We start from the raw sequence: 139,807 nt of genomic DNA, 5'->3' as shown, positions 1-139,807 counted from the left end.
AAAGTTGCTGTTTTCTTCAACGTCCCAATTCCCCAAGGAGAGGGGAAAGTTTCCATCCTTCCCCCATGATGAGGGGTGGAGGCAGCAGCAGCAGCAGCAGCCCAGAGCAACGTCTGCTTGTTTCCAGTGGCACAAACCCAGGAGCCGGGCCGTGTAGCTGGGCTAGGGCGGAGGGGAGGCACAAAGGAAAGTCTAAACGCCTTTCCAGAAATTTCTTATTTTTGGATTTTCGAAGTAGGCAAAGAGCTTGCTGTTTGCTACGCAGATCTTTGACGACTAAGGAGCGAGGGTGGGGGCAGAGCAGTTCACATCCTAATGCAGTGGTTCCCAATTAGCTAATTACTGAGGACCCCCCACCCATTTGTGAAAATTTTGATAACTCTCTGGTAGTTACCTCTGCAAAGCAATTTTTGAACAAAATGTGGGGCAGCCCCTAACAAGCAAAGGATTTTAGGTACACTTAAAAAACCCCCATAAAATTTGTGATATTACCATGCAAAAATGACAAAAAATTAGTTGGGGGAGAGGCAACATAAGGGGCTGTGGGCTGCTTGGGTGCATTCTGCGGACCCCCAGGGGTCCCCACACCCTTAATTAGGAACCACTGTCCTAGTGGATTCCAGATTTGTATAGAGATTGTGCTGCATCACAGCATTTTCCAAAGCTGAATCTTCAAACTGGGCCCGAAAACTCTGGCATTATGATGCTGCTGCTGCTGCTGTTCAAAATGTGTGCAGCCTTTTGATGGGATATACAGTAAACTGACATGAAATCCTGGGGGCGGGGTAAGACTATTATAATGGTTCTAGCTCAATCAATGGGTATGTGGATTGCCTGTTCAATTCACGTAACAGCTATCAAAAAATAGAAGGGTTTACCAAGCTGCTTTCATGCAAATGATCACTGGAACTCATTGCCACAGTATGTGGATCAAAGGGATAACAAAAGACCATTAAAAGGACTGGATAAGCCAGTGACTTGGAAGATAATCAGAACACAGAACCTTCTATCAAGAGACTAACATTCATCCAAAAAAGGGTAGAGTGGAACATAATCCTGGGCTGTGTACGCATCATACATGTAAAACCCAAAGAATCCTGGGAACTGTAGTTCATTAAGGGTGCTGGGAATTGAGTGGTAAACTACAGTTACCAGGATTCTTTGGGGGAAGCCATGTGCTTTAATTGTCTGGTGTGTAGGCAGCCCTGATCTCCAGTGGGACAGGATAACAGAGCACATTTGGCCCCTTTCAGTCTCCTTTATGCTCAGTTTGATTATGTTAGATGAATCAGTTTTTTTCAAAGGAGGGCTTGGCTCCCTGCTCTACCACCAACACACTGTGTGACCTCACATGAATTAGTCAGCTTCTTTGGCTTTCTTCTTCCATACTCTAGCCATGCAAATAATGTCCCTGCCTTGCTTCACAGCAGCAAGAAGACCAGCACATCCAGACTGAGACTTCTGAGTGCCATGATGACAAAGCAGCCACACATCAGAGGAGAAGCCTCCCCTCCTTAGCCATGGGCAAACTCAGTTTCTATCATCAGCTTCTTACACTTGAAGTATTGGTTGCTGGCCTAAGGTCTACAGACCTGCCCATAGCCGTAGCAGAAATCATCATCATCACCACCAAGCAATTAGTAGTACAGTACAGTGGTACCTCGGGTTAAGAACTTAATTCATTCTGGAGATCCGTTCTTAACCTGAAACTTTTCTTAACCTGAGGTACCACTTTAGCTAATGGGGCATCCTGCTGCTGCCGTGTGATTTCTGTTCTCATCCTAAAGCAAAGTTCTTAACCTGAGGTACTATTTTCTGGGTTAGCGGAAGCGTCTGTAGCCTGAAGCGTCTGTAACCCGAGGTACCACTGTATAGCAATTCAGGTGTTCCAAATGGCTCGTGTACATTAATGCATGGACAGCTAAAACATACTTCTACACCTTATGAAGATTTAGCTCTGGACCCTCATAAGGGTCCGAAAAATCCAAGGGGCAGGTCTATAAAATGACCATAGTACTACGGTTAGAACCAACCAAGATTCACAATGCGTGTGGTATGAGCTTTTGAGTTTTGTAGCACACTTCCTCAGGCACAGGATGTTTGCTTTGTTCAATTTTTGTGTAACTTAAAATCTCGCACAACACATTGGATGCTCTTAATAAAAGCAGGGTATTTTGCTTCTGCTTGCAGAGTTTGAAAGCTTTCAGCCTTAGTAATTGTCTCACTTCCATCTGTCATGTCTGTCTGCTGAAATCCTCTGTGCCAGTGGGCTAAGGACGGGAGTAAGTGTTTGGTGCTCAAGTCTGAGGAGCGGTGGAACCAGTCTGAGCGAGCCAGGCCCATTCCTTGCTACAGGCAACTAACTCACATCTGGCTGCCTGGCTGCCTTCCATAGGAATGAGCAGAGATCTGGGGCCAGGGACTTTGGGGAATGTTCAGGCTGCCACTCTGCACACAGGGTTCCCACTCATCCTTTGCCAAGACTCTCTCCGAGGGGATGAGAAGCAGCAGATCACACATCCTCCCTCATTGCTGGGACTCTTGACCCACAGCTAGACCCTGAAACTAGGCCCTAGCCCTCCCCAAGCCCTGCATTACAATCCAGGCACCATTATTTCTCCCTTTCTCCCATCCCTTACAACGGCCTAGCAGACTTCAGGCATATCGGATCTACTTTGCTTTTTACTGGAAATCCCAAGATCCACCAACCAGAGCTAGATAGAAAAGACACACATTTAGAATTAAATAATTCTGAAACCAGGAATTTGCTCTGAGTACCAGACATAAACTAAGCTAACTGCCGTTCCACACAAAAGTCCTAATTGGACACCCCCCTCCCCCAATTTCTTAATTACAGTGGTACCTCGGGTTACATATGCTTCAGGTTACATACGCTTCAGGTTACAGACTCTGCTAACCCAGAAATAGTACCTCGGGTTAAGAACTTTGCTTCAGGATAAGAACAGAAATCGGGCTCCGGTGGCGTGGCAGCAGCAGGAGGCCCCATTAGCTAAAGTGGTGCTTCAGGTTAAGAACAGTTTCAGGTTAAGAACGGACCTCTGGAACGAATTAAGTAATTAACCTGAGGTACCACTGTATCTGCTGCAGTGTGAGATAGCCATTTTGTTGTTAAAGAACTGGGAATCAGAAATCCTTGCCCCACAATACAAAATGGCAGCATTGTTTTTATCCTCATTACATTGATTTTTCAAAATCAGACAAAATTGAGGCTGAGTGGAAATTGCTTCTGCTCTGCTTCTACCCTGTAACTGCTAGTTAGCATGTACATTTTAGTACCAACAAAATGGAGAGGGCCCTCGCTTCATGGTAGAGCATAAGCAGATGGCCCCAGCTTCAGTCCCTGTTTTTGCCACTCAAAAGGATCAGGGTAGGCAGCAGGGGTGCCAACTTGAATTGCATAATTGATTACAAGACGCAGCATACACACACCATTTGAATGGCACTGCCCATCTATTTTGGGGGCGGGGTGACCACACATGCACACAGAGGGTACCCTGCAACATTTTGTGGTAGGGTCCTACTTGCTACGTACTGTAACTTGGGACTCATGCTGTAGTAACTGGGCAGCTGCTTCACTGCATCCCTAGATCTAGATCCTTTAGCTTGGAAGGTTGTTGGTAACAGTGCAGTAAAATGCATGTATTCCGTTAAGTGATTTTTATCCCACCCATCTCAGTTTGAGGTGGCTAACAACCCATTTAAAACAAAAATATGGTGAACATGCAGTGGTACGGGGGGAAGGATTTCGGCAATGAATTACAGTGTTCACTGCACCATGAATTAATACCATGTGGGATTGCAGAAAGTGCAGAGACTTGGTCACAGGAGCCAGTTCTCAAAGCCAAGAAGCCGTGCGAGAAGGGTACCTTCTTAGTAAGGGAATGCAAGTCACATGTTGCCACTGTGTGAAATCACTTCTCACAGGTTTGTATTCGTGAGCAATGCAGCTCCTGACTTTGCTCTGTGTGTGTGAGACTCTGCGCAGGTCCCTGATTCTCTGCCCCTGCCCCACCCCCCACCCCACACAATGGCACCTGTATTTTTCCACTAATGAATTATAAGAAGAGTAGAAAGAGCATGTGCTGCTTTAATTAGGGGCCCTTTGAATGGGCGAAAATCAGGAGGAACAACACATCAAAATCTAAGTTAGAAGCTAGCTGTTTATGTTTTTGTCAAACAGGCCACCACTGATCAATGACAGAAAATACTTTAAAACTCAGTTGCTGTTTTTGTTTAACAAGTTGTTTGCTACCAGATCATCTGTAGAAGCGACAAAAGTTAGGCTAGGAGCAGAAAGAGATGGTTCCTTGTCTCATGGGACACAAATTTCATCCCATGTTTGCTAGCAACCTTGGCAATAGAATCAGGAATGTGTTGGTGGAATTTGCTGATGTCATAAAGCTGAGAATTTGAAATGCTGAGATCAATAATCCAAATGGAGATTGCAAAATTATACAGATTGAATTGGCTGGTGTCATAGGCCTTGGATAAAATAAAAGGGGTGGCCTTAAGGTGCATCCTGCCCCACAGCAAGGTTGCAGTCTCAGTATGCCCACCACCAAGGACTGACTTCTGAGTTGGCATGTAAAAGAATACATCATTAGTCAATTCCATTTTGCCTTGCATCATCTCTATACTAAGCAATTTACAGAAATTTCATACATTTGCAATTTCTACTCTCTACAGTTCTGCCTCAGATGTTTATTTTCTGAATGAATAGTGGTGTGCACCTGGGCAGCCACAGACCCTCCTAAGTGTGGTGTGGCACAAAAAGGCAGATGGAACTTCAAAACGAGAAGCTGGGCCCTGGTATCATGATGTAGGCAGGCTTTAACTTCTGCTGAAAGAAATTAGTGAGAGCCATTTCACACTTGCAGTGCAGTCCTGTCTACTCAGAAGTAAACCTCACTGAGTTCAATGGGCTTACTTCAGTTAAGTGTGTACAGATTTTCAGCCTTATCGGGGCAAGAGTTTTCCATTTTTCTACTATAAGTGCCTTCCAGCAAAACCCATTGATGTTAGAAAGAAAGACACATGCGGTGCACTATGTTTCCACACTTCACTAATTACAAAGAGCACTAGGAGACTTCCAGTGGCAGACAAGTAGAAAACTTATTTTCTGGATACAGTGGTACCTCAGGTTACATACGCTTCAGGTTACATATGCTTCAGGTTACAGACTCCGCTAACCCAGAAATATTACCTCGGGTTAAGAACTTTGCTTCAGGATGAGAACAGAAATCGTGCTCCATCAGCACGACAGCAGCGGGAAGCCCCATTAGCTAAAAGTGGTGCTTCAAGTTAAGAACAGTTTCAGGTTAAGAACAGACCTCTGGAACTTAACCCGAGGTACCACTGTATTGTATGAATTGGCCCTAAAGAGAATAGAGAGAAAGGTGAAAATTCAACAATAGGGGAAGAGGCATGGGAAGTCTGTGCAGACAAACCAATAATTGGAACCCTTGTTCCTCTTTAAATAGTGCAAGCCCACACACAAACTGGGAAGTGGTGCATGCACTACAACAGACCGTGCTGCAGACTGTGCAATCTTCCATTACTGCTCGCACGCTCTCTCTCTCTCTCTCTCTCTCTCTCACACACACACACAAAGCCGCTGTCAATGACCCTAACGCTCCAATCTTCTAACACACTTACTTGGGAGTAAGTCCCATTGTACTCAGTGGGACTTCCTTCTGAGTAGGCAAGCATACGTTTATAGTATAAAAAGTGAAAGGTCATGTGTCCAGAGTGACTACAATAAATAGTTTGGCTACCTGCTATTATCTATTCAGTTTGAAAGGCCAAACAATAAGAGAGACCTGCAGGCACTGATCAGTCATAGAACTGGTGTAATCACAGGCAAGACAAATTAGATTTTCGGGTGTTACACATTTCCATGTGGAAGCAGAATGTATTGTTCAGTACCCTGGAAAAGACTGCTGGTTATAGAAGTAGCCAAAACTGGAAACAGAAAGTATTTCCAATTGAGTCTGATGCTGGCTGTGAAGAGTTGCAGGATAACATCACAGTATTAGGAAAGTGGTTCTCAAGCTTAGGAAGTGAGCCTAGGCAGTTGTCAGGTTCAAGTTTTTCCATCATAGCCCTGCAGATAAAGGTTGCCACCTTTTTTTACTGTGCTGCTGTTTCTGTACTTTTAATAGCTGCTGAGCACACTCGAAACTGCTGGTGAAACTTTCCCTGTCCCTTTATTTCCATGATGTTAATTTTCTGACGCTTGTTGTTCTGCATGTCATGCTGCTGCTAAAGGCACAGGAAAGGGGCAAGTTTATAAAAGGTGGCAGTGCCACTCCATACATTCCTTAGGCATTCCACCATTCACAATCTGGCCCACCACAGTCACCGCAAGGATGGATATCAAATGTTAATGCACTGGCACTGGGGATCCCTGAATCAACCTTCTGTGTTTTGCAAGGTTGTTTTGTTTTTGTTTGGTTGCTTCACAAGTTTTCTTCTCTGCAAGCCCAGATGCAAGCCTAAGTTTGCTTTGATCTTCCTGCCTCCAGGCCCAAGACAAGAATGAACATTGTCAGCTGAACAGGCTTTTGTTTTGTCTTACATGTTTGGAACATGGAAAGCTGCCTTATACCCAGTCAGACCACTGGTCCATCTAACCCAGGCTCCATCTGCACTATGCAGTTAAAGCAGTATCACACCTGAGGATAGCTCAGTCAGTAGAGCAAGGGTCTCTTAATCTCAGGGCTGTGGGTTTGAGCCCCACATTGGGCAAAAGATTTCCACATTGCAGAGTTGGACTAGATAATTCTATGATTCTGTACCACTTTGAACAATCATGGTTTCCCCCCCCCCCCAAAGAATCCCAGGAATGGTAGTTTGTTAAGAGTACTGAGAGTTGTTAGGAGAGCTACAATTTCCAGAGTGGTTTAGCAGCCAATACCACTTCCCAGGGAACTCTGGGAACTGTGAGGGGAATGGAGGGTGGGGTCTCCTAACAACTCTCAGTACCCTTAACAAAGCCAATATTCTTTGGGGAAAGACATGACTATTTAAAGTGGTATGATACTGCTTTGAATTTTTGTGCAGATAGAGCCTTGGTACTGTATTGTCTGTTACCCTGATGCAGAAGCTTTCCTAGGTATCAGGTAGAAGTGCCTTACAGAGTACCTGGAGATAATGGGGACATTTTGCATGCTAAGCATGTGCCCTTACACATGCTAAATTATATTATTATTACTACATTTGTATACCACCCTATACCCATAGATCTCAGGGAGGTTCACAACGTAAAATTCAAATATTGTTGTTGTTTTGTCGTGTCCGACTCTTTGTGACCCCATGGACCAGAGCACGCCAGGCACTCCTGTCTTCCACTGCTTCCACAGTTTGGTCAAACTCATGCTGGTAGCTTTAAGAACACTATCCAACCTTTTTTAGTATATGTGCTGTCCATTCTAGACAAGATGGACTGCTTCAAGAGGTGGCAGAAAGATATATCTAAATTTGTCTGGCAGGGCAAAAAGCCCAGAATAAAATTTAAGATTTTAACTGACGCAAAAGATAGAGGGGGTTTTGCCCTGCCGGACTTAAGACTCTATTATGAATCAGCGGCTTTTTGCTGGTTGAAACACTGGCTACTCCTTGAAGACACAGACATTTTGGACTTAGAAGGGTATGATAATAACCTTGGTTGGCATGCATATCTATGGTATGACAAGGTAAAGGTGCATAAAGGCTTTAAAAACCATATTATTAGGAAAGCTTTGTATAATGTTTGGATTCGATACAAAGATTTGTTGGAAAGTAAAACCCCTAGGTGGTTGTCACCAATGGAAGCCAAGGCGGTGAAAAAATTAAACATGGAACCTAACTGGCCAAAATATTGTGAAATCCTAGAACAAGATGGTGAAAAGTTTAAACTCCAGAGTTATGAGAAGCTAAAGTTTAAAGTTCGAGATTGGTTACATTACTATCAGATAAATGAGACATTTAAGCAGGACAGGAAATTAGGATTTCAGAAGGAGAGGTCAAAGTTAGAAACAGAACTGCTAGAACCCAATACTAAGAATTTATCTAGAATGTATAACTTGCTGTTGAAATGGAATACACAGGAGGAAACGGTTAAATCAGCTATGATTAAATGGGCACAGGATATCGGTCATGACATTATGTTTGCTGACTGGGAACAGTTATGGACCACCGGTATTAAGTTTACGGCATGTAGTGCCTTAAAAGAGAACATAATGAAAATGATCTATAGGTGGTACATGACCCCAGTCAAGCTTGCAAAAATCTACCATTTGCCCAATAATAAATGTTGGAAATGTAATGAGTCTGAAGGTACTTTCTATCACCTTTGGTGGACCTGCCCAAAGATCAAAGCCTTTTGGGAAATGATCTATAATGAAATTAAAAAAGTCCTTAAGTGGACATTTATAAAGAAACCGGAGGCTTTTCTCTTGGGCATGGTCGGCCAGTTGGTGCCAAGGAAGGATAGGACTTTTTTTATGTATGCGACCACAGCAGCAAGGATCCTGTTGGCAAAGTATTGGAAGATGCAAGAACTACCTACTCTGGAAGAATGACAGACAAAGGTGATTGACTTTATGGGACTGGCAGAGATGACCGGCAGAATCCGCGACCAGGGGAAAGAGACAGTGGAAGAGGACTGGAAGAAATTTAAAATATATCTTAAAAATTGTTGTAAAATTGAGGACTGACAAGATGTCTAGGGGTAAGAAATAGAGAATTACAGCTGTAAACATTAACATTACGGAAATTTAAAGAAAACTACTAGAGAAATTGACTGAAGGGTTGCTAAAGAGTTGTAAAACAAGGATGCAGTGAAAGGGAGGTATGGGGAAGTCATGTTTTAAATGTTTTTATATGTTTTTGTTTTGTGTTTTGTTTGTCTTTTTGTTAAAAAACCAATAAAAAATATTATTTAAAAAAAAGAACACTATCCAACCATCTCATCCTCTGTCATCCCCTTCTCCTTGTGCCCTCCATCTTTCCCAACATCAGGGTCTTTTCCAGGGAGTCTTCTCTTCTCATGAGGTAGGTGGCCAAAGTATTGGAGCCTCAGCTTCATGATCTGTCCTTCCAGTGAGTACTCAGGGCTGATTTCCTTCAGAATGGATAGGTTTGATCTTCTTGCAGTCCATGGGACTCTCAAGAGTCTCCCCCAGCACCATAATTCAAAAGCATCAATTCTTCAGCAATCAGCCTTCTTTATGGTCCAGCTCTCACTTCCATACATCACTACTGGGAAAACCATAGTTTTAACTATATGGACCTTTGTCAGAAAGGTGATGTCTCTGCTTTTTAAGATGCTGTCTAGGTTTGTCATTGCTTTTCCTTCCAAGAAGCAGACATCTTTTAATTTCGTGACTGCTGTCACCATCTGCAGTGATCATGAACCCAAGAAAGTAAAATCTCTCACTGCCTCCATTTCTTCCCCTTCTACCGTATTTGCCAGGAGGTGATGGGACCAGTGGTCTTGATCTTAGGGGTTTTTTTATGTTGATCTTCAGACCATATTTTGTGCTCTCCTCTTTCATCCTCATTAAAAGGTTCTTTAATTCCTCCTCACTTTCTGCCATCAAGGTTGTGTCATCTGCATATCTGAGGTTGTTGAAATTCAAATATAAAAAAAAACAAAATGCATAATAAAAACAAGAGAATAAATATCCTACCATATAGTCAAAAGAGAACATCTACAATGTTCCCTTTTGGCACATAAATATACAATAAAATTGTGTTGTCATTTTTGTGGCTTGGAAACCACCTTAAGTACAGCAAGATGGGAAGGTGGTATACAAATTAAAAATTAAATGACATATGCTCTGGGACCTGGAAAGCTGCACTGCTCCTTCAGATGGGTGTGAGTGAGCCCTCCCTTGCTCTTCCCAGGGTTTGAGCACACTGACCCCAACCAAGTTCATCTAGCTAATGTTTATTTCTCATATGCTATGGGCACAAGTGTGTGTCTTTCTTTTTGTTTTTCTCTCTGCATGTCACACAAATTGTAAAGAGAAAAATGTTGGAGTCAAAAATGTATCAAAGTCTTGCTCTCTAACCCTAAATTAATAACAAATGGTTGTGATGGCTCAGTGGCCCAAGGAAGGTCCAGCCTGAGCATTCAAAGATGTACTTGTTACCACTAAGTAGGATCCCAAGGTGGAAAGACAAAGTTTCACGCTATCTCTTAGAAAATTAGTGCAAGAAATTGGATTTGGTAACCTTCAGGCTGTATCTACAACCATCATGCTAAGTTTTTATTTTGGTGTAAGTGTGTTTTGCATAGCTAAGCTGGCAGGTGCTTACTGCTGAGATAGTAGAGATGTTGTATGTCAGCATATAAGCTATTGGGCTTGAACTGGGCTCCCTGGCAGACCATTCATCTGGTATACACTGGAGTGATTTAAGACATTTTACTGTACATGGTTTGACTCTAAAAATACAAATCCCGAACCAAGTTTATTCTTATTCTACATTTGTGATATATTGTGTATATCAATAAAGTTTACATAGTTACTTTATTTGCATACTTGTTTATTTTGATTGCAATGCTTGGATTATTGCAACCCCCCCCCCCCCAACCTCTTGCAGCAGGGAAGAAGGAGGAGCGCATGGAGTGGGCAATGCAGGCGCATGGTAGAGGAACAAGACCACGGCAGGGGCTTCAGGGAGCTGTGGCCATTCAGAAATGCCATCAAAACTCTCCTGTTTCCCCTGAGCTTTTAGCAGGCATTCCTTTTCTTCCTTCGCAATCATGAAGGCTAGAAACTTTTTTTTTGTTTTAACTGAAAGCTGATTCTCTGGAATCCCAGCCCTCTGCCAGATTCTAGATTCAAAGCTTCACAGAAGAGGACATACAAAAGCACAGGAGAATACACACAGTAAATGTGCCCAGCTTTACCTTGCTGCCTTTCCTTACGGCAGGTGTTCCATAATGGCCACCAGTGCCAGCTTTTGTCCTCGGCAAATCCACATCCTCTCCCTCCACACCCTGCTGCTATAGCATGAGCTGCTATGCTGACCAGCCTCAGGGGGTACCCTTCCCTTTCAGCTTCTTCCAGGCTCCTGAGATCATTGACAGCCTCTCCCATCAATCTCACCTCCTGAATTCCTAGCTGTAAACCAACCGACCCATAATTCTTTTCCTTTGTGAGTGAGCAGAAGCAGGTCAAAAATGATGGAGACCTTGTTTTATAGCACACAGTCATCACTGAACTCAAGATGGTCGTGCAGTGTTCTGAGGATTTGGGGAAGACCTGCCACCCAGTTGCGTCACTGCCTTCTCTCTCCGCTTCCTTCCAGCCCAGTCGCTGCCCTCTGCTTCCCCAGGCTTCCAGTTCAGAGGCATCTGTTTATTTTCTTTGCCATTTATACCAACAAGCGACCAGCTTCTCAGTGGAGGAAGGGAGTGCAGGTAGTCCGGGGGGAGGGGCACCTATCATGACTAGAAATGGCATAGAAAAGGAGAACAGGAGCATTGGAGTTTGTGTGTGGAGTACCTAGGAGGACTCCAAAGGGCAAACACTTGTGGATAAGAGGGTCTGGTCACAGCAGTGGCAAGCCTGGGCAGGCCTCAGCATGGGTGTGGCAGGTTATCATGGCTGGAGTACATGAAGGAGGCAGGCCGAGACCATGAACAGGTTCCTCTAAGTGCTCAAAACAAGTGAGTCAGGTACAAGCCGTACTCAGTCTGTTTGTGTGCATGTGCGCACATGCCCCGATATATATATATATATATATATATATATATATATATATATATATGAACCCAAACCTTCCTAAAAGCTCATCTCGAGGGGGGGACCCCTTCAACTTTCTAATCACAAAGTATTTGTGGTTCAGCTCTTCATATTGGGGGGACAGGACACTTTGTCCATGACCAGGAACCCTCTGTCATTTGCTTCCCATCCTCCAGGAGTAAGCAAAAAATAGGTGCTAGGACTCACCCTGAATGACGCTTAGCCCCAAGCAAGACCTGGTGGTGAAGAAAGAGGCTTTGTCAACGGTTTCTAGGCATACTATGCCAGATGTCGGACAAGGTACAGCAGACTTGACGCAGGGAAGTTTTTGAGGCCCCATTCAAGTTCTCCTCATGCGTGGTATTGCATCTAACACCCTCTCCCCCACATGGTGGTCCCAGCTCAGCAGGGTTTTGGCTGGAGCCGCTGCAGCTGTTTCCCATTTCGACATGGATGAAAAAGATGCATCTTTCAACTTTAGATGCACTCCCCTCCCCACCACGCCTGGCTTCTAGCCCAAGCAAAGCCTGAATCCCTCCCCTCCACTTCCAGCATGCATACTTGTGAAACTATTCAACTCTTTCCCAAATCAATGGCAGTTTAGTGGCAAGATAACTTACCTATGATTTGGCAAAGCACACAGGGATAGACCGACTGCTCTGCTGTCAAAGGAAGCAGGGTTCTAAATCTTGGGATCAGTTCCTTTGTCCAATTCACCACAGGAGCCAATCCATCAGGATGTAATCTATCTGGAGGAAGGTTGGAACTACACATAATCTTGGCAAACTGTAAATTGGCAAGATGATGTGTGGGCAAGGGGAAGGACTTGCGGGCGAATCTGGTGGGCAGCAGGAAGAAGCTGAATCTTTCCCCCTATTCTCCTCAGCAAACACCCCACCCCCAAAGCTATTTATCTCCATAACCAGGCTTATTTCTGGTTTCAGGGAAATGATTTTTTTTAAATACCCTAGTTAAAAACCTAGGGAGAGGCCATTTGCAAGGGGGAGTTAGAATTTGGACGAAGATTAAAGCATCTCCCCTCTCACTCACTAATCATCTGCAGATGCCCCCACCCACCCAATAGTGTGATGGGTTCAAAACCCTGCACTTCCCTTGTAATATGTTTATCTGTCCTAAGGCTAGAGGAGTTCAGACCAGCGGATGGCGAACCTGTGGCCCTCCAGAAGTTGTTTGGCTCCAATTCACATCAGCCCCAGCCAGGATGGCCAATGGTCAGTGATGATGGGAGCCGTAGCCCAACAGCATCAGACAGCCACAGATGAGCCACCCCAGGTACAAATGATGAATTTATAGGCGTGTGGAAGAAATGTGCTTATACTTTTCACAAGTTTTAAAGGTTTCTCTAAACAAAGTAGGGCAATTCCTGCTATCCACAAGAACCAAGAGTTTCCAACTATTTCTTTCTTTATTCATTCATTACATTTATACCTCACTTTTCCTGCAAGGTGCCTGAGGTGGTGTGGCGTCCATGGTTTCCCCCCTCCCTTTTTATCCTGACAACAGCCTTGTAAGGTAGGTCAGGATCAGTATCATGCAGTGAACTTTGTGGCTGAGTGGGCATCTGATACAACATTCTAACTGCATGATTACCCATCATGCCAAATACCCCTTGCCAGACATATATGGGGCTCACCAAGGGCTCAAGAAATCTCCTGTTTTTTGTTGCTTTCCTGGGATTACAACCACCTGCCACATGCTTGTCATTTCTACTGGGGTGTGTTTAGCTTCCTGGAAAACCAAGTTGTGCAGACTTGACATTAAATATAGGAACAATAAAAGAGGTTGAGGCATGAAATAAGTTATCTGGAGGTTGTGGAATCTTGAGGAAATGTTGAGCAGACCTCTAAGAGGGATGCTTTAGCCAAACCATACATGATGCACACTTTTGTGTTTCTTCCTTTTGGCTTTTATTTTTTTAAAAAAGCTAAAAGGAACGATTGAATGGGATAGGAAAGGAGAGACTAATTAATCGGTTCTTTCCTGCCATTTGTCAACTCAAAATCATCCCAGTGCTTTTCTCCCAGTAAAAGAAAAGACACCCAACCCTTTATCTTTTCCCTAACTGGGTTGAAAACAGCTAGGAAAAGGTGACTTTGAGCAGACAGGAAAGAAAGGGAAAGGATTAAGTAACACACATACACATAGACACGCAAACCCCTTCACATCACTAGTCTTCCACTCCCAATTTCAACTTACTTTTACTTCAACCTACTCATTTATTTATTTTTTAAAAACCCACAAGAAGTAGGAGGAAGAATCATGAAACTGCTTGTGGTGTAGTTTTGGCCTCCAAATAAAGGATATCCTGTAGAGATAGAACTAGATACAGCCCTTCCAAATCATATACTCATTCTCCTCAGTGTAATTTGTCTGGACTCCAAAGCTATCCTGATTTTCTCTGCATGCCTGTGATGGCACTGAGGATGTAACATGGGCCCAGCCTGTCTGCAGATGCAGGTTTCTCCTCCCTTAAATCCCACACAAGGATGGGACTGTGTGGAGAAACAAAGTGTCTAACTTACCTGCCTGAATTGGTCATATTACTCAAAAACATGGGCAAGAAATTTCTAGTCTGCAGGCCTAATTAGGCCCACCAGGCGTCCCATTGGGCCCATGAGGCTTCTTCCCCCAAACCTCTCCCAGTTGCCCTACACCTGATGTCATACAACATGAGGTGTGAGGCAGATACAGACACAGCAGCAAAGGATCAGTCAGAAAGCAACACTTGCATTTGGTGTTTTAAATCTGGCACCAAATAAAAGACGCACTTGGATCAGTTTTCAATTCAGCACTGAAGTTCCTGATTGCAGTCAATGCCTACCACAAGCTGGGCTTGCTGTTGGTGCTGAACACCAAAAGCAAGCCCCACTTTCAGCAGAGAAAGCGGCAAGAGATTTGGTTTTCGCAGCTGCAATTTGCATGAGATCATCATTCTTCCTTCGAAGTGCAATTGCCTGGCATCGTGTGATCATATGACATCAACTGAGTGACAGATGAGTGGCCCCACCCAACCGCCAAAATGAGCCCGCAGAGGTGGTCCACCTGTGTATCCAGCCTGCTAAATCAGATTCAATATCCCACCGCCCACCACCCTGGTACTTTTATGTTATGGTTCTGCAGTGGTGCTTCTGTTGCTTTTATCCCACAGTGTCTGTTGCTTATTTTTTAAGTCATCTTTCTTCCCAAGCCCGGCCTTGAGCCTATCTTGTGGAAGATAGTGCTACTTTGGCGGCATAAATAGGCAGCTGGAGAATTCGCTCAGCCCACAGCTGACCCTTAGAATTGTGCCATCTTGTAAGCTTCTTATCTCTCTCTCTCTGCTACACACAGGAAAACAGACTCCTCGTCCACACACATACACAGTGGGAAAGAACAGCGTAATGTGGGCACAGCTGCAAGATGTTTTGTCCCTTCCACAGGACATGCACTTATCAGCCTGGGGACAGTCAAGGGAAGGCCAAAAAAAACCATCCGTTCATTGCAACTCCTCTGCTTTTAGATATTCCTGTTGTGGGTGAGACACACCCTTCTCCAGCTACGCTTAACAGAAGGATAGCTGGGATTTCCATTGCCTTTCAAATCTTCCATTGTATTCCTCATGCTCTCTGCAGCTAGCTCTTTTATTTGTGCCTCAATCCTACACCCCCCACAACCCACAGGCTTGTGCTACATAACTGCTTGTCCTGCCCGTTTTCCCTGGGCATCAAATTCCCATGCCCTTTGGAGGCCTCAGTCATACGCAAACTCTTTTCCTCCAGCAGGAAGGAGGCACCAAGCTCTTACAGCCCTGCACTATGACATTCCCTTCTCCACAGAAGTGGCCTTAACCTGAGAAAATGTACAGCCACTGGCTATTTGAGGTGGCAGAATTGGGGCGTCTATTTTATTATTAAGATAACAGGTGAACACAGGTCTTTTAATGACATATTCTTTGGGTGCTCCAGGTTTCACATCAAGCTCCCCCTTCCTGGTTTTATGCCAGTTTTAAATTGCTTTAGGTGCTGGTTTTAATTGTGTGTGGGCGGTGGGGGTTGTTCCTGAGCTTACTGATTTATGACTTGATTCTTGTGTGGGATACTTAAAGTGCAGTCAAACCAACAATTCATGTTTTGCTAGATACATACAGCTCTGAAGCTCACAGAGGTTTCCTGTTAACTTGCTAGAGAGAACTCTGTGAGAGACATTCCCACTGTGCCGTAACAGGCGGAAGCTACAGTGGTACCTCGGGTTACAAACACCTCGGGTTACAAACACTTCGAGTTACAGATTCCACTAACCTGGAAGTAGTATCTCGGGTTAAGAACTTTACCTCAGGATGAGAACAGAAATCGTGCGGCGGCGGTGTGGTGGCAGTGGGAGGCCCCATTAGCTAAAGTGGTACCTCAGGTTAAGAACAGACCTTTGGAATGAATTAAGTTCATAACCAGAGGTACCACTGTATCGTTATATATTCTCCCACTTGCCTGGGCACACCCTCTTCCTCACCAAACCAGCAAAGTGAGACCATCTGCATATCTGAGCTCCAAGATCAGACTACATTTTAAGCTAGACTGAATTACCATTTTAAGTCTGCCTGTACAAAGCTGCTGTATCTGTTACTCTTCAAAAAGTATTCTGAGTGAGTCAATGTTATTTTTATCTTTTACAAGACTACTTTGTGTGTTTGTTGTTTTAAGGGGTGGAAACCAGGAAAATCCAGCCTGCCTTAAAATCCTGGATTACTTAAAACTAGAAGGCTAAAACTAGCCTATCTAAGATTCCCTTTTAAGCTGCAAAGGGATGGCACTCTACTGAGGAAGAAAGGATATCTATTAAATATCTATTCACATTCCAACATCTTGTAAGAGTATTCATTGCATGTTTTGTTGATATTTAAACTGCCCAGAAAACTTAGTTGAATGAGCAATGTATAAATGAAATAAATAAAGCAATAAATAAAATACCTTATTTGAGGACATAAACATTGATGTCCTTTCTCTACTGAGAAAAACTACAGTGGTACCTCGGGTTACATACGATTCAGGTTACAGACTCTACTAATCCAGAAATAGTACCTCGGGTTAAGAACTTTGCTTCAGGATGAGATCAGAAATCGTGCTCCAGCGGCACGGCGGCAGCAGGAGGCCCCATTAGCTAAAGTGGTGCTTCAGGTTAAGAACAGTTTCAGGTTAAGATCGGACCTCCGGAACGAATTAAGTACTTAACTTGAGGTACCACTGTATTTCAAGAAACTTTCTCCGGGGCATAGTTGCCTCACTTTCATGTTATCGAAATGCACTGGCCACTTTCCTTCTCATTAATTCCTTCTTGCAGTCCTTTTTTTCGGGGGGGGGCACAGGGGTAAGCATACCCCTAAACATTTTGTGAATCTAAGTTTGACGTCATTGAGGGGCAGTATTTCAATATGAGTAGGAAAATGAGAGTACCCTTAAACATTTTTTAAGGAAAAAAAAAGCACTGCCTTTTGGGTACCTCCTTATGGCTTGCCTTTCCTCCTTGCCTTGCCTTTCCCTCACCTTCCTGCACTGCTCTCTGCCTTTTTTGTTTTGCTTGTATTGTGAGGGCAGAGAAGAGGAACTGGTGGGAGGAGGGTCAGGGGCTGCGAGGCCTCCTTTTTTTATTGTGCATTCGTTATGATTTATGTTTATGATTGGATCAGGGCACTTCATATGCGACCCGTTTCAGTACCATTCATGCCTGTAAAAGTTTCAGAACAGTTATGCCACACTTCCTTTCTAATCAATGCATGGAACATCCCGCTGAAATCCTGTTGCTTTTACGCCGCAAATGTTCCAGGTTTCCTTTGAGTCCCACGTTTGTTGCAGGAGAGTGCAAGTGTGTCCCTTCAGACTGCAGTAAGGCAGCAACACTGGGGAAACATCACAGAAAAAGTGGAATGAGTTATTTACTGGAAGGTGGTGCAGTATATATACCCCATTAATGCACTATTATTGTATCAATGATATGTTGCAGAATACATTCCCACCCCAACAGCTTGGAGGGGCCCAGAATAGGAAGGAGAGTAACAACTGAGTCTTTTCCCTTCTGCTGGTGAAAACAAAGGCCACTCCTGCTTCTCTGGTGCAAAGAAGGAGTCAGTCACCAGGGCATGCAAAATACCTTCCGTTTAAGCTGTTGACCAGGGGTTTCTCCCTTAGCCTTCTGCCAGATCAGACACGTGAACAGTGACGCCAATGCGCCGTGATCTATCCTGACAACCTCACTCTCCAATCCTTTGTATTCATGCTCACTTGCATCTAGCCCCACATTACTAACTCCATAGCAGCCAGGGGATGTGTGAATAATGCCTCTTGTAGGAGCACAGGTCAGAAAGAAAACAAGCCACAAGCCAGCACTGTGGTATTTAACCCAGAGAGCTGTGATGTTCTGAAACAGAAGATGTTAGTTATGGTCTCTAGGCAGGTTCTCCAGCAATGTGAGAAGTTGCTCTGTGAAATAAGAAATATAGCAACCCCGGAGTTCCCTGACTCACAGTCTTCTTCCTGGGCGCTTTAAGTATTTGCTGGATGTTTTGGCTACAACATGATTTATATCACTCTAGTATTTATTCAACACTCTTTCTAAGTGCTCAAAGTGTTTCACATGCATTCTTCTAGTAAGGTAAAAGGCCAATGTTACAAAATCCTTATCATATGCCCTGGGGTCTTTTGAAGTGCTGTGCTTAAGTATGATTCAGCTGCCAGTCTGGTAGGCTTTTGTCCATGGAGTGGGGAAAGGCGCCACCTTTGCCTTTTCCCCAGGTAGCAAAATGTCTCGAGACAGCCTTGTCTTCATGCCACCCAACCCTACTCATAGATTCCAGGTCCAATTTCATTCAGGAAGGGCTGTGGCTCAGTGCTAGAGAATCCTGCTTTGCATGGTTCAATCCCTGGCATCTCCCAGGTAGGTCTGGGAAAGATTCCTGGTCTGAGAGCTGCTGCCAGACAGTGTTGACAGTGCTGAGATAGTGGGACCAGTGGCTTGAATTGGGCAAAGGTGGCTTCCTTTGTTCCTACTCCCATTGCCAGAGAGCTGATTTGCAGAGGTCTGCCTTTTCAAAATCCCTTCCAGGGCCCAGGACTGGTGATGGTGGTGGTAGTACTGTATCCTGGAAATGTAGGGGGGGGGAGGCAGCAAGGCAAGGCCCCATTAACCATGTCACCAACTGTCTCATACACCCTTCCTCTCACCAGGTGCATCAGTAGCAACTGCTAGTCCAGACATGAAAAGTTGGCACTGAAAGTCAGAAAAACCAGCCACAAACCCGGCCTGTAAAAAGGTAGGAGAGCAACGGGGAAAACACTAAAATGCAAAGAGTTTTGCAGCAACCCTGGTGGATCCTTTAACAACGGAGTACATAAAAGCATGTAAATTCCAGAGAAAGTGGGTAGTCTGGAAGCACTATTGGGCACCCACTCTACTCATGCTGTCTGGGTAGGGGATATGGTGTCTCCCTGAGCAGAGGTAGTATGCCTTGGCAGGAGAGGGCTATTGCCCTTGTGTCCTGCTTGAGAGTTTCCCAGGGGCATATAGTTGGCATCTGTGGCAAACAGGATGCTAGCTTTTTAATCTCTATGGTCTGATCAACCTAGGCTCTTCTTTTTTTTTAATATTTTTTTTAGGATTTTCTTGTTTTACAGAAGTGTAATGCCTTGTTTTTTGGGGTTTTTTTTTTAAATATTTTCAACCTAGGCTCTTCTAATGTTCACATTCCTGCTTCAAAGTTGGGTTTAGAAATAGTCAGAAAACAAGAGAGGTGCTACACAGTACTTGTGCTTCTCTAGACAGATAGTTTGTTGAGCATTCATCCAGATTCACTTGCACAACGTTTATGTGGAGTTTAGACTACAGTGGTACCTCAGGTTAAGTACTTAATTCGTTCCGGAGGTCCGTTCTTAACCTGAAACTGTTCTTAACCTGAAGCACCACTTTAGCTAATGGGGCCTCTTGCTGCTGCCGCGCCACTGGAGCCCTATTTCTGTTCTTCTCCTGAAACAAAGTTCTTAACCTGAAGCACTATTTCTGGGTTAGCGGAGTGTGTAACCTGAAGCGTATGTAACCCGAGGTACTATTGTATATGTCCGGTCTTTATTGAGCATTCATACCAATTTGTTTGTGGAGAGGTTATACAATAATGAACATTCACCCCAATTTCCTATTGCAGCGTTTATAGATCTACCTATTAATCATTATTCATCCCACACTTTTCAAGGTAATGCTTTCTTAACTGCAAAAAGTCCATGTTTTAAGTGGATTTTTTCCAGTAGGGTGCCAGAGCGCTTTAATCCACTTTAGTGGCGCAAAGCTAAATTTATTGGTATTTGCCTGACAATCTGGAGGCGACACTCGTTGATGCAGGGCTCATCCACCTGATTTCAGATTTCAGCTTCCTCCCACTGCAGCCCCATATGACACTTCCCACAATGTACAGTAGCCAGGTCCCTCTTTAACCCTCCAGAATACCTTTTCAGGGGGCACAGGAGGAAAAGAAAACTCAGTTGTGTAAGCTGCCTTCTGTTCATGCAACTGATAGACTAGGACCTGGGAGATCAGGGTTCAAATCTCCACTTGGCCATGCACCTCACTGGATGACCTTGGGCCAGTCATTGCTTCTTAGCCTTACTTACTTCATAGGCTTGTTTCCAGGATTAAATGAGGAGGGAGAGAACCACATATGGCACTTTGAGCTTGTTGGAAAGGTGAGATATAAATGTAATAAATTCACTGACCGCCAGTGACTTTTCATGATTTCAGACGGGAGGTTTCCCCACACCTTCCTGAAGATGCTGAGAAGTAGAGTCGGGATCTTCAGCTTGCCAACTGTGTGCTCTGTCTCTGAGTGTCAGCCATTCCCCAAACTATAATAAATAATTGGATGAACCAATGAACTTCGTGGCTGAACAGGGATTTCAACCCAGTTTCCCCCATCCACCTCACCACTACAATATTTCACACTAGCTCCCACTTGGTTTGGCAAAGGGTTATGTTCCCACCAGCAATCCTTCACTGCAGGGGCAAGAAACTACTGCGAAACGATAAATACAATTTCAAAAAAGCAAGAGAAAAATAAGTCAACCACACAGCAAGAAAAACCAGACCTTGGATACCGGAATGAGGGCCAAAGAAAACAAAAGTGGTCCAGCAGTCTGCTAAATGCCCATGAATTCTACATGGAAGTTTTATTTAAAGTATTTATGTTATTTAGTACATGTCCCACTTTTCTTCCATCACAGAACTCAAGGCAGTGTACATGGGGTTCCAAAGCAGTCTCTCTCCCATTCAAGCACTCCACTGAACCAGGCCTGGTTAACCTCAGCAAGATGGTGGCATTGTACGTTCTCAGGCTATGCCCTGGGAAGACCTTTTCCTCCAGTTACATTTTTTTGTTCAAGGCCCCTGTGTTTCTCTCTGATCCCCCCACATCATAAAGGTCTGTTCTGGGAGAACAGCTTTGCTAGGGCAATTCTCCATCCTTTCCAGTTCTGTGCATAACTGGCTGCCGCTTCACTCAACAACAGCTAGGCTGGAGAGGTGGAGAAGCTCAGTCGCTCAGCCCCTATTGGGGGGCCCCCCAACCTAAAGCCAAGGACCACTCCACATTCCCTTTCAGGCAACCAGCTGTTCCCATCAAGCTGCCAGCTGTGTCAGAAGACTGAAAACAGCAGCCCATTGTAGTGTGAGACTGGAGCACTGCCAGGGCATGGAAACAGTGTGAGAGTGTATGTGTGTGAGAGAAAGAGTGTGTGTGTGCAGTGTTTTAATCTGAGCCCCAGATTCTGCAGCCCAGACCCCCATTGAGAGGTCCTTCCCACCCACTCCTCCACCTCCCATATCCACCCTAGAGCTGCAGCAAAGCTCTCATGAAAGCCATTAGCTTACTTGTACCCAGAATAAATGTCTCCAGATGGCAACCCAAGAACCCTGGTAAGTCCTAGCTAGCAGATAAGGCCTCAGTTTGCTTTCATTAAGCAAGCTCCTTGCTCCTCCTGGGTTTCTATTCCATAAAGACAATCCTATCCTTCCCTGTCTCTGAAAGTGGGGTAGGGGGGGTAGGAAATAACTACCAGATAGGGCTGGTACAGTTCAGACACCAGAAAATCCATTTTTATTAGATTTCATGTTTCCCCATATTTGTGTCTTGAGCTGTTGCTCTCAGTATGTCCCCAATCTAGGCAAGTTCCACTTCCTGTTGGGAGATGGTGGTTTATAGCACCTCCTGGGAGATCTCATCAATAGTGATAATAATTAACATTTGCAAAGTGTTTTAGTTGTCATCCATGCAAACGATGATTTCCATAATGGTAGTCCTTTTAGGCTCCAACCTTAATTCTGTTGACCTCCGAGTATGCTCTGCTAAATTCAGATTTACTTCTGACAATGGTTAGGATTGCACTGTAGGACTCTTGCAGCAAAATGAGGAGGCTTGTGGCACCTTCACAGACTGATGTTGACTATGTGGATCATGTTTTCATGAACTTCACTTCTATTTGATGAAGTAGACTGTAGCTCTTAAAAGCTTTAGGCCTGTTAAATCGTTAAGGTTCACAAAACTCTGCTGGTTTTCCTGAATTTTTAATTTATTCTTATTTCATACAATTTATATACTGCCTAACGGGTTTGCGACATCGGCGAGATCCGAATGAGGAGCTACCTGCTTCGTAATGGTCACACCCACACCATACATTTAAATCACACCGTTTCCTCCAAAGAACTGGGGGAACTGTAGTTCGTTAAGGGCGCCGGGAACCAAAGCTCGGGTGTGGGTGCAAACTACAGTTCCCAAGATTGGGGGCGGGGAGGCCGCGTGCTTCAACTGTAAGGTGTGAATGCGTCTCTTCACTATTACGCAGAGCTCCTCGGCCCCGAGGGGGTCGTTACACCCACCGCTACCTTAGAGGCAGCCCGGTCCTCCACAGCGCTAGACGAGGCCGCCGAGCCCTCAGCGCCACCAAAGGAGAAGCCGCCTAACAGGGGCTGCAACCTTGCGCCCCGCACTAGCACTTCGGATTGAAAAAAACGCTCCTCCTCCTCCTTTACCAGCTTCACTTCTTTGGCTTATGCCGGCGCTTTCGCTGCGAGGAGAGCAGTCCGCGGCTGTGTTCTCCGTGCAAGCGGCGCTCCTGGGCTCCACTTCGGGCGAGTGCGCCGGTTTGCTCGGGCCACGGAAAGCCCTGCGTACTCGCCACCCACCTCCTGTACGGTTTACACCGAGCCGCCACCGCCAGTGCCGCTGAGATCAACCCCCCCTTGTTTGGCGGTTCTCTTACTCCTCCCTGTATCGGAGCTTCCTGCTTTCTCCGGCCCTCTGCTGTTTGAGGAGTTCAAGCACATACGCACACCATGGCGGCGGCGGCGTTGGGAACGTCTTTGCCCTTCTCCTGCGGTCAGAGCGCCTCTTCCCCAGCTTGCTGGCCTGCCCTAGGTAGCCACCTAGAGCCTCCTCGTGGTAGCGCCTATGCTGAGCGGGCGCGGGGAATCTCTCTCTCGGCGTTTCATCTTTCTAGCATACAATGAGTCCGTAAGTGACTGTGGAGGCCAATTCTGGATCCACGCGTCCTTCCACAGTAGGGACCCAGGTTTCCCGGCGGGAGTTGATCACGGTGTGGATTTGCCAAGCCTGCCTTCCTCTTAGCACTTTTCTCCCTTGCGTCCTGAGTTCTAGTGTCTTCAAAGCCCATGACACCTTTGGTAAAGGTTGTTCTCCAGTGGGAGCGCTCGCAGGCCAGTGTTTCCCAATTGTTGGTGTTTATACTACATTTTTAAAAATTTGCCTTGAAACAGTCTTTAAACCTCTTTTGTTGACCACCAGTATTACACTTTCCATTTTAAAGTTTGGAATAGAGGTAGTTGCTTTGGAAGACAATAATCAGGCATCTGCACAACATGACCAGTCCATCAAAGTTGATGTTGTAAGGCGGCAGGGGCTGCCTCCCTCCTGGGCCTTTCCTATTCCTGTCTCTGGCTCCCCTTTAAAAGGCTTTGTGCCTCAGCTTACTAGCGAGTTATAGGGAATCTCTGCCTTGAAATTTAGTAGCACGTACAGGGGAGATAAGAGTGGCCTAGTGGATAGAGCGTGGGATGAATCAACTCCCATGCAGCTCCCTGAGTGGCCTTGGCTCCAGTCTGCTTCTCACCCCCCCCCATTACCTCACAAGGTTGTTGTGACTGTAAGTATAAAAGGGGGGGGCAATGACAATAACTGTGCATGCCACTTTCAGCTCCTTAGAGGAAAGGTGTGTTATATTGTTAATAATAAAACCGCTTTGAGGTTATTTGTTTTTAAAGCAGTATACAAATGTTATGAAATAAATGAGCCATGGCAGTTTCACCATATTCTGTCTCCCCTCCAGAAAGACATTGCAACACTATATACAATTCAGGGGTTTTGCTTTTATCTACCTCTTAATCTGTTCCTACGTACATTTTGGTGGTGGCAAGATCTAAAGGAGAGGCACCTAAATAGTGTGACCAACTTTTATCCTAAAAGGGCTTCCATGCTTTGAAGCTGAAACTTTTACGCAGCCTAGAGAAGGAGATAGGAAAATTTTTACCTGCCGAACATGTAGCCATTAAAAGTAGAGGAGCCCTGCCTGGAGAAAAAGTTGGCAACCCTAGACAGGTTCCTCCTTAGGTAACAGCTCCTGCCTAAGTTGCTGATGCTGGGAGAGGTTCCCAGTTAGTGCAAGAAGCAGCCTATGCAGTCAGCAGGTATAAAGAATGTGGCTTTGGGGAGGGGACAAGCTTCATTGCACTGTCATGGTGTGTACGCATTTCATATAACCCACCTGGATGAAAGGCAGCAGTGGATGCTTCTCTGCAGCACCTCAAGGTAGTCCTGCTAAAGAATGGATCCATAAATGAGCTTGAATCTGATTCCAGAAGCTGCTTCAAGGTTGTAGGAGAATAAGAAAGAGTAAGGAGGGGTGGGTGGGTGGGTGTGCAGAAACCACAGCAAGGTTCAAAGCCAGTGCATTAAATTACAAAAATGAAAGTAAACTTCAAGAGCAGGTTTTGTGTACAACAATCTAATCCTAATGGACAGACATAACAGGTGGGATCATAGTCCAGTGGTGGAGCAGGCCCCAGGTTCAAGCTCTAGGATCTCCAGTTGAAAAAGGAGGAGGAAGAAGGGGGTGGGAAATTTCTCTGCCTGAGCCACTGGAGAGCTGTTGCCAGTCAGAAGAGGCAATACTGAGCTAAGCGTAAGAAGCACCTGGTGCTAAAGCCAATGGCCCATCTAGTCCAGCATCCTGCCCTCATAGTGGCCAACTGGATGCCTGTGGGAAACCATCAAGCAGGATTTGAGCCAAACAGTGCTCACCCTTCCTGTGCTCTCCAGCAATTGGTATTCAGAACCATTACTGCCTCCAGCTGTGGAGGCAGAGCATACACATCATGGCTAGGAGCCATTGATAGCCTTCTCCATGAATCTGTCCAGTCGTCTTTTAAAGCCATCTAAGTAGGCCACCTGGGACGCAGGTGGCGCTGTGGGTTAAAGCCTCAGCGCCTAGGACTTGCCGATCGAAAGGTCGGCGGTTCGAATCCCTGCGGCGGGGTGCGCTCCTGCTGCTCGGTCCCAGCGCCTGCCAACCTAGCAGTTCGAAAGCACCTCTGGGTGCAAGTAGATAAATAGGGACCGCTTACTGGCGGGAAGGTAAACGGCGTTTCCGTGTGCGGCTCTGGCTCGCCAGAGCAGCGATGTCACGCTGGCCACGTGACCCGGAAGTGTCTCCGGACAGCGCTGGCCCCTGGCCTCTTAAGTGAGATGGGCGCACAACCCCAGAGTCTGTCAAGACTGGCCCGTACGGGCAGGGGTACCTTTACCTTTACCTTTAAGTAGGCCATCACTGCCTCCTGTGGCAGCGGGTTCCATAGTTTAATAACTATGTGCAATACTCAGACCTCATATAAGGCAGCTTCCTAATTAAATGTGGCCTGAAAAACAGACTGGGAAGCCTTCACTAAATTGCACCACAACAAGAGAACTGGACTCTAGCACTTCCTGCCCCACTAAAAACACAGTCCTCACCCAGAGCTCAGGTCAGGAGAGATACATAATGATTCCCACTCACCCCTTTCTTCTTTCCTCATGAGAGCCACCCAGTTGAAGGAAAGGGTGATGTTAAAAATAAAGGAGAATGGAAGAAAAGGTCGGAGAGGAGCAATGCTCCAAGTCGTGGGACACAAATAGCTGAGAGGACCAGTAAGGGAACAACTCACACTGGTATAAATAGCCCTAAAATGCAGACTGTTCCCAGCATTTTGGTCCTTTCCTGTACCCAGCTACTGTAGGCTTCCTGTTAAACCCACACAAGTGCACCCCACCAGGCCAAGTCCATGGCACAACTTCAGTAACAGCATTCCTTTAACTTCTGGCAAGAGAATTAGGCCTACAGTATGCAATACAAGGTCTCCCTGGCAGGTCTCACAGTGCAAGGAGATGTAAACAAAACCAAATTCCAAGAGATGAGTGGGTGAAGAAGCTTCCAACTCCCATTATGCTCAACTAAACAATTCTGAATGGGACCTCAATTTCAAAGCTATTGTCAGATTTCTGGTTCAGCACAAGGTGACTAGATTACTAGAGTTGGGTGTGGATGGAGTTTTTAGCCCTAAAGCAAACTCCATAACTTGATTCACAGCTCCCATGAAGTACACACACTTCTCCCACTGCTGGTTGTTTTAAAGCATTTCCTTCTGTGTGTGTGTGTGTGTGTGTGTGTGTGTGTGTGTGTGTGTGTTTTAAGCAAAGTCCTACAACATATAACACATGAAGCAAAATAAAACTCCTCTGATCAAGTCCCTAGAATAACATCCATTTCGCCCAAATACTATTTTAGGCCTAGGCTGCTCAGGCCAAGCAAAATGATCAGAGATTTTTTGAATGATGCTCAGAAATGGTTACTGGGCAAAAACATTTCTCTGAACACCCTCTTCATAAATAAAGTGGTACCTTGGGTTACAGACGCTTCAGGTTACAGACTCCGCTAACCCAGAAATAGTACCTCGGGTTAAGAACTTTGCTTCAGGATGAGAACAGAAATCGTGTTCCGGCGGCGTGGCAGTGGCAGGAGGACCCATTAGCTAAAGTGGTACCTCAGGTTAAAAACAGTTTCAGGTTAAGAACGGACCTCCAGAACGAATTAAGTTCTTAACCCAAGGTACCACTGTACATTAGACAGAAGGCACAGTTAGGTGAGGGTTTAGCGACACTTTGATTGACTGCAGGAAGACAAAGGAGAGGTTATGTTTTTTTAGATGTATGACATCCAAGTCAAAATTCTGTGATTACAGTATTACAAAAGTTCACAGACAATTAATCCAGGTAATAAAATTTCCTATGGACCTGTTGGTGATACTTTCTGGTGATAAGCCATTGATAATGTTATTTTCCATTGACAAATTCAAGGAGGATAAGGCTATCTATGGAAAATAAGACTATCCATAGCTTATCATTGAGCCTAAGGTTCTTAATGGCTACTAACCATCCATTGTTCCAGATGGCTCCACTAGGCTGACAGTGGGTGGGAGAAGATATTCAAGCCCCACTGATAAGCCAGCACCACCTGCCCCACATCAGATCCCCAAAGGAAGAAAGCTGGTCCCATGGATTGCCTTTCCAGCACTGAGGGCCCAAGATCGATCGATCGATCGATCGATCGATCGATCCATCCATCCATCCATCCATCCATCCATCCATCCATCCATCCATCCATCATATTTCTTAATTCCCCTTTATCAGATCATTTCAGGGCTGTGTACAAAAGTGTGAATAAAAGAATTCACACAACGTAACTGTATAATATATAATATCTTTATAGATATATGCATACACAAAACAAAAATACAGAAAAACACAGTTCCAACTAAAATGTAATTAAAATGCCTAGGTAAACCTAGGCGTAAAAAAAGAAGAAGTATAAAGTCAATGTCATACATGTCTCCTTGGGGAGAGCATGCCAAAATCTAGGCACTGCTACAGAAAAAGCCTTTGGGTGTGCCAGAAACACCCTTCCCCTGCATCCCGCTCAGGAACTGCTGTGTTTAACTCCATGTGCATCTGTTTTTCTTTCATGGAAACACACATAGATCTGCCCTGCCCCTGTCTAGGGAGGAAGGGTCTGCCTTTTTCAATGGTCAACATGCATTGCTTAGCATGCTTGTTTGGCCCACTCCACATTTTGCCTCTGACTCCTCCCTTCCCTGGGTCCCATGGTATGGGTGGGAATGTGGTGTGGGTGGGAACTATCCTTTCTCCTCACTGAGAGTACAGTATGGATGGCCATTGGCTGCTGGTTTGTCTGCCTTTTTGTCTGCTCCATCTGGCCTCATTGGCCATTTCCTGAGCACCCGGATCTTGCAACACTGCTCTGGGCGAGAGCTCTCTGGGGTGTGTGTCCATACAGAGCACACTAATCTCTTCATGTGGACCCTGTCCAAGAATGTCGGCTGTCACATTCCAAATCAGCTAAAGCTTCCCAACACTCATCAGTGGTGACCCCCCCCCCCCGTAGAGTATACCACAGCAGTTTAGCCTCAAGGATATGATGACATGCACAATCGTCAACAACCCTGAATTTAAAAGTAAGGTTCCTAGTCTTCCCACAATGGGAAGACTATAAAATACATTCCTGGTGTTTCGGGCACAGCAGTGGACATGAGAGCATTCCCAGGCTGATGGATGTTGATACCAATTAAGATGTCCCATAAATGTGTTTCGATTTGTTGCCCTGATTTTTGTTGTGTACTGATATAGAAATCTTTTAATTTGCTCACATCTCTAATTTCTCAATCTTTAAATTTATTATATTTATCGGAATGATAAAAAGGGTAGCCTAAATAAGGCATTAAGGGTGAAATTCCTGGGACCCACTGGCTCACTCTTTTTTTGCCACATTTTCAGAGTTATTTGAAAAATGATTATTTTGGGGGTGTTGGAAAGGCATCGCCCCCCCCTCTTTTATTGATGTTAACCTTTTGTACTTCCATCTTCCTCCACTGTTTGGTATTATCATTTTTAATTAACCCTAGGATTTGTTTTACCTGAAAGTCTTGGCAGCACCATCCCAAATCGGGAATACACACTCCTCCTTGATTAATTTGTTCATAATATCTTTTATTATCTGTGATCTCTTCTCCTCATGAATACAGTAAACAGATTTAGCATATTTTGTCCTCTGTTAATTTTGGAGTCTTCAATACAATATAAGCTGAAAGAACTTGGAAGAGGTATAAGGATTTTGGAATTATGTTGGTTTCAATTGTTGCTATTTTCCCAAACCAGTTCAGCTTTTGAGCAATCATTCAGAGACATTTTGACCTCTTGCATCAGGGGGTTAAAGTTTGTTTCTAAACTAACTTTACTCCTTTCTTTAGGTGACAGTACACACAATTTCCCTATACAAAGATGAAATTCCATATAGAAAGTTGTAGGAAATAGCAATGCATAAAGTAATCCTGAAATGTGAGATCTTCAGTCCCAGAGGACCTTCCCTACGCATGGATGTTCATTTAGAGGAAAAGTGCAATTATACTTGCAGCTGGCTTTCTTCCAATCTTCTGTGAAGGATATCCGAATTCTATTGACCTTAATTCTTTTGTAGAAATTTTATGACAGTGAAAGAAGAAAACCAACTGCAAGGCAAAAGTTTGAAAAATTGTAGCACGTTTGAACAGCAAGTTAGCTAAAATTAAAAGATTATTTTCACATGCATCTCATTCTATGGGGCTAAATACAACAGATTTCCAGATGACTAGCTGACCCTGGGACAAGTGCTCCCCCTGTTGGACTCACAGTGCCATTGTCAAGCAGCAAAAACAACTGGAGCATTATTGCAACTTAAAGACCATAACAAATTTATTATGGCATAAGCTTTTGTGGACAGTCTACTTTATTATATGCATCCTGAGTTACAGGAACATATATACTTGGTTGGGATGAAGGATTGTAAAACTAAGCTGAGGGAAATGAAATACAGAAAAGTATAGGCAGTCATGATTATGTACTTAACCATGGTAATTCACAAAACAGTTTTTGGTGACTCAGACATTCTGGCATCGGCAAGTCAATTAACACATACAATGTGCTAAAAATCCCTTTGTCTCAGTTAAGTCCACAAATGATAGCATTGAAACACCCGATATATTTTAATTCAGCAGTTTCCTGCTGCAGTTTCTCTTTGAAGTTCTTTTGCTCCAGGATGGGTTCCTTAAGATTATTTATGCGGTTGGAAGGCTGAAATGTGGCGCACACACCGGTTTTTAATATTGCCATGTAGATTCTTTAAGCACTGCACTACTGTGAGGAAACTTGTAGAGCAAAAAGTCTCGAATTGGCAACCTGTCAGATACGAATTCTTGCCTTAATCTATTGCCCAATCATGGTGCCACTGCAGGTTGGCAGGACTAGCCCTTAAAGAATCAAAGACCTAAATTAGAGCTTCCGTAAAGGCAGAAGCATTCAAAGAAACCAGTTCTCTGAAATAAGTTTAGGGCTCAGGAAGAGATGCTACCACTGCCACTTGAACGTAACCCTAGCTTTGTTCGCATAGTGGTCCCAACTCCTCCGCTTGAAGGAGTTTTCGATGCCCCAGATTCACTGGCTTTGTTAGGCATGGTGTCTCGAGAAGTCCACGTGGACTAATTCCTAAAGCCTGCTCAGGATTAGTCCGTGTGAATCTCTCAAATTTGCCAGGAATTTTCCTGTATCTCAGGCATAGAATACCGGCAGACATTTCTGGAGGGAGAGGGCATGAACTGAGTGGATTTCTCCTCAAGGGGTGCACAAGGCCCCACATTTGAGAGGTTGTCATGGAGACACACTTTGGAAGCGGAAATAGAGCTAGGAAAAGTGCAGAATCTAAATTGGGCCCAGATTGTCCCTCTGCCACTGTTGCCTTCCTTAACCGCCAGCACGTCCTCTCCTTCCATAAATAAAATGCAGAGTGGAGTTAGGCAATGTAATAACCAACAACTTCAGCAGTGCATACCACACCCCTCCAGCTAACCAGATTTCCTTTCTGCAGACCGCAAAAGAACCGATGAGGGCAAGGGGGAGATCCCATTTCACTCTAGCTTCAGAAGCAAGCAAGACTAATGTTCAGTAGCATTGAATATATACTGGTTTACTGCCTCTGTATTTTTCAGTTGTGGGATAAGAGTCTGAAGCTGGTTCTCAGTCACACATTTGCAGTTGCTAGGGATTTTTTATTTCAAGGTAGTAACATGCTGCAGGTGCCCCCAAGATTCTATGCTATCCCCAATGATTTTTAATATCATATGAAATTGTTGGATACCATTGTCACAGGTTTGGAGCACTGATAACACTCAGATGAACATATGCATACCATCTCAAGCAGATGTAGCTTTCGGTGCCTGCAGGTAGTAATAGACTAGAAGAGGGATAACAAATTGACAGTGAACCCCAGCAAGACAAAGGCACTGTTGGTATGCAGCTCTTGGGTCAAGGAATTGGATGTGCAACTTGTTCTGGACAGAGCTGCACTCTCCCTGGAGGTCCTGCCAGATCCACTACTGCTAGGTATCACATGGCTACAGTGGCAAGGACTGCCTCCTTCCAGCACCTGCTGGTTTGTCATCTTTGGCCGCTCTTGGATCAGGATAGCTTGACCACAGTTTTGCACACTAGTAACCTCCCATCTTAATTACTGTAATACGGTTTGCATGGGGCTGCCCTTGAAGATAGTCTGGAAACAGCAGCTAGTGCAGAATACAGTTGTACCTCGGGTTACATACGCTTCAGATTACAGACGCTTCAGGTTACAGACTCCGCTAACCCAGAAATAGTACCTCGGGTTAAGAACTTTGCTTCAGGTTGAGAACAGAAATCATGCTCCGGGGGCGCAGCAGCAGTGGAAGGCCTCATTAGCTAAAGTGGTGCTTCAGGTTAAGAACAGTTTCAGGTTAAGAATGGACCTCCGGAATGAATTAAGTACTTAACCCGAGGTACCACTTTACTGTCAATGTAGGCAAGGCCGTCTTAAGCATATCCGGCGCCGTGGTTCAAAGATCCCTCCAGCGCCCCCCGTTTCCCAGAGTTGTCGACCTTTTCCCAAGCCGCTGTGGGGATCACTCTCCTCCCGCGGAGGCTTGGGGAGGAAGCTGCACACCCGCCAGCCATATAGTAGGCAGAGCACAGCTTCCATCCTAAGCCTCTGCAGGGATCGCTCTCCTCCCATGGAGGCTTGGGAGGCAAGCTGCATGCCCGCCAGCCATATGGTTGATGGGGCATAGTTGGCGTGCGTGCAGGGAAGGGAGGCCGCCAGCAAAGCTGCACTGCTCCCCCACTCGCTGGGCGCCCCTGAGAGGCCAGCGCCCTGGCACAACGCGCCAGTAAGCCCAATAGGAAAGATGGCTCTGAATGTAGGATCATATTCAAAGGCAACTGCAAAAGGAGGCACTTTGTACTGGCTACCTATATGTTACTGGGATCCATTTAACATGCTGGTGTTAACATCTACAGCCCTACACAGCTTGGGATCTAGGTACTTGATGGGGTGCCTTATTTCTTAACATCCACTCCAGCTTCTTGGATCAGCAGAGGGGGCCCTTATATTTGTTCCACCAACAAGTGTTGCTTGCTGTGTGAAAATAGGCTGCACTTGGTAATTGTGCCCCAACTCTAGACTCCCCCCCCCCCCCCGGAGGTACAGATGGCTACATCTTTGATGAACTTCTAGTTAAAACAAAACTGTTCTACCCATCTCTTGGGAGGATCTGGCTGAGTCTGCTCTGGTGGTCAATATTCTTTTTATTGCACTCCTGCATCTGCTTGTTGATTTTTACTTGTATTTGATATACTGTACTGTGTTGGGAACCACTTTGGGACAACATCATGATGGTGGAAAGAGGTCTATAAATGCTATAAATTAATGAAAATAAATGTGCACTAGGCTTTCCCAAACTATGCTTCACTCCCAACAATGGATTGTGCCCTATGAAGCACAAGCGTCACTCTGGCACAAAGTGCTCCCCAGTGAGCTGACCCCAGCAAACTCCATTGATTTACAATGACATTCCTAGGATCAGCCCACTTTGCTCCTTCAAGGGGAGTGAGGCCTTGGGCCAGGCCATGTTGCTAGGGTGCCTCATAGGTCACAGGTTCCCAGTGCCAAGGATGCATATTTGGGCTCATGGAGAGGCCAGTACCTTTTTTCTAAGTGGAATCGGCAGCACAAAGTTAGCTTGTTTTATAAGAAAAATTCCATCCTGCCCTTCTAGTGCCCATACTTACAGCACTTTAAAAACACAATACTATAAAATGATAAAAAATAACAATGCTGACACATAAAATACACAGCAAATAATATACGCAACATTAAATCCAATTTCAAAAAAAACAAGAGATCACAAGCAAAAATGACCTTTGCAGGCAATGCTTGTTGCTGTTGTTTGCATTTGTCTGTCTCAAGAGGCAGCCTGCTAGAATCAAACTTTATTTTGCCAGCCAGCAAACAAGAGACAGAGGGGAGCACAAATGCTTCCCAGGGCAAAGCATCCCACAATATTAGTGCAGCCTCTGAAAAGAACTCATCACTTGTCATCTCCAGTCATGCCTCTATCCTAAGCAGGACACAGAAAAGGGTGTCTGTGTCTGAGTTTAGAGGGTGGGAAGGATGAAATGAGAGGAGGCAATTTCCCCAGGTATCCATAACCTAAGCCCTTTGGGGGCTTTAAATGTGCTCCCTAACACCCTGTGCTTGGAACCAAATGGCAGCCAATTACAGGACAGATGCCACATGGTCTATGGTGCGTGTCCACTAACATCTTTGTTGCTGAACTGGACTAACTGTAGCTTCTGAAGTCTCCTCAAAGGTAGCCCCATGTAGAGTATGTTGCAGTTACCTTATAACTACAGTGTATGTGACCTGAGCCAGGCCTACCTTCCTCAGGAATGGGTACCACTAGTGTGCGAGCCTACATGGAGGTGGGGGTCAGAGCGACATGTTATCTGCATATTGATGACACAATACTCTAAACCAGTAATTTTGGGTAGATGTTGAGCAGCATGAGGGACAGATCTAATCCCTGATGGACATCCTACACCAGTGGCCAAGATGCTGAATAAGAACCCTCCATTACCACCTTCTGGGACTGACCCATGAGGAAGGACCAGAAACACTGTGATAGAGTGCCCCTCAATGACACCCCCAATCAGAAGTCTAGAAAGATACCACAGCCAATGGTACTGAATACCACTAAGACATCAAGCAGAACCAACGGAGACCATCTCCTCTATCTAGATTCCAGCACAGGTTACCTACCAAGGCAACCAAACGTGTTTTAGTCTCAAAACCAGGACTGAAGCTGGTGGAGTCCAGAAATAGCTTTTTCAGTAGAGGTCTTACTTTAGCCATCTTAAGGCTGGATGAAATTACAAGCTCCTTCAAGGAGACATTCATTCAATTATTATCTGTTCTTTTCATTGCAAAATCTATCTACTTATCTGAATGAGAGACATTCATCCTAGAACAGCCTGGAATAGGAGTGTTGTCGTACATGGGGTAGGTGGAGAGTGGAGAGGAGTTGCAGAAGCAATGAAGGACTAAATTACATATTCTCTCCCTCTCCTCCGCTGAGAGTGTAAAAAGAAATATGTGTGTCTTTCCCCCGCTTTCCCTTTTTTAGTGGAGTCTGGAGAGCATTATTGTGATGGCATTCATTCTCATAACCTCAATCCCACCCCCTTTCCAGGATACTTATGATACAGTACTTCCCATCAGGGGTTTGAGCAAACAAATTCCTGCTGTCCATTTTCCTCTACACACATCCAAGACTTTCTCTCTTTTTCAAGTCTAGGAAAACCATTAGCCCTTTCTACATTTTTTGTTTTTAAATTGTGTGCATCTATTGTCTTTCTCCTCCACGAGTTGTTTTGTGTGTGTGTGTGTGTGTGTGTGTGTGTGCATGTGTGTGCGCGCACGCTGCTCCTTTATGTCTCTGTTTCCTCTCTCATTCACTTACAAAGAACAAACCAACCCTAGACAACGAAGATTGTGGTCAGGCCACTGGTGCAATCCACCTCTTAAGTCATGTCCTTTCCTACTGCTGGACCAATGAAATAAGGGAATTACTAGAAGGGCAAATAAGGAAGTGGGAAGCAACCCCAACCTCAAAGAGGCTTCATTGGAGCAGCTTATGCTACGTTGCTGTGGAATAACCTTTACTGTTTGGGACAAAGAGTGTGCATGCTGTTCTGTGTTTTTCAGAAATGGTGACATGTTCAAACAGACCCACCTTCAAAGAAAAGGGGGAACAGGGCCTTAGTGGTTCCAGTGCAACACAGATGCAGGATAATCCATTTGAGTCAAAGTGCATTGTGGTTTGCTCCTATAACCGTGCTTCCAATGCCAGACCGAGGATCCTATTAATAACATATTACAGTGCCTACATGAAGAATGCATTTCTCTCACCCCATTAAGTATCTACAACTCATCATGCAAGTCTGTTATGGAGCAAGATATTTGGATTGTAGCACATAACTGACAGGTGGAAATTAAACCCAGCAAATAACTTCTTTGAATTTAACCATTATCTTGCTGCTGCTGCTGCTGCTGCTGCTGCTGCTAACTGTATTTGTTAGTCACTTTTCTTACAAAGTACCTCAAAGTAACTTCTGTTAAAAACAACAGTAAAAAAAATCTAAAAGCACAATTCAAATAAAATACTAAAAACACAAATAAACAACAAGGCAAGATTTCAACTCCCACCCTATTAAAAAAGGCCACAACACCCTTCAAATTAAGGGCCAGCTCACAAAATTGAAGTATTAGTCTGATGCCTAAAACTGGATAAAGATAGTATTAGGTGTGTCTTCCCAGGTAGAACATTCCACAAGTGGGGGGGGGCACTACTAAAATGACCCTTTCTCATGCTGCCATCCTCTGAACTCCTTGTGGGAGGGGTCACACGAAGAAGGGGCGCAGATGGTGATCACAGGGTCAAGGTTAGTTTATGTGGGGACAGGTTGTCCTTGAGGTATGGGAGTCCTGAGCCAAATAAAGCCTTACAGGTCAAAACCAGCACTTTGAACTGGGGCCAGAAACTTATTGGTAACTAGTGCAGTTGCGCCAAAATTAACACTGTTCTTATTTCATCAAAAGATCACAGGGCAGATTACAGCATAAGAATACAAGATGAAAGCACCAGCTACAGCTTTTGAACCATCTTCAAAGGCAGCCCAATATTACAGTAGTCCAACATAAAGACTACCAGAGCACAGACAACAGTAGTTGGCTGCCCCCGGCCACAGCACCAGTTGGAACTGAAGAAGCCCCAAGCTACCTACATGCTCCTTCAGAGGGTGTGCGGATCACCTCCCATCCATCCAGTCTAGCAAACCACCCACTAACAGTGCTTCAGTCTTGTTTTGCCTGGATTAAGCTTAGGTATATTGGCTCTTACCCAGTCCGTTACTGAGGCAAAACATCAATCTAACACATCCACTGCCACACATGGAGATGCAGAGGTAGAGCTGTGTGTCATCAGCATATTGCAGACAACATACTGCAAAACTCCTGATGACCTCATTCAGTAGTTTCATATAGATGTTAAACAACATGGGGGATATGACCGAACCCTGCAGAATGCCACCTTGGATACCCCACAGGGCTGAATACTCCACAAGTACCACCCTCTAAAAATGATCAAGTAGGATTGGAGCTACTACAACAAGGTGCTACCCATCCTCAACCCGGACAGCTGCTCTAGCAGAATACCAGTCAATGGTATTGAAAGCCACTGAGAGATCAAGGAGAATTAACAGGGGCCCACTCCCCTGCTTTTCTCCTGACAGAAGTAATCAGAGGGACCAAGGCAGATTCTGAATGAAAACTGGGCCTAGGCCCCAAATGAAATGGATCTATAACATATATGCCATAATAAAGTGTGCAACAGAACCAAGAGAAATATGTAAGCTCTTGCGGTGCACAAATTCCTAATTCAGTATCAGGCTGGAAAATGTATCAAGTCATCGAGCTGAAAACAGTAGTCTCCCAAGAGTTCCTGCTAGAAACCTTACTGAACAAGCCCATTTCTGTGCATTCCTGTATCCATGGTGACCCACACTTAGCTGCATCTGGACCTTGCTGTCGAGGGAATCCCTGTATAGCTGCAGAGGCAGTGGCACCTCAGTGCTGTTGTGTATGGGATTCTTACATTGAAAGCTACTCCACCCCAGAGGCAGACCCTGCTTAATGCGAGGAGTCTCTTGCTGCTGATTTCCGCTGGTCAGAGACTTTGGCTACCACCTCCACCCCCTTTACTATGCTGGGTTTCATAACTCTGAAAGGCAGAGCAGAACTAGGGACACACATTTCCTTTCCTCGAACAGCCCATGGATTTAGTCTGAATCCTCTCAGTGGCAGCCAGCCTGCGCCCCCTTGAGACAACAGGGTAACTCATGTCCAGCCCCCAAGAATGCAGTGAGGCCTGGTTTATGGGAGGGAGGGAGGAGATGTGACGTGACTAGCACAGAGTAGCTAAGCTGCACATTCCCAAGGCTAGGCCCGCCCACCATGTGCAAGCTATTAGGCACAGCAAAGCGTTTCTGGTGTTTGACGAAGAATGTTCCCACAGCAGAACGTGGTAAGGGGAGGGTGCTGGCTGAGAGCCAGACGTGTGGAGATAAGTCTCAAGCTGGCTTGGTCCCAGGTCTCGGCAGAGCCACGTTCACAGCAACCTCTGGCCCGGCTCCCTAGCTAGAGGGCACCACTTCCTTCAGGGAGAAATTTCATCTGCTCTCAGGGTCACAGCTGCCCATGCCCTTTGGCCGTGCATCGGAGGGACTTGGCCCTGCTTCAGCCAGCCGTCCTCAGCAGCCCAACTGCAGCTTCAAAAGGCTTTCGTAGGAACTCCAAAGAATGTTCTGCAATTCCACTCCGAATCTGAAATGGCACTAATACTCCTGCAGTAAATGCAGGGCCGTGAGGAGATTCACAGGAACATCTCTTCTACATGCACACACCGGATACAAGCAACTCCTTGTCCTTCCTTTAGAAAATTCAGAGCAGTGAGCAAGAGATTTTCCTTGGCCTTTATCTAGGTATACTGATCAGATCCATACTCCCACTGCTATAGAAGTACAGCAGTCCCATAATTTACACTGAGGTTGCAGTGTAAACCCAAAGGCAACATCAAGCAAAGTCAGAATGACTAGCCCACATCCAAGATCTTGACAGAGGCTACTGTGACTATCCCAGAGCCCTATAAACAAGGTGCAGGGCTTAAAAAGCGGTTTCTTTGAGGGGAAACCCTTCGGACAGCCCCACAAGATCTCAAGAGAGCCTCCAGAGCCTGGTAAGCAAGGATCTCATTTCATTCATTCATTCTTTCATTTATCTATCTGCCTAAAGCTGCAGTCCCATAAAAAAGCATTAAGTTGTGGGGTTACTGTATTAGATACTCCCTAAAAAGGATGAAAAGATTCTCTCCCTGTTCCCTTCCAAAAAAGAGGATTTGCTGGGAGGGTAACTTCCCTCTCTTGCTTATAGGGTCAGGGACAGGTTTAGTTCTGTTTCAGGGAGCAAAAAGAGGTCATCCATAGTCATTGCTATAGGGGCAGGTGTCGCCCATTGTGCTACTGCTTCTTTTCAAAGGGCTGGAGCTGCTACTGCTCCAGAAATGTGGTATTTTATTCTGTTTCAGATCAAAGGATCTACTGGGCAGACCACAGGGGATCATTGCTCTAGAACGTGGTCTGGGTCCATATACAAGCGTAGGGACTGCCTTTTAAATGATGCCCAGATGACACCGTCCTGTTATACAGCTTACACAACTTGGCAGAAAAGCAGTAGAGGTGACCAAGTGGGGTGCTGTACAATATTCTCCATTCAGATAAACCACCAATCATGCTCTTTCTATGGCAGGCATGGCCCAGAAATTAGAAGCCAGTGTAGGCATATGCTGTGCATTCACTGAGAGTATTTGACAACCCAGAATGTTTTCTGTCTCACTCTGCCCTAAATTTCTAGGAAGGCTTTGTGTGGATTATATAATGATGGCTCTGAAAAGCTGAGATCCTTAACTTCCATTTCTGCAGACATAAATAAACTCTTCTTGAAGATGTTCCCCACTCTAGTATGAATCATTTTACAACAACCTCTTCACGTCAGGCAAATTTGTAATCACTTGTAATTTTTGTTAAAGGAGATTCGTTAAAGCATTTGTTAATGGTTTGTTAGAGGTGACATAATGAAAGTAAGCATAGTGGAGTATATGATTTCCAGCCCCCGTTCCCCTTTCACACATGACAGATAGGCTAGGCCTGGTGTTCTTTAATCTAGCTACCCATTATAATGAGTAAAAGAATATCAATGGCAACTGGTGGCTCCTGGACTTGTTGGGGTGGCTTGGTGGTCAAGGAGATCATATAAGGTAGGGCCAAGCGGTTTTGGTTTTCTCTCAATCCTCCTCCCTTGCAGGAATAGTTTTGCAGTTGTACAAATAATTGGCACCTAACTAAATAGAAAAGTGTCTTACCTTGATTCAGGAGGCGTCCCTGCTGTCATAGTTGCTTCTCTGGGGGAAAGTTGTGTGGCCTTCACCATGCTGTTATTAGACAACAACAGTACAATTGTTTGTAGGGGAGGGCAATCAATATTGTGTTATCTCCACAACCAGGGCCAGTAGGACATAGCTGACTTCCCACAGTAAGCACAGCGGCAGCGGCAGCGGAACTGAGGGGAAGGGGAGCAGCAGCGACAGTACTCTAATTTTGGGCTATGCCTTGCCCTCATGGCAGCCATTTTGTGCTATGCCACTCACGCCACAGTGGCCATTTTGTGACTGGTGTCCTTGCAGCAATTTTCATTTTTTATTCTTTAAAACTCAAATTAATAAGCAGCATCCATAGCATATCAAATATTTTTATTTTTATTATCAATTTTTTAAATGAAAAGTTCACCATGATTTCAACAGAAAAGGGCAAGGGTGCCACAGAAAGCGGGGCAGGGTGGGACAGGCATTTTATGATTTGAGTACGTACAGCCAATTCGTTATTTACTACAACAACAAAACACTGTCTACAAGTGTTCTTGAGGAAAATCATATGCTCAAATAGGTTATTTGCTGGAAGAAGTGAGTAACCATTATTATTATTTTTGTATTTTTCCTGTACTGTATCTATATATTTTTAAAAAATAAATATTGGGTAGTATTTCATATAGTGCTAAGCAGACTGCTCTATTAGAGCAAGGATTTCTTTTTGTGCAATGGATTGATCTCCCCTTCTCCTCCTACTGGGTGCCCTCTAAATCTGTTCTGAAAGTTCCCCCAACTCTCCAGAAAAGATTTGGAGATGGTGCTGGGCTCATGCAGGAGAAGGAGAGGGAAGATAAATCTCCTTGCACGTGCGCTCACGCAAAAATGAGGTTGAACACCACCCGTGATTTTTGAAACAGAAATTCAACTAAACTTGATTCTTTGCACCCTTCAGTTGTTTTTCTCCCTGCCTTTTTGCACAGCTCTTTTGAGCTCCTATGCTCGCTCTCTGCTAGTCCCCAATACTGTATGTAAATTGGCATGAGCAGGAAATCTGTTGCAACAACATCCCCTAGTGGCATTTCAAAAGCACAGCAAATTATAGCCATGATTAGTCTGGTTGAAAAGTGGAATGGCAGAGCATAGCATTTTAAGCTTAAAAGCATCATTTTCTATGAGCAGCATATGCACAGGGAAGATAATACGACAGAAATAAAGTCTAAAATATCGGTGGGGAACCTTTGGCCCTCCAGATGTTGCTGAACTACAACTCCCATCATCCCTATGCATTAGCCATGCTTGCTGGAGAGCCAAAGGTTATGGTCTAAGAGATGCTTTCTGCTTCATCATTACATATAAAGGGACATATAAGCAAGGTGATTTTTTTTAGTTCAGAGATGAGGATGCTGTGGCACTCCAGTTTCAGCCCAAGCCAGCGTGGCCAATGGTCTGGGATGAGAAGAGTTGTAATCAAATAAAATCTAGAAAAACACAGGTTCTCCGACCCTCGTTTAAATGTCTATGAAGCATCACATGGTTTCCTCACCAAGAAACAGAGGAAGAAACATGCTTGACTGGAACAGAAAAATGACAGCTGATGTGACATTTCACAATGAAGGCAAAGACTAACCAGCCATAGTTTGTGCTCAGTAAAAAAGCTGCCTGGAATCCTGAAATATTGGCACACGACTTCCAGGCTCACTGACTTATACTAATATGATCTTACCTCTGTTTTAGGGACGCAAGTAAATATTCTGATATGGTACTAAACTAACCCTGAACTTAAAAAGAAAATTGGGTGGATGGAAACAAGAGAATGTTAGCCTGAAAGGGACAGACATTGGAGAAGCAAATCAGCTCACTATATGCCCTCACCTAATAATAGTCCAAGCAATTATGGCAGCCTTTACACAATGGTTTGTGAAAAAGCACAAAGCAGTAAGAGATAGGCTAGCCAAGGCATTGAGGTGGTGCACTATGGTGGCTCCAGCTGAACCCCAATCTAGCTGAATTACTGGCCCAAGGAAAACCCACATTGGTTTGTTTATTAGACATTCAGATCCTGGTCCTCCTGGACTATTAGAAGTTTGCCAAGGGCCAAATCTACATGATCCTTTCAAGGACAAACAGCAATGTTCAGCAGAAAACCAGGGGCAGGTTCTGATGCAGAAGGATGTTCCAGATTGAGCCCCGTGGCTTTTTCCTCAAAGATAAAGGTGAACAGATAGAGCAAAGATAAATCAACACTTGTTTAAGCACACAGCTAACATCACAGGTAGTTTGACCCTGAGTAATACTAGTTCCTGCCACTCCATCCCCGAAACATTTCCCACTTCTGCACAGCAGCTGCACAACAGCAGCACAACCCACACTAGAAACCCTCTTCCATCTTTAACTTGCAATACTAGGTAATACAGTGGTACCTTGGGACAAGTACTTAAAAAAATAAAAAGCCTCCCTTGAACTCTGGTGTTTCCTGAATGTTCTTGTGACTCTTGCTTTTTAAATTATTTTTTAGCTCGGTATAAGCCATTATATTGGTAACAATATTAAAAGGAAGCTTTTTGTACTGCCCATAATCATTCTTTGGAAGTACAGTGGTACCTCGGGTTAAGTACTTAATTCGTTCCGGAGGTCCGTTCTTAACCTGAAACTGTTCTTAACCTGAAGCACCACTTTAGCTAATGGGGCCTCCTGCTGCTGCCACACTTCCACAGCACGATTTCTGTTCTCACCCTGAAGGAAAATTCTTAACCCGAGGTACTATTTCTGGGTTAGCAGAGTCTGTAACCTGAAGCGTATGTAACCCAAGGTACCACTGTATACCCAAAGGGCAACTGTACTTTCTACCTACTTTCACAGACTGCAGGTGTTTGGAGCATCATCAGATCCAAAACAATGGGATGAGCAATAACAGAACAGTATGAAAGCCCCTCTTTACCATGGAGGCTGCTTCATGAACCAACTGACATGCTTTTGCAGGGAGAGTCACACTCCCAGGTAATACCACATGTTAAGAAGCAGCTTCTTCCTAATGTGTCTAACTCATTCCAGGTAGACAGTAAAGTAAGAAGGCTGAAAACATTTCAATGTGATCCATGCCAAGGGTCGCTTTCCTATGTAGTACCAGTTGCCAAGGTAGTAAGATGCCAATGAAAATGGGTTGTGAAACAGCAACAGGAAACACAGCTTAGTTCTGGATTCTGCTGTGCTAAGGCACACTCAACAAAAAGCAATATAGAAGGAAAAGCTGTGCTCTTCCATGAGTATTAATGCCACCATGCTACAGAGGGAGTGGGATAGAAGATTTTCTGCTGAATGCAACAGCTGTGCAGTTTCACCATCAGGAAGCCTGTATCAAAAACCCTGAATCAAATCCTTTTTATTGTAGTGCAAAGAACACAGACTTCCAGCAAAACCAGTTAAAGGCTGCATGGAACTCATGTTCCAATATGGTGTAGAAACATTCCACAGGACACAGGGTAGGATCAGATCTCCAGCATCAGGTCAAATGCCTGCTGTTGTCATTTCCTGGGTGGGAGGGATGCTTGTAGTACAGAATGCAGTTACTCCCTCTTTCCATTTCAGTCTCTCTTATGGAGGAAAGCCCACATCAGTTGATTGACTTTTTCAGGTTGCTCCTCACTAACCCAGTGGCTGGCTTCAGGGATGAGCTGCACCTTGATGCTCTTCCGCACATTCTGCTCAATACATGGGATAAGCCCTTGTTCCAGGAATCCATCCTTTCCTCCCCAGATCAGCAGAGTGGGCACCAGAATATCCTTGCACTTTGCAGGAACCCAACTGTAGGGATATAGATACACAGGCCACATTCAGATGGCACTTTGTTCAGTCTTCACAATGTTTACTTACCAGTTTATTTTTGTGATCTTCCACATGACATGAAAGCTACTGCTGGACATCTAGTGCACTCTTGCAGAAGTTTAGAGCTCATTTCCATGTTAATGTTTTCCAAAAAACCCAAAACAAAACCTGTTTGCAACCCTGTTAACTGAGAAAATCACTAGGAGTTTCGCATTGGTAAAATTTGGGGTGCTATCCTGGCATACAGTTTCCCCCCACCATTTAAAATGTAGCGCGACATGGTGGCATATCACTCAAAAAGCCACAGTTCCATAATGGAACAGAGACACTGCAGTGTAAAAGGATCATTAGCAACTAGGAGAGAAGCACTAGCATTATAACCAACAAAACAAACACAATAAACCCTACATCTGAATGCAGCCACAGAGAAGACACCTGCAAATCTGCACTGGACAGCAGGCAACTCACCACTTTGGCCACTTGCCCACGTTGCGGCCAACCCTACCACTTTCCACTCTAGCAAGCCTCATGCACAGCAGTGATGAGAAAAATCAATAGAAATCCAGAAAGACAGCATGCCCACACTTCAGTTCCAATTCTAGAACCCAACCTTTCCCATTTCATCATAAGTTAAAATATCTCAGAATCCCCTTCAGAACAGTCACAGGATTTCCTCATCCCCCTTTCCCTACCATTTAGACATATATTTTAGGGAGGAAGAGTGTTTTGTCCCCTGCCTCACATAATCCAGTGAAGAATGTTGTGACCTCTCCAAATATTTTGACTAGAAAATTCCTGCTGCCAAACAAGTCCCACCCACCTCCAAGGGGAAAGCCTGAATGTACTGGTGCACCACAACTGAGGAAAAGCATATGGTGCCAATACCACACGTGAGCAAATCTGGGGAGGAATGGGTTCTCACGTGGACAGGTTCCTGTAGTAATTCAGGACTGGTGTTAAACCTCCACACTTTGACAGGCTGTACAGGTAAGCCTCTAGCTCCTCATCTGTCAAACGGCGTGCTGGGTTCTGGGCTCCTGTCTTCTTGCCAGTCATGATTAATTTTATTAGCTGTAGAAAAAAAGACACAGCACCATGTGGAAGCTGATTAAATGCACACCCCATTTTCTGACCCAGAGGCAGCTCATGCCATTTTTATATATTTACTCTCCCTTAGTCTTCCACAAAGTACCTTTGCTGGGAAAAGGAGGAAAGCATTATTGTCTCTCTCCCCCCCCCCCCTTTCCCTTTCAGCTGGCCCTGATCCTAAAAGAGGATCAGACATATGCATTGACATTGAGGGTAAGGCTTCTGAATGGCTAGGAGCCATTATGGCTATGCTCTGCCACCACAGATGGAGGAAGCATGCCTCTGGATGCCAGATGCTGGAAACTGCAGGAGGGGATAGTGCTATTGTGCTTAGGTTCTGCTTTGGGGCTTTGCATAGGCACATGGCTGGTCACAGGATGCAGGACTGTGTTTTGGACTACAGTTTAAGCCTTCCCCAGCACTCATCTCCACACTGACTAAAAGCTTTGTGTGCTACATTTTTGTATGCCAAGCGTCAGGGGGGAGAATGGATGGGGAAGTGAAGGAATAAGCAAAGAAGGTCATAGTCCTCCCTCCCTCTGGCAGCACTAGAACATGTCATAGCTTGCCATGGCCTCTTCATCCCAGACTCTAGGTAATAATCTCACCACATCAATACCCAGTGCTTTTCTTCTGGGGGGGACACGCAGGGGTATGCATACCCCAAACACTTTGTGAATCTTTGCACTTTTATCCATTTACTGTATTTATTTCTCCCGATAGTGATTTTCTTGAGTCAAAATGAGAGTACCCCCTAAACACTGTTTTAGGGGGGGGAAAGCACTGCCAATACCTCAGAAGTAAACTTTAAAAGCCAGGGCATGTGTACATAAAGGTAGGCAGGTGGGAGAAGACACAGGATTATGCATTTTATGAACCAAGACAGAGAGCCCAGTGAATGACCTTGGATGAAGGGCACTATAGAAATTTTAGAAATAATAGTAATAATAACCCTGCACCCAGAGCTGAAAGGAGACTGACAGAGAAATTTGGGATGAATACATAAAACACAGTTGAGAACTGTATTTTAGGATTGTGGAAGAGAACCATAAGTCCCCAGAGCAGAATAAAATGATTGGACCCTTTGGTTAATCTGCATGAGCTTACTTCCAAGTATGACAGAACATGAGCTTTGGAACCCACTCTGCAACCGTTCCCTCAACTCACGTAGAAGTCATTTAAGGACCACAGGAACTCTGGTAGCTTTGGGAGCTGGAACAGAAACATGTGGTTGGATCGCAGCAGCTGGGTGGGATGTCGTGGAAAATATTCTGCAAGGTTGAAGGGAAAAGAAGTTGTGTGTCAGGGCAGTGCCAATTTCTCCACACATGAAATGCCACCAGATACTGCGTGGTATTCAACTATGTTTCAGTTAGAGCAAACCCACTGAAATTAGTCAATGTGAATAAGTTAGGTCCATTCATTTCAACAGGTGTACTCTATGTAAAACTTAGTTGAATGCCACTCTCAGAAACCAATCTTCAAAATAAAATGAAAGATGTCAACTGGAGTTGCTTCTTATTTCCCCCTAACATCTGTGTCAACTTCCAGTCCAAGCAATGAGGGCAGGGAGTATCATTTTTTATTTTTTTTAGAAAGCCCTGCTGCCAGGCTCCTATTTATTCACAAGCAATGCTTGTGTGTTGGGGTTGGGAACTTGAGCAAAGCAGACAACCTCCTTCCCACTTCCTCCCAAAAGATCTGTGGTGTGAAATGATGGTCCACCCTGACTCTGCATCCTAAGGGCAATGCAGTCATGGTGGCCTTTTACAGTTCTGCAGGCTTCCCTCTTCCATCCGCAATCCTGTTTAGAGCTAGAAAATGCCAATAGCCACGGTGAGAACCAAAATCATGGGGCAGTACAAGACTTACCTAATAAAACATGTGGTTGAACAGCATCCATGACAATCAGCTTCTCCAGCATATTGGGGTAATTGGCAGCAAATGCCAAAGCTATGATTCCTCCCCAGTTATGCCCCACCAGGATGCACTTAGGAATCTCTATAAAGAACAAATAGAAAGCAATGAAACAGAGACAATGGGCTGTATTCAGTGCTTATCATACTCAAAATAGACCAAGTGAAGTTCATGGACATGAGTAACTTAGGTTCATAATTTCAGTGGGTCTACTTTGAGTTGGACACAACCTATCATGGACAAGTAAGTATCTGCCTATGGGAAGCTACAAGCCTGCTAGATAATTTTCCAAACTCACATACCAGTTCATCCCCACAATGCTCCATTCAGCACCCATGCAAGACTTCTGAAAGCTTAGCAAGACTGAGCAGAGGGCATTTTCCTCCCATTGCTAGAAGGCAAGCCACTGCAGTGGCAAACCGGACCCTTCCTCCAAAACAACCATTTCCACTCTTACCATTCTTCTTATTGGGGCTCAGAGCTTCAATGACATCATGTACATCTGCCAGCAGAGCATCCCTCTGATAGTGCTCAGAACCAGCTGGTGCGTCGGAAAAGCCATAGCCTCGCAAATCGAGGGCCACCACCTTATAGGCCCACTTAAATTCTTGCAATTGATGGCGCCATGCAAACCTGTTGAAATACATCCAAACCATAAAGGGATAAGTAGAGAAGAAGGCTTCCCTACGTGAAAATTCCAGGACATTGGTGCCTACTTTTGTTGTGTTGCTTTAGTCCTGCTCTGTAACTTCTACAGTTTTTGCTGCTTGGTTTGTTTATTATTGTTACAAAGGTTGCTGGTCTGAACTGTATTTCTATATTGCGTACAAATGATTTTATTAATGCTTATTGTACACTACCCTAGGATCTTTAGATGAAAGACAATTTAAAGGTATTTTAATTAAATATAAGTATTCACCTCGTTTCGCTTCCTCACCCTCTAAAAATCAAGAAACCCCCACCAAGCTTTTGCTTAATTTATCATGACCTCTTCTACATTTGTTAGAACTGTAAGTCTACTGTATATCATGTTGCTTCTGATACTATGCAGCATAAGGTCAACACTAAAAAAAAGTTGTATTAATTACAATTTAATGATGAAGGCCTTATGGTCATTCACCATGAGAGGATAGCAGCCATCAAGTCCCTTCCTTCGGGAAGTTAATATTTCTGTCTAAGACCTTTGCCCCAACTTTGCAGGAATTTGCTGGCCAGAAAGGTATTACGTGACACGTTGGCTGACAGATCTGTAGCCTATCACTTCCTGCATGAACCACACCTGGAGTAAATTGATATTAGCTCCAGGCATTGCACTTCTTCCTACTGCCGCACAGCACAGTGACGCTTACCAGTTCTGGGGAAATCCATGCAAGAAAAGCATCAGCTGAGCTCCTTCCTTGCCAGCAGCAACATAATGGAGACGCAGCCCTGAATTCTTGATACCCCAAAAGACAGAGAAATAGGAAAGTTACACACAGACAAGAGCTCAGTGATAGTGACAGGTTCACAATATGTGACATTTCCTGTTAAGAGACAGCTGAGGGGAAAGACACTTTGCATCTAAGACTTTGAAGAGCAGCTACCAGTAACCTTTGAAAATATCAGGGTAGAGGGACAAATAGTTTGACCTGGCAATAAGCAGTGTCCTATGTTCCTCCCAACCTGTAAAAGACATGACCAGAATCCTGCCTTCAGCAGCTGTCTGTGAGCACCTGACTATGGCTGGAAGCCTCCCCCTTCCCCTCCACTGTACTCACTTTTAGTGTCACAAAGCTGTGCTCCCCATGCGAGGCATCAGTGAGGCATCTTGGTGGAGTCTCCCGTCTCTTCTTGCGCAGCACCTGGAAAGGACCCCTAGACACCACTAGCGATAGGGCCCACCAACAGTAGAAGGCAGCAGCAAGGGAAGCAGCACTATACACAACCAGCCAGGACACAGCATTAGAGACCTTCAGCATCAGGCGTGTGGGGATCAGTAAGAGGCGATAGAGAGAGGCCATCCCCTCCTGTTGTTTGGGGCTGCAAGAGAGAGGCTGCAGTTCAGAAGTGGGAGAACACACTTTGCATCCCAAATCCAATGCCTGGCATTTACAAGTAGAGCTGGGCAAGAACCCTGCCCAAGAGCTGCTTCTAGTTAATGTAGATCGGGGTGGGGAGCCTCAGGTCCACTGGGCAAAAGCCCTGTGAGACTTTCCTGGGCCACTGCCACTTTTCTTGGTGTGTAGAATTGTCTGTAGAAACTTCTTACTTTTGCATGGTTAGAATGAAACCTTTTCCCTCATCTGTATGCACCACTGTTATACAGCCTAAGAAAGGTTACTTGCTGCTGTAGTCAGTCCTGAGACAGATAAACCAATGGTCTGATTTGCTCCAAGGCTGAGGATACACCAGAGTGTTAATGCATGCATGGAATGCACAGATCCTATTTTTTCCCTGTGCACTTTTGTCCATACAAGAGCACTTTTAAGTGAACTCCATCTCAGCATTTACCATCACCACTAGTGGGCAGTGCTTGATGGAATATATTTGCACATGCAAGTATTTGCTTATTTTTAGATACAAGCTTTCAGATATACCAGACTTGCACAAAACACTGTTGGAAAAATGTAAAAAGAAGTGTGTTCCCAAACAGCCCCACCAGCAGCCCAAGCACCTCTCACTAACTGAAGTAAAGGGAGGGTGCTGTGATAGATGGCACCCTGCAAAAGTTACCACACACCTTTTAAAAAATGCCCACACAATGTGCTTCAGTACACCTATGGCTGGGATCATACAGGTCTATGTTGGATCCCCACCCTCACTGCATTATCCACAGAATGGACAAATCTGAACAAAAGAGGGGAAGGCATGCAAGGTGCCACTTGGATGCAGACATTGTGCAAATGTGACAATTATGCACACATGGGATACCGAACTCACTTTAAACTGCACTCCAAAACATTTGCCCACGTATGTGCACATAAAATAGAAGATCTAGCTGAAAGGCAACACGATGGGATCTGCATTCATTGTTACAACGAACCCTAATAATGATTCTTGTATAACTTTTTAAGTTACTGTAAAATCTTAGAAGGGGCGTGGCTGTTATGAGGACCTTGCACTTCGGGATCTGCCACGACACTACCGGTTGCAAGTCCTTTCTCAGAAGACCAGAAACTCGGACCCAGTCGCGTTACAAACGGGAGTCCTGCCACGGGAGGCACGACGCGTGTCCATAGGAACTCAACCGAGCAAACTCTCGGTATCCAGCAAACCCAAGCAGGGGTGCTCGCCTGCTAACACGGCTGGGTTCTTGGCTGCCTTCGGATAAAGCGGTGCGGCTCCCAAGCTGAGATAGTCAGTGGCGCGGGCAACCGAAACTCTCTCTCTCGGTACCTCAAGGAGCGGGGAGTCACTCGACGCCGCCAGGGCACGTTCAATCTCCTCCTGCTCCCGCGACCCACTCGCTCCGGCTTCCGTTTTATAAAGGCAGCGCCGCCCCTCTAGCTCCTCCCTGCCCGCCAAGGGAAGACGCGGCGGCAAGGCGAGGGAGCAGCAGCGCTTCCTTCCCCGCCTCTCGGGGCCTCCTGCTCCTTCCGCGGCTGCTTCGGGCGCAGAGCTCCGCCCGTCGGAGCGACCAGGAAAGCCGACCAGGCCTCTCTCCGGCGGAGGGACGAGAAGCCTGCGCTGAGCCCGCTCAGGGACGGGGGCGGCTCTCGTCCACAGCTGCTCCCTGCCTGCTCGCCTGCTTGATTTGGAGGGCCCGCCTGGAGAGTCCGGGCGCAGGGCCGGGTCTCACCCAAAGGAGACCCCGCCTCCTACAATTCAGGCACGGCGGCAAGAATCATAGAGATGGAAGGGACCACGAGGGTCATCTAGTCCACACACACACATTCCGCCATGCAGGAATATTTTGCCCAATGTGGGGCTCGAACCCACAGTTTGGAGATTAAGAGTTTTTGGCTTTTGGAAACCTCGGACGGTCAGAGGAAGGCGAAATGGCCCCTGCCCCTGACACATAAATGACCTTCTCTTTCAACTCGGCTGCAGAGCTATGCTTACCACCCCACATATTCACGCACCGGATCATCAGAGTCTCTTTGAACTGTCCATGATCAGGCAAGGGAACAACAACCCGCTTTTCGGGTAGGTTCCTTTGAAACACATTCTTTCTCTCCCACCTGAAAGAATTCTGGGCGCTGTAGTTTGTTAAGGGCTGCTGGGAATTGTAACTCTGGATTGAGTAAACTACAGTACCCAGAATGCTTCGAGGGAAAGGATGTGTTTTGAATGTGCTTTAAAGGTATAGTGGGCGGTAGTTAGAGCCACTCACCTCTACAGCTGAAACGGTACCAAAGTATTTTATTGGTAATATAATGTAAGGACACAAAACTACAACTTGACAATAAACAAAACATTCTTCTCTGTATGCTAGCTGAGATTTCCTACAGGCAAGCTGCAAAACAACTGAGATTACTTTGGAAGCTGAGGCGCTTGGTGGGGATACGACGGGCTAGGTGGTCTGGTGGTGCACTTAAAAATGGTGATAAGTGAACAGAAAAAGAGCCTGTTGCCTAAGTGGGCAAAGGATGGCAGCCTAGGCTTTGGTTTAAGGTTGGTACTTTGGTGGGGGGAACAGGGTTTTGTTTTATTTTATTTAGCAGGCAAAAACTCAGCAGTTTGTCTTTTTCGTGTGCAAATAACAATACTGGGAAAAGTTTCACCATGCCTTTGAGTTCCTTAGAGGAGAGAGGGGATATAAATGTAATAAATAAATGATTCTCTCTCTAGCTTTATGGTATTCCATGCCTCCATGGCACTCATTTTCTGACTGGTGCCCTCGCTCTCAAAATTCAGAATGTGCCCATGGGCCAAAAGACGTTTGCGACCTTTGCTCTACTTACTGCACCACACTTGCTCTCTCTTTTCAGTCCTATTCCATCTGCCAAGGAAGCAACCTCTGTACAGACGACTCCTCTAGTCTTTTTATTTCTGTTATCTTTTTGCTTCCTTCACTATCTCCTTTATTCTTCTCCCTCTTCAATCACTTCTCCCCATGGGACTTTCAATTATGGCACGTCAAGCAAGTACCTAGAGCAGGGATTGGCAAGGTTTACCTCTCCTGGGCCGGTTCACTCCAGCAGAGATCCCTCTGTGGGCCGGATCATGTGTGCGCCTACGATTTTTGGCGTCTGCGCAGATGCGATTTCCGGTGTCTGCGTCGACACGATTTTTGGCATCTGCACATGCGTGGTTTCCGGCACAGCGGAAGCGAGTCCTTGCGCCACACAGCACATGGGGACTCACCGAGCGGGCAGCTCAGTTCGGGGGCGGCTCATGGGCCAGTTAAACAACCCCCTTGGGCCGCTTGTGGCCCATGCGCCTTAGGTTGCCGATCCCTGACCTGGAGGGTCAAGTTGGAATGGGAATCAACTGAACTGCTCTACTCTTGGGCACCTTTTGTGCTTTTCCCTGTCCCACTAGCACCACCACCCCTTTCTGAAGGCAAAATTACATGAGGCCCTGATCACTCCCCTGTTCCTACCTGGGAAATTTAATTTCCCCCATTCGCTGTAATGTTACTTTCAGAACTAAAAGAGTAGGTGTTGCACACAGAATCCACAAGGTGGCTCCCCCTGCAAACATTGAAGTACAGTACTGTACTGATTTCATTCTAGCTTCAGAGTGAAACTAAGCATGCACTGTATAACTTTGCCAGCAGTTGCTGTTGTGGGCCTTAATGTATTTTCTTCACACATACTCTGATTGTAGCATTGGTGTGGTTATTGCTAGTTTCCCCAAGTGAGCTATGCTATTGGTTTGGTTTTTTTTTCAATTTCCCCCAAACTTAAGCTGGATAATCAGGTCCATTGCAAGAAAGTCTGTGGCTCACAACAGTTTCCACTAAAGATTCCAAAAGATGATATTGCTCTTTCCCCATTATTGGTTTTTCTGTAAATATATGTGTAAGATATGGATCATGGGCAAGTGTGAACTGGTACACAAGGAGATCCAGTAACAATGACAGGCAGTATGATTTGAGTGCCATGGGAGGGGAAGCAAATGTTTTGTTGCTTTATTCTCATTGTATTTTTAATGCCAGAGAGGGGTAGAATCATGGTGAGATTTCCTCTTCTTCTAATGCTACAATAACTTAACCATCCTTATGTCCTACCCACCTTAACTGCCCCTTCCTCAATGCTGCCCTTACAGATTTCCATAAAGGAGATAGATTTTGGTGTTGGAGCTGCAAGACAGCATATTTTCATCAAGATTCCAAGGCCTGATATATATATGGTTCTTGAACTGAATGCTCCCCCATTTAAAAAATAATTACCTGGCATAGAAAATTTAAAAGCTTGTCTGGGAAAAAGGCTAATCAAGAACTCCTCTCCTTGGCATTTAATTTTACATGTTCCAGATTTAGACACACACACATGTGCTTGCTTGAAGCAACCACTTGCCTCCTAGCTTCACTGCAGATGATTCATTAGCACCTCTGAACACATGCCTGGCAGATAATAGTGCTGGAGTGGAAAATAGCACGAGTTTCATACAGTGGTACCTCAGGTTACATATGCTTCAGGTTACAGACTCTGCTAACCCAGAAATAGTGCTTCAGGTTAAGAACTTTGCTTCAGGATGAGAACAGAATTCGTGCTCTGGCGGCGTGGCAGCAGCAGGAGGCTCCATTAGCTAAAGTGGTGCTTCAGGTTAAGAACAGTTTCAGGTTAAGAACGGAACTCCAGAATGAAGGTACTACTGTATTTGCTAATACATTATACCCTAAGCTGAAGCAAAAGATGCTCTGCTGTACATTTTAAAACGTGTGTTAACATTAGTGCCATTGTGCCCCATGTTTAGTTATGTTATTTATATATTTATTTTCTTATATATTTAAGTTACACATTTATATTCCACACTTTCTCCAAAGGAGCCCAGGGTAGCAGACCTGTCGATATAAGAACTATATATAAGTTGTTTCTTCAGTATACAGTGGGAGCTATACAATTATGATGCTAGACCATATTATCATTACAGTGGTAACTCGGGTTAAGAACTTAATTCGTTCTGGAGCTCCGTTCTTAACCTGAGGTACCACTTTAACTAATGGGGCTTCCCACTGCCGCCGCACGATTTCTGTTCTCATCCAGAAGCAAAGTTCTTAACCCGAGGTACTATTTCTGGGTTAGTGGAGTCTGTAACCTGAAGGGTCTGTAACCTGAAGGGTCTGTAACCCGAGGTACCACTGTATTTATTTGATAATATGCAGCATTAACCACAGCAATTGAATGCCAACATATACCCTAGTTAAAGAAAGCTGAAGGTCAAACAAGGCAGCCTGTGAAGACTTCTTGAAGCTTGGTCTGCGGAAACAGACAGGTGGAAAGGCAGAAGCCTTTCCTCATCCGCTAGAACTTACTGATTGTGCTTTGGCCACAGATTGTCTTGAGCCTAACCTGGCCCTCAGATCCTGGTACTTCTGAACTATCAGATGGCCACTGAGGGTCAAAACTACATGCAACTTTCAAGGGCACAAAGCAGCTTGGCGGGAGTAATGTTCAGCAGAAAACCAGTTCTGGTAACTCATCTAGATTGGAAGCATATTACAGATTAGGGCCTTGTGGCTGCTTTTCCTCCAAAATAAAAATAGGCAAGTCAAGCACACTTGTTTAAACACAAAACATCACGGATAATTTGGCCCAGGGTAGTATTAGGAACTGCCACTCCATCCCTGACTCAATTCCTGCCTCTGCACAGCAGCAGCATAGTTGGCAGCACAATTCACACTAGAAGCTCTTGTACCTTTAACTTGCAATTCTAGAGAATATGCCCAAAGGGCACATCTGCTTTGTACCAACTTCAGACTGCCACCATTTGGAGCATCAGGTCCACAATACTGGGGAACAATACCTGTAGTATAAAAACGCCTCTTTATTATGGAGGCTGCTTCACGGGCAGACATTCTCTCCCAGAGCAATGACTAGCTTTAGTCCTGGCAGATGTGAAGCTTCCACCCAGCTGTGTTCCTATAAGTCACCTATATATGTTCCTTTTGCACATATTTACACACCCACTGGGGGTTGTCTTGTCGTTTCTCCAGTCCACCACATGCAGGATGAGGCACACACTATGAGATCAATCACTGCACCATCTCTTTGGCATGAGCAGTGGGTTAATTCAAGCCTCTTCAAGACATCCAACTAATTGCCCCAAGCGTTACCAAGATGTTCTCAGGCACAGTCATGTTCTCAGGTAATACCACGTTAAGAAGCAGCTTTCTCCTAATGTGTCATTAACTCATTCCAGGTAGACAGTGAAGTAAGAAGTCTGAAAACGTTTATTTCAATGTGATCCATGCCAAGGGTCGCTTTCCTGTGTAGTTTGCCAAGGTAGTAAGATGCTAGTGAAAATGGGTGTGAAACAGCAACAGGGAACATAGCTTCGCTCGGGATTCTGCTGTGCTAAGGCACACCCAACAAAAAAAAAATATAGAAGGAAAAGCTGTGCTCTTCTGTGAGTATTAATGCCTGTATACCACAGGGGGGTGGGCTGGAAGACCTTCTGCTGAATGCAACAGCTGTGCAGTTTCACCATCAGGAAGCTGATATCAGAAACCTCGAAGCAAATCACTTTTATTGTAGTGCAACGGAACACGGACTTGCAGCAAAACCAGTTAAAAGTTGCATGTGACTCATGTTCCAATATAGGGTAGAAACATTCTGCCAGAAACAGAGAAGGACCAGATCTCCAGTGTCAGGTCAAATGGCTGTTCTTGTAATTTCCTGCATGCTGGGTGGTAGGAATGCTTGTAGTGCACAGAGCAGTCACTGCCTCATTCCGTCTCAGTTTCTCTGAAGGAGGAACGCCCACATCAGTTGATTGACTTTCTTAGGTTGCTCCTCATTGACCCAGTGGCCGGCTTCAGGGATGAGCTGCACCTTGATGTTCTTGCACACCTTCTGCTCCATGGGTACGACAAGCCCTTTTTCCAAGAATACATCCTTTTCTCCCCAGATCAGCAGGGTGGGCACCACAATATCCTTGCACTTTGCACGAACCCAACTGTAGGAGAAGATACACAGAAAAGAAATCTGCAAATTGGCATTGAACAGAAATCAGTTCACCATTTTGTGCCACTTATCAGAGTTGTATCACTTTCCACCCTAGGGAGGCTCATGCACTGCAGCCATGACATAAATCAGGAAAGGCAGCACACCCCACTTTAGCTCCAATTCTATAAATGAACATTCTTTTAGAAATTAAAGTATCTCAGAATGGTCACAAGATTTTCTCATCCCCTTTTCTGAAATTTAAATACAGATTTGTGGAGGAGGAAGAGTGTTTTGATCCTCAGCACCACATGATCCAACAAAGAATTCGGTGCCCTCCAAATATTAGGACCAGAAGGCTACTGCTGCCAAGCAGTTTCTTCCTCTGCGAAAAAATGCCGATCCCACCCATTATCAAAGCTGGGAATAAATGGGCACTCACGTGGACATGTTCCTGTAGTAATTCATGGGTGGTTCTAGACCCCTGTCCTTCGAAAGGCCATACAGGTAAGCCTCCAACTCCTCTGTCATATGATTCTGGTCTCCCGTCTTCTTGCTAGTCATAACAGACTTGATTAGCTGTAGAGAAAAAGACACAGCAGCATGTAGAGGCCAATTAAATGCACACCTCATTGTCCTGTACAAGACAGTCTCCTCAATAAGCTAGAGGCAGCTCACGCTACTAAAAAGATTTGTAAAAAATATTTGCTTAAACCACCTTGGGCAGGGCAAAGGAGTAAGCAGTGTTGCTTCCTTTTAAAAACAAAAAGCTACCCCTGCCCATATGTATTTATCTGATCAGCTCAGTAGTATTTAAAGCTTTTCCCAGCCTGCCTCCTCCACTATCCACACAAAGGTAATCTGCTACTGATCTTCACATGAGTGAAGACAAATGCACTAGCTCCATCCTATGTCTACAAGCTGGAGGGTAACCATCTGCAGCAGGGAGGCTTTTCTACTTCACTCAGGTAGGCTTCCCATGCAATGTAGATTTTCCAGGGCTCTACCTCACAAGAGGAGCCTACATAAAGAGCAGCCTCCCTGTCACAGATTGTCACCCTCCAAATAATCCAGAGAGGGTGTCAAAACAAATGTACTTGTGCCTGCTCACATATCCCACTTGTTCACAGTATGCAATGTCTGAATAGGTTATGACTGCCCCTTGTTTAGCATAAATACAGTTGTACCTTGGTTGTAGAATGTAATCCATTCCAGAAATCCATTTGACTTCTGAATGTTCTAAAACCAAGGCACGGCTTCTGATTGGCTGCAAGAGCTTCCTGCACTGAATCGGAAGCTGCAGAAGCCACGTTGGAAGTTTGGGTTCCAAAGAACATTTGAAAACTGGAACACTTATTTCCAGGTTTTCTGTGTTTGGGAGCCAAAACATACAAGTACCAAGGCGTTTGAGAACCAAGGTACAACTGTACCACCACTCTTTCAAATTTATTACAGGTAAGCTTTGAACAAGAGGCACTCTCTATATGGAGTGAGGCTGTGGTGGAGGGGGCAGAAGAGACAGGGTTATGCTTCTTCCAAACCAAAGCAGAGAAAATCACCCTTCATGCAGAGCAGAAAGCAGCCTGGCAGAAGGGTTTGGGATATGCCCATGAAACACATTTGAGATTTGTAGCTCAGCATTGAGCGAAGAGAATGAACAGTCACCAGCAGAGAATAAAGCACTTTGGCTTCACAAAGTTACACAGACAGCTTGGAAAAGAGATTTGCTGTATTTATATTCCTAATGCAAGAAGGCATGAATGGTGAGGCAAACTCTCCAACCTGCACTCACATAGAAGTCATCTAAGGACCACAGGAGCTCTGGCAGCTTTGGCAGCTGGAACAGGAACATGTAGTTGGATCGCAGCAGCTGGGTGGGATATCGTGAAAAATATTCTGCAAGGTGGAAGGGAAAATAAGTTGCCCTGCCACACATTAAATATCACCAGAACTACTGGTACTCATCAAGAAAACCAATACATGGCCCTTTGTTTTTTCTTTTTATTTGCTTTTGGATCTATTTTGTGCATAACTGAAATAAAAATACTTTATGAAAAAAGAAACAAAATCACCACAACCAGAAAACTATCTTCAAAATAAAGTAGAGGGCTCAACTGGGGTTGCTCTCATCTATTTCCCTTTAACATATGGATCAACTTGCAGTCCAAGCAGTGGGGGAGTGGGGAGCTGGGTGGCTGTGTTTTTTAATGTACTCCATCTAATCATAAGCTGTGTTGGTGTGTTGGTGGTCAGGCACTTGGATAGATCAGACAACCTCCCTTCTTCCTCCAAAAAGAGCTGTAGTGTAACAGTGATGGCTTATGCAGGCTCTGCATCCTAAGGACAATGCAGTCACAGTGACCATTTAACTGTGCAGCAGGGACTAGTCCCTGGCAGATTCAGGCTCCTCCCTCCCTTTTCCAATCCTGCTTAGAAGTAGTGAATGCGAAAAGCTGCACACAATCGTAGTGAGTACCAAATCCCGATAGACAAGCCTCACCTGCTAAGACATGTGGTTGAACAGCATTCATAATAATAAGCTTTTCCACCAAATTGGGGTAACAGGCAGCAAACTCAGAAGCTATGGATCCACCCCAGTCATGCCCCACCAGGATGCACTTAGAAATCTCTAAAAGACAAATAGAAGACATCAGAACAGAGACAATGTGGACAAGTATCAGCCTGCTTGACAATTCCCCAACACGAACACCGATTCATTTCAAGGAGGTCCCATTAAGCATCAATGTAACACTTGAAAGCTGAAGTATGTTGAATGCATGGCACTCTCCGCCCATTGCCAGTAGCCAAGCCACTGCAGTGGCAAACCGGACCCTTCCTCCAAAACAACCATTTTCACTCTCACCTTTCTTCTCACTGGGGCTCAGAGCTTCAATGACACCATGTACATCTGCCAGCAGAGCATCCCTCTGATAGTGCTCAGAACCAGCTGGTGCGTCGGAAAAGCCATAGCCCCGCAAATCGAGGGCTACCACCTTAAATGCCCGCTTAAACTCCTGCAATTGATGGCGCCATGCAAACCTGTTGAAATACAGCCAAATCACAATGGGATTAAGCAGAGAGGGCTTCCCTGGTCTGCAGCTTTTATAGTTTTTGCCTCTCCATTTGTTGTATATATATGTTTTGAATAATGGCTCCCCCCTTGTTGTTCTTCTGTTCCATCAGGCTTTTGGGAATTGACTTCTTTTAATGAAAGGACTGGTGTTGTTTTTATTGTACTTATTAGTATGCTTTAAATAGATTTTATATCTGTATATACAGTGGTAGCTTGGGTTAAGTACTTAATTCGTTCCGGAGGTCCGTACTTAACCTGAAACTCTTCTTAACCTAAAGCACCACTTTAGCTAATGGGGCCTCCTGCTGCTGCCGCGCTACCAGAGCACGATTTCTGTTCTCATCCTGAAGCAAAGTTCTTAACCTGAAGCACTATTTCTGGGTTAGCGGAGTCTGTAACTTGAAGCATATGTAACCTGAAGCGTATGTAACCCAAGGTACCACTGTAGTTTTAATTCTATTCAGATTTAATTGTTTTTAATGATAGATTTTTTCTATGCTTTTAGCTATTCTTGTTTTTAATCCGAAAGCCACCTGTAATCTTGTCAGGATGAAAGGCATGATAATAGCAATACGAATGGTGAACACCTGATGGTCATTCACTGTGCATCATAGAAGCTTGATAGCATGTAGCTGAGTAACATCATCTCCTCTAGGTCATTTCCTTAGGGAAGTTAATCCTTCTGTTCAATACCTTCTCCTTAACTTTGCAGTAAACTCCTCTAACACGTTGGCTGACAGATCTGTGGGCTTACTTCCTGCATGAGCCACACCTGCAGTAAATTGATATCAGCTCCAGACACTGCACTTCTTCCAACTACCACACAGCACAGCGACACTTACCAGTTCTGGGGAAATCCATGCAAGAAAAGCATCAGCTGGGCTCCTTCCTCGCCAGCAGCAACATAGTGGAGACGCAGCCCTGAGTTCTTGAGCCCCCAAAGGACAGAGAAATAGGACAGTTACACACAGACAAGAGCTCAATGACAATAGCTCAGAGTTTTGCATGCACAGAGTGACAGGTTCACAATCTGTGACATCTCCTGTTAAGAGGCAGCTGATGAGAAACACTCTTTGCCCCTAAGACTTTGAAGAACAGCTGTCGGTCACCATTGAAAATATCAGGCTAGAGGGTCAAATAGTTTGACCTGGCAATAGGCTGTTTCCTATGTTACTCCCAGTCTATCAAATACACCAGCAGCCCAGAATCCTGCCTTCACATTCTGCTTCAGCTGCTGTCTGTGAGCACCTAACTATGGCCTCCCCCCTCCACTTTCCTGCCACCGTACTCACTTTTAGCGTGACAAAGCCATGCTCCCCATGCATGGCATCAGTGAGGCATCTTGGTGGAGTCCCCCGCCTCTTCTTGCGGAGCACCTGGAAAGGGCCCTTAGACACCACCTGCCATAGGGCCCACCAACAGTAGAAGACAGCAGCAAGGGAACCGGCACTATACATAGACAGCCAGGACATAACATTAAAGACCTTCAGCATCAGGCGTGTGGGGACCAGTAAGAAATGTGTGAGAGATGCCATCTCCTCCTGTTGTCCGGCGCTGCAAGAGAGAGGCCACAGCTCAGGGGTAGATAACATGCTTTGTCTGTCAAAGGTCTCAGGTTCAATGCCTGGCATCTCCAATTGGGACAAGATGCCAATCAATGGCTTGATTTGGTATAAGGTAGTTTCTTATAGGAGGATTCTTTTTTTAGATGCTTTTGAGAATGCCTTTAGGCCACACACTCAAACACACGCATGACCTGTAGGAGTTTAAGTAACTAACAAAACAGTATTCAAGTTTCAATGATGGTGCAGGGTGCCTAGACAGCCATTACTAGGTCGAAGTCAGAAATCAAGTTCTTCCCTTCCAAGCAACAAGATGCAAAATCTCTCTCGGGATGCGACCTATAATGAGCAGGGCAGAATCTCGCACAAAAGCTACAGGTGGCATAGCGGGGAGGGCGGGGGGAATCCCTGGCACAAAAAACGAAGTGCACTAAGCCTGCAATCCTAACCCCATATACCTGGGGGCCAACCCAAATGAAATCAACAGGACTTCCTTCTGAGTAGACCTAGTTAACGACAGCGCCTCCTAAGAGAGGTCGCTATCTTATCTTCCTGCCAGGCTTGTTACAAACGGTGTCCTGCCCTGGGGCCAAAGGCTAGGAGGCCGTTTCCATGGAAATTCCACAGAAAGTCTCTCGTCGGCAATCTTCCCCAAACCCACGTCCGATGACTCAGACGGCGGAGCCCATGCAATTCCTCCTGCCTGTCAGAATCCTAACCCGTCTCGCCACTTTTCCTACCTGCAATAAGTGAGGAAAGCCACTCAAATTCTGGCGCCAAACAACCCTTTGGTAGACGGTGCCTCGAATTCAGCTCCCCGAAAAGGTGAGTAAGTAGTTCTGCCTGCTCCCGCATCGGTCTCCTTCCTACACTCTCACCTTGCCGCTCCTGCCTCCGTTTAAAAAGCCGCCCCTCCAGCTCCTCCCCCCTGCGAAGGCCGCTATCTCTGCGCTAGTGGGAAGAAGCTCTGCAGCCGCGGGCGGGGAAGGCGAAGGAGTTGGAGCGCCTCACACCTCGGGCTCTCATCAACGCAGCGTCGGGCGCAGAGCTCCGCCCCGTCAGAGCGACCACGAGGGCAGAGCCTGCTCGGGGGGTGAGAGGCGGTTGTTGTTGCTCCCGGCAGCTCCCCGCTCGCCTGGCGGAGCTCAGGGCGGCGCTTCGACTCCGCGCCCGCCGAGAGGGCCCTGACCTCGCCCGAAGGAGACTCCGTTTCTAGCATGGCGGCTGGCAAGAGAGAGCCGGGTACTGGCCGAGTTCTTTTTCCTCAAGAAAATCCCCCTCTGTTCAGGCCCGCTTAACTCCCAGGAACCTCGCAGGGATTCAAGGAGGGGAAGTGGAACCCCGCCCGACGCACAAACCGCCTTTTCTTTCATTTAGTTGAAGGGCCCCACTCGGATTCAAACCATGGGCGTAGCCAAGCCCCACATAATCCACACAGATCTGATGTTCTGCCCCCCTAACAAAAAACCTGGCTACGCCCATGGTTCCACCCCAACGCCGACCCCATGGTCTTTCCTATAGAGCGGAGTAACCGACCCCGTTGTTAGACTCCAAGCAGATGCAAATTTAAGTTTTTTTTAACTCTCCCGGGCCGAGAGACTGAACACGTTTGCTTTAGTTTTGTTTATATATCTAACAGATCTACCCCCCAATTGGTTTGCCATAAATATTAAAATTACCAATAAAAACAAAGCAATTAAAACATTTAAACATAATTAAAATTAATGGTAAAGGAGATTAAAGCACGTCAGCATAGGTGCGTCCTGGCAGGTGTACTTTGGGATATAAACAGGAAAAGACAGGAATTCAACCTGGGCGAGTTAAAAGTAACCACCCACATACCACCACAGGTGGATTGGGGCCGAAGCGTATTATTAGTAACAGAACATAATACAAGAATGTAGTTTGATATTAAACAAAACATTCATTCCCAACTAGCTGTATGTTTTACAATAGGTGTAAAATGCCTGGTCCTACTCATTTGGGGCTTTATAGCTTATGGGGAAAGCAGCTGGGGAGGGGGAATATAAAAAAGTGTATAAAATTATGCATGGTGTAGAGAAAGGGACAACAGGGACGGTTTTTCCTTCATATAACGCTATAACCTGTTAAATGGTGGGAGACTCAAAAGTACTTCTTAACACAATGCATAGTAAATGCGGAAGTTGCTACCACAAGAAATGGTGATAGCCACCAATTTAGACAGCTTTAAAATGGGATTAAGGGACACAGGTGGCGCTGTGGGTTAAACCACAGAGCCTAGGGCTTGCCGATCAGAAGGTCAGTGGTTCGAATCCCCGCGACGGGGTGAGCTCCTGTTGCTCAGTCCCAGCTCCTGCCAACCTAGCAGTTCGAAAGCACGTCAAAATGCAAGTAGATAAGTAGGTACCGCTCCGGCGGGAAGATAAACGACGTTTCTGTGCGCTTCTCTGGTTCACTTAGTCATGCTGGCCACATGACCCAGAAGCTGTACGCCGGCTCCCTCGGCCAATAAAGCGAGATGAGCACTGCAACCCCAAAGTCGGTCACGACTGGACCTAATGGTCAGGGGTCCCTTTACCTTTACCTTAAAATGGGATTAGATAATTCCTGGAGGGTAGGGTTATCAAGGTCATGGTAGCTACCTGCTACCTTCAGTCTACCTCTGAATACTAGTTCCTTGGTAACAGCAGCAGAGTTCTGTCATGGTCATGCTGTGCTTGTCGGCTTTTCAAGAGTTAAGTTCAGCAATGATAGCTGGTGAAAATATCAGGATGCACATCCTCATTCTCAGGACGCATTAAGCGTCACATGCTAAAATGGGTGGAGGAAACTGAATTCTCTGCTTAGCTCATATGTAAATAGTATTGCTTGTTAGATAAGTTGATTTGGACATCACCAGCTCATGGAGGTTGTGAAATTGCCCATGAACTGGAGTCCTGATGCATGTAATCCAAAAAAACCATTTTACTCGGAAGGGAGAAATCTGAAAATATAACAAATTATTGAATTAAAAACAAGCAAAAAAGTCAAGAGCCGGCACTAAAGAGAAAAAGAATACAAAACTTAATGTTTAAAAGGGAATGTTTTCAAGCTATTCCCCCCACCCACCCCCGCAAACACACATTCCTTCCCCAGATTTCCTGTTGTAAAAAAAGAGCAAGGGACAAAGCTGAGTTATTGCTTCCCCTCCCCAAGGTGCTTTCAGCTATACATCATTGGTGAACAGAAAGCTTTTATGGCAGAAACCAGTGTTTTACATCTGGCTCTGGCCTCAATACCATCAGAAACCACAGGGCTTCACTCACTGCACCTCCCTGGTGTAAGAACTATTTGTTTCAATGATTGGTACCAACCACACCATAATTATCCAACTAAATGGGTGGCATTAAGAGAACCCTTACATTACTGAGCTATTCCCACGCAATCTTGGGGACTGAAATTCGTCGGAAAACGGGGATTCCCTCTTTCAGTGGCATTTTCCTGCAAAAGTGGGTGGGCAGCCAGGTATACTTGCCCTGGTACTCGGAGGACTAAGTTGGCGGGAGGGGGGGTGCCATGGACTGGCGGCTTTTTTTTTTAGTTTATAACTTTATTCTGACAAGACACTTCCCAGGCTTCAGACAAGCTCTGCATGGGCCTGCCACTGGGGTATCACAATTGTTCAAATACTTGCAACATGTTGTAGAAAGTAGACATTTGATAAAACAAGGTCAAAATCCTGATTACTGAGACACCCATCTGCTCAGAAGTTAAGTTGCAGGCCTAGGCCATCCTGCTGCTTATATGCCTGACCTTACCTATTTGTTTCACCCTTCAGCTGACAGCTTCAGATGTCAGTTTTCCCAGGAGAATACTCAGCTCCCAGTGCAAAACAGGTAAGAAACACAAGACTGCGCAGTTGTGTTAGGAATACTTGCAGCTCTAGGAATAGTCCTAGGTGTCACCATTAAAACCAGCTCTTCAGCACTTTGGACAATTCAATAATAAAACAAAATTGCTTATTATATCTGCAACAAAATGTTGCAGTATGGAGTGCTGTCTTCCAGGGTACGCTTATCCATCATCCCTCCATGTGTTCTTATTCCCAAACTTAAAACAGCATTCTGTGGCCACTGAGCGTGCTCAATCTCATTGAACTGTGTTTCCACCCACATCCCACATGTCTCTTGTACTTCCTCCATGCCAGCTGATACCTTCCTTGGTGTGCACGAATGAACACAAATGTGCCATCTATAGGCTTAAGATGAATATTGCTGCTAGTGTGGCTAAGAACATGTCACTTGCGTTATTAGCAGCTATAATGAATGTATCCTCAGTTAAGGATTACAGACTTATTGGCAATACAGTGGTATCTCGGGTTAAGTACTTAATTTGTTCCAGAGGTCCGTTCTTAACCTGAAACTGTTCTTAACCTGAAGCACCACTTTAACTAATGGGGCCTCCTGCTGCCACTGCGCCGCTGGAGCCCAATTTCTGTTCTTATCCTGAAGCAAAGTTCTTAACCTGAAGCACTATTTCTGGGTTAGCGGAGTGTGTAACCTGAAGCATATGTAACCTGAAGTGTATGTAACCCAAGGTACCACTGTAATTACTTGTGGTACATGGGAACATTTCCAGAGCTTGCCATTACTAGGAACGGGTATATAATACCAGGGCTTTTTTTAAAGCTGGAACTCAGCAGAACTTTTTTGGTGCGTTCTGGCAGCCTTTCAGCTCAACAAATTTGGGTGGATGCTCAGCAAGTTTCACCACCTCTTTTTAGAACCTCCCCCCCTCATACTATTATATGCAAACTGATACTGATGTACATCTGATATAATAATGTGCTTGTTTGTATACTGTTATAAATAACAAGCTATGGCCTCTTAAACTGTGTGTGTGGAGTTATTGGTTTTGTTTGTTATTATGGTATGCATTTCTGTGGTTTTATATTGTAAACTGCCCTGTGATCTTCAAATGGATGTTATAGAAATTTAACAATACGCTCTAGTAAGGGAGCCTGTCAATAACCCATTTGATTATATGAGGTATAATCATTCCACCACTATGAAGAGAATTGTATCATTGTGTGTACCCTGTGGTAATAATAATGAAAATTGGTATTAATCGTGTGTGTGTGAAAATCAGCTCACGTGTTTGTTTCAATGTCAGCTTTAATTTCCCACCCCTGTCAGAAGAGTTTTGAAGTATGTTCACCTTCCAGGATTGAGGAGAGGTACCCCCTCTGCTGTCATACATAAACCCATAAAAAGCAAGCTCATCGGCATACTGGGACTTACTCTGCCTCACAGGCAAGGTCTGGTAGAGTGGGGAATCAGCAATTGCAGCAGAAGCTCACCTAGGGTAGGCAACCACATCCTCTCCCTTCTAGGGGAAAGGCAGGGTGGTGCCATGCTCTTCCCCCTCCGCAATGCCAACTGTCTCTACGAATCGTGGAGAAATTGGCAGTAGCGGGCAGCCATGGGAATAGCACTCCACTGCAGCTGCTGCCAGTATTGCCGGCTGCTGCCTGTACTACATACAAAACTATTTGTAGCAAAAAGTATGACTTAATCCAGTAGTCTGTTGTAAAGTGGGACTAAGAACAGAGATTTTTTCCAATTTGTAACGCTTCCCTTGAAAGAGGGGTCATCTGATCAAAATGCCCTTTAAAACTGCGAATTGGGGAGATCACACAGAACGGAGACTTGAATGTTTTATAGTTCTTCCTTCTACTAGTGGTTTTGTAGGCACCTGCACACTGAGCAACACTGATTCCCCACTTTATATTCTGGCCATGCGACCCTATTACTATTGCTCTGATATTTGACGTAATCAGTCACATAGCAGCTTCAAACGGTTGTCACATCACTACTGTTTTTATCATTTCTGTAGCAATGGTGTGCCCATCATGATAATTCATCTTTGCCAAAATACCAGCTGTTCTAGGGTTTTAAACTTTGAGCAGAATGCTCCTGGCAGGGGCAGGTTGTAAGGAACATGTTACAGCCCTTTTGTGTATTTCCACTTGTTCCTCAGTGATTTCTGGATACAATTCAATTCAAGATGCTAGTTTAAAAACCCTTTGATGGTGTACGCCTCTTAAAGATGCTGGTGGTCTTAACACTCAGCTTGAGATTACCATCTGTGTACACTCTCGATGGCAACTTCTGCAATTGCAGGACTTCCTTCCCCTGAAGACTCGGCAGCATCTGAGGATGTTTCAGGATTGTTGCAAACCTTTTTTATTTGGACTGGTTAGGGAGGTAGGATGATGGATTATATAAAACAATAATAAAAAAACTTACTAGTTGGTATTTTTTTACAAAAGTTCACTCAAAGTGAATTAACAGCAGCAAATGAATGAATGAATAACATACATTAAAACTAGCATAAAATGAAATAGAGAAAAACTCAAAATCATATTTAAAGGCAGGACTGACACAATACACTCACTCAAGGAGGCAGATAAATTATGGGGGTTATGGCACACTGCTGACCTTTTAACATCCTCTGGACCCTTGCCCCTCTTGGCTGATAAAAGCTAGCAGGGAGCTGATTAATGCCTCCTTGTGAGAGGGGGTGGTCCCTGCCTGCTTGAAGGAGGTAGTGGTAAAACCACTCCTCAAGAAACGCTCCTTCAGTTCAGAAAACCTAACAACTACCAACCAGTTGCTAACTTCCCTTTCATGAGCAAGGTTCTTGAGTGGGTGGTCGCGGATCATACTCAGGTGCTCTTGGAGGAAACTGATTTTCTAGATCCATTTCAAAGAGGGTTTAGGCCAAAGTTTGGCACAGGCACCGCTTTGGTTGCCCAGTATGAGGATCTCTGTCATGAGACGGGAAATGTGTCCTTGTTAATTCTCTTCAATTTCTCAGCAGCTTTCAATACCATCAACCATGGTATCCTTCTGGAGCGGCTGTCCAAATTAAGGATGGGTGGCACTGTTTTGCAGTGGTTCCAGTCCTACATGGATGGACATTTCCGGAGGATAATGCTTGAGTGTGGGTTTTTTGCACCATGGAGCCTTCAGTGTGGGGTTCATCAGGATTTGCTTTTACCCCCTATGCTGCTTAACATTTACATGAAACTGCTGAGTGGGGTTATGCACAAGTTTGGAGTATGTTGTCAGCAATATGCTGACACTCAGCTCTACTTTTCCTTTACATCTACAGGTATGGCAGTGGATGTGCTGGAATGTTGTCTTGCCTTGGTAATTAACTGGATGAGAACTAACTAATTGCAGTTCAATCCAGGTTACACTCCCTCTGAACGAGCAGGTATGTAGCTTGGGGGGTGGGTACCTCTTGATCCTTTGCTGTCACTTGGGGCTGAAGTGGCCTCAGTGGCATGGAGTGCTTTTCATCAGCTTCAGCTGGTGGCCCAGCTCTGCCCCTATCTGGGCAGGCATAGCCTAACATCTGTGGCCTACTTCTAGGTTAGATTACTGACATGCGTTATATATAGGGCTGCCTCTGAAGTCAGTTTGGAAACTTCAATTGGTGCAGAATTCAGTGGCCAGGTTGCTCATGGGGCCAAGTCCGTTTGAGTTTATTACACCAATCCTGACCTGACTTCACTAGCTGCCAATTAGCATCAAGGCCCAATTCAAAGTGCTGGTTTTGACCTATAAAGCCTTTAATGGCTCAGAACTGCAATCTCAAGGACCACCTCTCACCATATGAATTGACCTGGAAACTGCAATCATCATATGAGCCCTTCTTCATGCGCTTCCTCCATGAGAGGGTGGCAACAACAGAAGAAGCATTTTCTGCAGTAGATCTCCATTTGTGGTGTGCTCTCCCCAGGAAGGTCCAGCTGGCGCCTTCGTTATCCACCTTTAGCTGCCTAGCAAATATGTTCCTCTTCAACCAGGCCTTGGGCTAATAGACATCCTATACCCTTTAAAATGTGTTGGGCAGGAAGAACAGAGATTACTGGTGTTTTGGTTTTGTGCTTATTTTTATTATATATTTTGTGCTTTAATCTTGTATTTTTATGCTGTGAACAGCCCTGAGATCTATACAAATTTAATATAAATAAATAAACAAAACATCCTGTTTCTAGTACTGTCTGGCAGCTTTGGATTTTGACTGTGGTCTCCTATTTTAACGGGTTGCAGTCCTGATATTTTAACATTTGGTATGGGGCAGACTTAATTTTTTAAATCAGCATTTATATACCATCAACTTATAAAAAACAATAAAATAATTAAAACATCATGAAATTATAAAATTATTAAATACAGAACAAATTAGTTTATTCATCAGAGCATATATAGGTTGCAGTGCTGATATTTCAGCATTTCGTATGGGGTAGATTTGAAATATTATTAGAAAACTAATTGCAGTGGCAATTTCTGTACTGGGGAGGGCTTTCAGAGAACTGAGCTTGTACAACATGCAACTGAAATTTGAACTGTGAGGGAAACCAGTTGATGAGCTGGGACCCAACATTCAGTGTAGCCTTTGCCAAGTCTTCCTGTACAAGAGCAAAAGATCAAAGAAAAAAAGTGTACTTCATATCTTCAGTACAAATGTTTATTTTTTGCAATGAGAACTGCACAAAAAACCTTTAGTATATAAGTGAAAATTCTATGAATTCCCTTCTACAAATGTCTAAAGTGTTTAATACAAGTTTCAAATTCACTGACATAATTATTTGCCAAGCGTTCCGTGCATTAAGTACAGTGGGATTGTACATTTCTCTTATTCATTTGTACAAGACTGAAGAAGGGGGAAAAATAAACAAGATTACATCATTTAGGCTAGACTCCTACATCTAATGTCTGTAATTGTTAAAATCATACATGGGGTTGGGGGAAGAAAGGGAAATTAAATATGTCTCAGTCTGAATGACAACCAAATTATAAACACAAACATTTTGTAAAAACAGAAAAATAAAACACAAGAATAGCAAAAAATACCTTTGGCAGAAAAAAAAGAATCATGTCCCAACTAACGATATCACCCTATGTTCATCATTCAGAAATGTGTAAAAATAAAATACCAAGTACAGCTTAAAAAAAATTAAAGTAGATAGGTGCAAGCCTGTAAACATTTCAAGAAGTTTGCAAAAGATAGAAAGGAGGGGAGGAGAGTGAGGAAGAAGAACGAGACAGCTGAGTAAGCCACCAATCTAAAAAACTCTATCACTACTTGGAACTCTCAACTACTGACAAGGTTTGGCAAATGTCAAATGCAAAAAGAGGGGTTAACATTAAAAAAGGACTAACCTCACTACTGACTAGATACAAGGGGTGTTGTTCTTTGCATACATATAAATTATATATTTTTAAAATTTTACAGCCGAGGGTGCTCTCTTGGTAGAAGTTCCAGCATCTCCATTTTGTTATGCCTTTATTTTTGTCAGTATGGTGCGGTTTTATTATGTACAATTGTGATGAGCTCATGTGTGACCAACTCTTACAGTGGATGTGAGCTCATCTGTGATCAACTCTTACAGCGGATGTGCACTAAAAGTACCCCAAAAACCCTGAGCTTAAAATTAAAGGAGGGAGATGATCATCCAAAGTGCTTCGTAAAAAGGGCAAGTGGGGGTGGGGGAGACATGGGGGCAAGGAATACTGTGAGAAAGGACTGGCAATGGAAATGAAAAGATCAGAACAACGCTCAGAAGGGAAGCCAAAGTTCCTACTTCCCCATCAAAGATCTGCACAAAAAGAGCCAAGAAGAGAAGATTAAGGCCAGTTAATGAACTTGTGGTAAATAGGATGCGCCAGTGGCACAGGGAAGAGGAGGGGATGCAAGGGGCTCTTTCTACTTAATTCTGAGCTGTAGCCACAGTAATATGAGCCCCCTTTCCCTGACAATTTCTGGGATACAATTTAAAACCAAGGGCTAATCCATCAATTAAACCTTCACAAAGAATCTGCGTGAGATTCAACATCTCATTCATTCTGAAGTAATAATGCTCACATGCCAGCAGTTAAAGGGTGGAAGCTAGTTTTGTGTACAATCCAGCGTACTGTGACTACCTTTATGTTGGTCCAAAAAATGAACAGCTACACGTTCCCAAGCATACAGTGACCCCCCCAGGCCAGTGCACAGTCCTCAGAAACCCAGCATCCTTTGGACTACACAGTTGCATTTTAAAGCTACGGGCAATTATTGGCCAGAAGTCTAGCCCACTCCTAATACAGATCTGCTGGGCTTGGAGATGGAAGTGCAAACACCCCCTTGGCCTTCTCAAGACTGGTAACTACCAGGAAAAAGGAGAACACAGACAACATTTTGCTTGCTTTAAGCAACTCATGGTGGCAGAAAGCTTGACCAACACCTACTTGCACATCCTTTCAGCAAGGTAATACTCAAATAGCCTTCACAGAGGCTATCTTGGGAGCATCTCTTCTTTAGACACCCCTTCACTCCCTCAAAGTACCCAACTGTCTGGTACTCTACACAGAAAAGCTTCGAGATCTTCTAATGATGTAGAGTTAAAAAGGCACCTTTAGGTAAAAATTCAGTGTGAAGACCAACAGCTCGCAAGAATACCAAAGAATCACTGGCCTCTAAATTTAGTCTGTTCCCTTCAGTACATGGCTACTGCTCCATGCACCTCTGACAACTAAGGGCATAGAGATTTAATTGCTCATTGAAAGGCCAAGTCCAAAGTTAGGCTGGGAATGGGTGACACATGGTCTGCCATGCCATCTGACAGTGGCAGCCTATAGCCTGGTATTGGAGCTGTGCAGCAGGCCACAATACACACCTGTTGCAAAAAGACCTGAGATTGATGCTGAAAAGGACCAAAAGATGCAAGGGCAATACTAATCAGAGGCAGTTGAGAGCCACCTTAGGTATCGCCTTTCCCACTCCTCCCAATACACTGGAAAATCACATGAGGAGTAAGGGTAGTACAGTCTTTTCCAGGTCTGGAGACATGAAGGTAGCCCAGCATAAGTTGCTACCTATATTTATGTCATTTTGGACACCACCCTTTTCACAACATACATATTATATAATACAAGGCTGAGTTTATCTCCCATTTGGCCAGTTATAATCTAGTTGGGCAATGCATCTCATATGAGTGAAGAGATGATGGCAAATTATGCAAACTGTCTTTCAAAACTTCTGTCATATGGGAAAATAGGGATGTCTTTGGCTGAACGCGCAGAAGTGAGGTTGGTTTGAGGTGTTCACGCAAAGTGATAGCATCCTCTACAGCAGCTAGCCAGGGAGGGCCCGAGCTGCCAGGAATAAGTACACTGAATAACAGTGTTCGATAGCCGAACCCCACTGACCCAGACTCAGGACAGTTTCTGTCAGAACAGTCACATTTTGTCAAGAGAGGTATCAACACAAGCTCTACACTGTCAAATACTGGGGGCCAGGAGTTCCTCCAAGAACACTTGTTTGGAGGAAGAGTACAGAAAGGTGAACTATCTATTCCTTCCTCTCCTTTCACTGGATCCTCAAGGGGTCAGCTGCAGCCAGTCCAAATGCACCAAACCTAAGCACTTTTCAGGCAGCCAAATTTAAAAGAAAGCATTTCACTGACAACATGGGACTTGTCCAAGGCTTGGAGGACCATTGTCCATAAGCAGACAAACCTTGCCTCTTTCTCATTGCAACTGAAGTGGACCAAGTTTCACTGCTGGAAGCTACATCATACATTTGCTAAGATTTGTCCACTGCAGGAAGAGGAAGTAACTGAGAGCAAGCCCTGCATGGTCTTTTCCAACTTTTGGTTTAGTTCTACAGCATGAAACCAGCCATGGGGTAAGATGCCTTCTGGGAAAGTCTCTTCTGAGAAGGCACCAACTGCTTGATACTTTATCTTCCTACAGTTTCTATGGAATTCTGTTGCTTTAGGATTGCTCCCAGGGAAAACTTTTCCCAGGTTTGTGACAAGACAGAAACCCTGCTAATTGTGGCCGGAGAATTCCCTTCTCTGCTGGAGCAAGACAGGTGAGGGGGCAAGCTGTCCTTTTGCAGCTTTACCCCCCTTAAGTAATTTCATCACAAGCAGGATTTAAAAGAAATGTCAGTACGACACCAACTTTAAAAAAAAAGAGATGAGTTTATTCCATGATCAGTACAGACCAAATGCATATTCACCGTATTAAAGTAAAACCAATTAATTACTCCAGAGATTGGCCAATACTGACACACCAGTATTGTACTGTATAGTGGGTATTTATGGCACATAAACTTGGAACAATTCAAAGAGTAAAATGGAAAAAAAACACACTAAAGGTGCTGGGAAAACGATCACTGCTAGTGTGTGACTCAACTGAAGGCAAGAGGAGCAGGCCTTCCTGCTGATCCAAGTCCACTCCCACTCCCTCCTTGGAGCTGCTCCTTTGCTGTATAAAAACTAATTTAACAGACTCCATGACATTTAAAACCCAAAATGTATCTTTCTGGTATTACAGTTAAAAATATAGATGAAAAGTCTGGAACTGAGCAAAATATAAGCAGTGTCTTTACAGAGTTTGGTGGGCTCACCAATAAAACTCAAACAAATATATGCCAACTATATTCACTATACAATACAGCCACAGTCAAACACTATTGACAGGGTGGGAGATACCCCTGGTGCTAATGTTTTCCCCACTCCAATCCATAATGAAGAGACAAGAATACCCACTCAAGAGCTGAGCAGTGCCAATTTGTCTGGAGGAAAATAAACAGATTGAAAGAAACTGACTTTGGTTGGTAGTCTAGCTCAGATTCCTGGACCTCCACACAATGCTATAAACAGAAACCTCACTCAAATTGCCAGGTACACTTGACACCTCCGCTAAATTATTCCCTTTTTCACAAGCGAACACTTACAGAGAATGGCTCCCAGCTACAGGCTTGTGGGAAGTTTAGTTAAAGGCAAAGCCAGTGATGACAGGACTTGGAAACAGCTTGTATGTCTTCTTGTACACAGCCTCTCAATGCAGAGTGTCTTGTGCTGCCAGCACACAGCATTGTAGAGTCAAAGACATTCTGTAACTCAGAACTCTTAAGAATAGAAAAGGGGTGAACAGCATTAAGTCCTGGATATACTGCAAGTAAGTTTGGCATAGAGAATATCAAGTGATCAGGGGCACCCTTCCCAGTAACTGCATGTCCACCGACTCAAACCTAGTACAGAGTTGGCTTGTCTTGGTCTTTCTTTCTTCAGTGAGGCGGGGTGGGGAAGAAAATCACATTGTAAGGCAGACTCTGCTGATCCTTCTGAGGCCGCATCTGTCACACATGCAGAAAGGCTGCAGGAATGCTCTCCTCCCAGCCGCCAACAACACTATGGAGAGTCAAAGATTTGCCAGGAAATTAAGGAGTCAGGCAAAGAAAACCAGGCGCTATTAGAAAAGATTCTCTTCAAATATTGCCAACAAATCACTCTGGAAATTCATGTCGATAGTAGCTGCCATCTGGAAAAGAGGAGAGAAGGCAACAGTTACCCAGGTTTGCAGGAAAGGTTATATTCAGATAGCCATCCAGTAGAAAAGGGGGCTTTCTGCTGCAGAACCCACCAGGCAGCAGCAATCACTGGCCTGCTTGGCCAGGCACACTGTCTCTTCAATAAAGGGGCTGAGTTCTCGACTCCAGAAAACCTAGTGAATAGCACAGTATGTTTGGCAGCTCTAAGGAAATCATACCAGACAACATTAAAAGGGCTCAGGCAGATGGTGCTTTCTTTTCTGTTCTCTATTACACCACTGCCTTATAAAAGAAACAGGATAGAGTGACAGTGTCAGGGAACATGATGCTGAGAAAAGTGTGTTTGTATGGGAGAGGGAGAGGAAGAGAGAGAATGAAGGGTGCGAAAGTGGGACAAGAAGGAAGTATAATTTAACTTCAAAGTAGACACCTATGGCTTGGCCCTAAGAATAGCAAGTTGTGTGTATGAAAGGTTAGGTGGAATAAAGGTCCCCCTTGTGCTGAAGACAAATCTGATTAAACCTCACTGGCCTGGTTCACACATAACACCAAGCCATAGTTTGGTTAGTCTAACTATAGTTTGAATATACAAACCCAAACCACAAGGTGGTATTCAACTAGGTTTTCCTCTGAGTAGACTCACTAAAATTACCGTAATTAACATGGCTGAATTAGGCCTATTAATTTTAATGGGTCTACTTTGACAAAAACCTAATGCCACCCACAATGTGAAACCATAAGTTGTCGTTGGCTTATGAACATGTCTTGTTTTAACTACAGATAGGGGTTATGTCAAAACCCAACAACCCTGCTAAGCTCTGGTTTGTTAGGCCACTGCACTCCAGATGCTCATCAAGCTACAAAGGCACAAGGCAAGAGTGGCGTTTAGGAAATAAACCAAGCTTTAAAGAAACAAGACATGTCTTGTTTGTTCATCTGAGAGGTAACTCAGCATCTGTTGAAGCCATTACTACAAACCATGACTTAGCATTATGTGCACATGGAGCAATGACCATGTGTGGACAGTATCTGTACACTTGTAGAATGCAGATTCTGGGAACTTCCATGAAAAGGTTATATTAAAAAGAAGGTCAGTAAGAAACAGAGAAAAGAAAAAGTTAGAAATTTAGAGAGAGGGAAATCTGAGAGCTTTGTCAATGAATATGGAACTTAACTATTTCTAGGAGGGACACCGCCCCCATTCTGTTTCACAATGTTTTCTTTGCCTAAAGGAAATAATATTCAACTTTCTTCAATCTTTTTTAGGATCCAAACATTTTCTGTTTCATAATTTAATTACTGATTTACAATCACAACCCTAAACATATTTACTTTACTCAGAAGTTCCACAACTCAGTGGGACTTAACACATAGGTACATGTACACGGGATTGTAGGCTTAACGTGAGAATCCTGTGAAAAAGACTGAGGATCTCTGGCACGCAGTGAGCAAATTAAAAATTATACCAGCAAAGTGAGCCTCTGTTGTTTAGCTTGTTGTCGAAATAGCTCCTCATTCAAACCCCAATAATCCCTTTCTCCCTCACTTACTGCCTCCCTACGCCTTCGTTCCTGCTCTCGTTTTCTGAGCATCTCTCTCTGTTGGTCCAGCATGGACTGAGAAGCCTGCGGCTGAGAGCTCTGTGCTTGGGGAGCAGAGGCTGCTGCTGACACCTGCTGCTGCTGTTGCTGCTGCTGCGGTGGTGGTGGTGGTTGATGATGCTGTGGTGGCTGCTCCTGGCGCCGTCGGACTTCTTCATGAACTCGACGAGCTTGCTCCAGAGTATCCTCCTCTTCACGACTCCTGCCCAAGACCAAAAGTACCATTAAAACCATAGGCTACTCTTTGCATCTTTTCCTTAGCACCTGGGAAGGTACTAACAGCGTCCAGGAATAACATGCTGATTTGAAGGCACTGCTCGACAGCTTGTTAACTATGAAAATACAAAACAATGGGGGTATAGGATTTCTGCTATAGCTTGACTTCAACCTACCTAACAGCAGGCTGGCATAGCAAAAACAAGTCCTAGCACACCTATGCCAAATTACAGCACCTATGATCATAAAATTATATGAACACAATGAAGCATGTGCTTGCTCCTTACTTGCAGGGTGAATGGGTTAGCAGTACAGGCTCCTCTCACCTCATTCTCTCTTGCTCCCGTCTCTGCCGCTCCTTCTCCTTTTCTGCTTGTTCTGCCTGAGCCTTCAAAGCCTTCTCACGCTCCTCCTTTTCCCGGGCTGCCCTCTTGAAGTGCTCAAAGCTGTCGCTGCTGGATTTCACTGTAGAGGATGGTGCAGTGGGGTGCTTCTGCACTAAGCTTGCCCAGGAGCCCATATTCTTTAATTTCAAATCCTGAGGAGGAAAAAGTACATTACAGCTTATAACTATAATTCTCTGTTCCACTAAGAAACAATGCCTAGCGGGAGTGTAAGCAATTCAGTCCAGATTGCTAAAATCACATTTTCCAAGGATAGTTATAATACTCTTGATTCACTTTTAGAGACACTTGCTGATAATGGGACTGTTACCTTTTTAGGGGCAACTGGTGTTTTTGGTTCCTGCTTCAGTCTCTCTTTCTCCTGGACTCCAGGTGGTGGATTTTGCTCTGGGGGTCTTATAACAGGCCGCCCACTGTCCACTGGCTTCATCTCTGTTCCTGAAACAACAATAATCACTGTAAAAACCTGTTCCTGTTTGTCGGCATTATAGGATTGATCATGCATCAATATGAGAAATTTAGCCTTTCCTCTTTCCCGTGGACAAATCTACAATGAAACATCACACTAGACAAACAGATTTCAATTGTCACTCACGTTGTTGGATATGTGTAGGTGGCTTGATGCTCTCTGGGTGTTTGGGAGTATCCTGCCGCAAGGCTGGGCTGAAAGTCTCATTTCGGATGACTGGGGATTGCATCTTTTCTTCTTTTACCATAGGTTGTGACTGAACCACAGATGCAGCTCTCAGTTCCTGTCACAGCAGGACAAACACATGTCAATCACAATTTCCCAACGTAGCTTTCCCTGTGTAAGCCCACCCCATCTTGCACTACAAGTGTTTGGCAAATACCTGTTTTCTCACCTTGATAATGTTTACAAGGTTCATGTGCAAACTGAATTCTGGAAAGTCCTTTACATTCACACTATGTCTTTACCTGTTTTTTTGGCTGGACATTTGGTTGCGGTGGAGACTGATGTTGCAGCCCCTGGAACTGTGGCATCTGTGGGGAATGCATCATGAGAGGAGAAGGTGCTTCTCTCAAATGACCTGTAACAATTCAGCACCAGTCCGTCAGCTTCTTATCACAGTTCAGTCAGAGCCATTAACCGAAAGTTCTGAAATAATGGGCCAATGATCTGCAGTAGAAGTTCTGACCAGAACGTGTTACAACTGGGGTTGGAGAATGCCTTTACTAAATTATTAGCTATTTACCAAATATGGGCTCATCAAAAGCATTTTTGCCCTCTAATGTTTCTCAAGCATGTTCAGATTATCATATGCTCATAAATGAATGGAGAATGGGTGTGTCTTGCTGCATACCCTTGCAGGAATCAGCCCAATGAAGCAATGTGCAAACTAGAGGTTGATCTTTCATTGTCTGCACCATTATGTGTCTAGCCATAACCTATGTATGTGGATTCTGAATATGTTTCACAAAAGCTTCAAAATGCCATTTTTCACTTTTAAAGTTCCCTATTTCCACTCTCACCCCCCCTCAGTTCCTGTCAGTGACTTCTGCATGCTACCTATGCCTTGATCAGTATTTGTCAATCAATTAAGTTAACTTCCTTGATGCCTTTCAATTGTTCTTCAAGACCAGAGGTCGACAACCTGAGGCCCATGGGCAGGTTCCAGCCCATGAGCTTCCTGGAACTGGCCCACAGCCGTTCCGTGGATCAGCGTGGGGATTCTGTGCTCCCCTCCTGCCTGCGATGCCATTTTTTTACCTTGGAGACCAACTTCCGGAAAAGTGCCAGAAATAGTGTGTGCGCATGCACACAGGGGCTCCTCCATCCCAGAAGTGCGCCAGAAATAGTGTGTCCTCACCTGGAGGAGCACCCATATGTGTGCATACATGCCATTTCCGGTGCACTTCCAGGACGGAGGAGCACTGGAAATAGCTTGAGCACACACACAGGTGTGCACGCCCTGGCCCACTGAGAGGTCTGCCGGGGAGTGGACCAGCCTGGCCTCAAAAAACGTTGCCGACCCCTGTTCAAAACTATTTTATTTTTGCAAAGCCTTTGCAAAGCCACCCAGACTTCACTTACCTAGTCCTCCATCACTATGTGACTCTGTCCTTTCCCATCCAAACTACAAATGAGTTAATACTTGACTTTACCCTTCTTCCATCTCAGTTTTGTCTGTTTATTGTATACTGCAAGCTCCTTAGGAAGAGTTAATATTATATACAGTACATAAGTGCTCAATGAATGTTAGCCATGAAGAGGAAGAAGTGAAGACCAGACAAAACACTTCACTATGCCTCATGACCTATTAAGAAATCCAGCACTGTGACTGTGAAAACATTTTTTGGCTCTTCTGTCCTACAGTGAGCACATTATAGCACCCTAACTTTTGTTCCTACAGTGCCTGCAGGAACAATGATTAAAGTGCTATATTTTTTCCAAGTTGTCATCATTCAGCAGCAGACTCTTTTGGTTAATTACAGATGGGGCACCTTTTACACGATATTAGTCCTTTTGAGATATCATAACCAGTGTTCGAAACTCCAATTGTTCTAGGCTAGGCATATTTTGTGACAGGGAATTTCCTTAGTATGAGCAGTTTGAGCAGTTTCTGAGCTTTGGGCACAGTACTGCACCTAAGATTTCAGATTAAAATGGCAGAATGGAAGGAAAGGAGGACCTTTTTCTGCCTCCCCACTTCCAGCTACTCTCAGAAGACTGGAGAAGAGACCCTCTTAAGAATATTAGGGGGGTGCGCAGGGGAAGGAACATAATATTTTAGCTGAAGTTCATTCATTTTCATCTTTGTATTCTTGTTATAAAAAAGTGTGCCTAGACATTCTGTTGTTGCGCCATAACCTATGTTTAAGGTGCCATTTAGCTCCTAGCTTTCATATCTTAGTTTCTAACACTGATCATAACATAATATGTATGTATGAGATATGAATACAGAATGATGCAGCAGGACACATGGGATTTTTGAATCCAAAAATAGAAAACCTGAGTCAAATGCATTTTACCTAATAGCTCAGATAATCTAAGACAATGGATTGCTTCACCTTATAATATTATTGTCTTTTAAGCAAGGGCAACTGACGTCTAGGGGAGGTATTAAATGAGCAAGTGGCATTCTGAAAAGAAACACTATGCATGGCACTAATTGAACAGAGTACAGATGCAAAGGAAAAACTGTTGGCTACTGAAGAGTCAATGTTTTGTCAATATGAAACTGTTATTACTAAATGGATACAATAGTATAACGTTGTCAAACAAAAATATATTGGAGATACTGTCAAACAAAACATATTGGAGAAAACCCCCTTTTCCTTCCTTGTGTTCTCTTCAATTCATGACTTTTAAGTAGTGTGATAGCCTCCATTGATTTTATCATAAATAACATCAGTAAAGCGTGGAAGATTTTGGAAGCAAAGCAATTCACGCCCCCCCACCCCGGTACATTTCAAGTGTTTATTATATTCACGTTAGATTACTCACCAGCTGAATAGGGATCTGGCTTGTGATGTCGCGGCGAAGGGTGGTGTTGGATGACTTGCTGGGGTTTTGACGGCTGTGGCGGCGGCGGCTGTTGCTGCTGTGGGAGTAGGTGCTGCTGCGGAGGTGGCTGAGGCTGAGGGATATGGGGAGGGAACTGCATTGGTTGCATATGTACTGGCCTCTGCTGTGGCTGATGCTGCATCTGTTGCACTGGAGCATGAGGGGGAGGTTGCAGGGATGGCGGAGGCTGCGACTGGACCTTCACTGAAGGGAGGAGAGAAGTCTGTGGCTGCACTTTCTGCAGCTGCTGAATGTACAGCTGCATCTGGCTACTACTCAGCAGGTTGTGGTGGGGAGCAGGAGGTTCTTCATCCTCTAAAAGCTCCTGGGGAGGCTGGGGAAGTGGGGGCTGCGGAAGCATGGGTTGCTGGTTAAGAGCTGGTGACACTGCGGGAGGCCGAGCAGGTTTAGGGGGGAGTGCTGCAGCTCGATTACTAGGTCTTGAGGGTTGCTGAGGCAGAGCATTGTGCAAAGCTGCGGAAGAGAAAGCAGGAAGACATTACGTCAAAACTGTGACACGGAAAACAGTTGTATTATTCTCACAGATTAAGGTCAGGTCTATGCATGCAGCTGAATGGGAATAAGGTTGCTGAGCTCTGATACAGTAGAATGGATTCTACTACTACAGGTTTCAGGTGGAAGATCACCTTTTTTTTTTTACCACCACCACACACAAAAAAGACCCACACAACTTTTTCTGTGTAAAAGAGATCAACTGAGAAAGGATCCTGCACATTATGGCATAGAAAACCAGCTCTCTAAACTCAAAACCCTGACTCTTCAACTATGGCCCGGTGTTGATACACTGTTCAAGTCTTTCTAAACCACAGTTTAGCAAGCTGGGAACAAGAACTGAGGCTGAATGACATTCCCCATCCCATGCCTCCTCCCCTTTACACACTGATCACACACACTCTGGGTGGCTTACAGCATATCTAAAAACAAGTGCTAAAAACTCCTGATACAGGGATGCCTTCAGATGTCTTCTAAAATTTGTGTAATTATTTATCTCCTTGACATCATAAGGGAGGGCATTTCACAGGGTGGGCGCCACTACCGAGAAGGCCCTCGGAGCTGGACCTCAGTGTCCGGGCTGAACAATGCGGGTGGAGACGCTACTCAGGTATTCTGGGCCAAGGCCATTTTTAGGGCTTTAAAGGTCAGCACCAATACTCTGAATTGTGCTCGGAAATGTACTGAATGATTTCACTGGATACAACCCCATGGTTTAGCAAACTAGGAACGTTATGTCTAAAATAGCCCTCTGATTTCAAGAGAAACTTCCCCTTGATTTGTACTGCCTTGGGCTGCAATATTGCTCAAATGTCCATAATGTCCTATGAGGAACTTAAAAAACTACAGTGCACATTGTTATACATCCAAGAAACAGCACTCACCTGGAGGAGAAACTACTGTATGCTGATTCAAGTGAGGAGGAGTGCTGTGCTCAGGCTGCTGAGGGAGATGGGGCGGCATTTCTGGCTGAGGAAGGTGTATAATCGGTTGAGTGAAATGTGAAATAGTGTCAAACATATTCCCTGGGAGCGGATGCTCCATAACTGGGATCTGCACTGGGACAAAAGCTGGAGGAGAGGATTTGACTGGAGGGGCTGCTTGTTGAGGGACTGAAGGAGGTGGTGGGGGCAGCTGCTGTGGTTGCAACTGTGGCTGTTGCTGCTGCTGCTGCGTCTGCTGATGGTGGTGATGGTGATGCTGCAGGAAAGAAACAGAGTATACAATCAAGTTTCTGCATGGGAAACAACGGGGAGGGAGTGCTACCCCTTTCGTTAGACCGCCCTGTCCCTAGTTTCTCCTTCCCAGCAGTCACTCAACTGAATCGCTAGGATGGAGAAAAACAGCGTGGAGAAGAGGAGCTGCAGTGGAAAAACTGTGGGAAATGTGTTAGCTTTCCCATGACAATTATACACATAAAAACATCTTCTCCCGAAGTTGCTTGCTTTTACAAAAACTGGTTGCTGAAACTTCGTACATGCACTTGTGCGAAGTGTGTACCTTAATAAGAGTATAGCAGACCACAGAGCCTTAGGAAGAAAAATATGCAACCAAATAAAGTACTCTTTTAGAAAAAAACAAAACCCACTGTATTTTTTTGAAGTTTAGTGTTGCCCCAGCCCCATACTCAATGCTAGCGTCAGCAATCAGCAAATTTATAGAAGTATTCTGCCAGGAAAGATAGCACTGCGCAAAGAGCAAGGTAAGTTCAATGCTTAGCTTCTTGCTCCCAAACTGTACTTATGTAACGGAAATACTAAGAATTTCAGTAAAAAATTCTTCAAAAGGCAATTTAAAAATCTTTTATAACAGCCTCTCTTGTTTGAGCTGTACTTCCTCAATCATCAAACACTTACTTCTTCAACTGGGAAAAAATATTAAGCCTCTGAGGAAACCTGAGAGCTGGACCCAGTGATAATTCCTTGTCCATTCTGGACCCTATCTTTCACAAACTCCAAACCTTGATTAATGCTAGGGGCCTAGACGAATGAATCTTACTGGCTCCATATTCTGTATTGCAGGATTCCATATCCTGTATTGCCTTCCCATGTGAGACAGGTCTAGGGAGCTGAGATGATAAAAGCTTTGCCCATTCTCTTGGACGTGGAATGAGCTTCTTTGTGATAATTTAACATAATGTCAAGCAGAGAAACATTAAAGTATCTTCCCCTATACAACAATGTACCTTCTTCTGTTCTCGTCCAGAATGTCCTTTTTTCTTAAGTTTTGGAGGCATTTCTGAGGGAAAAGAACAGAGAATTACAGTGCTTTTTCATAACATTGTTTATATGTAATGCTCTTATTTTATGACTATGAAATTCAAATCAAAAGGCGCAAAAGTCATTTCTGGAATCCATAGAAAACTGCCTGATTTTTTTTAAAAAAACAAACACAACCCATATGTATGTGCATAGAGGAAAATGTTCTCTATCCCTTTACATGCCTAGAACAAGCCCAGTGAATTAACCACCTCTATTTTACAAAGATGGCATTACAACCAATGCAAGCTGTTGAGTCAAAGACTCAGGAGAAAGAAAGCAACCCCTGGGCTTAGCAATTCACTTTTGTGAGCATCTTCCTCCCAACAACTCAGTTGCCTGCATAAATTTTACTACAGCTTTCCTCTGTACTTTCATTACTAAATAATAGCAGCAGCTGAATCAGCTGTGGCCAGGGGTGTGGGTGAGGCTGCATTGCTCTCCTGGCTTCCCAATGCTGCACATCACTGCCAGTTACCAAGAGAGGAGGGGCAAGGGAATGGGGAGCTTGGTATGCTGTAGGCTCACTGCTGTCCTGCCCCTCTCATCAACTGGCATTGGGAAGCCGAGAGCAACATAGCCTCACCTGTGCCACTTCACTATTGTGCAGTGGTACCTCGGGTTAAGTACTTAATTCATTCCGGAGGCCTGTTCTTAACCTGAAACTGTTTTTAACCTGAAGCACCACTTTAGCTAATGGGGCCTCCCGCTGCTGCCAGAGCACGATTTCTGTTCTTATCCTGAAGCAAAGTTCTTAACCCGAGGTACTATTTCTTGGTTAGCGGAGTCTGTAACCTGAAGCGTATGTAACCCGAGGTACCACTGTATTGAATTAACTGCCATTACCATCCCATGTAGGCTTGTTTCCTATGTAGCCTTGGAGCAACAGTTTGCTCTAGGATTTTTACTACAACATTCGGTTAAGCTTGCATTACATAGTAAAATTGCTACAGAAATGTCCTCACACGAAGACCATGCTCTGCCTTTTTCAGCTTGATGGCTTTTTGGTACTTAAGGCTATCTCACAAAAAATAGAAAGCTAAGGTAATCATCTGGGTAGGATTCATCCCTTGTATGCTGGCAATAGGTGCAGGTGAGTGTGTGAGAGACTTTCTTATGACACACATGTGTACAACTGGACAAAGACAACTGGAGAAGGTACTTCAGTGAAGGAAAGTGTTTTCCTAGTCTCTATAAAAAGCCCAAACAGTCTCTGTTGAAAGGAAGTTGGCTCAGATCTACCAACTTAAAGAACAGATCAGAATTAGATACAGCGCACCATCTGGGAAAGAGTAAGTTGTCCTATAGCACAAAGACCCCTGCCAGAGCAACAAGATTTCCCCCCCCTCCTCACACCCGCAACCTGTTCTAGAAGTTTCCCCCAACTCTATAGAGCAGATTTGGGGTGTGTTGTGGGGAGAGCAAGTCTCTCTGGGCAGATGGAAATCCTTGTGCTAATGGGACTTTGTTGGCTACTACTCTGGAAAATTAAGGTGCCTTTCAAAACTTGTCACCAGCCACAGCCTAATAAAGACAGCATATGAAGTACCCCTTTACTGCTCTTAAAACAGAACCACATAGCCTTCCCCACAAATAGCAACAAGTATCACGTTCTTATCACTATTCTACCACTATTATCAGTTGCACCAATATTATCCTCGTTGGAAAAAAATCTACAAGTTTACCACCAGGCCCTTTATTCTCTTGGGGGGAAAGCAGTTAGTGGAACTTGTTCAGCTTTCTCTACTTGGTTACAAGGATCGAAAAGGTTTCTAAGTATCAGATGTTTTATTAGAGAGAGACCTTTACTGTGCCAGCTACTGATTTCTACTTTCCATGCAATCATAATTTGAGGGAAATTCCATGTTGCAATTTAATGATTTAGAGCATTCCTGTGAAATGGGGAAAGCAGTTTATTGGCCAAATTACCCGTGAAGCAATTAACTTAGCAGTCAGCAGCTCTTTGGTTTAGGTTAGAATGTGAATAGTATGAAAAATAGGTAGAACTACCCCTAGAAGACAGCTTGTTGGCACCGGCTACAGATCACATTAGCTACTGTAATTCTTTTTTAAAAGTGACACCTTGAGAGTAAAGCTGTTTAAGAAACTGGACAGTGCTATGTCAAGTTTTCAGTTTATCAGTAACATCTCAGTGCTTAGCACATTCTAAAAAGCACATGCTACACATTGCTACGGAGCAGATAGAATAAAGGGTAAATGATGCACACATGCATATATGAAGATGTGTGATCTGTTGCAAAACACTGGCCTCTTGCGCCATTATTAGACAATATTCTATTTCTAACAAGAACTATAAATATTGGGATTCCATTTTAATAAATGAGGAATTGTTAGCCGACTAAAAGGGGCAAAATAGCTATGGTTTGATGCTGATGTCTTGTGTTTGTATTTGTGCTTACATCTCTCTATAGTTGTCTGTGGCAATATCAGCTTCCTTATAAGAACGAGCTAATCAATGAATGAGTTAAGGAAATCATTTAAAAACCTTTCCTGAGTATTCAAACCACACAGGTAGTTGCTTCCAAGGGCTCCAATGGAGAAAGCCTGGATGCAAGTGTGAAGCTTGCAAACACAGCCCATACCAGGAACAAGGAAAAAGACCTGGGCCTTCAGAATTGAGCTTGTGTAAATGCAGCTGAATAGACAATATGGTGCTTCTGTAAGGAAGCAGCCTTCTTTTATCGCCCTAGGAGTTCCCATAACATCACAGGTATAACACATTGTCAAATCCACCTAGAATCCTTGTTGGGGCATCCATTGACCCTGGCCTGCAAATATTGTTCAGTGCTCAGTTTCTCAGAAATCCACCTTGGGTTTTTAAAATAGCTTTTTAGTCAATGACAAGCCTGTCAGAATGAAATTTTCACAGCATATTTTTGTACTTTGAGCGGACTGCACTCATCTGTCTATATTATACTCCATCTAACTGCACTATTGTAAGATACTTCTAAAACTAATTTCAAATGTTATTTCGGCAAGATGGTTGCTGTTAAGTCAGTTTACTGTGGCCAAAGCTTTATGAGCTTGTGATAGCACTTTTCTAGATGAGAAGATTACATGATAAATATCTGCCGCTGTACTGACATAGGTATTTATTTATTTACGCTTTAACTTTGCAACTGCATGAAAACTCAAATGACATTATTTTTGGCCGCATACATACTCCTGAGATAATGTATGAATTAGGCCTCAGAGTGGTTTTGATACATTTTTGGATGAGGGCATTACTTAAATGAATTATCAGATCAGACAATTTAATTCCTGTAAAGTGGGAGATTATTTTTATATGGAAAACATAACTTACTTTGATAAAGCAGAGTTAATGTCTAAATATACAAAGTTATGAGCTGCATATTCTTTGTGCTTTATTTTCTTGGTCCCATACTCTACAACTCCTATATAATTTAGCTGTGTGTGTAAACAATACGGGGGGGGGGGGGAGAAGGAGACTGTTAAGGGCAAGCATTCAACTTAAGCAACCTGAAAAAACTGATATGGTTATTTAAATTATTTCTGGCATCATTTCAGCCTGATCACTTGGTGACTTGACAGCTGTCTATTCCTGAAATGCAGCTTTCTTCTGGGGGGTCTAATGGGTACTTTATGTGTCAGTGTTTCATGCTGTGATTTAAATATTTAGTACACCCTTCAGTAGAATTACACAAATGTGTGACAAACTAATGAATCTGTGCACAAGATACTATGAAGTTCACTGTCACATATGTGAGAAGAAGCTGGATCATCAAGTAGCACCATCAGCATTTCACTATTCAAAATAAGGAACAAGCAGAGGCAGAAGTGAAGGTTTTCTTTGTTTCAACTGGAATAGTTACTGAAATGTTTTGATAACAGCACACTTGTCTAGGTAAGATAATGCTTAATTTTAAATAATACAAAAACATCCAAACACAACACACTTTATGAACTGCACTTTTCTGAATTTTAATGCAGTTTTCAGCTTATTTAAAATTGTTAGAATGACCATAAAGTAATTCAAAAGCCCCACTTCCCACATGTATACAAAACCTGATTAACTTCCTCTATAGACCTTGGCCAGCATTCCAAGTATCACATGGTTGCTTCTGCTTGTGCTAAGGGGGCTTATCTTCTCCCCTGTTCCAGTGGCAGCTCCCATACAAGCTGAAGGGCTCCACCCAAAGGCTAGTGGACCCTCTGGAATAGCTTTCAGGGGGCCCCAAAGTTTGTAGGGCAGGGTAGAAAAATGGTCAAACTTCCTGCCTTGTGTGTGCAGAAGTGTCTTTCACACATGCACAGAGCAGTTTGGAGAGGCTTTGGCATTTGCACTTTTCAGTCCCGCAGAATGAAAATCAGAGTTCATTGAGAAGGTCCTATTTTGGTCATCAGATCCTACAAGGGATTTTCAGTAAAATAAGCCTGGTGTGTTAAAAAAAAAAGAAAAGAAAAGTTGTTTTATTTTCCAGGTAAGCTAGTGAGTGCTTTCTCAAAAGCATCAAGGTCCAACTAGTTTATATGTCATCTTATATGTTTATTTGATTTCCTTAGGAGAAGTAGCAACAGTGACTGGTACTAGTATAGAATGTGAAAAGTAATTTTCCCCATTTTGAAATGACAGGTTAAAAACTACAATTTTAGTTCTCTTACAACAGGTACATTTTCTGTAGCAAACCAAATTCTTTATTTATTTTTATTATTTTAGAACAAAAATAGAGATACTATACAACTTATTTTAAAATTATTGTGATTACATCATTGTTAAATCATAAGCATGCAGATAAAATAGAAAAACAGATTATATAAATTACTGATAAATTATTATTTGTAAAGGTAAAATAACTGAACAGCTGAATAAAAATGACAGCAGACAGTCAATTCGTTATCAAATGCACTTTGAACAGTTCACACTTGTGCATAAGGGAAAGCAGAATTACAGCTTTGCTAAAAACATGCATTTATACATTCCAATAAAAAAAATCAAGCCTTTATCGTATCTATCCCTTCAGAAAAATTAAAAAACAAATGACAGAAACAAATGCAAAATCGAAAAAACAATTTAACAATACTAATAAAGACAATATATTTCAAAAGCCCTGAATAGTTTTTATAAATGAAGAACCTTTACTGAAATGTTAGAAAGCACTGTGCTGTAGTGTTGTATGCACAAAGGCAATCATTTCAATATGTAGTCTCCCTAATCCTAAAAGCTTAGATTAGATCAACTTTATACATACGTGTTTCTTGCCATTGACAGTATGTACACTGAATAATTCTATTACAAGTCATTAGTACAAAAAAGATTAAAATTTTAGATATTGTTTGATCTGCCTTCAGGTATGCATATATGCAACCATACTGAAAATATACTTTTGAGACAACTATTTATAATGCTGGTGCTTAGTTTCTAAGAATTAAAAAATTCTGGTTTGTAGGGGGAAAGTGTAGAGGACCGTAAGTATAAAGTACCCTTGTTGAAATTAAATAACCTAATGGTTATGTTATAATCTTGAAGACAATCCAGCAGACAACAAAGCAGCTGCTTATCAAACAGAGCTCCCATGTAGATGGGCTTCCACAGAACATGTGCAGAGCTGTACCTGATATGCATCAGGATAGCGAATCCTTTTTTACATAGAAGCTCTGTAGATGCAACAAAGACCTGTGAAGCTTTGAGGCAGCAAACTAACATTAAACACTTTTTCTTTTTATAGGAGGATTTCCTACCCGAAATATCATTCCTCCTAAATGAGGGTTACTAGCCTACTCCAACCTGCAGCATGAAAAGAGAGCTTCCACCTTCCTACTACCAGGAGAGGTATGATCAAAGTGGGGCAATTCAGAATGAAACCGGACGACCCAATTTATATTGGCTGTCATCCAGTGAAGCCAATCCTTCAGCAGCTTTCATGCCAAACCACTAAACTGCTTTTTAAAATTGGAAGAGGTTTTAAAAAAGTAGTTTGGAGGAGGTTCAGTAGAAGGAGCTGTTGGAAGGGAAACAGACAAGAAAACTCTGGTGCGCACATACCTCTAGATCATGGTCATAGCATATAAGAATGTTTACTCATAGAAGAGGCTTCTCATGTAACAAACAACTCTGTGGGTATAAACCAAAACAGGGATCTAAATTTTTTTGCAAAGGTCTCCATCAGCCTAGATAACTCTTAAGTAACATGCTGAGAGGTCATAAATGTATGTAAGAAACTGGAGTCACATGAGTTCAGACACAGAAAAAAGTCTGCAACAGACCACAAGCTACATGACAACCAGTAAAAGGGACTAATATTGTACTCAATCCAAATCAAAGGCAGCTTGACGACAAAGAAGCAAACGGCAAAAAGATACTTGTCTACCATATGCTAAGATTTAGCCAGCCACAATGCATGACATTTGGAAGTTTATCTGTTGTTGAAAATTTCACAGTTCAACATATTTAACTGGAAATGTTTCTCATTTCCTGTAGCACAGGTTCTAGAACTAAAAAGCAATTTTGAGAAAGCTGTCAGATGGGGTCACACTGAAAGTATTACTGTAAATTCATTTGGTGAAGGTTCTCTAATTTATTCCAAGATATCAAATGCTACTGAAGAACACTGAAGGCTCATTCAAGCAAGAACATACTCTAATTACAAGGACAGGGCAAACTCTGGGTTGTAGCCAACTAAGTTCATACTAACTTAGCTCTAATCATTTCAGTAGCTCTACTCTCAGAGTTTACTTGGATACAATCCTCTTTCTTCTTCCTCCTCAGGTTCAGATAAGCACTAGTCTAAACTATGATGGAGTACCTCATAGTTAAGTTTGCTTCTCTTGTGGACTGAGACCACTTATGACACATAGGGTGAATTCTCAACTGAATCTACTCTTCACCTGAAGTCTGAACCTGCTCTTAGATCCTCACCTCCTGGATCTTGAGAACTAGGCTCATGTAACAAGAGTCTATTGTTTGCAAGTCAAGACAAAAGAAGAAAGAAGAATTCACTAAAAATAAAAAAGCATCAACATATCAAAGTCCAGCTAAAATTGAAAGTGCTTTAATTATTTCAAGAGCCCTGTTTTGATAATGAGGGGTTAGTTATGCCAGCTCCAGACTGATTTGGGTAAGGGGCCTAGATGAGGTCCCTTTCAGAGAAATGAAGCAGCTTTGAATCTAAGCACATCCATGGCAAACTCTGCCCCCCCCCCCATTTCAGGGCCCTATGCTTTCTACCGCCAGTGAGGCCACCACCGTGCTAGCTTTCCACTTGCTAAGTTTTCCATGGGTGGAGACAGCAAGGTCAGCAGATGGGCATCTGTCACCAGCAGCACAGATCAAGAGGTTAAGATACCTCTACAAGCCATTTACAACAATCAAACCCAAGGTAATATTGCCTTGTTTTATATCTGATTTAAAACCATACATATTTTATGGGACCTAGAGCTCCTGTGAGTGGAGTTCCCTCTGGGCGTGAAGCAAGTTTTGCAAATTTCTCCTCCCTCCTGCAGCCAGCCCCCTGTAAGCTGCTCCACAGCGTTACCAGAACAGCACAGGAGGTGAGGCAGCGACTGAACGAGGAATCAGCGTAAGCTGCCTCCTCCCCACTCAGTTCTTTCTGTAGATGGGACACTCTGGATCCATCTCTGCAACTGCCTTCCCAAAACCTGCCCCAGAGGGTTGGGAAATCCTTTGGACAGAAGATATTTACAGGTGTGGAGGGATCAGCAGAGAAGGAAGGAGAATTGATGAACATTGCTCCCCTTCCTATTCTGTTGACAGACACCGTCATCAGAGCAACACTGCTGGATAGAATTAACAAGCCTAATAAGTAAAAGTTTAAAACAATTCAAATATTGGTAAGAAAGATCTATCTTATTATTAGACTCTTTGAACCTTTCTAATGCAGCAAAAATCCCAAATGTGTTTAGTTGGATTCACCTATATGGATGATGGCTAATTGATGCCACTAGATAAATTTGTTTCCTATGGCTTATATGATTTTTCTGTGCAACAGGGATTCCCCAACACTTTAAATCCCTTTCCCTCCCCAAGTATAAAGTGCTCTATTGATTTGGATGATTGTGGAAGAAATCAATGGGTTATATGCAACTAAATCACTGCACATGCAGAATGACTTCCATGAAAATAATGGAACTTCCCTTCCCTTCCTTCTCCCAATCTGCTCTGAAGGCCCAGGGGAACTCCTGGAGCTGACTGGGAGTGCTGGGGGGGGGGGTGGTTTCACTTGTAGTCACAGAAGTCATATTGTATGTGCAATGATTTAATTGGACACAATCCACACTTCCTTTTTATACTTGGTATATGACATATTGCGTATAACCAAACATGCACAAAGAACATGTATGGGCAATCAATGCATTACAAAACTAAACTTAAATCCCCTAAAGTGGACTTCAACCTCAAAATCAGATGTTACTTCTGAAATAACCTTGCGCTACAATATTTTAATGTGAAATTGGTATAAGGTCTCAATTGTTAGTTTTACAAACTTTTAAAAGTACGACAGAGTTTCTGCATACGTAGAACTCTATTACCTCAGGCATGGTTAATGTTTTTAACTAAAACAGGTATAAAAACAGGCAGAATTAAAATATTAAGTAATACACTGGAGGCATCCCAGGATAACCCTGCCCCCCACACTATAGACATCTTGAAGGTTGCTTATAAAAAACAACCCATAGCAGATTAAAACAACCAACACAGTGAGTCAAACTGTTGCAAATAAATAAAAACGGGGAAGATGTATCTAGGATGGAATGTCCATAATTTGTGTTCCACTGTGGAGAAGTTCCTCTTTTTACTGCCTGTTTTGGTCATGGTATCTGTAGCACCTCCACATACCCACCTCTTCTTGGCACTTGTCAAAGAGAACACCAAACTTTTTAACATCCCCCGAGTTTAAAAAGCAACAGGAATTTTGCAATTTTTTAAAAAAGGGACTCCCAGAGGGAAAATACCAAGTATACATCACAGATAGATGCTTTTTGAAATGCTTTCACCAGATTCCCAAACTGCTTTTTAAATTAAAAGAGTTTATGCCACTTGTTTTTATAAGCATTATCTAACAACTGGTGAGAGAAAAGCAGGAATATGCCACTGTTTTTTGAGTCATTCATATATATTATGCTTATTAGGCAGCTGGGTAGGCATAAATATCATTCAGATTGGATAACTAAATACATTCTTGTATACAAGCATTGCTAGCAAGGTTTGTGACCTGATAGTAAAATGAAGACCAAGCTTTCTGCCTCTCTTGTTTTTTGTTTTTTAAAGCATTAAAATGAATGTTCTGGGGAAAACTTCAATTTACTCTTATGTCTACTATGAACACTGATAATTCTTAAGTTAAATTCACTCTAACGAGATCAAGCTTGCTTCGAGAAAACAAACTGGACAAGTTAAAATGAGACCTTTTTCTTCTACCAGTCAGGGACCTTTGTTTTAGGGCTGATCAAGAGCTGGAGAACATCTCCTAGTACCAATTTCTGATCAATATGAAGGAAAGCATTTAAATCATATAAATTTATGTTTTAAGAACAACACAAATAAAGTATTTAATCAAACATACTGTAAAATACCTTGCTCACATATAAACTGGTAGAGCATTTTTGTTTCACAGAAAACCTAGTCTAATTGCCATTTAAAGAAGCTTGCTATTGAAATTCAAGACAGTCCAAGGAACAGAGTAAAAAACAAAACATGGAAGATCAAATAAATCTGAAAATAATTTTTAATTTAAAAGCATCTTCTGAAAAGTACCTGCTAGGGCAACCAGATGCAAGAGAGAATACAGCTCATGCACCTTTAATAGTTTTGCAGAAGAAGAGAGAAGTTCTGCAGGTGTAGATTGCATGATAAGGTACACCAACTAAAATTCCTTCTATGCAGTTGTCAAAAATGCAGGAAGGAGCCTTTGTCCTCTTTTGCATCTGGCTGTCCTATTATCTGCATAGCCAAATTCCTATCATTCCTGCCAACATGGGGGAAAAATACCCTAGGAATCATCATCATCATCATTCATCTTTATCTCTAAACAAACTCGAGGGCCTTTTCACATATGTATATAGATACTAGGAATGGGCCTCTTGCAGTCTATAGAAGCTCCCTTTGTGACACAGAACAGTGTCTTCTAGAACTTCAGTTGAACACAATTTACCATTTTAAACATAGGAAAAGGTCAGTAAAAATATTACTGCTTATACTAATTGAAAATGTCAATTTTTCCCCATCCACCCTCAGCACACTAATGTGCAAGCCTATCCTAAAATATGATTACACCTTCCCCTGCACCACATCTCATACAATTCCACAGGCAAGTGGCAATGGGGATTACAGTGAGAAGGATGTAATTGACAAAAATCACCTCCCTGCTCTCCACCAGAAGGAACCGACTGCTGAATCCAAAGTCTGGATCCAGCCTATGGCTTTGATGACTAAAACCTTAAGGTAAGTCAATCTTTGAAGAACTTACTGTAAAATGCTTTTGCAGTTCATGCGAGAACTGCAGGTCTAATGCAAAGAGTGCACAGAATTTTATTCTGCCATACTTAATAATTTAAAATATTGATTGTTAGCATGAAACTAAGTGCATCATTCAAATAAAAAAACAACAACTTTAGGGTCACATAAGGAGTATCAAATGAAACCTGTAAGAGCTCTCAAAGTTAACAGCAAAAATATACTGAGGCAATGTTAATCAGAAATAACAAAGCTTTTCAGTACGATGATTGCCCTGCATTCAGTCTGTTTTTTCCAATAACTTCTCAATGCCATCTTTCCATTACACGATCATACACTGTATCTACCTTCTGGCAAGCTGACTGAATGTTCACTAATAAAAGTGTATCTTACTCTTTATTAGATGAGAAGCCAGTTTAGAAAATATTCTTTTTTTTAAAGCTGTGGATTTGAACCATCAGACACATAAAATGGTACCGTAGCACAAATTATAAAGTGGCTCTGCCATCCTAAATTAATAAAGCATTGTTCAGTGCATTTTGAAGCAATCAGATGTGATACCCTCTTTATAACGTTGGATCCAAACTGGGTAAGCTTCGTATACAGAAAATATACTCTATATACTGCTTTACAAAGACCAAATAAAAAATAAAAAAATTAAGAAGACGAAGCCATACTAAAAACATATTTATTTATACAGGAAACAGGTATAGGACTGAGTCTATAAATAATCTGCATCTAACCTGTTTCTGAATCTTCACTGTCGGAGGAGCTGGACTCACTGGTGCTCTCAGACTCTGAGGAGGAGAACCCCTTCATTTTAGAGGAACCAGCAATTACATCCACTTTCTCTGCTGCAACAAGATAATAGCACAATATTGTCATTGGATAAGAATATAATCCAGAACCCATTCTTGTGCTATGCAGTATTCCCCTTAAACACTATGGCCTTGCTACTCTTTTTCCTGTGGGAGATTTGTGCATACTGATACGTTTTTAACTGTTCTAAATGAAGCAATACTTTCAAAAGGGCAGGGCGAATGTGCTGCCATGCTGTCCTTTTTCTTTCCAAGGCTTCAACATAAAACATGTAGAAGAAAAGTTTGCCTTGTTATATAGTCCTTTAAAAACAACGCAGAATTAATGGGACTCTAGATACAAAAAGAGAAACCTTTCAAAAACTGTCAGATTTCTCAAATAAGTAATAACTACTTCAAAATGCATTTATTTTCTGCTGGCACCTTTTTTTAGAAAGTTTGTCCTTCCTTTGAATAATGTGTATGCGAAAATAGTCAATTATTAATACAAAAACTTTTAATAATTTCCAGCAATGGAGAAGTATCATAGAGCCTTGGTTCATTGCTTTATAAGATACCAACCTATGGTCTTAGAAATATTATCTGCAACTAAAAAAAGTTTTTGTGTCTGGTTGTGGTGAACAGTTTCGTAATAAATAAAACATTCATAGGTTTTACAAAACAGTTAAAATAGGCTACAATAACATAAAATAGAAATATGGTTTCTATTTTTTTCAGTTTTTATAGCTGTTTAAAGAGAAAATATTTGTAATATAGTTATAAACTGAGATCTATTCTTTATTACTAATCTAATCCATCATTTGCTGGAATGACCGCAACTCCGGAATGAGGGATGCTTTTTCCTTGCATAAGTTTATAGTGCCTGAATACTAATATGTTCCCCCATCTCTCTATACAGTGGCAAGAGATTTAATACACAGCGCTGGAATGTAACACAACTGCTCTGGGCCTGAAAGGTACCTTGAGGTTTCCTCTTTTTCCGTAAACAAGATGTTACATATCTTTCCAGCTCCCGCAATGTGGACGCCTTTAATGTCTCAAAGTCAATTTCAATCTCATCAGGATTGGAGTTTTTCAGCGTGGGTTCTCTTGACTGGATGATATGGACAACCCGGCCTAGTTTTTCGCCAGGGAGTTTGTTAATGTCCAGACTCAACTGTCTCTTTTCTTCGTAAGACATTGGTTTACATTTCTCCTCCTCCTCAGACTCATAAGCAGGAGGTGGCTTGGTGTTCTTCAGAGTCACAGGCTCCTTCTTACTACTTAAAAAACAATTATTAATGCATTATTTTACAAAACAATGATTTTAGACAGACAGCAAAATGCTATTCTAAAGTGTGTTGTTAATTATGTTTGCAATTTGTTAGCATTGTCTACTACATTCTGAAATCTGGTATAGTCAAATGCCTAATAATCTAAGCTGAAAGTCAATAACTTTACAGTTCAAATCTTACCTTAGTCATATAGCCTTACTAGGTGGCCTTAGACAAGCCATCATCTCATACCCTCAACCCACTTGCAATTTGGAAACAATAATGACCTCTTTTCCAGAGTTAATGTAAGGATTACCAAGATAATATATATGAAAATCACTGAATACTAAGGGGGCTATATAAATGCAAAGTATTACTGTTTCAGCAAAATAACAGTACATATAAAATGACATATAGCAAAAGAAGAAGAAAATCACAGGGGAGCAACTCGTATTTGCAGAATGCAAATACAATTTTAGTTTGTTATGAAAGTGGGTAAGGGAGGAATAGCATAGATAATGATGTGCTATATTTGCAATAGAGACTACACTCTTGAAGGTGCCACAGCACATTAAGGAGATGACTTAAACTTAGTATAGAAATTAGGTCATCACCTGATAGATATCCAGACTGGCATTTATACCTTGAGGTCCAGAATGTTCCTGGAGTGGGCTCTGTGCAGGTGCAAAACCCCATGAGTGGGACTGCACAGAGACCCAAAAGAACCACTCAGTGGGACAGAATTTGCTCCACACCTATTTACTCTCTATACTTCCATTTGCTCCTCATAGCATTTGGCAGCTCAACATCATCATCATCATCATCATTATTATTATTATTATTATTATTATTATTATTATTATTATTATTTTAAAAAGCTAACTGTTAATTATATTTAAACCTAAACTTTGTTTCTGGTTTTTTTAAAAAACGTAGTCCTATTCCACAGTGAACACACACATTTGACAAAACTCCAGGAGCCAGTTTAGAGAAATTTATGTCTTCACTCTAAAATGGAAAGGCATGCAATTCTCACTGGGCACTCTGCAACTTAAAATATAGGCCTTATATAAAACAAATATATCAATATAAATCATGGGTTGAATAGATCCACAAAAATAGGCCCATAGAAATTAATGGACATGACTAAATTAGGTAGATTAATTTTAATGTGTACTCAAGCACAACTTAGTTAGATACAGCCTCATAATTACAATTTCCCAACACAGCAGCCTGTTCAAGGACTGCTTGAAATGATTTTACTGATACTAAGGTTTTCTAACATGCAAAAAGTCCTCAATTGCTCCTAAAAATCTAGAGCCCAAACTGGAGACTGCTGAAGTTAGCCTTTGTATCAGGTAAAGGATCTGCTAAAACCAAATCCTGTACATATTTAGTTTTCCTAAAAGCCAAGTAAGCTCAAATAAATGGTAGTGCTGTATAACTAGAGTTTTACTTTCATAATACTATATGGTTGAAAATAATGTGAATTCAACTAGAGGTTTTAGATATTTGAAGTATTGGAAGTTTTGCCATAATCCTGACAACACACCTGTTCTTCAGTCCAAACAAATCAAATAAACTATAGATTTGAACACAGAAGGCTGACCTTGAGTTACTGTTACTGCCATTATTTTTCTTGGCCTTCTTAGGTGGTGGATCCTTGGTTTTATTTTTTTTATTCTCTTCTACTTCTTCTTTCTTTTTGTGCTTCTCCTTTTTCTTTTCTTTCTTGTCTTTCTCCTTCTTCTTTGGTTTGTTCTGCTGTGGCTGGGACAGGGCAGCCAACTGCTCATGCACTGCTTTAAGCTAAGGAGTGGACATAAAGATCAATACAATTTTGTTCTGATCTCTTCATCTTAATCTCCCCTTGCAAAAAAAAATGGGGGTGCTGATCCCTCTGCTTACTTTGGTGCCCATCTAACTGCTTTTTTTACTAAGAGTTTTGTGTGTAATGTTATCAAGATCACCCATTCTACATGAGCAATATTGTCTATTGAGCAGGAAAGGAAGAAACAAGGAAGTGTTTAACTCTAGTTGCTAAAGCAATTAAGACACAGCCATGGAAGGTCAAGATTCTCCTTTAGCCCATGCTTCTTCTCTCCTCACATCATATCAACAGTGCAAAGAGTGTGACTCTCAGGTTTCAACAATTTCACTTACAAAGCAAAAAGTGTGGTGCTGTCCATAGTCAGCAACCAATCCTGCCTTTCAACTTTGAAGCTAGAAAGGTGGGCAGAGATTGTCCCAGCAGCTTTCTAGCTCCAAAGTTGGGAGGAAGACTCAGTCAAACAGGCCACTCAAAAATTATAGACCCAAAGTGATTCTAGTCTCTTTTCACACTAGAATTCAATAGTACATTCAAGAGGAATGTGTGAAAGTAAACTCTGCCTGATTCTTGTAAGTCCTGGGATAAAAAGCTCATGACAACTGGCTATAAAGAACATATGTTCACTTTCTCCCTTCTCACCTGCTACAGATCTGAGAACTTTGGGTTCTCTTCCTCCTTTGAAGTCTCAAGTTGCAGGCTTGCAAAATAATGAACTCCAATGTGGGCCAGAAGACCAAGACTTTGCACATGGTTGGGTATACAGGGAACTGAACAGATCCTTACTCCAAACCTGAAAACTGCAGTTAAGTGGACCAAAGGTGATGCAGATTCAGAGGCATAAATAGACTACCTGTTCCTGGAGCTCTGCTAGCCGCTGAGCTCGTTCTTCTTCAGAATCATCAGATGAACTGTCACTATCAGAGGAGCTGTCACTGCTGCTATCACTGGATGAAGGTGGGGGCACTTTGGGTGGAGGCTGCACCACTACTGGAGAGGAAGCTGGAATCACAGGTTCTTCAGGCTCATCTGGCATTTTAGCAAAACGCATCTCGAATACATCCTGGAGAAATACAATAAGCAATATATACATTAATCCCCACTCGGCAACCACCTTTAGGATACTACTTCCCCCAAAGTGGAATCACCAGTGGTATCCCTTGTTCCAAATGCAGAGAGGCAGTCCAGTATACCATGCTCAGTGGATACAAGCCAGAAGACTCAATAGAATCACATTCCTCCTCTTTCCCCACAAAGTTTGTCAACCAGGTTTTGAGCTTTTCTCAAAACTAGGCCTCATGTCCAGGACGCTACTGAAAAATAAATGGTGTACGCATATTTTACAGATATATTTTTTGCCTAGAGTAATGTATATATTTGGTGCTTATAATTGCATGTTTTATGTTAGTTTAATATTTCAGTATTTTCTTCTGATAATTAGATTTTGTTGAACTCTTAAAAAGTAACATTTTAATACAGAACTTAATTTTAAAGAAATATTTTCTTTACCTGCAGTTTCCGTGCCATAGCAACCACCTCATGATCAGGAGGATTATACTTGTAACAATTGGAAAACATCAATCTGACATCAGCTGCAAATTCCTGAGCATCTCTATAATCCCGGTTCTCCAGTTTCGACTACAAATGTAAAAAAATAAAATTCTGCCATTAATATTTCAAATACAATATATGAAAAATATGGAACAATGAAACCAATATTTTGCACTTCTATCACGTGTCTGTCTGTGGGTATATGCATAAGGAAGCTACAGCAAGATTTATTACAGGCAATGGTTATACTTTAGAGATGTGTGCAGTAAACTACTGTTTACATTGCTCTGAAATTTCTCAGAACACTCAATGTTGTGGGGAGCAATCTATTATAGGATATGTGCACTAGCACAGTGGATCCTTGAAAGGTATTTGCCCATTCTGAAAAGAAGTCTAAAAAGCAATTCATAGAATGTTGGCATTCTTACTGCAGAAACATAGAAATCTTTTAAGTAATCAGTTTTTAAAATCCCATAGTTATATATCCTGTCTTTGGAAAGCAGGCCAGATGCATTGAGTAGTACAGTGTAAGACTCAGGAGAACTGCCTCTTCCTAGCAGCCAGAAGGGGCAGCTATTGCAAGAAACAAATAGGGATAAGAATTAGAGTAAGATATCATCTTTCCTCACCTACAGGAGTAGATTACTTGAATAGTACTTGCACCACAGCTGCATGTTAAGTTCTTTACTATGCTAATAAGATGGATGTTACCACTATAAGGGAAGGTCAATGAAAATCTGGGTTGGCCCTTCCATTAGTGATTAGGCAAACTGAGGCAACTGCAAATTACACCACCTGAAGCCCACTGCTTACCTCTCTTGGCTGGCCCTGCTGCTGCCTGTTCGCTGAAGCTCTCTCCTCCCTCCAGGAAAAACTAATGGGGGGGGGGGGGCGCGGAGTTCCATCACTCAGAGCAAAGCATTTTGGGCAGAGTAGCCATGAAAGTACATGTGCTGCCATGGTTTGCGGTGGCAGCTAATAATGCCTAAGACTGGAGGGAGTTGCAGTAACTTTAAGCTCCCTGATCCCATTTTTAGTATCATTAAGCACTGCAGCAAACTGCAGCACCACATGTGTTTTCATGGGCCCCCACCCCAATCTGAGATTCATTGTTTGGAGGTAAGGATCCCTCCAGGACCTTCCTAGAACTAGGCAGGGAAGAAGGAGGTAAGAGGTGGAAGCCTTGTTGGCGCCGCAACATAATGTAATCACATGTGTGAGTGAGTGAATGTCTGTACAGTGGTACCTCAGGTTAAGTACTTAATTCGTTCCGGAGGGCCGTTCTTAACCTGAAACTGTTCTTAACCTGAAGCACCACTTTAGCTAATGGGGCCTCCTGCTGCCGCTGCACCGCCGGAGCACGATTTCTGTTCTCATCCTGAAGCAAAGTTCTTAACCCGAGGTACTATTTCTGGTTTAGCGGAGTCTGTAACCTAAAGCGTCTGTAACCTGAAGTGTATGTAACCCGAGGTACCACTGTATGTCAGATCAATACATCCTGAAGTAGCAGCAAAACAGACAGACAGAAAGCCAAGGGGGGTGGGAGAGGTGCTATAGCCAGCACAGCAATGAAGAGAATGGGCAACAGCAGCTTGGGTGACGCAATCTCTTGCACCAGTCCTGATACAAACGCAGCACATTTGACAAATAAAACTACACATGGCATCTTGGGGAAATTTGGTTCACAATGTCTCTGATATATGGGATAGCCACATTAATACAGCCAGCCAGTGCATTCTTGACCATGTTGGTGTGTCCCTACCACCCCCTGGAAGTCTAACTTATGAAGAAACTCTTTTGCATCAATCCATCCTCTTTTCCCTTTATTCCTCCACCTACCTATCCTTTCTGCACCATAATTATTAACAAGATTCAATTAATTTATTCCCCCTCTCCACGTCAAATCTGTCTTAATAATTACTTTTAAAAGCAGACCTGTACCTCTGACAAGCCTGGTTTACAAAAACAGAAAATGTTTACTTCTCTGTAGTTCATCCTCATTCCCCACTTCCACACAGCAAAGCCTTAGGCACAGACAAGGTGACCAACTAGGAACTCCACAGCCCTAAGCTGAACTTGACAAAGAAAAAGCCAGAAGAATTTCTTCCCGTATTAATTTTTATATAAGCAGCACAGCCATTGAAGGTCAATGGAGTAACCAAAACGAACACCCCCCTCCCAATTCTTATGGATGAAATGACTATCAAACTTAGTTGCTGCAGTGTTACCCTGATAGCCTCAGAAAGAGAAACTGCAAATGAAATAGCTGAGCTTGGAAGCCAATAATGGTGCTACTGGTATTAAATAAGGCCTTATGTATGGCTCCAGTCTGAGCAACTCTGCTAAGAACAAACTCCTGTGCCTCACCTATATTATCCTCCAGAAACTCTTAATGGCTTTGACCATTTAATTCTGCTTCTGGCCCTCTAATGCTTAAAATCCAACCATCTACCTGTATTTCATCACATTACATGCCTATGGCTATTCAGACTTGTAGTTTCTGCTTTTGGGCTTAACCCATACTTGTCTTGGTACGTACCCTTTGAGTATGTGGCAATGTGGTATACCCATTAGATGGGGATGGTGACTACTTTACCATAGTTGTGCTATATCATAGAAAGCATGGCGTGAACCCTAAAAAGGAGCATTCTACATGGTAACATTTTGTCGCAAGTCTTATTATTATGTATTAATACTGAACATGTGTCATCAGAGCTTTAAATCCTATTCAGCCTTTCAACTCATTAGTGAGGCATCATCTCCTAATCATCTTTCTACTATTCCCTTTTCTATTCCATCAAGAAAGTTGCCATTATTTTCTGCACTAACAGGTGTACAAAACCTATTTTGTTGATTTCTAACTACATAGCTTTCCCACTGTGCTACCCCATGACTTTATATATTAATTGACGGTGAGCTCTGGAACACCTTCTGAGCATCTGTGCTCTCCCTGCCAAGAAAACTGTCCCCCAGCTCCACCCTGGTAGTACAATTGCTTACACATTTGCTGCTGGTTCTGGAAAGTCCTATGGTAGCAGCATACTAGCTCTGAGCAAAGGCTACAAATAGGAGAAGTCCCTTCATGGTGGGACTAAAATTGATATGAAATTAATAACCTATTTGTGGTGAAGCTGAGAAGTCTGACTATAGGGAGAAGCTCTTTCACTGAAAGATGAAAACCGCCAACGGTTTCTTAATCACTTGCTAGTGTCACCTCCACAGTAAAGATAGTACTTTGGACTTGCTGAAGAGGAAGAAGAAAAGCTAGTCACTTTCACTGCTATTTTTTGCAGCCTCTGTCGATATCCCAAGGTTGATCACGATTTGTGCATCTAACTGCACCTAGATTTTTCACAGACCAGCATACATAGTTGTTTTTGCATCCAACGACGAAAATCAAACCCTCCCTTCTAGTGGAAATTAAGCTGAAAATACTGTAATTGGACAAAAGGGCCAAGAATACTTGTCTAAACCAGAGGAACTACAAAATCAGAAATCAAGCCTCCCTATCCACAAAGAATAATATAAACAGATACTCCCTCACATTCCAGATATTAATGGAATCAAACTCCTGTCAGTCTCAACCAGCAAAGCCAAGGGTCAGGGATGATGGGAGCTGGGAGTCTAGCAACATTTTAAAGTTACACAGTAAACAAGCACATGCTTGCACAAGCAAACACAGGTACAGTTCCTTCATAACTTACAAGGTGTATAGATGTGTGGGTATTGGCTTTCAGAGAAGACTACATGCACAGCTTAAAACTACACTTACTTTAATTGTGCTCAGATCCATGGGATGCTTAATGATATCACGGTAATCATGAAGCCCAAGTGCTTCCACATCCACAGGTTTGTAGAAGGGCCAGGCGTAGGCAGCATGCTTCTTAGCAAACATCTCTTTTATGATGCCACTACAATATTTTAATTGCTCTGACACTTTATTACTGCTACTCTTCTCTACTACATGCTGCTGAGAGTCTGGAACATCCTTCTTAGGCGGCTTCACTGGTCGGCTTTCTCTTCGTGGACCTGTCTTGGCAGCCTTGGGTTCTGTGGGCAGTGATGAGGACTCATGAACCGGGTCTATTGTTGTTGGAGTTGTAGTGTCTGCTTTCCTCTTCACGCCTTTTTTTGTCTGCAAAAGCAAGCAGACACTCTATGTAGCCTTCTGTTACTTGTATTGGCTAGATAGGATCAAGTGAAATCCTCACAACTGAGTAAATACTCCGCAAAAGAAGGGGAAAACACCATCACAAACACTTCCCACAAAAATGGCATTGGAAAAGGTTCACTTTTCCCCATAAGATTTTAATAAAGCTTTTTATGATACAATAAGATAAAAGCTAAAGAAAAACGAAGAGAAAAGAACATGCAGAGTCGTCTCTCAAAGGTAGCTCTTAACCCTTGCCTCACTTTTGATTTCTAGAAAATATGTCTGCTTAACTATAGTTAGGCCAAGTATATAATTCAACTAAAGTATCAAGTTTACGGGAAAAAGAGAAACAGTTAAAAATCACATAAAAATCTTAATATCCAGTGTAGTGAAATATGGGGACCAGCAGTGTAGCTGTGTGCCATGAAGCCCCTGGTTCAAATCTTCGTCTTAGCCATAAATTCACTAGGTGGCCTTAAGCTATTATGTGAGGTGCGGGGAACGTAAGGCCCTCCTGGCCTCTCTATCTGGACTGTGGGACTTTCCCAGGCCACGCCTCCTCACTGGACTTACTCTGCACCCTTGTCAGCTTTTGTTTGTGTGGAATGTCCTTGGACTATGCTTGCCTGGAAGGACTATGCTTGCCGTGGAAGCTTTTGGCTGGAATGCAGCCCATTATACAGAGTTTAGAGTCATGTCTGTTGCTATGCCCACCTTTTCCTTGGCCCCATCTACCACCACCACCACATGGCCCCCAAAAGATTGCTCATGAGGAATGCAGCCCTTGGGCTGAACAAGATTCCCCACACTTGCACCATAGTCTCTGCTTCTCATCTGTAATTAGGGGGTCGTAATACCGTGTTCAAACTTTTTAAACAGGGGGCCAGTTCACTGTCCCTCAGACACTGTTGGAGGCCAGACTATAGTTTGAAAAAAATATGAACGAATTCCTATACACACTGCACATATTTTATTTGTAGTGCACAAAAAAACAGGAAAAACAAAGGAGGCAGGATTGTTACAGAACAGGTCTGTCCATGCACACCTCTTCCCACACAAACGCCCAGGAGGGGCAGCAAAAGGAGAAACCTGTGCGCTGATGGGTTTCGTCCACTGCCTCCGAGGAGCCTCCCCCATAGCACTCACAAGGCAGGGAGACACAGAGTCCAAGAGGAACGTGGGGAAGCGTTAATTGCACGTGACTTAAGGATGGCCGCGCCTGCGAGTGGGAACTAAGGGAGCTGCAGCTGGGTCCAGGGCAGCGCGCCTCTTGCTTCCCGCCCCTAAGAGATTTCAGAGGGGCAAGAGGGGGAAAGGCACACCAAGAAGAGCCTGTCTCTGGGGCGGGGAAGGAACGAGAACCCCTGCTGGAGCCCCTCTCTCTTGGGAAGGACTTGTCCTTTGCTGCCCAGCAGCGCCCCACTTACTAGGCCCTCCAGCTGCGCCTGAAGTCGGAACTAGAAAAATTAAGACGGAGGCGGGTTCTGCAATGGCCGGGTGGACCTGGTTTGGGACCCAGGCGAGCTAGATTTGACCACAGTTTGAGGACCCCTGACTTAGATAATGCATGTGAAACAATGCAAACACTCTAAAATGCTACATTAAACAGACAGCTTATGCTGCCCACTTAAAATGAATGTTTTAATTTCCTCCCCAATAGTACTAAGTTTACATGATAAGAGTTTCTGAACTGATGACATGAAAACATCACATTTTGAGAATTGAATTCATTACAGGTTCATTTCACTTGAATGCTGTTTGGAATGGTGCTGTTCAAGATGAAAATTTTGAATAACCAGTTTTGAAACTGAGAAAAGCATAGTTGTCTAAAAATCACGTTACCTATATCTACCTTTACAAAACACTCACCACAATCCTATCCAAGTTTACTCAGAAGTAAGTCCTACTGTGCTCAATAGAGCTTATTCCCTAATAAGTACATTTAGAAATGTTGTAATTGTTATCTGTAGTAGGAAGATCTGGTTTTCACTTGCAAGCTCCATGTAAAAGAGAGAGGTGAAAAACAAGGGTCAAACCTCAGTACTGACCTGACCAATGATAGGAATCAAATATCTAAGAATCTGCACTGGAGAGGCTAAAACTGTATCACACTAAAGAGGGCCAATTTCCCATGCAACGACCACACCAATATAAAAACCTGTGCTAACCACTAACGTCTACATTTAGCCATCAAATACATCATCTAGTGGCTGTATTAATCAGACTTTACACCACTTTTGCTTTTCTGTTACTTTTCGGTTCCTCATGATACAAAACATGGCTTCCACCTGAGGGAGTACATATTGCACCTGGTTCATGGGTGTCGCATTACTTAGCTCAAGCTGACTTACCTGGGACAGTGAGACTGCACAGTTACACATTTCTCTCAAAGATTTTTAAAAGATGTTCTAGGAATGTAGCAGAGGACATTTCAACCACTTTATTTCCAGGGAAAGCTCAAGGCTCCTTCATGCTTTATACAGGAGACACACAATTTTAAGAATGTGCACATGTAGCAGAAATGCCCAGCCAATTGCAGCTTACTAGTTTGTGTAAAATGAGATTTGTGAAGTGACTCTCAGCATGGGTACACTATTGGAGGGGAAGGGGGAATCAACTTTAAGAAAAAGATACATAATAATATAAGTTTTCTCTTTTACCAAGTCAGTACAATGATTCATCCAGCCCAGCACTGACAATTATTCACGCCTCCATTTAGGAACATAGGAGTCATACTATTGGACAATCTAGCCAAGAATTGTCCTCACTGTCTGGCAGAGGCTCTCCGGGGTTTCTGTCAAGAGTCTTTTCCCAAGTAAAGTATGGATTGACCAGTGAAACACAATGGCAATACATCCAATTGAAACATATGTTGGAAAGGCAGTTTGGCCCTGATGCTATAGCAGCATCGGAAACACCCACGCTACTACAAGATTTAATCTCTACAACAAAAACAAAAACTCTACACTTGCACTATATAAAACCCTACTCAACAGGAAGAAATATGACTTAGAATATGATAAGACAAAAGTGGAGTGAAGAGTTAGGGGTACAGATAACAAATGATATATGGAGTCAAGTATAAAATCAACAAAAATGGCCTCTATGGATCTAAGATTAAGACTTATTCAACAGAAAATAATATTCAGAGTCCACTGGACTCCAGAAAAACTATACCAGAAGAAAATAACAAGTGCAGACAACTGCTGGAGATGTAGGAGTAAAAAGGCGAACTTAGTACATATGTTGATTAACTGCCTGATAAGATCATTTTGGTGTGAGGTGAGAATATTTATAGCAAGAGTAATAAAAAGAAGTTGTTATTTAGAGGAACTGAATTTAATTCTAAATTATATTCTGGAAACATGGGAGATTTCAAGGGGTCAAAAAATAAATAAATGGATGTATCGTGCTATATTAGAAGCAAAAAACCTTATTTTGATGAATTGGAAGAGCCGCAAAAAGATTTCATTGAGCACATGATTGATAATATGGACAGATTAGCTACATACAAACGAATTGCATGTCGACACAAAATAAGAATGGATAAATATGAAGAAATCTGCAACTAATATTTAAGCGATAAGGCGGATGGTGGTGGGAAGTAGGGGGAGGAGAGAAAGGTGGGAAAATATTGTTTTAAAAGGTATAGTCATAGGTATATCACTGTATTCAAATCTGAATTGTCAAAGTGTGTTATTATTGTTATTATGGTTTTTGTTGTATGTCTCTTTTGCAGTTGATGTTTGTATTGAAAAAATGATTAAACAAATCAAATTTTTAAAAAAGAGTCTTTCCCAGCCCTACCTAGAGATACCAGGAACTGAACCTGGAACCTTCGGAATGCAAAGGATGGGCTCTATCACTGAGATTCAACCGCTCCCATTGGTCTCATGCAGAATTCTTTCCCGACCCAAAGGAGACATACCAAGGATAGAACTTGGGTCTTCTACAAACACAGCATATATTCTAATATAACCCTGCTCTCTACCCTTCAGAGGTAGAAGATTACAGGCAAACAAAATTTAAATGGGGGGAAGTCCTAACTCTGCAAGAATGTAGTGAGAGAATCTTAAGCAGAAATATGCCCTGGATCAATATAGCTTTTGGCAAGCCATTTCACCTATTCATCTAAAACTGTCACTTGCCATGATGAAACAAAAGAGCAAAGCTGTAATTTACTCACCTTCATGGGCTGTGCAGCAGTTGGGATAATTGGTTGGTGTGTTTGAATGGGTTGGGGGACAGAAGCTGAAGGAGGGGGAGGGGGAGGAGGCGGCTGGGGAGGTGGTGGTGGGGGAAGCTGGGGAGGCACCAGCGTTGGTAATGGCGTCTGGACAATGTGGTCAGGGGTCACAGAAGGAAAGGAATGAGTTGTTTGCACCGGCTGAGGATTTGGCTGTGAAGCCTGCGTCTGTGGTGGGGATGATGCTTGAGTTGTATTCTGTACCGTTGATGCTCCAGCCTTGGATGTAACTGTTAGAAAAGGAAGCACAGTCATGTGATGTACCCAGCAAACCTCAACACATGCAAAAACGTAGTTCAAATAGCCCAACCCCCTGCAGGAGAAATCACTGCTATGCCATGGAAATGCTGGGAAGAGGTAGGCAAATCAAGAGGCTGTGAAATTGAAAGCCTTGTTACCAGGCTCATTATCTTCAGCTGGCTGATAGCCTAGTTACCTGGTTCATTATCTTCAGCTGGCTGCACAACAGGCTGACCATTCTCAGTGCTGCTTCCAGAACTGGTTTTTTTGTTTTGTTTTTTGTTTTAAGCTAGACCTGCTTGCTCAAGGACTTTGAGCAAGACTGGTTGAGTGTGGACAAAGCTGGAGGCTGCTGGAAGCCTTCTGTGCCTCCAGGAGAAACCATTGCAGGCGCTGGAGAGAGGTGGGCAAATAGACTGGCTGTGTGACTGGGAGCCTCATTACCTGGCTCATTATCATCAGCTGAGCAACAGCGACTGCTGTGGCTATTTCTGGGACTGCCTTTGGGGTGCAGGGCATACCCCCCCCAAAAAAACAATTATAATGAATTTTTGCTTACCCCTGTTACTGTTTTTCCTTTCTTTATAGAGATTGATGTTTTGGGGCTAAACTGTACATGAATTTGGAGATACTGATTCCTACCTCTTCTTAAAGTGACAGCCTTCTATTTGGATAGTTTTTGGTTTGTTGGGGGAGAGGCATGGGAAGTATTGTTACCATGTACATTGGAAAACTAAAGAAAGTGATTTCTATACTCCACTTTCCTAGGCTGAGGGCCTACTAGCAGGGATAGATTCTGCCCCCCGCCCCAAGACAAAGGGAGTGATTGATGTCAATGTTTTGTTTAAGAGATGTTTCTGCATTGTTACTTTACTAGGTAATTCTCTTGGATACTATAGGTACATGAAACACACACACACACACAAACTCAAGTTCCTTTCAAGTACAAGCTAATCCACCCTATTCAAATACACAAGTAATGACAGTGAGCATTGGCTAGTCCAAAAGAAAAAAAAAACCCTGCAAACTGAATGGGCAGTCCCAATATCAGTACCTGTTTCCTTCTTCCCCCGTCCTCTTCCTTTTGTCTGGACTATAACAATTTCAGTTTCTTCCTGTGTCATTTCAGATATTTTCTGCAGAAAAAGTTTTTCTAGAGCTTCTGCCATCAAAACAATATCATCCCCTGGCTGAACAAACAAAAAATGTAAGAGGTTACACTCATTCATAACTCTGCGATAGCATGGAAATAACAGAATGACATGGCAATAAATCTGCCTAATTCGTATCAATGACACCTGGATGTGTTGGATGCCATGTTCTGGGGTTGTTTCCAAACTCTAGTCAAAGCAAACCCACTGAAATTAATGGACCTAAGTTAATCATGTCTATAAATTTCAACAGGTCTATTCTGCCTAAGATGAAGACTGGACACAGCCCTTGATAGGGATGTATTTATTGCAATGTGATCTTAAGACATCATGCAGAGCTTTTAGATTGCCACTTCCAAGCTGCATGCTTTCATTAAAAGCCCTGTGGCTTCGGGTTCCCTTTAACCACATCATATTCTACACTGTGTCTAATGTAGTCACTTCTAGATTCTACTTGACTTTTCCAAATCAAATTTGGCCATTTCAAGTATTTGCCAGCATACAGCTCTCGCCCCCCAACTCACTGTATTTCATTATATAACTAAAGTAACATACACACTTATATCTGCTTTTGAAATGGATTCAATAATATTGTTTTGCTGTAGAGATTTATAGCTTGTTTCTTTTTGTTGTTGTTTAAAAAAAATCTCAAGGCAGACAAGTTTCTCAGAGTTAAACATTTGGAACCTGCTTGTTTTAAATCTCAATTCTGAAAACTGTTAAAAAGTGAAGAATTTTATCTTCTCTATATAAAGAATATATTTTAAAAGAAATGTTGCTTCTAGGGCAGGTAGAAGGAAAGTACTGTTGCATGAGAGAAAGTCTCATGCAACGTCACAGACACATCATTTGAAAGCCCAAATATATGGAGAAAATATACCTTATTATAGATATAACAGTTTGTAAACATTGTATTGAAGTCCTGGATACATTCTTGAGCATTCCAGTAGTAGTTATTCTCCAAGCGTTTCCTTATTGTTCCCATATCCATAGGAGTTTTAATAATTTTATAATAATCCTGTGGGAACAGAGAGGATTAATTATTATAACTGAAAATTTTACCAGGCATACTGCATTCAAACCTTTCAGGTAGAAAAGCTTAAAATTTTTCTCTCTGTCCCAACTCTACTAATTAATATGTCAACATATTTAGTAACAATGTCTAGAAGATAAAATAATTTTAAACCTAGAAGCATTCAGAGTCTTATCAAAACAACTGGCAAAGAGGGAAATCATTCAACCTTTTAATCCTTAGCTATTGTAATATCTATTTATAACTGCTTCTACACAGTCAGACACGTTAGTGCTATATTATTCACATCTTTTACACCCTTTGTGGCTAATAGCAACTTCAGATGCAACATCCATTGGGGGACTGGTGTGGGGGCACATGGGTAAAAAAAAACCCATTTCAAATCCTTATCCCTCCATAGCTACTTTTAACCAAAGGCAAGACATAGTCCTATTTGGTTCAAGCCTCAGTTACTGTGATGCTGGGTTTAAAACAGACTTTTAATGTAAAGGACAGACACACACCTAATGGCCAATAGAGCCCAAATTTCACAACAATTAATATAGAAAACCATCAGCTGACTGCTCAAACAAAGTAAGGTACCTGCACCCAGTAAATAATGTAAACCAGAACTTTTAAAACGTTTCTAATGTTGGGAAGGATTCTGGGGCTGCAGTTCACAATTCCTGCTCTCTTTTCAGACCACCAGTTTAGTTAGCTAGTCTTTAACAACAGGACATACTGAAAGACAGGGATTTGCCTGAACTGCATATATAGCTTTAGTAGTCAGGGAATGAAGTAACCCTGTAAGCATGCTCTGTAATATTTCCAATGGGCTCTGGTAGCCATTTAATTGTTCTTTTTTTGGCAACACAAATTTTCAACAATTTCATGGGCAGAAGCATCCCTGTAGCACCATGCAGTGCTGTGCTGCCCAGGAATGATGTGGATCAGGCCCATGAAATCAGGATAGGTACACTGGCCATCACAGTTCTTAAAATCAACCTAATATCCTGACTAGGAAGAATACAAGCTGACCACTGGCCAAGCATGCAGAGAAATCTATTTAGGAGTGCTCCAACAAAGGAATGTTTCAAACAGCTTGCAAGATTTCTGTCACACTGCTTAAGTAATACAGCTGAATAAAATGGTCTCTGAGTGGTGGGGCAGCAGCATATCAGTGTCCACATTACTATGGCCTGTTGGTTAGCTAGTGAGTAGACTGTGAGGTCTTATTTTCAGATTTTCCACAGAAGAACCCTTTGGATAACTAAGATAAATCATGGAGGCATAGCAAATCTAAGCCAAGTATTAACAAGGTATCAGAAGAAGGAAGGTACTCTCTCAAAAACTAAACATGAAAATAAAACATCCCATTTGCCAACCAAAGCAATTATTTAGGTTTGATACAAGGAAAGCTAAGCATCAAGCAAATAAAAATACTCCCATACAATAATTATACAATAACCTTACCATCCAAATAAATGTTGCTGCCACAATTAATTAATTAATTGAAAACAAATGCTGTGCTATCTGCTATATACAGCCCAAAGTGATACAACTCCTACCCAGGGGAACTATGTCTACATTAGATACACAATATGGGGAGAGATGTTGGGAACCAGCAATGGCGACTGAAAATATGGATGGGCACACCAGATGATAGCCCTTCTTCACCTTCCAGCTGTATCAAGCATCCTTCCCATGAAATTTAGCTCAACGAGCATAACATATGCTGCTCTCATGCTTCATTTTCTCCCCACCCACATGCCTACTCCTTACTCCATATTATATGTCCTATTTTCCTCACTTTACTGTAGGCCCATTTGATGCCCCTTTGTCCTATAATATTTAGTACTTTAGAATCTCAGCTGACCGCATGCTTTCTTTAGTCCTGTTCCCAGTCCCTTCAACACTTCTGAAGAAACTCTAACGTTTATTCTGTCCTTATTCTGTTTCTATTCCTCTCCTGTTGACCCCCTAGGCAATTCCGCTGCCACACACATTTTTTTCCACCTTTGGGTTGCTCCTCACGTCCCATCTTCCACAAGCATCCCACCCCTTGCCCTCTCACACCACTAAATGATAAGATACATTGCTACTCCTTTAATTCTCTTAAGTCTATACTTACAGGGAGGTTTAGTTTGACAGCATCCACAGGCTGCTGGAAAGGCCATGAAAACTGATGTTTCCATAGTGTCTTGAGCACCACTTTGAGCAGATACTGCAGCTGGTTGGTCATACGCTTGGGTTTGTTAGGATTTGAGGTCTCTGGTGGAGGTGGGTTATTAGCTGCAGTACTGCCTTGTTGGGTTTGGCCCTGTGCCTGTGTTGTAGACATTTGTGTAGCTTCTAGTCCATCCCCCATTACTGGTAAATTTCTCAGTCTTGTCCCAGGGCCACTCTCCGCAGACATGCTATTGATCCCATTGCATTCTCCACTAGGCACTCTGTAAAGCAAATGCAACAATATTAAACATGGGTCAGATAAGGTTAAATACACGTTTGTGCACAAAACATATTTTTTTGTGCTTGCTTCCATTTGCACAGAGTAAAAAAAATGCATCCACACAAGTATGTAGCTTGATTCACCCTCTTACTTTATGAAATCCTACACTAGGCAAGCAACCAAACCATCAGAGTACCCTGAACAAAGCAGGTGTGGAGTCTTCTAGTATAATCCATCTTTTCTCTTCACCAAACTTTACTAAACATTTCCCCTATGAATAAGATCCAATGCTGTGCTAGCAGGCATGCCAGGACCTTCCTTTCTATTCCCCCAGTCCCAGAAACAGATTTTGGCAGCATACAAGGGGCTACAGAAAGAAGCAAAGGAAAGGGAAGTTATTTTACACAAGTTCACAGTATCAGCAGGATGCCATAGCTGGATGTTACTCAAAGTCTTTCACAAAAAAAATGCCTTTAAAGCATGTTTACCCCACTCCTCAAATGAAAAGACTTTCAGAGTAGCCTACATAAGATCAATAAAAAAGGCAGTCTCTGCTCACAGGCATGCAATCTAAAAGAAATGACACAAAAGGAAAACAATGAGGAGGGAAGAGGAAGGCAAGCATGTTCAGGAAACAATTCTTAAAGGTACATAATAGTCCTCAATGACCAACTGGAATGGAAACAATTAAGGAACAGAGGGAGCCAAATTGAACTGGTCTCAGCTGAGTCGACTGAGTGGTCCTGCTTTCCATCTCTCCCTCTCCAGAAAATTTATGGAATAGCTGCCGGCAGAAGAAGTTGAGAAAAGGTGGAATCCGAAGGAACTTGTCTTTCAGTGGAGCCAATGGAGTGTGCCTGCTTCCCTTGTTTCTTACTGCTACTGCCATGTATAGCTGGTTTTGCAACTCTCATCAGCTAGAAGCAGGGTGAGTTATGCACATCCTACTGATGTGCACGGTGCCTCGGAACGCAACCCCCAGGTAAATGGGGAGCTACCTGTATTAATGATCAGTAGAGGCCTAGGAGAAAAGGTAAGTTTTTAGGAACTGCCCAAAGCCAATAGTAGGCACTTGTCCTATTTCAGAGGAAAGGGTGCGTGCCACAATTGAAAAGGTCCTCCTCATGATTGCCACAGGATAGTTGTGGTAAATTGATTTATATACCACATTTTCCACAAATACATATGTATTCAAAGCCGCACAGTTTTTAACAGTTGCAACTAGCAGTGACCTTAGCTTTTCCCTTCCCTCTTTCTGGACTGTTGTTTACTCATGGCGAAAATCTCAATTTTTCTCCCGTACAATGGAAACTTAGCTATTGTTCATTAAAGTTAAACTGGCCATATTCGGAACATTGTATTCACTTCTGGTTAACACATCTCAAAAGGGTTAGAACTGGAAAAGATGAAGAAAAAGCAATAAAATGATTAGGAGGTTAGAACACCCTCACTTACACGGAAAGGCTAAAATGCTTCAGGCTTTTTGGGTGGCTACAGAGAGACATGTTTATAAAAGCTTTCACTATGTAAAATGATGTTTTTCCTCCTCTCAAAATCCAGAATGGAGTCATTAGGTTAAACTGGCAGTAGATTCAAAATGGTTTGGTTTTTTTAAAGCACTTATTCACATGACATTTAATTTATAATTTTTTTCTGCCGCAAAAAAATATCAAACTTGGGTCCCCAGTTGTTGTTGGACTACAACTCCCATTATCCCTGACTACTGGTTCTGCTAGCTAGGGGTTATGGGAGTTGTAGTCCAACAACAGCTGGGGGCCCAAGTTTGAGAAACACCGCATATGTCCTTAAATAGCGGTTATGGCAAACAAGCAATAGCGGAGAGTTGTTGCCTTCATGTGCTGCTTTTGAGTTTCCACCAAAGAAAGAAAGAAAAGGATGTTGCTGGCTGCTGTTGGAAACAGGAAGCTGGATCAGATAGATCCTTGGTCTGATTGAGCAGGATTCTCACACTACTCCCTTTTCCTTACCATACCTTCAACCAGCATGAACCAGCTGGAAAGTTCAGCAGCTATTACTGTCATATAAAAAAGTGGCATCAGTGGTGGAAAAGGTAATAGAAGTATCACTTCCTGCTTTTCCACCCTGTGAATAACTTCACCTGGTGGTGCAGTACACTTCAAGGGATGGTGTTTTTTTAATTCTTCCTTCATAATGAAGGGCGGGTAAGAAATCGAATAACAAAATTAAATCAATATCCCCATTTGCTTTTAGGGAAGAAGCAAAAACTGTTTTTGTTCAACAGGTTTCTGCAAGACATTGCTTTTGAGGATGTATAATTGCTGTCTGTTTTCTATTTTTTTTATTTGTTACCTTATTATTGTTTTAACATTTGTAAAGCAACATGATTACATTTTAGTAAAGTGATGATGAAATATCAGAAATAATCTGATAACACCATTGCAATTCTTTTATCAAAAAGCAAGAAAAAGGAAATTTTCGGCTTTCGGTCTTAAACAGAAAAATTCTTCAAACACTAACTCAAATTTTTAAAAATGTTACTTAATTCTTTTTTATGTTCTTTTAGGAAATGCCTCGAACAGCCCAGATCCCTTTTAAATAGTGCAATACACAAGGAGTGTCAGGAGAGGGTGCTAAAAGACTGGAACACATAAAGGATAATCTAGCCCAAATTTCCAAATTCTCTTATCTCATATACACAAGCTATAAAACTATGTGTATCATTTGTGCATTTGAATTATTATTTCTTAGATGGTTAATGCCATAACTGCCCTCCCATAAAGAACATGTAATTTCTAATAAATGACAACTGTGAATTGGTTATTAAAATTACTTGAAATGAAAGAAACTGAAGCAGCGCCCTAGGTGGATGTGTACTGATCAGTGAGATCCTGTCTGCCAAAGGGTCCTCCAATGGGCTCCACATAGCACAGCAGTTGGGAACCTCCAGCCCACAGACAAGGTGCTGCAGGAATCTTAATGTGGTCTACAAGGCTGCTTCCTTGAAATAATGCCTCTCTGCCCCACACCTGTGATTTCAGGTGTAGGGGCAGGTGAAAGCAAGGCTACAAGGGAACAACTGAGAGCCTTAAAGGTGTGCTCCTGATAGTTCCTCTGCAAGTGAGGTTTGCTGTAAATGCTAATTTGGTGCTGACAGCAAGCCCCACTGGGATCAGCTGCTCTACGGAGTTCTCAATCAAAAACTTCATAGTTCAGCCCATAGGGGGCTTGCAAAAAAGGAAAAGGAAGTCCAAGCAGAATGGGTAGAAGATAGTTTGGACTCTTAGCCAAATAATGCTGATAGTAGGTGAGCTATGATTTGATCCAGCAAGGAACTTGCGTCCTTAAGCCAAGTTGCATACTGAATATCATTTAGAAGTGACTAAGTTATGCCCCAACTGTTGAAGAGTTCCTGTGTGCACAGTCGTGCTCTATAACTTAATACACATTGGTAGATCACAAGAACTCTAGTGCAAAACAGTAAGGCAATAGAATACTGAAGTTGGTCCACTCCTGGTCCCTTGAACAGTTAAATATTATCAATTAGATGCTAATAAACTTTTTAAAAACCTAATTGGTATCCTCTTTGCTGTGGGCTGGCTGACCTATATGCACAAAAGTGGGAACCACAAAATGCAAGCATGAAATTGTGGCAGTCACCTGTTATTTCCATGAGCAGCACAATATGCACTATTTGCATACAGAACATAAAACCTTCACAAGCACACACAATGAAATTAGACATGGTGGCAATTCAAGGCCTATAACTCTGTAAGTTGTTCCTGTTCAGAGACCGCTGCTGTTAAGCAAGAGGTCAGCTAGGGAAGTTAGGTCCAATTGTTTAACTGGAAGCACAAAAGCAAAAAAGTTACAAGATAATGACAGATAATGACAGTTCCTATGTAAATACATTGTAACAGACCCTGATTCCTGCACTGTTGGGAAGTAAGGGGCCCTTACTACTGCAATTCTATCAAACAATCACACGATTCATTTTGAAATTCCTGGCTTCATGGAATATTTGGTAATATTTGATTATGGTCCAATAAACAGTGTAGTGACTAGTAAATTAACTAGCCTATCAACTCTAGTCTATGTATTTGTCATATAACTGGAGACTATATTGCATATACAAATCTAAATCTGAATATATTTGAAGGCATTCCATTAAACCCTATCTGTTATTAAATGATAGGATCAATTAATCAAGGTCTATGGAATAATGTGTAAAGAGGGAAGAGAAATTTCTCTCTCACTGGAAGTGAGAGCAGTCTAATAAGAATAAATGGCAGTGGGTTCATAACATAAGACATGTTTGCACATAATAATAAGCACAGAGGTATTGGCTTCCCCTCATGGTTTGTTTAAAGAGAAATAAATCACAGGTTGCATGAAATGCTAACTCAGTGATGGTTTGCTTCTTCCTTCCTTGGCAAAAGTGAAGAGTGTGATTTGAGTAGCCTGCACCAGAACATAGCTTGTTCATGGTCAGCCAGTTTGTTTGCAACTAAGGGTTACCATAATGTGCCAACCAGGCTGCAGAGGTGTTTCTTCACGTAGGACATAATTAATCTAGATATACATTGCAACAATGCATGGCAAAATTGTTGCCAACTTTCACGACTTTAAAAAAGGATTGGACAAAGTCACTGACTAGTAGGCACAGCACACAAAAGCGCTGGGAATATTGCTATTTAAACACTTTATGAGTATGTACTACGTATTAGGGTCAATCTGAAGCAGGACCACCTGGGTGAATTTTACCCTTATGCCTTTCATATAATCAGTTATCCATATATCCATATATAACCATATATCTTTATAATGATTTTATATAATCCATGCTTGAATCATGAAGGCTTTTGCAGAGCTTAAAGCAAATTGCTTAGATTTGAAAAATCCAAAAGGACCTCTGCCCCAGTTCTCTCCCCTTGTTCTTATGTCCTCAATGTCTCGCCAACATAAGGGGGGAAGCAATAAATCTGATGTGCTGGCACTTTCCTCCTGTCCAGGCAGGGTCCTTAGCAGCTAAAACAGGAAAACGCTAACCACAAATGTCCCCGTATAGCAGATGTTGCGTAGGAGAGCTATCAACAGCGTAATGGCCGAATAACGTTCCTTTCTCCGTAGGTTTCCTTTCTCCTTTCTTACCATAAAGCAGGGGAAAGGTCGAACTGATGTACAGACTGAAGAAAGTAGAAGTTGGGAGGGAACTCTTTACATGATCAGGGGGCAAGGCTTGAATGTGCTCATTGGTTTTATTTTTGCTGCCGTGTGCGATTGTATTCGATTATGTCATGTATGTACTCAGCTATAAAGCCTCAGGGCGCTAGAGCTGGGGTGCCCAGTCTCTGGAAATGATTCCACTGGGTCAATTATTGCTCAGCAATAAATATCACTTTCTTTTTCTCCATTGCTGCGTCTGTCAATTCTTGGACACAATTTGAGTGGGTCACAGGTACTTTAAAAATCCTTGCAACAAATCAACAGGAAATGGCCATTGCCATGGGGTGACATCCAGCATCATGCAAGCAGATTCCCACTTGTGCAACAAGACTTCTGCTTCCTTTCCCCTCACCCCATACGCACAATCTGAATGCTAGATTGACCTTTAGCTTAATTCAATAAAACAAATCATCATTCCATAGAAATTAAGGGATCTAAGTTAGCTATGTTCATTAATGTCAATGGACCTACTCTAAGTAAGACTAACTTTGGATACAACCCTATGTATGCTATTATAGTAGTCCAACTAATTGGTTTCTAGTGTAATCCTTGATATCAAACTCCTCACATGTGGTTAAACAATGTCTAGCAGGTTACAGGGTAGCTGCGAAGTCTTCAACTGCTGGAATCCAGCAGAAAGAGATATATAAGAATATTCTACCGTTTCTGGTGCTTCTAGGCCAGTGCTTTTCTACTCTTGGATAACCTTCCTGGTTGTATTTATGTGCCAACTTAAGGACCCTTGCGGATCAGCCACAAAACCCATAGATACATGCCAAAATCATTAATACATGAAACACCTATCCAAAAATCTTCCCAAACCTGCCATCCTCCCATTAGCCTCAGGAAGCAGGTCCAAAACATCTAGAGGGGCATCTCTACACCATGTCCCAGGTATCAAAAAAACACTACACTAAGCAGAGGCTGTGTGGCATGAAAAACAGTTAAAACACAGTATTTGTAAATAAGAGGTGTTAGATAGTTTTAAAAACAGCTACCAACATGATCTCCTGAGATGTTATTGGACTCTAACACTGATCCAACCCAGCCAGCATGGCCAATGGTCGGGAATAACAGGGGTTATAGCCAAACATCTTGCCAGCAACACCTAGCCTACCCTAAGTATTATCAGCTTTTATTTTTATTCCCTTAGTCATATACAGTATTCTGCAAAAAATTTCCTTGCTCAAGGATGTAACTAGCCTGGACCATGATGTGACACCACCACACAGTGTGGTTTTTAACCCCAAAAGAGGATGGCTTAATAACAATGCTAAGCCAAACTGTGCAACAGTACATCATTGGTTCAAAAAAACGTTTGTGCATAACTGATTACAACTACTATTATCAATTTGTTTCTGGATAGCAATTATATATTGCTACAGTGGGGAGTGGATGGAACGGGAAGAGCAGAAAGAAGAATGGCTCCCTTTAGAAAAAGTTCTCAAAACTGTTCAAATGGGCATAAATTGCTGACAACTGTGATCTCTAACAATGCTATTTTGCTTCCTTAAAAAAATGGGCAATGAGAGACCTAGAAGCCAGGTATGCCACCCTCACTACCTATTTACAGTCTCTTGAATGAATAAAAAGGAACATTTAGAAGTAGAAATAAGATTGAGACTGGAATGTAGAAAGCTGTCTTATACGGATTCAGACCATTGGGTCCATCTAGCTCAGTACTGTCTACATTGACTGGAAATGGTTCACCAGGGTTTCAGACAGGAGTCTCTCCCAATCCTAACTGGAGATGCCAGGGATTGAAATGAACAATAAAGCAGATGTAGGAAGAAAGTCAAGGTAATCTGTTAATTTTCAGTACTTTAAAAGAAAAAAGTTACCATAAATATTTTATAATACGCTTTTATTTATTATATTTAAAATTAGTTACAAGAAAATGGCTATACTCTAACATTTACTTGAATTACTCAGTCACCTAAATAAAAGTCAAAATGCCATTATTATTTTCTTGTGCTCAAGTTAACATTGATGTTTCTCATCATTTGATTCTTCATAAAAGGTTTTTATTGTCTGAACACTTAACGAAAGTCAGCATAAAGGAAGATTCTGGAAACTGCATTAGGACTGATCATGCAACTGAACAAGAAACATCATATCAAACAGCAAGTTAAAGATGTCTTACAATCCTAGCTCCAAATTTTAATGAGATGTTTCTGGTTCTTACGTTTTTCATGGAAAAAACCCAAAATTGTGTAAAATTAAGCTTTTCAATGTGTTTTCAACTATGATTGGTGTATAGTGGCATGATAACAGAATGGATCAAGTACATATTCCACCAAAATTCAAAATTAGCTAAACATATAGTACATGAAACATAAATAAAATGGTACATATTGAGTTTGTATATTTTAGCTGGAATTCCAGATGAGTTTACATAATTTTAAGGGGACAGAATTCCAAAACCCCTGTATAAAGTTTATTCAAGATTTACTATTTCTTTAAAGAAAATTAGCTATATGAAGCTTCAGTATTGAAGTCCTTCTGCAGCTAGCAGGTCTGTCTTCATTCTGGCCCTCCCTAACAATGTGAAGATCTCCTTGAAAATCTCAACACATAGAACAATTGAACATGGGCATCTTCTCCCATAAATGTCTACAATCTTAGCACCTCTCACTTTACACCACACATTACCAACATCTGAAGTCTCAAACTAACTTTTGTGAGTAGTCATGAGCAACCTGACTTCACCATTAGCTTAGCACCATCTAGCAGTAAGGAGTTCATCATTATGGAGCGCATGCATTTAAGTACAAGCCACAATAAATTTCTTTTTTGGAAATTTTGCATAATAACAAGGTTTTTATTTTCTGTAGAACTAAAACCTAGGGCAAACATTTTATCACATCTTGATTAAAATTTCATATGGCCACCAAAAATAGGGAGGGTTGGGAGTGATCTACCCCATTTTCAGGGGTTCGGGTCAAACATTCTGAGCTTTTTTAAGGATGGAAATCCCTGTTTTGGGGGGTTCAGCTTTAAGTTGTTGAGCTTTTCTTAGGGGAGCCAAAGTTGTTAAGCTTCTTTTGGGGGAGCCAGTGATCTACCACAGACGTCCAGTGATCTACCGGTAGATCATGATCTACCGGTTGGACGTGCCTGCTATAATACATTAAGATAATAAGTCAAGCCAGGGGGAGACAAGAATGGAATGAGTCAATAACTTGGAAGATGCAGAAAATATTTCAGCTGGGATGAGGAGTGAAGACTGAAAGTAATAATGAGGGAGAAAATGGAGCACCTCCAGGAAGACTAATCAGGAATACTAGCCAAAATATTGTGAGATTTTAGAACAAGAGGGAGAGAAATGGAAATTGCAGAGTTTTGAGAAACTAAAGAGTAAAGTACGAGATTGGCTTCATTACTACCAGATAATGGAGGTTTATAAAATGGATAAAAAAATCTGATTCCAGGTGGAAAAATCGAAATTAGAAACAGAATTGCTAGAACCTAAAACTAAGAATTTGTCTAAGATGTATAATCTGCTGTTGAAATGGAACACTCAGGATGAAACTGTGAAGTCTGCTATGATTAAATGGGCACAAGATGTTGGTCACAACATTATGTTTGCTGACTGGAAACAGTTATGGACCACCGGTTTAAAATTCACGGCATGTAATGTCTTAAGAGAGAATATTATGAAAATGATGTACAGGTGGTACATGACTCCAGTCAAGCTGGCAAAAATCTATCATTTGCCCGATAACAAATGTTGGAAGTGTAAAGAGACTGAAGGTACGTTCTTTCACCTTTTGTGGACGTGCCCAAGGATTAAGGCGTTCTGGGAAATGATCTATAATGAATTGAAAAAGGTACTTAAGTACACATTCTTGAAGAAACCAGAGGCCTTTCTCCTGGGCATGGTTGGCCAATTGGTGCCAAAGAAGGACAGAACTTTCTTTATGTATGCGACAACAGCAGCTAGAATTCTTATAGCAAAAAATTGGAAAACACAAGATTTACCCACTCTGGAGGAATGGCAGATGAAGATGATTGAATATATGGGACTGGCGGAAATGACTGACAGAATCCGAGACCAGGGGAAAGAGTCAGCGGAAGAAGATTGGAAGAAATTCAAGGACTATCTACAGAAATACTTTAAAATTAATGAAAGATAGAATGATGTTGGACAGAAATTAAATGGTTACCAGCTGTAAAGGTGGAAAAATAAGCTAAGATAAGTTATATTAACGTGGTAATAAGGACTTTGTTGAAATTTAAGTTTAAACTGGAATACAAAAGGGGGAGGTGAGAGGAAGTCCGGGATATAAGGTAATGGAGATAAGATTTTGGGAATTATATCTGTTTTGTTTTGTTGTTAAATGTATATTTATGTTTTCTGTTTATGTTTATGTTTTTCTGTTGTGTTAATTGGATTCTTTTTTGGTTTATAAAATTGAAAAACTTTTAATAAATATTTATATTAATAAAAGGAATACAGATATCACAATGAAGTGTTCAGATAATGTGGAATCAAAATAAGAGAACTACAGAACAAAATGAACTATGAGGCAGTTAACATCCACGATGAAAGCAGTAATTTGGATTTTTTTCTGTACACATTCCAAGTTGTTCCAGTTCATTAAATAGCTTGCATGATACTGATCAAATAACTTAAGGAACAGCAAGATGCTTACATCTTAACTACATTCACTAACTAGGCACATACTGCAGATGTTCGACAGTACACCAGTTGACCAAACTGGGGCCATGGTTTGGGAGTTCCAGGGCAAGCTACCCTCAGTGGTTCCCTCTCAATGATGCCCACCCCCTCCACCTGCTAATTGTGGAGGACAGGTGCATGCCTGCCCCAGGTGGTGCATCCAACAAGTACCAGGGTAACACGGCACACGTTAACTTGCCCATGCCATAATGTTGATTACATTGGGGCAGTGCTAGGGAGGACAGGTGCATGGACCAGGAGCTTCACTCATCAATACCAATGGGCTGCACTTCCATTCCCTTCTAGCCACCACCATGCTAATTACACTGGCCCTAACATACCCGTGTTGGCAATGGCACTAGCATAATGAACAAGGTGGTGGTGAGTAAAGATGCACTACATAGGGTCAGCCATCCCCCCAGGTTGAGCCACATCCGCTATGGTGGTAGCAGTGAGCCCTGTTGGGGTTCCATTATTCACTCAAGTGTGCCATGTACTGGTGCTGAGTTAGTGACCAAAATATATTCAAGGCTAGCTTAACCGGAAACACTCTTTGGCACTTCCCTCAAAAGACGTCTACCTAATTAGGAACACAGGCACAGCCAGATGTGTCAATAAAAAATAACGAGCATTCCTGCCTACACAAACTCATGCTAGTTGTTTGTAGCATAAAACAGGGGGAGGAGGAAGAACCAACAATTTGTAATGTTTCCAAGCCTGGTAGCCCAAATAAAATTCTTACACACCACAGGTGACTAGATGAGTGGCTACTCTGATAAAGGGCCTTTCTTACTGGGGTTATACAGTGGAATAGTGCTCAGCCTGTAAAAAGGTAAAATTATCATTAAAATTATTTTATTGTAAAAGATGAGGGAAGTGAGAGAAGGGGGGAGTTATATTACTTGCTGCCTGTAATGTGAGGCCATTACACTGTAAGTGACAATGACACTTGAACAATCATTGTTACACTGCTGCAGTTCCTGCATTAGCTAGAGGAAAAACACTGTCCTAGTGACAATGCAGTCATTGGTAGGGAAGCTAGATTTCTGCATAAAAGAAGGCCTAGAAGAAAAGAGGTATTAACGCCCTGCAACAAGATTAATTCTTTTTATTATTATTATTTTAAAAAAAACTGTAACTCAGCAGCAAGTAAAACATAGCGCAGCATCCAGCTATTGTGTCTTGCCACTGCAAGGATTTCTGTTTAGCCAATGGAACTTCCTCCCTCCCTTTCCCTCATGTGTGCCCTTAGTCTCTCCTAGGAGTTTTCCTTAACTCCTAGGAGTTGTGAAGGAGAGATGGGGGGAAATCTGCTGTGCAAGCAGGAATGCTTGTTCTGATGGAACACGCTAATTGGATACCACTGGTGGTTGTTTAACCACCTGGGTGAATTTATGTTTTCTAATTTTTAGCTGTTGCTGTTGGAAGCTATGCAAATATATTCATATTTTGTATGAAGCTTTTAAATGCTTGCAGGTGGTAGTTTGGGAGTACTTGTTGATCTGGCACTCCTGTTTGATGTGCAGGTGGTGGCTGTAAGGTGTGTTTTTTCCCAGCATTAGCTGGTACGTCAACTACATTACATCTCTTCCTGACAAGAAGAACCTACTCTGTGGAATGTCTTGCCAAAATGGGATCTCTCAGGCCCTTTCATTATATTGCTTTAAGTGGTTGGTGAAGACCTGGGCTCTTTCAAAAGGCCTTTGGGGTTAATTATGTAATTTTTGCTGGTTTAGAGTTCTATGCTATCATCTTCCCAGTTAGAATTTGTTCTGTTGGTTATTAACATTAGTTAGAGCATTTATGAGGCCATTTTTGTTTAAGTTTTTTTTTTGGTAGAGATGTCCCAGGATGTTTCCAAGATTGGCTCGTTTCCACTCAGCTTGCTAAATCCCAGAAACATTAGAATCTCACACAACAAAACAACATTTTACTGTAAATAATCAGTACAAGATGACTCACTCAGCTGTCATTGTACTAGTACCAAATCTAAAATTATTTTTAACTCTTTCAAACTATCAGTCATCCAACACCATTAACATACAAGAGCCTAGCCTCACAAGATAACCCAGCGTGGACACGCAGAAGCAGAACACCAAATTTTCATATACAAAAACACATTAAGTAACATATGTACAAACACATTACCTTGAGGCAGAGTTTATCCTTGTCTGATTTCTCTCCTGTCTTCACTCTCTAATCTCCATTTTTTACACTTAACTACGAAGTGTAAATCTGCACAAAGAATAAAATATTAGATTAGTATAAAATAAAAAGAAATCAAGAAACAAAAATACAGTTCAACATTTCAAGTTCAACTTATGAATTTGTGAGGCATCTTTAAGCTCAAATCCAGCCATGTAATTTCCAGGTTTTTCACTATCTTGAAAAGGGATGTTATGAAGGTAATAACTGCCTTACTATGACAGCCCAAAAGTGTTCTGGTTCCATCAGTGGTCAGTGAAATGCCTTTAGTAAAGGTTGTATGCAGGGTATGAACACATTTACAATATCTCAATTTTTGCCCCCAGCATTAAGAGTTAGAGCTGTTTTGGCAGGCAGCTGTAGATGGATGTAACCTCTGTGCAGGACAATCCTATGTTGACAATTGTGGCTATTTGTGTTGACTTAGAAGTTACGGTTCACCTGCCAGTTACCACCATTTGACACATTAAACACAACTACCAAAGGTAAAGGCTTAAAAAACGGATTTACTCCTCCAATACCAAACAGATCAGAGCTGGAGAAAATATAGCAGAGGAAATTGTTAGTCTTTTTTCTCCCACGTTTCTACTAAACAGCAGAAAGGGAGGCCTGAACATTTATGTTGAAGCTTTAGTCTATTCACCTTCTCCATACTGTGCATGATTTTATACACTTCTTACTCATCTTTTCTCTAAACTAAAAAGCCCCAGATGTTATAACCTTTGCTCATAGGGGAGTTTCTCCATCCACTTGCTATTTTTGGCTGCCTTCCCCCCCCCTTCATAATACTAGAACTTGATGCCATCCTAAAAGAGCATTAGCCAAAGTAATGGAGAATAAGACTAACAATAGCAACCACCCACAACAGCTCTGTTTTACTTCCCCACTTGGAGGAACTGTGCCTTTGAATAGCAATTGCTAGGAATCACAAATTGAGATAATGCTATTGCACTCAGGTCCTGCTTGTTGGTACCTGACCTTTAAAGCCCTAAAGGGCCTCAGGCCAGTATACCTGAAAGAGAGCCTCCACCCCTATCTTTCAGCCTGAGGTCCACCTCCACTGCGAGAAGTGAAGATACAGGGAACCAGGGAGAGGGCCTTCTTAGTAGTGGCACCCTCCCTGTGGAACACCCTCCAACCAGATGTCAAGGAGATGGAGATGAAGAACTACACAAGTTTTAGAAGACATCTGAAGTTCCTGTATCAGGAACTTTTTAATGTTTGACATTTCATTATTATTTTTCTTTTGCTAGAAGCCACCCAGAACGGCTGGAGAAACCCAGTCAGATTGGCGGGGTATAAATATTAACAACAACGCCTTCCCAGAGGCACCTGGTTGGCTATGGTGAGAACAGAATGCTGTACAAGATGGACCTTTGGCCTGATGCAGCAGGGTATTTCTTATGTTCATAAAACCAGAGAATTGTAGAGCTGGAAGTGAACATGAGATTCATCTAGTCCAACCTCCTGCAATACAGGAATCTTTTGCCCAATGAGGGCTTGAACCTATGACTCTTAAGATTAAGAAACTCGTGCTCTACTGACTGACCTATCCCAGAGTCTGTTAGGTGATAATACTATTCTGCCTTGAAAACACATGGTTTGGGTGATCATGGTTGTTTTAAACAGCACCATTAACGGCTTTCAACAGAGCTGTCAAACATGGCAATGAATTACACCTTTAGAAGTATACCACATGCCCTGGGATAAAAGTTATTCAACTGCCAATAGTGAATGACTTCTATTTAAGGAGGAAACCAAACATCATATCACAATGATCTAGTAAACTCTTTCATCAACACCTTTTAATATTTTTTACCCACAATTGTGTCTCCACGCATCTGAACCGGTTACAAACTTTCCTTGAGTCAACCACTTATTGGCAATGATCCTGATGAAGTTAGTTATCTCACTGATTTTATCTGCTAAGTGTCATTCAGGGAAACAAGGGAACCAATTACTACACCACCTCATGTAAACACTTCACAAGTCTGAAAACAAAGTCTACTGTCCCACTCCCCCACCCGCTTTTATTAACCACCATGGTTTGGGCTGGTCCTGCAAATGAGGATTGCAAACTGGGATCTGATCCTGGTCTGCAGGGCAAATGTAGGCCATGTTTTGTTAGTTCCTTGTAACAATGATTTTCTACAAATCAGGAAGAAATTCAGTAAGTAAGCTGTGCTGAGAAAGAGAACTCATTCCTTTAACAGCTAGCCACAGCTCGGCATATGTAAACTGACCTTCTGTGTTTGATTTACTATTTTACATGTTTCATGAACGACAACACAGCAAACTATCATTTTGCTCATGACCAAGGCATGCACGACCCCCAACACACGTGCCGTTTTCAGCCCTGGAAGGAGGCAGAACAGGCTTATGCATGCAATGACAGAGAACACAACCCCCACACAAACAGGGGGTTGCCTGTATTTTTAAATTTTCTTTCTAATTCTGAATGTTCAGTGCCACAAAAGATGCAACCCATTCAAAAGGAATGAACAGATACTAAATTTAAACAGATTAGAAAAACCTCAAGTATTTAAAAGTTTTAACCATATAAAAACATTCTGTATTTCCTCTGAAACTCTGTTATGCAAATAAATTGCAAAATGTTAACTATAGTTCAGACTTTCACTTAGGAACAATCTTTAAGGTTCAAATACACCAAGTATATCTACCAATGGAAAAAGTTTAAAAGAATTCACAGATAAATTCAAGTCAGTCTTACAGTGATTCCAGAGAGAAGATAAAGAAGTGCAGGGTTACTGGATTGTGTTGCTCTATTTGAAAGACACTTATTTCCAAGATTTGTATCTCACCATAGAAGTTGCATATTTTAAAAGTAATTTCTTGGCATCCAATGTTTCAAGTTTTCAACAGCTTGCCAACTAATAGGTCATATTACTCAAAAGAAGTTAGTGGAATTTTAAAGATGTAGTAGGCAAATTAATATTTGCACTGCTTATCAGTCCAAGCTTACTGGCAGAATGAATGTTGTTCTACTTGTTTTCCTTGCCAGTACTATTGCTGCACATTTCATCATCTCTTCAATGTCAATCGTTTCAGTACAATGCTACACATTAAGGGGACAACTAAGAAACCCAAAACTGTACTGTTTTACAAAAGATAGGGAATATTAAGGTTTTTTTAAAAAAAGCCTGTATGGACTTTCAGAAACAGAGGGCAAGCTCCATCCCTGCATGGGTGAAATATCCACATGCTATAACAGAGCTTTCTGCCTGCCCACACTCCCATGCACAATGGAAGAGAGGTGCTAAGCATTACACTCAATGAGATGTCTCTGTGTGTGCCTCCTATCTCCTGTCCACTCCTTCACTCCTCTACTTGAATTCCCTAAGAATGGCACACAAAGACTCCTGCTTGTACACATTAAAAAGGAAGGTTGTAAAGCAGAATTCTGTTATACCCTTCAGAGATACCTCCACTATGATTATGTGAGAAAGAATACACACGATTTATTAAAATATGACTTGACTCAAAACCCCAGGCTGTCCCCCCATTTTACAGGAACATATCATCAACATTTACCCCAATGCAAAACTCACCTATGGATATTAATGACAAATGAGCTTACTGGAAGCAAGAATTAGGTTACAAATTGGGTAGTATTTACTCAAATCTAATGCTCACTTTTTTGGCCAAATTACGTTCCAAAAATTAAGGTGCACATTAAATTTGATAGCACATTAGTCTCGAGTAAATACGGTATGAAATCAACTCAAAGAAATTTTAATCTATAAATATTCACATTCTTAACCAACCAATATGCATAAACCTGAAAATGCCCCAAACCAAGAGTTCTAAGGGAAAAAAATCTAGGTGGTAACCTACTAAGCTATTGTGCAAACAGAACAACTTCTGTTCCCATGAGGAACTTTCCCTCCCATGAACCCGCACCCTCAAAATGTGCTCTCAGTGCTCTGGAGATTTTCCAACCCTCAAGAGCACATCTGGAAACAATTGGGGGGGGGTGTGGAAGTTCCATTAACACAATGAGAAGAATCCTTACTTGATCCACCCATTCATTTTTATTCATTAATAACAGGGGCCAGTTATATGCATCTACACCCCAAATAATGAACACAGTAGCCTTACTTGAACATTAGAACATAAGAAGAGCCTGCTGAATCAGGTCAACTACCCATCTAGTCCAGCTTCCTGTGGCCAAACAAAAGGCCTGTGGGAAACCCACAATGACAATTGGAGCACAAGAATCATAGAGTCTTAAGAGATTGAATGCAGGAATCTCAGCTAAAGCATCCATGACAGATGGCCATCCAACCTCTGCTTAAAAACCTCCAAGGAAGGAGAGTCCACCACCTCTTGTGGGAGTCTGTTCCACTGCCAAGACAGCTCTTCCTGACAGAACACTCACGCCTCCTGTGGTTTCTAACATGGAGTGTGGAATAACACAGAATGAGCAATACATGCCCTGTTGCTCCCCCGCCACATGAATTCTTGCATACTCACACACACAATACTTATCTTACTCTAACACACACCCCACATACTTGAGCAACCCCACAACATACAGAAACGCTCATATGCTGAGCAAACAGAGAAGTCCTCATTGCTCCTTCTCTCCTCAGACAGGTTTTTTCCCCCAAGGCTTCTCCACAAAGCTGACAAACTGCCTGGATACCAACTCCACATAGCTCATGGCCAGCTGAATGGGCCTAAAAAGGTCAAGCAGCCAGATTTTCTATCTGGGTGGACAAGCCCAGATTATAATAGGGTCATTCACCACTTATAACAGATCCATTAGAACAAACTCAGCTGATGTCCATCACAGGTTGCTTTCAACTTCGCAGCTGAACAGATCTCCACTCCTACAACCAGACTTCACCTTTCTTCTCTCCCCCCCCCCTCCCCGGGAACTGTCTTGCACCCTCAAAATCTACCCAGGAACGGATCTGGGGGAGAGGCAGGGGCAAGGAAAGAAAGAATGACAGACTCATAGAATTGTAGAGTTTGAAGGGATCCAGAGGGTCCTCTAGTTCAACCCCCTGCAATGCAGGAATCTCAACTAAAACATCCATGACAGATGGCCATCCAATCTCTGCTTAAAAACCTCCCATGAAGGAGAGTCCACCACCTCCCAAGGTAGTCCATTCCACTACCAAACAGCTCTTACTGTCAGAAAGTTCCTTCTGATGTTGAGTTCAAATCTGCTTTCTTGTAACTTGAAGCCAATGGTTTCGCTCCTACCCTACGTAGAAGAAAACAAGCTTGCTCCATCTTCCATGTGACAGATATTTGATGGCCATATCTCCTCCCAGTCTCCTCTTATCCAGGCTAAACATACCCAACACCATCAACCATTCCTCATAAAGCTGTTTCCAGACCCTTGATCATCTTGGTTGCCTTCCTCTGCACGCATTTCAGCTAATCAATATCCTCCTTAAATTGTGGCACCCAGAACTGGACACAGTACTCCAGGTGTGGTCTAACCAAGGCTTAATACAGTCGTACCTTGATTTTCGAACAGCTTAGTTCTCAAACATTTTGGATCCCAAATGCTGCAAACCCGGAAGTGACTGTTCCTGTTTGCAAACTATTTTTGGAAGCTGCACATCCGACAGGACTTCTGCAGCTTCTGATTGGCTACAGGAGCTTCCTGAAGCCAATCAGAAGCTGTGCTTTGATTTCCAAACATTTTAGAAGTCGAACAGACTTCCGGAACGGATTCCATTCGACTTCCAAGGTACAACTGTACAGTGGGACTATGACATCCCTTGATTTGGACACTTTACTTCTGTTGATGTTGAAATATTATGTCCCCGCTGTGTTAATGGAATTCTATTTGTGCAACACTGGATTCCGCATCATCACCACCTCCTCACTGTGCTCTGTGGTGTGCTCTGTCAGATTTAGTTTGACTTTTCCACCACTTACACTCAAGTCCTCCATCTGTTTGATGTTCTTTATCTAAAAAATCTCCAAAACAGTCACAGGGTGGATGCAACCCATCAACTGCTTCACTCAGTTTCCTACTGACCTATTCCACCTAGCCACCAAATAAAAGCTGTAGACAGCTTTGTGCACTCTTCATTAATGAACAGTTGGTCAATCCACAGATGCATGGAGATGCTCTTTGTGGCATGAATGTAAAATTGCAGATGAAGTTACAGATAATAATGTTCTATCTTGTTAGGAAGAAGAAATAATCACCTCAGGCAGTATCTAAAGAAGTAGTGAGAGTCCATGACCTGTTAACAGAAACTGAAACCTCCCCATTTCATGTTTTTCAAAGTGAGACAATTAAAGGCAAATATGTATGAAAAATAATTGGCCTGCAAGTATTCTAGTTTTAACTAGGGGAATGTTATGCTAAATTACATACAACCAAAATGTATGGTTACTGAAGATTTGCTATTATCTAATATACTAGTGAATTCCCCCAACAGGGAGAGGTACCAATAACAGACAGCTATGTTGTTGTTGTTATGATTATTATTTTTTATTATTATTCTAGTTTTAGCTATAAAGAGAATTCAAACACATGAGATTTTTTTATTTTAATCCAAGTGCTAAATTAATGTTATGAGACTACTTTGAAATTTTCCCAATTGTTTAACCATGGGATTGAGTACTTACTTCTTTCTGACATGCATTTCACATGTCCAATGTTAGGGCCATCCAAAGATACCACTTAACAAGTTCCAAAATGTTGTTTCAGATCATGGCTTAAGTGGGATCCTATGTTAGCTCTAACTGTAATTAGCATGGCTGGCAATGTAACGGGTAACTATGATTAAGCCTGGGAGTGGAGTGAGAATAAATACTCCAGAATCAGGGGGCAGAAAGACTATTCCATTTGACTGCATGGTCAAGAAATAATAAGCAGCGATAAATATGAACTGGCCCTCTCAATGTATAATGTTGTATGTTAGCTACTTTCACAAAGGAAATCACAGCAGTTTCAGACAAACTGGCCATGCAAAAGTCAAACTCCAATACTTTCCACCAAATAGGGCCATGTGGCTTGAAATTCTGAAAACAGATAGTCCCACACTCTCACTCTTCAAGCAGCAATTATCTGTAGCAGGAGTGGAGGAAATGTTTGCAACAAAAATGAATAGATTACATCACTACTTACACAATGAAAATCCAACATTATGCTTACAGGTATGGTATCACAAACAGCTAAAGATAGTGCTAATATTGTCATCTTAACACTTCATTTCCCTATAGTTCTAAAACAAGTATAGAATGATGTGTATGTAGTAACAATGCTATTGGTGTGCTAGCATGGTGGGACTCAACTTCACAGCTGGCTGGTGGAAACTAACACTTGCATACAAGATTCAGCAATACTTTTTAGACCCATGCCCAAAAGGCAACTGAAGTATGTATTAAAGTACTAATCGGATACATAATATGCTACTAAAACACACAATTTATTAACTTGCTCATGTAACAAGATTAAATTTTGACCAGTTACCCCATTCAAAACAAAAAATATTCAGCAGCTTGACAATATTCCTTATAATTCTGAAATGGAAATATGCATGCGGACAAAGAGGGTGCCCAATCAAGCTCTGGGCAAAGGTAAAATTGGGCTACTGCCAGTGTTAGAAATTCAGATATATAAGCTAGGCACCAGATGGCACTTAAATCTAGTTTACAGTTACCACAATGGTCTATTCACTAGAGGATTGAACTAGATGACCCTTAGGGTCCCTTCCAGTGTTAGAAACTCAGATATATAACCTATTTGCCAAACAGCACCTTAAACCTGGGCTGTAGTCACCACAATGGAATGTCTAGGTGCTGTTCCCCCACAATGGGATGATGATTTGATTAATTCCATTTCTCTACTGCTTTGTATTTTGAAGACCAAATCTCAAAGTGGTTTACAACATCTTAAAACATCAAATACAACAATCTGGAATAAAACTAACTCAAACTCCAAGAAAACTATTTCTAATACAACAACGACGACGACTACTACTACTACTACTATTTCTACCCTGCTCATCTGGCTGGGTTTCCCCAGCCACTCTGGGAGGCTTCCAACAAAAGAAAATTAAAATACATTAAAACATCAGTCATTGAAATCTCCCTAAACAGGGCTGCCTTCAGATGTCTTCTAAATGTCATGTAGTTGTTTACTTCTTTGATATCTGGTGGGAGGGCGCCACTACTGAGAAGGCCCTCTACCTGGTTCCCTGTAACTTCGCTTCTCGCAGTGAGGGAACCGCCAGAAGGCCCTCTGCGCTGGATTTCAGTGTCCGGGTTGAACAATGGGAGTGGAGATGCTCCTTCAAGTATACTGGGCCAAGGCCATTTAGGGCTTTAAAGGTCAGCACCAACACTTTTAATTGTGCTCCGAAATGTACTGGGAGTCAATGTAGGTCCTTCTCTAAGTGACATTTTGCTTTCCCCAGTCGCCAACCTGGCATCCAGAGATCTCCATATGATCGCAACTAGACTTGCACCAGTTGCGAAACGCGCCTGCCTAATTTCGAACACTGGACTCCCTACCTGCACTACAATTTTACGATTCTATGTCAACTACACTGCTTGCCTCTTACAACAATTCGTTTATCCCAGTATGCAAGAATGAGAAACACACAGTGGAAATGGTACTAACTATGGACTAAGGCAGAGGTTTTTAAACCATGGTCTGTGAGCACCATTTGGGTGGCCTGTGGAAATGCTGCAGCACAGTGAAATATACCTATAGCTGTGATGATGGAGGATCCCAGCAAGGGGTCCATGATTCGTGCAGCAGCATAGAAGCACAAGACATGCCCAGCCCTGCAGAGCTGCCTAGATATAAGCCACTAATCCAAATTTCACTCTCACATCAAACCAGCATGCTTTATATTGGGAACTGTTACCAATATGCTTAACAACTATTCAAGAATGAATGTGGACATGGAAATAAACAAACAGCACGGATACTGGCTGGAAAAAGCTACTGAGTGATAGTGCAGAACTCTGAGAAGCATGGACATGTTTGTTCTCTATACTTCTTGGCAAGCAGCAACAAAAACTCTGCTCATTATACAAGGATTCATTTATCTCAAAGCAAAAATTATGCAACAGTCTGTAACTATTTGATGAGCATTTCATTAACATGGCCACAGGAATGGATTACCCCTGAACAGAAGGAAAGCAAAGGACGTAGGTTTCTGAGGTGAGTCTGCAGATGAAGAGGCAAATAAAGACAGGTAGCACAAAACCATTCATAAACAGGTGGAAACAATGGTAGTTGCTAGCCTACCCTGCTACAATCCCAGACACACTCAGTAGATGACTTGAAAATATGAGTATAAAACCAGATTCAGTTGCCTGCAAGGAAGACAAGCATTGTTTTTATTTTTATTTCACGATTCTCAAGTCTTTCCAAGTCATGCTTCAGTCCTCTGCAAAGCCATGCTGCATTCCAACACTCTCTTTGCTTTCGGGACATAGTGTCTCCATCAGAAAAGGACCTTGCACTCTGATTTCACAGTGAAAGAAGGACTTGGACAGAAGGCATCAGAAATACTTTGCACCCTGATTTTAAAATATATTGGCAAACACAGGTTTTAAAATAACTAGGCCCCATAACTAGATTCTAGCCCCTGTTTTGCCTCCATGAGGCAGCATGCTTCCAAATGCCAGTTGCTAGAAACCACGGGAGGGGAGAGTGTTCTTGTGCTTGAATCTTGCTTGTGGGCTACAGGCATCTGATATGATTACTGTGAGAACAGGATGCTGGATGGGCCACTGGGTCTTATGATGTTTCTACTATTTATTTTATACTTTTAGTGTTAGAAATGAACCAGGTGAGTTTTGCAACTTGCACTGTGTCCAACTGTGACCATGTGGAGATCTCGGGGTGCCAGATGGGCGAATGGGGAAAGGAAAATGTCACTTAGAGAAGGATCTGAAATATTTTCCTTGAAGCTTGAATCTGTGTAACATTGGTGAGGACTGAAGAAAGTGGTCAAGTAGCTTGGCTGGGTTCTACATGTGTGGTTAACAGTTGCTACAGGAGAAACTCTGGCATGGAAAATAAACTGGCAGGGCTGAAAGCCACCTCAACTCCTACAACTCTCAATTATAGTGCTTGGTAAGTGGGATAGTCTAACAACTAAGCTTCCCCCCGCAATTCCTGGAACAACTTACTGATCAAACCTTTGTGACCTGGCAAGATCATCTGAATGACTGCTCAACCAGGCTCTCCCACTTTCCTTTCCCACTTCTCCTCATCTTCTACTTCTGCTGACTACTACCTAGACTGAGGTTGCTTCCTGATGCATTCCTGGTTCTCATTTCCACCTCTCCTTTTCCTTCCTAGAAATGTACAATGTCCAGAACAATTAAAGTTATTTGACTCCTTTAGCAAAATAAAAATGTATCCTTTAGCATATAAAAGTGTGCTGTTCAGTATACTGAAGAAAATTACTATTACATGATTACTCAGAATTAAGATCGCCATTTGATTACGGCTTGCTAACAGGTAAGTACACACAGACTGGAGCATCAAAAAGATAAATACCACAAGATTTGTAGCAGTGTATGACCTGGTTTGTGTTTCACATTATGCTACAGTTAATGCTGGTGCATGATGCTCAAAATTCCGATTTTGCTCCTCCCCACACTAGGAATAACAAACCACAAATCTTGGCCTATTGTGTTGTCTAATCCAGGGCTTGTGGTTTGCGCAAAGTACAAGTGATAGCCGAGCTTGTTCCTAGCGTACTGTTCATTGTGTGTTTTGGGGAAACAACTAAGAGTGCAGGTTTAGACAACACATGAAGCAAAAGCTTGTTTTTATTGCTCCCACAGTCATTATCAGGAACATGAGAGCAAACAGCCTCTACTACGATGCTACTAGTGACATCAAACTGCTTTGTTAGCAGCACCAAAGTGACTTCCTTAGGGTGCAAGCCTGGGCATTGTGTATGGAGATCCTGGGCTGGGCTGCCCAGAAGGCAAGACCCCCCCCCCATTGCACCCTTGCTGATGTGGTCCACAGGAAAGCAGAGCAATAGCTTAGCTGGAGGAGTTGACTGAGGAGGCGTACAAAGCACCATCCAACTGCCTGGATTTGGGTAGGATCTACTCTTTAGGGTTTTTTCCTCCTGCAAAGCAGCAGAGCTTTATGATCAGAGTTTCCTTCTCTGAGACAGGCTACCTTCCCAGGTTGACAAGCCCCACCTGCCCCTCACTGCCCTCTACGGCAGGTGCAGAAACTGCATTATTGACCACTGTACCCACTACTGATTTTGTCCATTCAATTCACATGTAGGGAAAGTCCCTAATTCACCTAAGGGTTGAGACTCATCAGCTACCCTCACCAGGTTTAGCCAGCCAATCAAAGCAATTCCTGGGAAGCAGCTGCTGCTGCATGCTGACAGCTTCTAGGAGCCACTGGTGAAAACTGAGTGCAGAGTGAAGACCAAAGGTAGACAAACTACCCCAGAAGGAGGACAACATGTCTCCCACCAGAGGTATTACTCCTCCCCCAACATCCCCTATACCCCCATACATTAAACCACAGCTAAACATTTACTAAGGTTTAAGATTAGGTGTGAACATACCTTTCTGGTCTGAAGCAGGCATAGGCAAACTCTGGCCCTCCAGATGTTTGGGACTACAATTCCCATCATCTCTAACTAACAGGACCAGTGGTCAGGGATGATGGGAATTGTAGTCCCAATTTATCTGGAGGGCCGGAGTTTGCCTATGCCTGGTCTGAAGTGAGAAGTGAAAAGGACAGTCATAAGGCAGAGGCCATGTCAAAAAGACAGCTGCTGCAGGGTACTTGCTTCTACTTATCTCCACACTATGTCAAAGGTTCCCAGAAGAAAGCAGCATTTCACAAGCAAAGACGACCATTTGTAGTACATGAAAGTGTAGCACACTCTATACAGAATTGTGTCTTCACAATACAAATTGTCTTAAAACACATTTCACTCATTTTTAAAAAAACCTGGTAATTTTGGGAACAACTAAAAAAAAAAAAAACAACCTCAAACAAGAGAACTGGGTGGAAATGCCTTATGTGGGAATGTACCATGCATAGTTCTCATGATCATACCAGACTGGGACATTGCTATTTAATCATAAGGTAAGAATAGGAATGGCCCAGGTGCTTTGATGGATACTTAAATATTTAAACCACTGCAGATTCAAGAAAATTTTCCTTTCCCGGCCATTTATTTAGTTATTTTCCCAGCACCCACGCAAAGCTGCAATCGTATAAGTAAATCACATGTAAGTTGTGGGTCTAGTGCATAGAATTTGACAAACTCAAATAATACATTAAGTCAAAAATCCATATTCCTAAGACCACCACTAAGTTCGATGTAAAGATATACAACTGGTAGGAACTAAAGATGGATTTACACTCTTAAGTAACCATACGTTCTGCAAAGAACAGTACTACAGTAGACCACGTGTTCTGAAGACTCTTACAGTTATGGCTGCATGTGCCGTCAGAGGGGTATGAGTAAGGGTCTCCTTCAAACCAATGAGATTTTAGAGGGCTACACAAAAAACAGCAAAGTTCAATTTATCAGATTATTGTGTGAACTGAATACAAACTACAGCATTATTATAATTATGTTACTTTGTATACTGCCCTTCATTCAAAGATCCCAGGCCAGTTGACAAAAAAAACGCAAAATGACAACAAATTCCATAACAAATCGGCATGTCAAAAGGATGCACTATAGACACCTTTCCACATGCCAGCAAATTCCTAGAATGCTGCTAATGCAGACTGAACTACATCCCTACCTGCATATAAGAACTCAAACATGCTTCAACTGTATCACTGCCTCACTACCAGCCCTTTGCACTAAAGATAGCCAACGTGATGCCCTCCATATATTGTTGAACTAGAACTCCCATTGCTGACCATTAGACATTTTTATTTTGGCTAATGTAACCAAGCGAAACCTCAAATAAATAAAGGAAATAAAAACTAAATGATTTAACCTGGGGAGATGGGAAATACAAGAAATTGTAGATTTGAATTACATTGTACACTGACAAGCATACCTTTACATCGGTGTTAAAAACTGAGATATGAAAGCTAGGAACTAAAAGGCTCCTTAAACCGAGGTTATGGGCGCAAGAACGGAATGTCTGGGTATGCTTTTTATAACAAGAATACAAATGAATGAACTTCAGCTAAAATATTAAGTTCATTTTTCACACAGTCTAGTCCTCCCCCTGCCCACCCCCCTAATATTCTTAAGAGGGTCTCTTCTCCAGTCTTCATAGAGTAGCAGGAAGTGGGGAGGCAGAAAAAGGTCCTCCTTTCCTTCCACTCTGTAATTTTAATTTGAAATCTCAGGTGCAGTACTGCCCCCAGAGCTCAGAAACTGCTTGCACTAATGAAATTCCATCACAAAATGTGCCTAGAACAATGGGAATTTCAAACACTGTTTCACCTATATCATGTCTACTTCGTGCATTATATTTTTCCTATATAGACATACTGACAAAACACGTACACTTTTGACTTTCACAAGTCACGGCTTTATGAATTCTTGAAAATATACAAAAATTATAAGCAAGTGTTTATGAAGCAAAATGGGCAGTTTTTATACAAGAAAATGTATGAAGCAGCTTTTGCCTGATGCCCAATAATATCAAAGGCAATGCAACCTTTGATAAGCTGGAATTCTGTAGCTGTACAATTGACCATCTTGTGTAGGCAAAGCCATAGTGAAATTTCATGTACTGTGAAACAAACTGTGACCATAAGAAATGTTCTACTGTGATGCTAGTTTAAGCTGTTCCTCATGCATAGCTGCATGCTCCATGGAGTTCAGATGCAATTTTAAAGTCTAACAACCATAAACAAAAATGGCTAGTGGCCAATCCAAACACTCCATAAATATTTTTTCCATGGAAGCAGGTAATTTCCTTCCACATAATTATTACATGGTCCTGGGGCAGCAGGTTCACTTTCAGCAGCCCAATCAGTAGCCTGCAACCACTGGTATAATGAAAGGAATAAAATTTACCTCTGAAAGCAAACAAACTTATTTGACTGTCCCACAGATAATAATTCACCCCACAACTATTATAATCTGCTGCAGGTGAGAGAAGGGATAAAGAAGAATCAGGAAGCACTACACAAGAGCCAGGAGGTCATAATACAGTGATAACTGCTTCAAGAACATATCTGAGCCCAGCCTCCATACAGTTGGGACTATTGCAGCTGTTGGGACCAGAGGGATATTAATTAAATTGTGATAAACTGTTCTTGTTCAGTTCCAACTTTACTAAAGCACTGGCAAATGCATTCTCAGAAAAAAAAAATCCTCTGCGAGAAACCAAAAGGGGAAATTACCATCATTACAGAGTAATAAAAACAACAACTGCAGGTCAGGTTAGTGTGAGACTCTGCCTATGTAATAGGTTGCATGCTATATCCACACTGGTTTACTGGACAGTACAATTCTAAGCTTGTTTATTCAGAAGTTCCACTGAATTCAATGTGGTTTACTCCCAAGTACGTTGAGTTTGGACTGCAGCCTTCACCTTGAAATGCGCAATTTAGCATTTTCAGACTTAGTCCCTATTTCACTACTGCAGCCGTATAACTTAAGGTGAATAATCACTTTGCCCCCAAAGAAGCCTACTAGCAACGTTGATCAATTTTTTTTGGAAATTATTATAAACTTTATTAGCTTAAATTAAAATTGTAATAAGACAAGCATTCAGCTAAAAGATAGCAAGGATGACCGCTGATTTTATCGTAACACGCACTATGTATATGAACACTTACAAAAAGCATCCAACATTTTGTAAGGACTCATCTATACAAAAACCATTATCACCACACACAATCACTAAATATCCACTTATGTTACTAGCGTAAGTGGCCACTCTCTGTGGACTAAATAAAAATTTTCAGTTTTGCAGTTGTTCTAACAAACGGTAGTCTGTTCTAATCAGGATCCACTTCTACCTAGTGAAGCTTTCCAGACCTGCTAAGAATGCAGCCCTCAAACCCCACCCCACTAAAGGCCCCTCATATTAAGTGCAGGGTTTCTACTGGACCACCCGTCAGATATCTGCGTTATAATCCAAATCTACCGTTAGATCCCACTGAACTACATGGCACCGCTTTAAGGCTTTTGTTGATTTGTTGACTTCGGGGGCAAAGGTTGGGAAGGGAGAAAGAGCCATTACGTGTGGTCCTCACAGAGGCACAAACAGCGCGCAGCCGTTTGTACGTACTTAAATCGGGCAGTTAAGGAATCGGCCCCCGGCAACGCTCCGAATCGGGTCGCAAGCGAAAGATCCGCTGCTGCCTCTGCACACCGTTGCCAACTGCGGCCTTGTTAGGCGGGACGCCGCTTGCCGCGCATCCTCCGGGCCTTTCGCTATCAGGCTACACAACAGGAAGCCAATAAACGTGCCGGTCCCGAGCCAGGAGACCAGCCGGCACAGCCCCCCCCAACTCGCAGGGGGCCAAGGCACGGCCAGACCCGCTCACGGGGGGAGCCAGGTGGGGGCGGCGCCGGGCAGGAGTAGCGGTCGAGCCAGGCCTACAGGAACCGCAACCTTTGGCAGGCAGGGCACGGAGCGGAGAGGCGGAGCCGCCTGCCTCGCGCGCGCCCTGCTCCGAGGAGCCGGTCAGACCGGCGCCCTCTCGCAGCGGAGCCTCCGCTAGCGCCGCCGCCGCCGCTTCCCTCTCGCCCGCCCCGCCGCTCTCCCTACCGGAGCTGCGGCCGCTACTACCGCCGCTTCCCCCTCCTGCTCGATGACAAAATGGCGGCGGCAGGAAGTACCATCAGCACCCGCCCCGCCCAGGTTCGCTTACTGCGCCACCCGCGCACGGGATCCGGGCGCCCTCGGCGGGAAGGCCCTCCGCCGCTTCGAAAATGCACCCCAGCCAGCGGAAGGCCCGATGTGCAAGGGCGGCGCGGGGGCCGCCCACAACGCACCCCGGCCTCATAGCGGTACAGGCGGAGGGCACGGACATACTTACGGCAATCACGTACCCTTAAAGGGAGCAGCGAAGCAGCGCTTACGGAAACGGCGTAGCCACCATAAGCCTTACACACCACCTACCGCAATCAGCGTAACCGTGCGAAATAGCGAGCCACATCTTGTTCCCGATTAACCCACCGTGAAACTTAGCCGCCCACCGCGAGAATGCAGAGGGGAGTGGGGTGGGAGAAGTTGCCCTGCTCACGCACGGGCGCGGGACACCAGTCAGCGTAGGCTGAGGAGGCTCGCGTAAGACCTTTGCGCAATAGGCCTCGACGCAAAAAGCGTAAGTCGCCTGACGCAACGGTCACATTACGCAATGCGGGTTACGCCGACAAGACAACGTAACTGAACAAGGAGAATACCAACCCCCGCAGCCTCTCCCGGCCCGGCCCAGCTCTTACCTGACGGCGGCCGGAGAGCCGGAGAAGGCCGCGTTGTCACCAGCCTCCTACCAGACCAAATCCAGCAAAGCCCTGAGTCAAGGGGAAGCGCCGCACTCCGTAGGGAGGGTCGGGGACCACAGCGAACAGACCAGGGCAGAGAGCGACGGGCAGCGGGACCAGCAACGGCGGGGCTGCACTGACCTCACCACGCAGCGCGTTACGTCACCACGCAACAAGCCGCGCCTCGCGCAGGGCACAGGACTTCGAATCTAAGGTTCCCTTACCTCACGGCCACGCCCCTTCGAGTAAGGAGCCCTCCGAGTGGGCGCCGGGAGGAGCGCTTCTCAGTCCCGCCAGGGAGACGGCGCGTGAGGGGTGTCGTAAGGCAAGCGGGAGAGGGAAGGAAGCTGCGTCGCCGCCGCCGCCGCATCGCAAGAGAATGATGGTGCTTGGGAGATGGGGCTTACCGCCCCAGTGGCGTAGCGTGGGGGGTGCAGGGGGGGCTGGCCGCACCGGGCGCAACATCTGGGGCTTAGGGGACGCAA

General features: G+C 43.0%; 3 protein-coding genes and 4 long non-coding RNA genes across 25 annotated transcripts; 2 read left to right on the top strand and 5 right to left on the bottom strand.

Moving 5' to 3' along the window:
- Positions 1 to 4,092: 4,092 nt before the first annotated feature.
- LOC310838564 lies at positions 4,093 to 5,546 on the bottom strand. Its single transcript, XR_014561043.1, has 2 exons — positions 5,375 to 5,546; positions 4,093 to 5,140 (listed from the first exon to the last, which is right to left on the bottom strand). It is a non-coding gene; the product is annotated as an uncharacterized lncRNA (long non-coding RNA).
- A 12,013-nt stretch (positions 5,547 to 17,559) lies between these two features.
- LOC310838562 lies at positions 17,560 to 23,495 on the bottom strand. 2 transcript variants are annotated; one of them, XR_014561040.1, is made up of 3 exons: positions 23,045 to 23,495; positions 20,507 to 20,635; positions 17,560 to 17,646 (listed from the first exon to the last, which is right to left on the bottom strand). It is a non-coding gene; the product is annotated as an uncharacterized lncRNA (long non-coding RNA). The 2 variants fall into 2 exon arrangements; XR_014561041.1 differs by lacking the exon at positions 17,560 to 17,646 and adding an exon at positions 18,325 to 18,885.
- On the top strand, positions 18,871 to 20,665 carry LOC310838563. The gene is made up of 2 exons (XR_014561042.1): positions 18,871 to 19,056; positions 20,532 to 20,665. It is a non-coding gene; the product is annotated as an uncharacterized lncRNA (long non-coding RNA).
- Positions 23,496 to 39,644: 16,149 nt separating the features above from the next.
- On the bottom strand, positions 39,645 to 51,253 carry LOC310838542 (epoxide hydrolase 3-like). 8 transcript variants are annotated; one of them, XM_083726037.1, is made up of 9 exons: positions 49,129 to 50,983; positions 47,864 to 48,125; positions 47,456 to 47,541; positions 46,564 to 46,739; positions 46,062 to 46,190; positions 45,357 to 45,460; positions 44,023 to 44,171; positions 42,102 to 43,079; positions 39,645 to 41,698 (listed from the first exon to the last, which is right to left on the bottom strand). In XM_083726037.1, exons 2-8 carry the CDS (start codon positions 48,104 to 48,106, stop codon positions 42,860 to 42,862), a joined length of 1,107 nt encoding a protein of 368 aa, XP_083582163.1. In that variant the 5' UTR covers positions 48,107 to 48,125; positions 49,129 to 50,983; the 3' UTR covers positions 39,645 to 41,698; positions 42,102 to 42,859. The 8 variants fall into 8 exon arrangements, with proteins under 8 accessions (XP_083582163.1, XP_083582162.1, XP_083582166.1 ...); XM_083726036.1 differs by having other exon boundaries at positions 49,482 to 50,983; XM_083726040.1 differs by having other exon boundaries at positions 50,148 to 50,983.
- A 3,155-nt stretch (positions 51,254 to 54,408) lies between these two features.
- LOC310838543 (epoxide hydrolase 3-like) lies at positions 54,409 to 60,651 on the bottom strand. The gene is made up of 8 exons (XM_083726043.1): positions 60,514 to 60,651; positions 59,504 to 59,765; positions 59,054 to 59,139; positions 58,002 to 58,177; positions 57,639 to 57,767; positions 56,931 to 57,034; positions 55,581 to 55,717; positions 54,409 to 55,151 (listed from the first exon to the last, which is right to left on the bottom strand). The coding sequence occupies exons 2-8, from the start codon at positions 59,744 to 59,746 to the stop codon at positions 54,932 to 54,934; spliced, it is 1,095 nt and encodes a 364-aa protein (XP_083582169.1). The 5' UTR covers positions 59,747 to 59,765; positions 60,514 to 60,651; the 3' UTR covers positions 54,409 to 54,931.
- A 227-nt stretch (positions 60,652 to 60,878) lies between these two features.
- LOC310838559 lies at positions 60,879 to 97,733 on the top strand. 3 transcript variants are annotated; one of them, XR_014561037.1, is made up of 6 exons: positions 60,879 to 61,015; positions 63,573 to 63,630; positions 87,359 to 87,462; positions 88,841 to 89,008; positions 93,820 to 93,877; positions 97,518 to 97,733. It is a non-coding gene; the product is annotated as an uncharacterized lncRNA (long non-coding RNA). The 3 variants fall into 3 exon arrangements; XR_014561035.1 differs by lacking the exons at positions 87,359 to 87,462; positions 88,841 to 89,008 and adding an exon at positions 96,654 to 96,823; XR_014561036.1 differs by lacking the exons at positions 87,359 to 87,462; positions 88,841 to 89,008 and adding an exon at positions 96,654 to 96,959.
- BRD4 (bromodomain containing 4) lies at positions 68,262 to 139,496 on the bottom strand. Of its 9 annotated transcripts, none has more exons than XM_083726019.1 (21): positions 139,281 to 139,496; positions 122,839 to 122,925; positions 110,487 to 110,805; positions 108,224 to 108,361; positions 107,247 to 107,382; positions 105,893 to 106,182; positions 101,326 to 101,688; positions 97,512 to 97,640; positions 96,856 to 97,065; positions 95,784 to 95,983; positions 93,882 to 94,183; positions 92,847 to 92,957; positions 81,578 to 81,630; positions 80,277 to 80,592; positions 78,820 to 79,353; positions 76,290 to 76,402; positions 75,949 to 76,105; positions 75,664 to 75,791; positions 75,276 to 75,487; positions 74,683 to 74,935; positions 68,262 to 73,122 (listed from the first exon to the last, which is right to left on the bottom strand). In XM_083726019.1, the coding sequence occupies exons 3-21, from the start codon at positions 110,769 to 110,771 to the stop codon at positions 73,054 to 73,056; spliced, it is 3,999 nt and encodes a 1,332-aa protein (XP_083582145.1). In that variant the 5' UTR covers positions 110,772 to 110,805; positions 122,839 to 122,925; positions 139,281 to 139,496; the 3' UTR covers positions 68,262 to 73,053. The 9 variants fall into 9 exon arrangements, with proteins under 9 accessions (XP_083582145.1, XP_083582151.1, XP_083582150.1 ...); XM_083726025.1 differs by having other exon boundaries at positions 93,882 to 94,180; XM_083726024.1 differs by lacking the exon at positions 139,281 to 139,496 and adding an exon at positions 138,958 to 139,078.
- Positions 139,497 to 139,807: the final 311 nt, after the last annotated feature.

Source organism: Podarcis gaigeae (assembly GCF_964106915.1).
Source record: "Podarcis gaigeae genome assembly, chromosome: 2".
Classification (NCBI taxonomy): Eukaryota; Metazoa; Chordata; class Lepidosauria; order Squamata; family Lacertidae; genus Podarcis; species Podarcis gaigeae.
This window is presented reverse-complemented; position numbering and strand designations above follow the sequence as displayed.

Bases quoted from the DNA above. Each gene is read 5' to 3' on its own strand.
- LOC310838542 (XM_083726035.1), bottom strand. The intron at 46,191-46,563 runs GTAAGAGTGGAA...TGTTCTTTATAG, and splicing joins GAGCCCCAATAAGAAGAATG to AGATTCCTAAGTGCATCCTG. The intron at 45,461-46,061 runs GTAAGTCTTGTA...TCAACCTTGCAG, and splicing joins TCAACCACATGTTTTATTAG to AATATTTTCCACGACATCCC.
- LOC310838543 (XM_083726043.1), bottom strand. From the start codon at position 59,746: ATGGCATCTCTCACACATTTCTTACTGGTCCCCACACGCCTGATGCTG. The intron at 58,178-59,053 runs GTAAGTGTCGCT...GTATTTCAACAG, and splicing joins CATGGATTTCCCCAGAACTG to GTTTGCATGGCGCCATCAAT. The intron at 55,152-55,580 runs GTGAGTGCCCAT...CTTCTCCTACAG, and splicing joins TACTACAGGAACATGTCCAC to TTGGGTTCGTGCAAAGTGCA.
- BRD4 (XM_083726019.1), bottom strand. From the start codon at position 110,771: ATGTCTGCGGAGAGTGGCCCTGGGACAAGACTGAGAAATTTACCAGTA. The intron at 94,184-95,783 runs GTCAGCCTTCTG...TTGTTTTTTAAG, and splicing joins GGCAGTAACAGTAACTCAAG to TAGTAAGAAGGAGCCTGTGA. The intron at 80,593-81,577 runs GTACATTGTTGT...TCTTTCCTGCAG, and splicing joins CTGGACGAGAACAGAAGAAG to CATCACCATCACCACCATCA.